We start from the raw sequence: 144,179 nt of genomic DNA on the forward strand, positions 1-144,179 counted from the left end.
AAAGACACCGTAAAACCAATTTTGTTACAAGACGTCATAACTAAATTAAACGGTAGGGCATTAAACGTAATCCACTATAAAGAGATTAAAGAATGGAGCGAACTAAAATTTATGTTAGGGCCAGTTTCATAATCGAACCTCGAAAAGGTACATTTATGTTAACAGTTCCTTTAAAGGGACCCCATGTTTCATGAATTTTTAACTAAAGGCGCGTTTAGGGGAAATCACATTCTAAACTATTCTAAAATACAATTTTGTGTTAATATTCATGTAATCAGTCGGGAATTTCAAAAATGTTCGAAGAATAAGTAAATTTGTGGTAGGTACGTGTTTGAGCATATATGTAGTTTTGGAACAATAAATTTATGGTAAACTAGTTTAAAATGTTGGGAGAATTTATGGAACGATGAAAGATTTTTAGGCCGAGTGGTCAACATGTAATGGTAAAATATCTTAATATATTAAATTTGCTAATAGTTTAAAGTCCAACAAAGCGGACAGTTACCTCTACCAATTGCTGAGAACCCAATTGAGTAATGAGTTCAATACCCAGCGAAATACTTCCATATATGGTAATGGTTATTGCAGGTGAATCTGCTGATTCTACTCAATTTGTTTATATAAATAGTTTCTGTAAAATGTAGATATAGTTAGAGTCATCGTCCTTACAATTAATGTATTGTTAATGCCGAAATGTGTGTAAAAAGAAAGTGTGAATAGAACTTCCCCGTAACTTGACTTCAATTATTTTGCTACCCAAATCCCATCATCACAAACATCTGGAGTGAAAATGCGAGGGAATTTTAGGTATTTGAAAATACTTTTATAAGTCAGTCAATATAGACGAAACGTTGAACTAAACATTTCCAATTTACTAAAGGATTAATTCATGTGCTTTTTCCACTCCTCTGCGAAAACGTTCCACCAATTTTTCCAAAGAGAAAGAATTATTATTATTATTAGAAGTAGATAAATTTATGGGGATAGTGGAATGTAAAATGTCCAATATAGTAACAATTCAAGAAAAAGTAAATAATAATTTTACAAGTTACAAATTTTATATTTTTTGTTTCTATTTGGAGCAGCATTGAGCTAAATTTTAACTCCAAAACAAATACAATGCGAACTTTGGATCAATTGAAAGCCAAATATGAGAACTTAAAAATCAAGGCCAAATAAAGCGTGGCTCAAAACAAAACGTTTTATAAAATAACGGGTGGAGGACTGTAGCAAGAAGAAAATACTGATCCCGTGGCACAATCTGTTTTAAATATCACAAGTGCAAAAACTGCGTTTCGTTTACAAAATAGTTATGATTGTGATGCCGACCAACTAAGCATTTCTATTAAACATTATTGTTTTGAAATATGATTACTATTGTTCTAGGTACTTTTTATAGGAGATAAACATGTTGTCACTACAAAAAAAAAAGCATTCGTCAAATCAATGAAAAAATTGTGGAACCAAGCCTAGATCCTAGTAGCAGCGTCGTGCTGGAAGCATTAAGAGTATATTAATTATGCATTAATTTAAAATTTTATATTTTACGACATTTAAGTCAGTAGAAATTTTAGAATTTGAGATGGGTTCCGAAGAGCCGAAACCAGGAAGTTTTGCAAGTACAAAACGAACAAACAATAAATTTATAAACTTGGCCACAAATTTGGCCACTAGATAGATTTCGAGCTCCTCTTTCGACTGTTGTATAATTCAATGCTATTAAACGTCGTTTTCATTTTGAAAACATTGATTGAAAATCACCCTAAAATGATGTTTCCAAAACAGTTTTTGGCCAATACCTCGTTTATTTATTAAGCAAACTCAACAAATTTGGGTCTTATTTTACGCAGAATTTTACACTAAATTCAAAAACATGATAATTTTTTAATATTTGTCAATAAATAACCGAGTTATGGCCGTTTGAAATTTTGGGTTGTCGCCAGAGGGCCAAATTTTTGACGGTTCAAAACAATTCGTGCTCGATATCTCGGAAACTATTTTGTATATTGAGTGAGATGCGGTTTGCGCCATCGTTTTTCTCGCAATTTTTTAGATAAGAAATAGTTCTACAGACGAAATTTGCAAATTTTTGCAAAAATTCATGACTAAAACTATGGCCAAATTTTGATATCGATATCTCGCTTATTTTTTAGAGTAAACAGTAGTTTATACATCAGTGGACGCAGAACTGTACGCAGATTGCAAATCTGGGATTTAAATTCAGTATCTTTATGATGTCATGGCTTTGGTAGTATCAGAGGAGGATTAAAACATAAAACTGATTGGTTTGTTTTAAGAAGTGCCACTTGCGAAGGTTTGCCAAAGGACTAGCACCTCAGCTCTTGGATTGCCATCAAATGGAATTTACAAGTTATTGTAATCAGTTAGAATTAGAGCAATAATCAATTACCATTAATTAAGAATGGATAGTTTCGTGCTAACGATAAAAATATCGCAATCGTAGCGCGTATGGTCGGTATGGAAGACTTTTTGGAGTTCCATAAAGAATTGGGTATTTTAAGATCGTTGACCCAACAACATCTGTGCGCAACCTAAAACAACGAAATTCAAGCTTTCGCCGTTATACGCTTACTGTAGAATCATCCTCCGTCGCATTTCTTTTGTTATTCGGTCGTATAGTTAATACGATTCCGTGAAGGAGGTGTGAGGGTACAAGCTACTCCTATAAGCACTTCGTACTGTTACCAGAAGTGGAATGTAAAAAAAGATGAAGTGGAAGGTTTCCAAGACAATAACAATGAAAAATTTCTGAAGCTGGCAGACCAAGCTAGGATCTTTATGGTGAAAGGATTAACACGCCAGTGGAAACAACCGCTTGCATTCTTTTATAAGGAGAACGCAATAAAAAGTGCTGAGATTGCTAAAAAGATTAAAATCATTTCTTCCTTGCAATAGATTGGATTAGAATTGGTGGCGACTTTGTGTGACCAATATAGCCAATCAGTAATAAATTTACTTGTTGATTCAACCAATCAAGAATTGATCAAGAAAGGTCAAAGTGCAACACTATTCAAATTAGATAATCACAAGTTAAAGTAAGTATACAAGCTCATGGTGCAGAAGTTAGCCCACTCCAAAGCTCTCGCAAAAAAATTGAAAAGATGATCTTTAGTCTTACAACACGGATAAAAACGCGAATCTAATGATCTTACTAAAAACCTCCATATTATGTATTTATTTCTTATTGGTTCTCATTATTATGTTTTTCCATTGCCGTTCTTTCGGATTGAAAAAAAAAATTAAGACTTGTCTTATTATTTATTTACTGGTACATTCATTTTAACGCTCACCTTACATTTTTGGCACTCTGTTTGCTGAGTGACACGCGGCTATTGGGAAAGCTTCGAATGTTAAAATTATAATAACTCATTTATACCATAAATACATTTGTTTTGTAATATACATTACCTTATTTCCGATTAAATAAATATGTACTTATAGTACAAACTAATTTTTATTACATACGACCATTTAGTTATACTATATTGATAACGTAGTTCGTTTTAAACGAGCTATAATAACTATAACTGAAACCTGTGATTGGCCGAAAATCCTTTAATTATGATTATTTTGATTAGAACTCATTGTTTCAACAATTTATCCTAGAGCACAATGAAAACAGTCAGATTTTATTTTGATAACTAAAAATTCACTAAAGTCATCAAAGTTTTTGTATATTTTGAAAAAGAAAACAGTCATGAAGAAGAAAACACGAATGATAGTAGTGATAGTAGTTCTGAAGAATTAATGAGTACTCCACTGGACATTGCAAACCGCAACCCTAAATCTCTTGCGGAGAAACTTCAAACGTTCGTGTCTACTTTCTTGTGGTCGTAGATAAACCATAGTATTACACTCGCATGTCATGGCCCTTATCCACACGCTTGATTTACTCTACCCGCTCGCAAACTCGCTCGTGTTGCAAACTCAACCTTGTATCGCGCGAGCAAAATAATTTGTAATCGAGTCATGCATAATTTTCATTTGTTTCGGAAAAGTCATGTCGATAATTGATATGATTGCACAAAGTCAGCTCACGATAAAGGAATGTCGATTATTATGGTCAACTCATTTTACTTAAACGAGGTAAATCCTGTTTATAGTAGGCAGCTTTTACCATGGCGTAACCTGACTTTTAGAGTCGAATATTATCTTATTGCACTCATAATGTGGAGGGTGTAAACAGGCTATTGTGTCCGAAAATTAAAATTTACGACATCTTCAAGTAGGTAGAAAAAGGTGGACCCGTGCCTCTTCTAGGTATTAGCGCGGGGGCTTAAGATGATTGTTGATCTCTTCACCGTGTTTTATTTTTAATGACGTTGATAAGCTTTTAATTTTTGTTTATTAATTTAAATTTTAAACAAGTTAAAAAAATCGAGGGCTATCAAGTTTTCAAAATTTTACAATGAGAACGAAAAAATTAGCATCATTTTAATGTTGGAACGTGTATTTTATATAATTATAAAGAATTTTCGAATCATTTTTGACATGGCTATGTAAAGCAACCTTTAATGTCATTGTGACTGACATTCAAACTAATTTCTGACACTTGCTGTGCCGTTTATAAATTTTAAGGTTCTAAAGACAAAGGACAGTTTACAATTTTTAAACATCAATCAATTTGATGTGCGAAATTTTAATTTCGCGATAGTTATTCAAAATTTAATATCAACAATATCTTTTTGAATTTGCGAAATAAATTATAAACATTCGTTTCCTTCTCATTGTTTTTTCCCAGAACGGTACCATTTGCATTCGTATTTGACATATGCAAAATTAGATTTCTATCGCAATCCAATTTTGCTGTTTAATTAATCCACAAATAGGTACTTTCCAGAATCTTTTTGTAAGAAGTCTGTTTAACTATTTGTTCTTAATTCTTTAATTTTTAGAAAAAGTGGGGACTTTAAGTCGAACATTAAAATGTCGTTATACCTGCAAACACAGCAAAGCTCTTCTTCGAACTACATCATGACATTGTTCAAGATAACCTCAATGTTGTTTATTTCTTAATTTTTTCAGTTATTCTGTTCCTTAAATCTTCCAAATCATTAATTAAAAAAATCTGCAGGTGTAAGATCACATGATCTTGGGGCCAGTTATATTCAGAATTCAAAGATATGAAACAGTTGAGTTGACAGCGGTTCAAGTTACGTCCAATATCGATCAAGGTCTCACGGCGGAATTCATCAAAAAAAAAATGTAAAAAATAGGAATAAATTGTAAAAATTGCAGAATTGTAAAGCAGAGCGCCTTAGTACAATTTCAAAGTTGTAGCATTCATTTTAATAAAATTTCCAAAACGCATTAATACCGGCAAATGGCGGAACTGTAAATATCATTAATCGTCCAACTCGATTACTAATTATTTTGCTCGTACGATAAATAAAAGGTCCCATAAGTTCCAGTAAGATGGTAGGTGACCACCCACGAGTTTATTAACATAAATTATTAAAAAAAAAATAGAAAAAGAAAAAAGTTTTTAAAAATGTTTATATTTAAGTCAAGCTAAAAAATTTCAAAATTTACTTGTAAATAGGTGGACCTCGGAAATCTGTGGATCTCGCTTTTCCGTGGCGTTGGATATTAATTTGTAATTGCTTGATCCACCTACTACATTACCACAAACTACATTTGTGGGATAATAGTGTGTGTAGTAACGGTTTGTGGTGCTTTTTAGTTTATGAATATATTTGTGTGAGTGTGTTTATCTAGTGTTTATATAGTTTTGATAGTTACAATGTTTATTGCTATAACAGACATTTACAGTTGATGTGTATGATTTTCCCTCTAGTTCGCAAGGGAACACTCGACCATTCGAAGAAGGCGAGCGACTGTACAAGGTGTCAAGGAGCTTGCAACAGAAAGCTTTTCAACACTAACAGCAGCAAATTGGGCCAAAATTTGTTAGCGTCTAGGTGAGGTCGTTCAAAACTACGTAAAAAAAGAACATATGTTGAATGAAGCGAGTGATAAACTTGATATTTAAGGTAAATACAGGAGATTCAGATGACGTTAAAGAGTTATTTTCACACTTTAAAGACCAGTTGGGATGCATTCCATTAGAATAAACAAATGTCTATCTTCGATAATACTCAATTAATTTAAATATATTTTTTTTTATTTACCGTATTTCTTTTATTATTATTCTTATTTTTAACCCCGCTCGTTTCATTGGTTTAATTCCACATTCTAGTGCCAATGTTCACAAAATATTTTATTATCAATTTATTAAAAACAAAAACATGGAAAAAATTCTTCGAACAATGCAACTTGTTATAATTTTATAATAAACGATAAAATCATGAAATAAACATGAAATCTAATATTTTGTTCGACCATAAGAACATAATTTAGTGATAGTGATGATAGTAATTAATTATTATAGATATTAATATTATGAATTCAAAGCACTTCAATAAACTGAAAAAATTGGATAAAAACGTGCTATATTATACGTTACAAAGTTTTGTTTTTTTGTTTTTGTATTGGCCCTATAGCTATGGACATCTTAGACGTAAATCGAAAGGTGTAAAACACTATTTACAATTTGTAAGCTTACTTTTTTAAATGTCAGTTTTGACAGTCTCCATTTTTTAATTTCAAAATAAATGGATAAAACTTTTTCGGAATTTCTAATTTTACAGGCATCTTACGGTTTTATTCCAAAAAGATTATTCTTATTTTATCTGTGGTAGATAATAGTTCAAAAAAATATTTTGTCCCCGGCTGTATGTTATTGTTATTAACTTTTTCAAATGTTATGATGTTATGATTATTTATTAAATTGTATGTTATTCTATGTTTATTACGAAAATATATATAAAATGTAAATAATTTTTATTTATTATTTTAAGCATAACAAAAATAATAAATGTTGGGGTTAACCAATGTTGGTAAGTAATTTAAATTTCGCGCCTAATCGATGCAGTCAATGCACGACTGTCGTGAGGATTTCATCATAAAAACCAAACCCCAAAAATGTTTGGTCCTTGCGGATTATCGTTTTTACCAAATACTGGGCCCAAAGCAAGTGTTTGTGAAAAATTACAATTAGCGGTTAGCTGTGGGCCCCCATGTTCCTATCGTTATTGACTTACCGGTTACAGAACAGGAAATTTCTTGCATCTGCACATAATCTCACTGCACACGACGCGACGATAACCGAAACGACTATTTAAGTAATTTTAAATCATAAAAACCAAAACACTAGGAACAAATTGTTTAAACTACACGCTTCGGTTCCCACGCTTCTAATAACGTGCGGCACGCGTGGTTTTCTCGAACAGCTGATGTAAAATGTGTGAAGTTAGCTAGCTTGTAGTTCATGCGGTAAGCACTGTGGCGCTAGCTGTCAAATTGGTTTAAGGTCACTAGATGAAAACTGTTTTATAAGGTAGCGGGTTACAAAAAGAAAGTCAACAATTTCTTCCAACTCTTTAATATTTTAAACACGAATGACGTAGATATTTTTCGTTGTTTGTGTACCAACCTTGTTTTATGATTGGTCAGTAGGATTATCAAAAAGCAATTTTAGAACTTTGTTCGAATTGGTGCAGTTTCTAAATGAACAATAGTAGATTATGACTGAGGTGGAAAGTGTTTCATTCCTGTCGAGCATAAGTTTAATACCCGAGAGCGCAGCTAATATGCGAGACAGGAATGAAAGTTTCCACCAAGGTATGTATACAATTTTATTCACAATCATTTAAATAAACAAACAAGAAACATGTTTGATTTAAGGATTTTTACTTCAATTCTGTCATCTCCTTAAAGAGTGAAATGTCACTAATATACCTAGTGATAAATTAAAAGGCCATCTCGAATAACGTTACGTGCAAAAAAGCGACGTTACAAACAATATTTAAAATTTATTTTTTTTAAAACACATGTTGATAAATGTTGCACCCGAAAAGTTTCCTTTGACAAGATTTTCCTAAGAAAAACTATATATCGTATATTGGAGAACGATTTTTCACTAGTATTTCAGTTTTGACGAATTGACGGTTACAACGTTATTCGAGATGGCCGGCTCTTTTATTGTTGTTGAGTACTTCAGAATAATGCTCATAATTAACACCACAGATTAACACTTAGCAGGCGCTGCACGATTGACATTCTATCAATTTTGTTAGCAAAAGTCGTAACAAATTTGGGTTTTCTCCTCGTGATTTTTTCCTAAAAACAATGTCCGACAGTGAAATAGAGTGTACTCCGCCAGAATTGCGCTGTTAATAAAGGTTATAAAGAGTAACTCACTTTTTAAAACAAAAATGTGTCTTTGAAGTTAATCACTTGTCAAAAAAAAATCGATTGCGATTACCATCTACGCCTGTTTACATAATCCAGCTAAATTAATTTAAAAATTTTAGTTCAAAATCGTCTGTGGCGCCCTCAGATGTTGGAAAGTGCTTTATTCCTGACCGATTACGACTCATTACTGACAATAGATAAGTAGATAATAGTTCAAAAAATGACGTCTAATATTTTGTTCCCGACTGTATGTCATTGTTATTACTTTTTCAAATGTTATGATTATTTATTAAATTGTATTCTATGTAATTACAGAAATATTGTCTTAAAAATGTAAATGATTTTTATTTATTATTTTTAGCATAACAAAAATAATAAATGTTGGTAAGTCATTTAAATTTCGCGCTTAATCGATGCAGTCAATGCACGACTGTCGTGAATTCATGATAAAAACCAAACCCAAAAACGTTTGGTCTTTACGGATTATCGTTTTTACCAAATACTGGACCCATAGTTAACCAGCAAGTGTGTGTGAAAAATTACAATTAATCCAATTAGCATTGCCCCCATGTTCCTATGATTATTGACTTACCGGTTACAGAACAGGAAATTTCTTGCATCTTCATAAACATGAAATCTAATATTTTGTTCGACCATAAGAACATAATTTAGTGATAGTGATGATAGTAATTAATTATTATAGATATTAATATTATAAATTCAAAGCACTTCAATAAACTGAAAAAATTGGATTAAAACGTGCTATATTATACGTTACCACAGAGTAAACACAGATAGAGGAATCGTCCAATGTTAAATTTTGTAACAAAACGAACCCACTAACATCCAGGGGGCGACACTAAATCCGCCTAGCGAACAATGTTAACAACTAAATTGAAATGATGAAATTCATAGACCTCTAGGGTACAATGTTTCGTAACCAAAAGCTCAGTACGACTTACGTTGACGTCATTTCAACGTCTACAATGTTGGCTGTTTGTTTATAGAATTAAATTCACGTAACCAAAACAAAACCGCAACTCGAGCACATCGATACAGTTGGATCAAGCAGCTTAATCTTAAATTTTTTAATTAGGTTCTTCCATCTTCAGCTATGCCGTAAATTTTTTAGTTTGTTCCGTTGTTTTGAACAATAAAAGTTTTCGAAATGTTCTCGAGTTACAGTTTAAAATTTTATTTTGTCAAAAACGACAAATCTGCTTGGAAATCGAAAAAATTTTAATTGAAAAAGGCGTGTTAGTTAAATCGTGATGCACAGGGGCGGCTGAAGACTTGGGCAAGTTGGTCGAGAGGCGCCACCCGCCCAAGGGCGAATTTCATTTTTTTAATAATGTAATAATTAATAAAATAAAATCTAACTGCTGTAAGAGTTTATGTTAAATTTTGAATTGCGCGCCTCAGACTGAAGGAGGGAGAAGAAGCAGCGAAGCCAACATGGCGTGCGGCGACGACTCGTTCCTAACAATTAAGTTTTTGTTTAATCATTATTATTAAAGTTTAAATGTTAATCGGGACGGTATTATTTCCACCTGACCCGTCCCTTACAGTTCAGAAGTAGAATTGACCTGGATGAGGCTAGATGAGCTGGATTAATCGGGATTGGTAATACATGGAAGAAATATTGTGAAAAGCGTGGTTGTGTGGGAGCTTGTCATCTGTGCTTACCATTGTATTTAAGATGACAGAGGAACGCCAGGTTACCGTGGAAGATTTAGTACAGATAGCTGTTAGGGCTGCAACGGCTGCTGTACAGGAGCAAATAACAAGAGATGCGGACCTGCATAGGGCTCAGACTACAGCCCCGCAACGGTTTAAGAACAGTGAGATCGCCGCATTGCTACCTGAGTTTTCAGGCCACGAAGACGACGTCAGTGTCTGGTTACGAAGAGCGGATGCGATACAGGCTACATATGAGGTGCCAGATGAAGTGATGCAATTAATCGCCATTGGAAAGTGGACTAGTCAAGCAAAACAATGGTTTCACGCCAAAGTGGATAATGTGGGCAAAACATGGTTAAGGTTAAAACAAGATCTGAGGGCCATGTTTGAAACTAGAGTCGATCGAGTATCTCTTATGAGGAAAATGGAAGCAAGAAAGTGGAAAAAGCAGGAGAAATTCTCCCAGTACTTTACGGAGAAAGTGGCGATGTGTGATAAGTTAACAATGAGCGAGGAAGACCAAATAGACTATGTAATTGATGGATTTGACAACCCCACGTTACAAAGTCAGGCGAGGATGTCTAGGTTTATTGAACTATCTGACTTATTAGCAACTATGAAAAACATTACGTTGGAAGATAAGGTAACTAGTCAGATTCCAGTGATGAAACGAGCCATTAAGATGGAAGCGCCAGCGTCTCCGGTCAGGTGTTACAACTGTAACAATGTTGGTCACAAAGCCAGCGAATGTCGACAACCAAAACGAGAAAGAAAGTTGTTTTAAGTACGGGAAGATGGGACATCAACTAAAAGACTGTGACCAGAGAAGAGTGAAATTTCCGAAACAGGAAAATCCACCAGAAACTTAATGCTGATCGATGAAAAGAAAATTCCACCTTACTTGTTGGAGGTTGAAGTCGAAGGAGTCGCGGACTCGTCTACAGGCTCAGCCTTTGTGGATGGAGGATCTGGTATTTCCTTAATTACAGTAGACTTAGTTAATTCAAATTCTATCTTGCAGGTAGGTGAAAAGCATTATGAGGGAATTAATAAGTCTAAATTAGAAATTTTGGGAGTTTTCTGTACCAAAATTTATTTGCCAGGTTGTGGTGTCACGGTAAAAAAGAATCTTTATGTGGTCCCTTGCAATGCTATTCCTTACAAAATAATTTTAGGTAGAGATTTTATTGCTGATCCATTGATTGATATTTCGTTTTCTGAGATTGTTAATGTTACAGCCTCTAGTAATATTATGTTTGATTCTGATGGGAATAACATTTTACTAATTGATGATATTGTTGACAATAACTCCGAACCTATCTTGGTTGTGGATGATTCGTTAACTCCGGTCGAAAAAATGAATGTAAGAGGATTTTTCAAAATTATACTGGAAGGTTGAGCGTCCTGAAAACCCTCAAGTTGACTTTGAGATGTCTGTGACATTAAAGCCAAACCATGAACCATTCTATTTCAAACCGCGTAGATTGTCTTTCCATGAAGCTGCTGAATTAGACCAACAGATTAATGAGTTACTGAAACTAAACATAATTCGTGAAAGCAATTCCGAATATAGTTCCAGAGTGGTGTTGGTGAAAAAGAAAAATGATTCATTTCGACTGTGTATTGATTTTAGGTTTTTAAATACTTCGGTTGTACGAGATGTTTTCCCTGTTCCTTTAATTGATGAACAAGTTGATAAACTTAAGAACAAAAAGTATTTTTCGCGACTTGACTTGAAAAATGCGTTCCATCACGTTAGGGTTAAAGAAAGCTCGTCGAAATACTTTTCTTTCGTAACTCCTACGGGACAATTTGAATACATACGCATGCCATTCGGTTTTTGCAATTCACCAGCCATATTCATGAGATATATTTCGACTATTTTCAAGGAGTTGTTGAAGGCAGGAAAGGTGCTGATATATATTGACGATATACTGATAGCGACAGAAACAGTGGAACAGAATCTGTCAATTTTGCGTGAGGTCTATAAGGTCTTGGTTGACAATTGTCTAGAGTTGAGAGTCGATAAATGCTCATTTGTTATGACCTCCATTAACTATTTGGACTATAGTATTGATTCAAATGGTATACGACCGAACTGCGAGAACATTCAATGTGTTGTTAACTTTCCAGTACCTAAAAGTAAACGAGAAGTGCAAAGTTTCCTTGGGTTGACATCTTATTTTAGACGATTTATTGAAGGCTATTCATGTCTGGCTAAACCCTTATTTGACTTGATTAAGAAAGACTCTGAGTTCAAATTTGCTAAGGAAGAGCTTGAGATTTTTGAACTATTGAAAAGCAAAATTGTTAATGCTCCGGTTCTAGCGATTTATGCTGTAAATGCAGAAACGGAATTACATTGTGACGCGTCGAAATTGGGATATGGTGCTATTCTTCTGCAAAAACAAGCAGATGGTAAATTTCATCCAGTATCTTTTTTTAGTAAGAGAACAACAGAAACTGAGAGTAAATATTCCAGTTACGAATTAGAATGCTTGGCGGTAAAATATGCGATTGAGAGGTTCCATGTGTATCTGTATGGCATTAAGTTCAAAATTTTCACTGATTGCGATAGTTTTCGTTTGACATTAAGTAAGAAGGAGATTGTTCCTAGAATCATGCGTTGGTCTTTGTTCTTCGACAATTACAATTATTCTATTGAGCATCGTTCGGGAGACCGAATGCGACATGTAGATGCGTTAAGCAGATGTCACAACATCTTAGTCTTGGAAGAAAGCAGCTTTGACCAGGTTTTGGCACTTAAGCAACAGACGGACAATGAAATACTCAAGGTACGAAAGGAACTGGAATCTCACGATGTACCATTCTTTAAATTGCGCGATGGGTTAGTCTATCGGAAAAATAGAAAGAATAAATTACTGTTTTGGGTACCCAGCTCTTTGATCAAGAACGTAATCCGAAAAAATCATGACGACATAGGACATGTTGGTGTTGAGAAAACTGTTGAGTTAATTAATCAGGTCTATTGGTTTAAAGATATGAAAGCTCAAGTGAAAGAATACGTATCCAACTGTCTCAAGTGTATTATTTGTCAGTCAGATTATGGTATGAAAGAGGGTCGTCTTCACAGTATTCCAAAGAATAACATACCATTTCTCTCGAAACTTGCAGAAACAAAGACAAGTATGTTTTCCTCGTGATAGATGGTTTTACTAAATTTGTGAAGCTGTACGCTTGTCGAACCACTAATACCAAGGAAGTTATTAACCTTTTCGCTGCTCCAAACGTAAGAATACGCAAAACGGAAATTTTTTCAGACTGCTCAAAGCGGATATGTTCGCATGGCTTGAGAGGCAGTAAACTGCTCAAAGCGTATTTTTATGGACATGTATATAGGATTACCTACCATTAAGGAGTGCGAATTTACAAGTTGTGTCGAATTTAATTTTTTTTTGTTTCTACGCCCTGACTGCTCAAGCCAGATATTTCCGCATGCGGCTAAAATGCACTCCACGCGCTACTGCACATGTTTTTTTACCTACGCACTTGTTTGGACACGTTTTTGCCCAAGTCATTTACTTGTTAGTCTGAATGCAGATTTGATTTATTAAGATGGCGAAACAATGGTGCAAAAAGAAATCTTTAACCGAAGCTGAATTAGCTGAACTTTTTTCCAATAGTGACAGTGAAAATGAAGATTTTATCTGTAATGACTCAGATGATGATTGGGATGCAGAAGATCCAGACGATCCAAAAGAATGTAATGAAAGCGACGAAGAGATTGAAAAAGAAACAGAAGGAGCGATTGAAGAAGATACTGAGGACGAGGTCGACTTAGAATCTCAACCAACACCAAAGAGAAAAAAAATTGCAAAATTGCCAAATCCTTTTGACTGGAAAAGCGATCATTTCAATCCGGTCGTTCATGATTTTACGGGACATCAAAACTCTGGTATTTTAGTTGATTTTGATACATCCCCTACAGAGCTGGAATGTTTTGAAGTATTCTTTACTCAAGAAATAGTAAATTTCATTGTTTCTGAGACCAACAAGTATGCTACACATTTGTTGGAAGGTGCTACCGAAGATTCGCGTCTACAGCGATGGAAAAACGCCAATATGGAAGAGATGTATTGCTTTTTTGCAGTCACCATGTTGATGTCTCAAGTACGCAAGAAAAATATTAACGATTACTGGTCTACCGATTTTTTAATAAGAACCCCTATATTTTCTCAAATTATGAGCAGGGATAGGTACTTGGTACTTCTTCGTTGCCTTCACTTCATGGATTTGAACGAGCCTATAATTCAAAACGATTCTCTAAGAAAAATTAGAAAAATTGTGGACCACATGAAGACAACATTTCAAAATTCGTTTTACCCTTTTCAAAACGTTTGCATAGACGAAAGTTTATTGCTTTTTAAAGGGCGTGTGTTTTTTAAGCAATTTATTCCTTCAAAAAGGCACAGGTTTGGAATCAAATTTTTTCTGCTATGCGATTGTGAGACGGGTTACATCCTCGATTTTATAATATATACTGGTAGTACAACAGAGATAAATACTGGATTTGACGAAGAAGGACTTGGAAAATCGGGACAAATTGTGCTCACTATGCTGGAACGCTATCTTGGAAAGGGCCATAGTCTTTTCGTAGATAACTGGTATACCAGCCCCACGCTATTTAATTTTCTCCATGACAGAGCCACAAATGCCTGTGGCACTGTCAAAAGCAACAGAAAATATTTGCCAAGTCTAGACCAAAAACTAAAGAAAGGTGAAGTAGATGTCAAAGCAACCAAAAATATGATAGCTTTGAAATGGCGTGATAAGCGTGATGTTCGCATGTTGACTACTTGTCATCAAAACGAAATAACAGAAACGGAAAAAAGAGACCACGAAACAAATGAACCTATCAAAAAACCACTGTGTATCATTGAATACAACAAATATATGGGTGCTGTAGATAAATCTGATTTAATACTAAGTTCATTGGAATCAGTAAGAAAAACCATAAAGTGGTATAAAAAGGTGTTTTTCCACTTTTTAGACTTATCCTTGCTAAACGCATACATACTGTATAAAACAGCTTCTGGAAACAATATATCTTCAAGTACTTTCCAAAAAGAACTCATTCGGCAGTTACTAGAAAAGTACCATCAGCCAATATCACAAAATAATAATCCTGGAACTGCAGGCCGACGATCTAATGATGCTGACAACCCTATTCGTCTTTCGGATCGGCATTTCCCAGGGCACGTGCCAAATACCACCAAAAGAAAGAATCCTACCAAACGATGTGTGGTTTGTTCTAAAAACAAAATAAGACGTGAGACACGTTATATGTGTCAACAATGTGATGCACCCTTATGTATACTTCCATGTTTCGAAAATTTTCATACTTTGAAAAGGTATTAAATTAGTAATAACTCTTGTTCTCTTTTTAATATATTCCTTTATCTTGTCTAATTGGTTGACGTCGTGAAAAATATAAACCACTGTGACCATCTACGAAATTACTTGATCAATTCACTGCTCGGAACGTAAATATACGTTCAAGCAAAACAGCCGTGAACTGCTCTGAACGTATAATCACGTACGAGCTTGCGAACGGCGCACTGCAGAACAATTCTTAAAAACATGAGGAGCAGCGAAAAGGTTAAACATTTGTCGTCTTACTTCATGGAATACAGTCGTCCGGAATGTATCGTATCGGACAGAGGTTCTTCTTTAAAGAGTCATGAATTTGAGCAGTTTCTTGAGTTAAATAATGTCAAACATGTGTTGGTTGCAGTACGTACACCAAGAGGGAATGGTCAGGTAGAGAGAATAAACAGAACTCTAACTCAAATGTTATCAAAATTAACTGAACACAAAGATAAGTGGAATGGTGTACTAAAGGACGTTGAATTTTGTATGAATAACACGGTGAATAAAGTAACTGGAGAAGCTCCAAGTAGGTTATTGTTTGGGGTATATCAAAAGGGCGTATGTGACGATAATTTAAAATTGTATCTTGAATCTTTGGAAGATACTGAGAGAGTTAATTTGATTGAGTTACGAGCAAAAGCGGCAGAACGTATCGGCAAGAGTCAGGAATACAACAAGAGCTATTTTGACAAGCACCATAAAATCCCAAAATCCTACGCAGTCGGTGATCGTGTTGTTGTTCAAAACGTTGACGTTAGTGTAGGGGTTAATAAAAAATTAATCCCCAAATTCAAAGGGCCCTACGAGGTGGCAGCAGTGCTAGACAATGACCGATATGTCGTAAAAGATGTTGAAGGTTTTCAGATAACTCAAATTCCATACGAGGGTGTTCACGAGTCATCTCAGTTAAGATCTTGGATCGCAGATCCCAATGTTCAATAAACATCCATTTAGTGTACTCACCTATTATGTCTTTATACTTGTTGTGACTTATCCCCATTATTGACATTTCTTTTTTCTACAGGCTGTGACTACTTATGTTTCTAACTCGTTATGTTAAAAAGATTTCGAGACTTATGTTTATGTTACTTATGTTTATGCAACTTATGTTTATGTTACTTATGTTATGGAGTTATTATGTTAAACTACAAAACTTATGACTATTATGTGATTTCTTATGAACTATTTACGTTGTATCTTATGGAAAACCGATTTTGACTAATTTATGTGTACCTGACATAGACTTACGTATTCACTGGATTTGACAAGCAACTGATAATGACTTTAACAATTATTATTTAGGTTAAGCTATGTTTATTTTGTTCATTTTATTTTAGTCTTACTGATGAAGATCGTGGTCGATCTGAAGTCAGGAAGGCCGGCTGTAAGAGTTTATGTTAAATTTTGAATTGCGCGCCTCAGACTGAAGGAGGGAGAAGAAGCAGCGAAGCCAACATGGCGTGCGGCGACGACTCGTTCCAACAATTAAGTTTTTGTTTAATCATTATTATTAAAGTTTAAATGTTAATCGGGACGGTATTATTTCCACCTGACCCGTCCCTTACACTGCCAAACTTGATTTATTATAATTAATTAATTATAGTTCAATTTACTTTATTATAATTAGTTATGCTTCACCATGTTACATGATCGTTTGGTAGGCCTAGTACTTATGTCAACTGAATTTAAAATTATAAATATAATAATTATACATAATACAAATAGAAATATGTAGTAATAAAATAATTACAAAATTTGTTAATGAAAAAGCTAGGAAAAAATTTTTGTATCTGATTGTAATAATAACTGTAAAATAATAACTATTATATATTTGCTCTTAAATATATCTGAATAAATTCAATTAACTTTGTCTATTTGTGATTATTTAATTACTTACTTCGTGTTGCTTTTTATGATGACTAATCCTAATAACAAATACTGAAATAAATGCCTGGTGCGTCATAATTTTGTTGATCCGTTCCCAAATTTTCTTATCTTCGCAATATTATTTTTCGTAAAGTGATTGCAATACGTTTACATTTAAAATGTTTATTAAATTCTAGCAAAATAAAATATCTGTGAGAACCGAGACATAGCTAAAATTGCATACGTATCAGAATTCAGAAGACACCTGAAAACCATTAAGAACCAATATAAAAGCTTGAGTTTGGAAGCAATTTGTCATTATTTTACTTGCGAGTTTTGTGATCGCAACACAAAATTATTAGCTCCTGTACTTTTTAAGCTGGTGGTAAAACCGCTAAAATTTACAGATAAAAAAAGGCTTGGAGTGGAAAAACTTCGAACTTTTTTGTGGCTTTTAATATAAATATTCTATAAATATATTTTAAATCAAATGTGAATAATGTAATGACAATACAAAATTATAAGCTGCTGTATTTTCAAGTCGGTGATAAAACCGCTAGAATTTACAAATAAAGGATTGGAGTGGAAAAACTTCAAACTTTCTTTCGTGGCTCATATAATTTTGTAATTTTATACCCAATTTTAAACATATACTTGAACAACCTAAAAAATGTCCTACACGAAATGTAATTAGTCCGGTTGTGGAAAACTGCAAAGAAGAAGTAAGATTTGAGTTCACAAGAGGGAAAAAAAGTTTATTTTCCATTTTATAAAAAAATGACAAAGGCATAACATTTTTTGCTTAATTCAAAACAGATAAATCTGCAATTAAAATTTCAAAATTATTAGTTTGTACTCTGAAATTCAATTTTTTCATATTTTTATTTACTGAATTGTTTAATTGTAGGTAAATATAAGCAGGCTGTGGAATCAAAGTATCAAATAGTGCGTTAAAAATTAAGGGAAAATATCAATAAATAAGGTGTATAAAAGTATATAAATATTAAAAATCGGATAATAAATGAAGTTGCATCCATAACAATAATTGAGAAAATTGAAAACAGTCTTAAAGAATTACGAGTTAGAATTAAATTATGTGCTGAAAGAGGTTGTGCGTTAATCGAATAGTTGAAATTTGTTTAAATTAAGGAATAAATTTTATTCCTTTGACATTTTTTGCAAAATTAAAAATAAAAAAGTTTTGTTATTTTTTGTTTTTATCGATTTTAAGAATACAGCCTAATAATATTAAAGTTTTGATTAAAGATTTATTTGTTTTGAATTTTCTCAATTATTGTTATGGATGCAACTTCATTTATTATCCGATTTTTAATATTTATATACTTTTATACACCTTATTTTTTCATATTTTTATTTACTGAATTGTTTAATTGTAGGTAAATATAATTAAATTAAGGAATAAATTTTATTCCTTTGACATTTTTTGCAAAATTAAAAATAAAAAAGTTTTTTGCTATTTTTTGTTTTTATCGATTTTAAGAATACAGCCTAATAATATTAAAGTTTTGATTAAAGATTTATTTGTTTTGAATTAAGCAAAAAATATTATTCCTTTGTAATTTTTTTGTAAAATGAAAAATAAAGTTTTTTTTCCTTTTGTGAACTCAATCCGGGGACATACTGTGAAAGTCATTTTTCTGAGCGATCTTTTGTGAACGAAAGTCATCACAGATTAATTCATTCTGCAGTACCTATACCTCACCTCTTGCAAGGATCATCAATAGCTTCAGAAATAGAGAAATAAACCACTTCAGACTACAATATTGAAACGGTAAATAAATTCATAAATTTTTTTTTTAATTCACACTTTTTTTTGCAGGCAATCATTACTCCAGAAAAAATAATCGGGCCAGTTAAAAGAACTTACTCTAAATCAAAATTATCAAATATTTTTACATCAAAACCTGTTGCTAAACGACAACTTTTTGAAACATCGGATATTCCAATATTTTCGACTCCTTCAAAATTAACTGAATCAGTGTTTGAAAATTCGCCCTCTTTAGAAAAACCTGTCTCAATACGCAACAAAGATACTCCGCGTAAAAAACGATTAAAGAAAAATTTAGCGACATCTAGACAAACGACAAGACGAATTAAAAAGAAACTTTTTCAAATGAAACCTACAGTAAATAATTTTCTTAATAACATATTTCCTCAAACTAAAACAAATAGTAATATTCGCACTTTTATCGAAATGCAAAGTAAATATAAAAGAAGACATACATGGCAAAAAACAGAAAAAAAAAACTCGCAATAAGTATTTTCCATAAGTCAACTTCATGCTACAAATTTATGAGACAATACTTGAATTTTAATCTTCCCGCAGTATCTACAGTTAGAAAGTGGATAAATGTTTTAGGATTAAGACCCGGCTTTTGTAATATGCTTTTTCAGAAAATCCGTGCAAAAGTGTCAGTAATGACTTCACGAGAAAAACAATGTGTCCTCTTGTTTGATGAGATGTCCATAAAAAAACATTTGGATTATAATTTAAAATTTGATATAATTGAGGGTTTTGAAGATTTGGGTAATTTGGGAAGAGCCAATAAATTAGGAAATCACGCGTTGACTTTTGAAGTTCAAGGCTTGTACGATAACTGGAAAATACCTGTAGCATATTTTGTTTCAGCCGGTACAGTATCTGGAAATAATTTAGAGAAACTGGTCAAAGAATGTTTGTCACACCTATATAACGTAGGACTAGATGTCAAACTTATTGTTTGTGACCAAGGAAGTAATAATAGATCGCTTTATACCAAGCTAAATGTAACAAAAGATAAACCTTATTTTCTTTTTAATGAACATAAAATTTTAGCGATTTTTGACGTTCCTCACTTAATAAAAAGTATCCGAAATGTTTTGTTGAAACGTGATATCATTTATGATTCTAAATGCGTATCTTGGAAAGATGTAGTTGAAACATATAACATTAATAAGAGGAGTATTTTGTCCGATTCAATAACAAAAATTACGCCCAAACATATTTCTCCTAACAATTTTCAAAAAATGAGTGTGTCACTGGCAGCGCAGATATTTAGTAGACGATTTTCATCGGCAATGAATACTTGTATTGCGACAAAAGAGTTAAAGTCAAAATCAGGTGAAGCAACAGCAGATTTTTTATTAAAAATTAATGATATTTTTGACAATTTGAATTCTAAATTTAAATTTGACAGAAACCCAAATAAATGTGCTTTTTCTGATGAAAATCCACAAGTTGAAAATAATTTGGAAAGTGCGCTAAAATAGATTAAAACGTGGACTGTAGAGAAAAACAGACCATATTGTTTCGATGGTTTAATTCAATCAATAAAAGGGATACTAACTTTATGACGTGATAATAAAGAGACATATTCATATCTGCTCACAAGTCGTCTCAATCAAGACGCGTTGGAAAATTTGTTTTCCCAAATTAGGCAAAAGAGAGGATTCGATCCAAATCCTTCAACAAAACATTTTCGGCTTGCACTACAAACTATAATTTCAGCGTCTTTAAATAAATCTACTGAAAGCTCTAACTGTGAAAACGATGAAGATGTTTACATGTTCAAATCAGATAACTTTGACAGTAAAACAATTGAAAGTGATTTTGAAGAATATTCTCAGGAATCGGAAATAAATATTTCCACACATTTTTCATCTTCATCGTCTTCCGAATCTCATAATAAAGATGAAACTATCAATATTCCAAATTTAGAAACCTGCTCAGTTAATTATTTAGCTGGTTTTGTAATACAACGGTCTATAGAAAAATTTAATTTAAATGCAATAATTGCAGAACTAAATTAACACTGGCTAATGAACAAGTGATTGATACTAATGAATTGCTTATACTTAATAGAGACTACAGTGACAGTTCGATCAAATATCTCACTCACTAGGCCCCGGATCGAGACTTATCAAATTGTTAAAAAAATGTTAAAAACCTCATTTATCAAATATTAAAGGATTTTTAAAAAATAAAATAAATTGTGACAATTCCATCAGACAATGGTTGACAGGTTTAGAGTTGCTTAGAACATAGGACATTTTTAGTGAATAAGCTTTTAAATACCAAGTTGTTCAGTATTTCAAAATCGTCTAGTGAAACAGATGCAAAACAAGTCCAACGTAAAATTAAGAATGTTACTCATAAATATGTAACATTTTGTAAATTCATTCATAATTAAGTGTTTTTTTAAGATATAGATAATTAGGTTTGTTTAGTTCGTACACGAAATAAATTATTATAAACGTAAAAGCAAGAATGTTTTACCATCGATCAAAAAAGATGGTTTGTGTAATTTAGTTTAGTTGTTACTTTATGTATACGATATAATATAATTCAATGTAGTATTGAAAGTGTATGTATTCCAAAAAGTTGAAATAAAAATTGTTATATTATGTGATTTGATTTTAGTTCCCTTTATAAGTAGAGACAAAGATTTTTGTAGTGCTTTTCAGCTTATCAAATAATTTTGTTTAAAAAAAGAAACGAAAACAATCCTGCAATAAAACCGATACCAGGAATTGAATCGTCAGCATATTATTCGATAAACGCTTTTCCGAATAATCTATCTTTGTTTAGTACCGTCGTTTTTTGGGTTTGCTACCGAACTATTACAGATAACTGTAACGGTACTATTTTTTAAGCTACCCACTGGTAGGTTGATGCACTTCCTTAGGCACAAAATTGTCAAGTTTGCAAAAGTTGGCTCGTTACAAATCTCCCATAAGCATGATTCCTCTATATGTGTTTACTCTATGACGTTACATAGTTTTGTTTTTTTTGTTTTTGTATTGGTCCTATAGCCATGGACATCTTAGACGTAAATCGAATGGTGTAAAACACTATTTACAATTTGTAAGCTTACTTTTTTAAATGACAGTTTTGACAGTCTCCATTTTTTAATTTCAAAATAAATGGATAAAACTTTTTCGGCATTTCTAATTTTACAGGCATCTTACGGTTTTATTCCAAAAAGATTATTCTTATTTTATCTGTGGTAGATAATAGTTCAAAAAAATATTTTGTCCCCGGCTGTATGTTATTGTTATTAACTTTTTCAAATGTTATGATGTTATGATTATTTATTAAATTGTATGTTATTCTATGTTTATTACGAAAATATATATAAAATGTAAATAATTTTTATTTATAATTTTAAGCATAACAAAAATAATAAATGTTGGGGTTAACCAATGTTGGTAAGTAATTTAAATTTCGCGCCTAATCGATGCAGTCAATGCACGACTGTCGTGAGGATTTCATCATAAAAACCAAACCCCAAAATGTTTGGTCCTTGCGGATTATCGTTTTTACCAAATACTGGGCCCAAAGCAAGTGTTTGTGAAAAATTACAATTAGCGGTTGGCTGTGGGCCCCCATGTTCCTATCGTTATTGACTTACCGGTTACAGAACAGGAAATTTCTTGCATCTGCACATAATCACACTGCACACGACGATAACCGAAACGACTATTTAAGTAATTTTAAATCATAAAAACCAAAACACTATAAACAAATTGTTTGACCTGCACGCTTCTAATAACGTGCAGCACGCGTGGTTTTACCGAACAGCTGATCTCAAATGTGTGAAGTTAGCTAGCTTGTAGTTCATGCGGTAAGCGCTGTGGCGCTAGTTGTCAATTAGGTTTAAGGTCGCTAGATGAAAACTTCTCCCTATTAAGGGTCTACGAGCCTGCCCGAAAATTTCGTGTTTGAAAAGTATGCAACTTTAACAACACCTTTGATTGACAGCTGCCAAAAGGGATTACCGAGGATTTGGTAATGAGGGGATCATAAACTTTATGGAAACGGTCGCTTGACCTGCACATTTCCTAAGAAACCCAGCGGTTGGAACAATAAATTCGTGTTGGACCAAAGATGAGTTAAAATATCAGGATTTGAGTTTGTCTGCGTTTTGAGCTTGTGAAATTTCTGGTTACAGTAGACAAAAATTTTACGGGCGTAATTATTTTTTTTTTCAATTAATGGAAAATGTATATGTCATACCAATTGATAGTGTGGCCCCCATTTTAGTGTCAACTAGTATACATGAATGACCAGTGTATTGTATTGTGTTAGTAAAATTCATTAAATTTGGTACTAATTGGGGTGTTTTGAAGAAGAGGGGGATATCGTGTCAAACGTCAATATGTCAAAATGGATTTGTTTACACTAACCTACAAACTTAAATTTATGAACTTCGCTGGCTCTTAAAAACTGCACTGTAAATTGAAAGTAGTTGGCAAAACACTAAAAAAGAGATACCGGTCCTTTCTTACAGTGGACCGGGCGTAAGTTGCCATTGAAGACTTCGCAATGATAGGTTACATCCGCAGTGGCGTAACAATAGGGTGGCAAGTCGGCAAAATGCCACGGGCCCCGAGCCGGAAAGGGCCCCCTGGTCGGAAAGAGTCGTGAGCACAAGAAGATCCAAATACTTATTATTACATTTAGTAACATTTATTTCTTTTACCTTCAATTTATTTAAGTTACCTACTTCATTGCATAGCTTTAGCTGAGAGAAATACTAAGTTATTCATATTTTTGCCAAAAGACTTGCGACGCTGACCTTGGTAATACTGATACTCGGGAAATCTCCGGCTTATGTTTTGTAAGCAAGCTACCGTTGTGGCGCGGGCTACTGTTTATATTCGGGGAATCCCCGTTTTATGTCTTGTAAAAGTATACATACAGTTTGGAGAATTGGACACCTATAAATGGGAACGATTTTAATAGAAAGTGGAACAGGAGTAGAGTCAATGGGTGGTATTCCTCCCCTCAACGCATCTTTGCGACAAAGTTCTCGAAAATTTCAACTCAAATTCAATGAGAAAGACAATGCCTATCATTACTACATGATAAAAAAAATAAAATCGTTGCATGTTGCATTCGAACGACTAAATCCCCCAATAGCGAGAATTACCAAAGGAGCATTCATATTAACACCTCTTTTTGCCAAAAACAATAAAACGATGTCAACAATGGGGGTAAATTATTTTTATCTTGCTCGCTCCAATAGCAATTATTGTTTTCTTTATTGCGCTCATCTATTTGTCCATTAATCAGTATTGGACTCGCTAAAAATTCATGTTTCTTGATGTCTGTGAGAATGAAAGAATGCAATCTCCTTCTCGCTCATTGTCTCCCACTTTCTTTTTACTTCAATTCCATGATGCATCGGGTGCTAATTCCCCAAACTGTATAACTAAGAAACGCTTCACTATTACACGCCTTGGCTCATATAATTATATGAATTAGCAAATTTAATGAGTTAATTGTGAAAATCGGTTACAATATGTCTATTGGGTAAGAATTTTATTCTAATCTTTAACATAGTTGAAGAATAATAATCATTTACATCATCGATAATAAAGCTTGAGATAAGAGATTATATAAATATTTAAAATAATAATAAGAAAGTAATGATTCTCATCGTGTATTTAAAATCACAAATCACTATTGTTACAATTGTTACCCGAACCACTAAAACTGCTTTTGTTTATTGTTCATTTAATAATTTAAAAATTTTACAAATTATTGGTGTTAACTCTTTAACAATACATACACGGTTGAACAATCGGGACACGTTTTTTATGGCCGCTTTTTGGCATTTGTTAGCAATCAGTTTTTCAATTAATAAAACATTATTATAAACTTTTTACGGTGTGATTCCAGAAAGTATCTGAGTGGAAGCAAAAAACGAAAGCGAAAGAAGGAGTCTGAAGAAAAAAAAAAGGTACCCAAAATAAGTCAGTATTTTAAGAATAAAGATTTTATTGACGAAGAATCAACTGAACAGAGCGATGGCAGGGCTGAAAATAACGTGATCATCAGTGGCGATATTGCAGTGCCCGATAACAGTGACTATTTAGATCCAGAGCAACCACAACCAAGTACGAGCAAAACTCAAAGTGAATCATTTTTTGATATAGAAAAATTAAAATCTATGTCATATGTTACTGATAAGGGTAACTTTAAGGAAGTCAATGATCAAGTAAAACGATTTGTGATTGACGGACACTGTAAACCTAAAGGTCCTTTTTTAAGAGACACTAACAATAGATCTTTCTTGGATAAATATTATTACACTGTTTCTAAATCTGGCGTAAAATTAGAACGTACATGGCTGTCTTATTCTCTGTTACTTCAATAGGCATACTGTGAAGCATGTTGGTTATTCACAAATAGGGCATCTAAAACTAAAAATGTACAATATGTTTGGATTGAAGGCTACAACGATTGGAAACATATTGTTGAAGCCATAGAAAGACATGAGACATCGAAAGGTCATTTGCGTTCATGTTCCGTATATCAACAGTGGCAGTTGAATGGAACTATAGATGAAGAGCAAAAGTCCATTATTAAGCAAGAAAAATCTTTTTGGCGCCAAGTACTCACCAGACTCCTTGATGTTACTTTGACACTTTCAACGTGTAATTTAGCTTTTCGCGGGCACAGAGAAAAGGCATACAGCAACGATTTCAGCCCAAAAGGAAATTTTTTGAGTATTGTCGAGTTATTAGCCAAATACGATCCTATTTTACAAGAGTTGTTAAACAAACCAAAGGACCAGATAAAATACCTAAGTCCAAAAATACAAAATGAGCTGATAGCTGTTCTGGTTCAAAAAGTGGAGAAAGCTCTGGTAAATGAAATTGTAAGCGCACCATTTTACTCCATTATATTTGATACTACTCAAGATATTGCCAAAACAGATCAATTGTGTGAACTTTACCGTTACTGTGTCATCGAGAAAGATGAGAATGGAACTCCAAAGGCGCTCGTAGTTAAAGAGTCATTTTTGGGATTTCATGAGGTTAAGGATCAAACTGCCTCAGCAATATCCAAGCAGATAATCAAATCCATAAGTGACAAAAGTATTTCTTTGCATAAGTGTCGTGGACAAGGGTATGATGGAGCTAATAACATGAAAGGCACTTATGGTGGAGTTCAAAAACTCATAAGAGATATCGAGCCAAATGCGGTGTATGTTCATTGTGCTGCTCATAATTTAAATTTGGTTGTTAATGATGCAATAAAGGAGGTTATAGAAATGCAAACATTCTTTGAAACTGTGCAACAAATTTATAATTTTTTTGGGCATAGTATAAAAAGATGGAATATACTATCAAGCTTTATATCTAACAACGAAAGAGAGACTGGGGTATCCTCAAATCCAGTAACATTAAAAACCTTAAATCCAACTAGATGGGCAGGCCGTTTCGATGCCATTTTTGCTTTAAAAGTTCGGTTTATTGACGTTCAAAAAGCGCTAACAGAAACTATTTTATTAAATTCCAAAGCAGATGAGAGAAATGAAGCAATTTTACTGAAGAAGAAGCTAGAAAACTACAACTTTATTGTGCTACTGGTTTTCCATTGTGAAATTTTACAGACCATCGACGCGGCTTCTAAAGCACTTCAATCTAAGAACATCGATCTTTCAATTACCTCAAAGCTATTGCAAGTCTGTCTGGAAGACCTTGAAAAGTATCGAAATGAATTTGAAGATTTGAAAATGCAAGCAAACAGTATTGCCGTAAAGTGGTCTATAAACCCGGAATTTTCTAAAACTCGTCAGAAAAAAGTGAAACGTCATTTTGATGAAATTTGTGAGGATGAACGTCTCCAAGATCCTGAAAGCTTCTTTAAAATAAACATATTTTATCGAGTATTAGATATAATCACTAATCAATTGAGATCGCGTTTCCTTGGAATCAATGAAGTTGTTTCTAATTTCAGTGTCTTGCAACCTGCCACTTTGCAAAATTTAAATGATAATGAATTATTAGAAAAAGCTTTAGTATTTGTTAATCTGTATAAAAAAGATATATCGATCTCGTTTGCAAAAGAAATTATAAGTTTTCGATCCGCTTTTCGGCCCGACATGGAAACGTCATCTTCTAGAGAAGTGGCTGAGTTTTTAATTATAAAAAATAATTTTATTTCTTCAAGTTTTCCTGAAGTTTGCACTGCATTTTTGCTATTTATTCCTGTAACTACAGCTAGTGCCGAGCGATCATTTTCAAAACTAATGTTAATAAAAACTTATCTAAGAAATTCTATGGGACAGAAAAGGTTAAGCAGGTTAGCTATTTTATCCATTGAACATTCCATGGCCCGGAATTTGAACTTCGATGATGTAATTAACACTTTTGCAGAACAAAAAGCCAAAAAAAGAGAATTTTAATTACTTAAATTTAATTCTAAGACAAAAATTGTAATTTTTAGTTCAATTATTATGTAATTGTTATAATTATAGCGTGCGTACGTACAGTTGACGACAAAAAATCTTAGTCGTGAATGTCATCTAACTGTCGCATGGTGTAAAACCTCACTTACAATTTCTAACCTTAATTTTTTGCATTGTCAATTTTGACAGTATTAATTTTTTAATTAAAATACCGCTTGGTACTAAAGACATTATTCTAATTTTATCGACTTTAAATACTTCAGTCATGATAATTGACAACTTGTCAATACTTTGGTGTTTTAAACGTCAGTAATAATAATGACAGTAATGCATGGACTACATTAAAATTTTTGAAACGTCAGAAAAATGACGTCTAAGATTTCGCGTTCGTGGCTGTACCTATTTCACGTAGTGATTTATTACCAAATAAAAAATACTGTCATTAGTTGAGCTCACAGGTTGAGCTTCTTTATATTGGGGGAGGGAGGGCCCCATCCGATGAATTTGCCACGGGCCTCAAACGGTATAGTTACGCCACATCCGTTACATCTAATACGAAGAGGTAAACCCTAAACTCATCCATAGGCTTTTTGGGGCAAGATTATATCAGATTTATGATTTCAAGATTTCATTATATCATATTGCACATCAATGCAGTAAGAGTAGCGTGTGTGAAGAAACTTTTGAAGCAAAAACTGATTTGTAGCTCGGTTTAAAGATAAAATTGACATCTATGCTTTATGCTTATTATTTATAAACTACAAGAAAAGTGGTGTTTGCCTTTGACAACAATTTTCATTGCGAAAAATTTAACAATGCTAGAGTTTGAAGATTACTTTAGAGTTTGACATAAGTAGGGCATTTGGTCATAAAGTTAATAATGTGTGCTGAATTTACGCAAACGCAGTACAGTTGCAAACATTCATGAAGTAAAATCAGACAGTTTCCAACTAGAGTGGTTAAGGTTAGAGCAAATTTATCAAATTTTGAATTTACTACTTCTTTGTGGACGAGTAGGCAAAGATTTCGGTTAAGATTTCATTCTAGTTTCACTTGCATCACTTTTCTTGTCCTCTTTAATCCTTTAATTAGGTGATTAAACATTCGTGTTTCAAAAACACAATAGTAAACTGCTAGTCGGCGAGATTCTATTACTTCACTGTTAATAACAAACAAAGAAACCACTTATTTAAAAACCATCCCAATTTTTAATGCAATAACTTCATATTTTCGAAAGAATTCAACAGTTTTTAATGTTATTTCAACGCGAAATGCAAATGTCTCATCAATGTTTACAAATTTTGACGTTCCTGTCAAAATGCTGCCATGCATGTCGGCAACTTTTGGTGTTTAAAAATATCCCTATCAAGTACATTCCTCGACACAGTTTTTGGGTACAGTCCCAAATTTCGGGCCAGGATCAACCTTTGGACCTCACTAAGGTTTGATATAAAATATATGTATAAAAACCGCAAATTTCCAGTTCCAATAGTACGTAATGGAAGAATGTTTTTTTAATTGAAAAATGTAATTTTCGTAAATGTGATCCAAAATTTTTCCTCACTGGTCGCCGGGGAATTTTTAAAATTACTTATTATTTTATTATTTTTATTTGAGAAAAACGCATTTAATTTTTTTTTAACCAAACTCTTTACCTGACACATGAGTTTTTGGACCTTTTCGACTCTGTTGTTTTCTGTGATTTAAAAATTAACTTTTCATAATAATACATCCCACTAATCAATAAAAATTAAGCCAGAACCACTCAGGAAAAGTAAAATTGGCGTTTAATGTTATTATGCAAAAAAAATTTTAATTGTACGAATTTTACATAATAATCCTCGTCTCTAATAAGCTAATCATTACCTGCTACCGGTGGATTTTACATGTTACCAATAAGACAATTTGCTTTAAAAAATATCGAATATAACATAATTTTCATTTCAAAAAAAGATTGTAAAACCCAAAACTCCAAATCATCCAAAAGCAATTAAAAATGTATTTCGGAAAACCTATAAATAAATATCTTGAAAAAATATTTAAATTCTTTCAATCTTTGGATACTTGTGTTTTTGACTGTGCTCGACTTGTAAATCAACGTACTTTTTTAAATTTCTAGAGTTTTGTCGTTTAAAGTTGGTCAGTTGCTTTTATCAAACTTGCGCGTCAGCATTTTTTGACGAAATTTGGTGTTTGGGAATAAATTGTGTTTTTGATAATTTTTGTCAACACCAAGATTTGAGCCAACAATTTTATTAAAAAACGGTGATGAAAAATATTAGGAATAGTTAAGAAAGTGAAAATGTAAAAAGCGGTTTTTAGTCAGAGTTATCGGATAAAGTTTTTGAAATAGAAAATGTTCACAATAATACTCATTTTATAATTGCGGAAAAAAGGTCTTTTAGTTTAAAACTGGAAAATTCAAAATGTAAAATTAATGCGTAAATAACTGGATTTTGTGTGAAAAACTGTGAATTATACCGAGTCCGGCAACAGTTATGATCACCCTCAAAATCGTTTTTAATTTCAAAAATAAATATTTGCAATTTTGCATTCGCTTTATCAAGCTTAACAATCTAAAGCAAAAATTTGCGATGCGTTAGAAGAGTAATTTTTAGCGATGTTTGAGTTTTTGCGTAAATACTCGCGAATTGTTTTTTTAACATAACTGTGACCAGCTTCATCTTAAATTTAATGTAACTTGTGCAATTTGAGCATAAATTACTGTTTTAACAAGTTAGTTTTCAAAACTATGACGGACATTGGCAAACTACATCAAATTTTTACAAGTCACTTCAATTTTGATTAACGTTGATTGTTGCACCTTTTGGACACTAAATAGAAATAGTTAATTATTTACATTGAAAAATACGAACTTAGGGCCCGATTTCAAATCAGTGGCGCAAAATTGCGTTGACGCAATTGAAGATACCTTTGCTCCCTGCCATACAACCATCGCTAAAGAATCATTTACAATGTCAGGATTAATATGAAGGTTTACTGCCTTAATTACTATGTATTATCATTTTGTACAGATAATTAAAAAAAAAACTTTGTTCAACTTAGCTCAACTTTACCTCAATTATTCGGACACAGTGTTTTCGCAAGAGCTTTTTCAATGAATAAACAATAATTTTACACAATACAATAATTTACACATTATTAGGTTTACCCAAAAAAACAATTTTAGGTTATTGAGTTTTGAAAAATAACTTCTTACTATACTTACTGATAAAGCAGCATTTTTTCTAAAATTTTAAACACAATTTGCATACAATAAAAAAAAATCAATTGAAATATTTTTAACACATTTATATTAAAAAAATATATAATATATTGAATGGTTCCAAAAACCCTCACAAATAGATAAAAATTACACTTTTAAGGCGTCGCGACGCCAAAACTATCGGAAATAAAGAACAAGTTTTTGCGTCATCTTCTAGAGTTTCTTCGATTATCTATTAGCGTATGTAAATTTTTAAAATTTTACCTCTAAGACAATTTTGGGGGTGATCACAAATGTTGCCGGATATCAGAGATAATAAAGTATTATTTCTCAATACACTTGCTACAAGTGTCTTCGATGTTTGTTGCCGAGAGCGGCCAGTTGGGTCTTTACCTGCTTTTACCCGATAGCAGTTTATTACAATTGGGCGGAACGTCAGTGACCCCCCAGTGAGCGGCCGTAAATTATGAGATTTGAAGAAGATGATTTGAGTTAGATGTAATGTTGGTTGCCTATTTTTGATTTGTTTTTTTATTAATAACTTCAAAATTATAGCATAATGACAAAAACAAAAATGTCACCTCCATAGAGGTTTTAATTCTCCACATGTTGGTCTTTTTTTTAACTTTATATGTTGCTTCATATTCGTTAAAAACGAAAAATGGGAATTTCAGTTTTTAATTAATTCAAGTCAAATTATTCACTTTTTCAAAATTTGAAGATGTCACCTCCATAGCTCTACTTGAGACGCATACATACAGAGGTCGAGCGATTTTTCAAAGTCCAAAATGCGCTTCAAAAACGAAAAATCGTAAGCCATATACCGGGTATATGCGTAGCGTAGAGCCTTAAGGGAGTACAAAAAAAACTGTTTGCGATCTGTCGCATCGCGAGTGCAATCCATTGCTATATCGATTTTTGAGCAAGTGCAACAAAATAATTACCGTAAGGGATGAACTCTTTAAGGGTTGGATCAAAATCCAAAATTTTGGTGGTGCATGGTGGTGCAGAACGTACTATTTTTTCAAATGAGTACATACAGGCTGTCCCAGAACGCTCGCATGGGAAATTCAACTCAGATTTTTATAGAGAATTTCTCATTAAAAGGATGTGCGAGCGTTCTAGGACACCTGTCATGTCACAGCAACACTTAGAGTTGAAAAACTGTAAGACTTGATTATTGAGGGGATGCAAAAAATCTTTTTGCGGTGCATGATTGTGCAGTCATTTCGCAACGTTCAAACTTTGTTTTTCTTTCGACGGGGTACAAATGTCACGGATCCAACATTTTCAATGAAAACATTTTCTGAATGTTTATTGATCTGTTAAAAATAAATTTTTATTTTTTTTTAGTTGTTATTTTTAATACATACTTGTGTTCTGCTTCAGTACATATAACATATAACATATAACATTTTAAATCGTACAAACATGAAATAGGCTTTTCAGTTTTTCAATTTAGGGTTTACTTTAGTTTCTATCAAGCATATTTTTTAGTATTTTTTGCCAGTTTTAAAAAAGGTACGCAAAATTTTTCCCAAAAAATTGGCTTTCAAAAAATAATAATAAGTTAATTTTGATATTTAAGAACCACTTTCTGAATTATGTATTGTTACGAGAAGATTGAAATCAAGAATCAAAATGAACACTCCGTAGTTTAAAATATCGACGTATTTTTTACTGAAAAAATAATTTTTATCAATGTGTATTGGGTATTACGTTTTTAAAAAATGACTTGCTTTGTTTTTAGGGACTCCAGTCCAAAAACTTTCTGTAAGTAAAAAATAAACTCTTAAATTATTTCGTCTTAAAAGAAATAAATTAGAAAATCCATTGCTACAATTTTTGTAATTTCATCTGGCTCTTGGCTATCGTTTTTTGTTTTAACTCGATTATTTTTTGAGCTAGAAAATTTTGGTTTCGAAATTTTGGTTTAGAATTGTTGCCTTCATAAGTGTTGCACCCTTGAATCCGGCTCGAAGGACCAATGTTGCACCCTTGAATCCGGTTCGAAGGACCAATGTTTGGACCTTTAAGATCCGACTCGATAGACCAATGTTTGATCGTTGAGGTGCCTTGATGTTGAAGGTATTGTTCGAAGGACCAGGGTATAAAAATACTGTTTTGGAATAACTTGTGTATTTAACCCAATGGTGTACATAGGTACCAGTGAAGTTTCTGTTTCTGAGTCTCGTAACGTACTACTTCAACTCTGTACCATTTAAAAAAATTATAATTTAAAAATAGTGGGGGAAACCACATTCAAAGCCTTCCAGCTCTTAAACGGTTCAAGAAAACCCGAAAAAAACTTCGAAACATTACTTTTCACGGCTGCCTCCATCACCCCTTTTTCTATGGCCGTAACGTTACCTAACACCCTGTATACAGGGTGTCTCAAAATTAGCGAATTCCGAATTCAGAGTGCGGTAGGGGGAACCCAGTTGTGCCCATAAATACGTAAACAATTTTTTTTCGCACTTCCTGAAGAAGATTTAAGCTCTTTAATTTTGTTCAAAGCGACAACATTACAAAACTCACATACTGACCTATTATATGATTTCTATTTTGATGGAGAATTTAACGTTACAAGAAAGTGCAGGCGTTCTAGAACACTTATACAATTGTGAAGAAAACCACTCGAGCATTAGAAAACAATTTCAATACTAACCTCTCAACTTGACAATAAAATAGAAACACCACTCGACTTTCAGTCTCGTGGTTTTTTAGCTTACGCTTCTTGCTAATGGCGTAGGATTTTCGGTTAGAAGTATACCAGAGCTCATTACTATCGGTCCACACATTAAAAAGTTAAGTTGGTAGCAGCCCTTAATGTTTTTAATCGGTAACAATTGGCAGCAAATGTGTTTGACCTTGACGTAACTGTGACATGCGCAGAAGCTAATCGTTTTTCACATCATTGCCAAAACTTGTTAAATCTCTATTAAAATCATTCTTTTGCAACAAATTTTTAATTAGTTATTGATTAATGCACTCAACTTTGACAACGTGTTAACCTCAAAAATCGATACATTCAATTTTCCCCTAATTTTCTCTCTAAGGAATTGAAAGTCTGATTTACACCCAAAACTTTTCGAAAATTTACACTAGAGAGTGGACTGATAGCAATGAGCTGCACTTTATTTTCAATGCTCTTGTGATATTGGAGTGGAGCCACGTTATAATGAGTCCGGATTAAACGAAAGCCCGAATATTACAAGAGCGTGGAATTTTACCGACGAATTTCTTTGTAATTTAACTTCCTTACGAGCGTAACCTGGTTATAAAAAAGTGGGAGTTTGACGGAGTTTTCAGGAAATATTCATTTCTTAGAATAGCATAAAATGTTCTCACTTTCGACTTAATTTGATCTATGTATGTGTGATGCGATAGAAACATTACCAAGCATTGTCGCAATTGATTTTTTTTATATTTACTGTAGACTGTATTTGCTTTTGCTTGTAGTTTTAATACTGTTCATAATATACCTTTTATTAAAAAAAATTCTATATGTATACAACAATGTACATCTAGATCGCCAACTGTATAATCTAACAACCTAATAATCAAAAACATAAATGCCGCAACAAAAAATTATTTACTGTTAACTTAAAAAAAATAAACCATTTCTAAGCACTTTCTAAAAAACAAACCACCAATTATAACAAACCAAGAACAAAAAACACTCCCAGCACTCCCTTTCGCAGCAATGATCCAATTCTCAACCAAATTTAGATTTTTACCCCTTTCAAACTTCACGAATCCATTTTCACCCCATTCAGTACCCCACGAGTTTGCAATCAACCAATAAGGTACCTTATTTTCACTTCCCCATCCAATAATTTTTCCGAAAGTGAAGCCCAAGTTTGCATTTTCTGTTGTCCAGTTAGATGAATATATTCCTAAAAGTAAAATTACAAAAACCAATAAACAATAGAAGAGAAAGTCTTACCTCCTTTATAATCAAGATAATCATGTAAGAGATAAAATCCAGTGATAACAGGTCCGTTCATCATAACTTCTATCTGGATTTCCGTCACATTATTTTCAACAAACTTAAATCTTTTTCCGTAATGTTTGTTGGAATGAAATGAGGAACCATCTTGGCACTGTTGGGGGCAAGCTGGAATTTCTTGACGAAGAGCTGTTGCTTCGGAGTATGGTAAACAACCCTACATTAATTAGTAATTTAGATTCAGATGTAATCGTTATTTACAGACGCGTATGGTAACTTACATTTTACAGCGCGAAATCAGTTTGAAGCACGACTGCGTAGCCGGAGTGCTTTAATGATTGAGCGCTGTAAAATGGTTAACGCACAAGAGTTGTATTAAACTTTTTGACCAAAAAACTTTTAATTGAAATAATTGGGTTTTTCAAAATTCAGGAAGTGTCACATAATGACATTTATAAATTTCGTCATCTGTCTATTCTGTCAATTCGGCGGTTGGTGCACAAAAAGTACACAAGATGGCGCTGCATAAAAAAAATAATATATTTTTAAAAATAGAAACATTGTCTTATCAATCTTCATTATAGAAAAGAGATTTTAATTTATAAACGCAGTTTGTAAATATAATGTTTCCGAAGATGTCATTTGAATGTTAATGGGGAGAATGCACATTTTTGAATTTTGATGAAAATCGATAGTTTTCATGTCGTATAATATGATGTTGCTAATAGAAAAATTGCAAAAAAATTGTTTATAATTTTTTAAGCGTTTTTAAAAGTCAGATTCGAGCGAGATTGGAAAACATACCTATCAGCGAGGCTAGCTTTGTGACGTCACATCTCAGCTTCGCTCTTAGCCAGGTTTTCTGTAAGAATTTTGATGATTACCTATTCTGTGCTCTTAGCAGAGCCGTGCGTTTGTATTACTCTAATTCGATTGCCGTCTTTATAATTGAAAATGGGGTCAAAACAGAGGTGTTTTGTGCCAAAATGTAAAAGTGCTAGTATTAATGCACCCGAAAAAATATTTATAACAGTTCCTTAAGACAATAAGAAGAAAAAAAATGCATTTCGGCCGCGAGATGTTCGATGTCTGATGTTTCTATAAAGTGTAATATTTTAAATTTATTGAAATTAATTATGTTATTACCCATGATACATGCAGGTATTACATTTTTTGATTGACTTTATCTCTAGTCCACATGCTACATGCCCTGACTTTATTTATTAAAGTGCTTTATACAAACTTAAAAACAATGAATTTTTTGCTTAAACTGAAGACTTTTGTTATATCCGAAACAACTGCCAATTGTACCTTTTCTCAAAGACTTGAAGTGTTGGGGGTTTCAATAAAAAAATCCTTTGGTCTAACGAAAAAACTATTCGAAGAAATTTACCAATTTAGTTGCGACTTTTATTCTATAGAGTAGTCTATCTAGTATGTCCCCGGATTGAATTTGCAAAAGGAAAAAAACTTTATTTTTAATTTTACGCATAAATCACGGAATAAATAGTTTTTGCTTAAATTAAAACTTATCAGAATGTGTTTCTAAAATCGTAAAAACCAAAAACTAACAAAGAACTTTTTTATTTTTAATTATGCAACAAATGCCAAAAGAATAAAATTTATTCCTTAATTTAAACCAATATTTGATTAACCCACACTTCTTTCAGGATACAGTTCAATAATTCTAACTCGTAATTCGACTGTTTCGAATTTTATCGGATGCAACTGCATTTATTATCCGAGTTTTAAATACTTACCCATTATTGAGTAAATTTTCGTTTAATCTTTAATGCACTATTTGATATTTTGAATTCACAGCCTACTATTAAGTACTTACGATTAGAAAATTCAATAAATAAAATTATGAAAAAATTGATTTTAAGAGAACAAACTAATAATTTTGAAATTTTAATAGCAGATTTATCTGTTTTGAATTAAGCAAAAATGTTATTCCATTGTCATTTTTTTGTAAAATGGAAACTAACTTTTTTTTTCTCTCTTGTGAACTCAACCCGGGAACATACTGTATAGTGGATTGTATAGAAATTAAAAATTAAAAAAACAACAAAAGCTTTGGATCAGTTATTGTTATTAATTTGGTCTGATTATAAAAAATCCAATACTGTAAACCACCTATTTAATTTCTACCAAATTATTGAATTATAAATTTTAATACGGAGAGCGTATTCTTCATAATAATTATTTCCGAATATAGAAAATAATACATAGATGGTTATTATATCGTAGGTACATAAATAAAATTCAATCAAATCAGAATAGATCAAAATGTAAAAACCATATTTTTTCTACAAAGATGTTAAGAGAGAGAAAGAAATAATAAATCTGATTGTGTATTCGTAGAAATTATCGTTAAATGCGGTAAATGCGATAAATGCGCCCGCCGACCGAGAATGATGCAAAGCAAAAATGTGAATAAAAGTGTGAAAGTATACCGGTTGAATAAGAAACATCAACATAATAATTATAATTGTATTTCTCTTGGATAATAAAAACCCAACCATTCATTGTAAACTGACATATCAAGTTAAAGAAAGATGTAGTTACCGCGACACTTTCACCGCAAAGTTAGGATTTCTTGATAAAAAATCCCATATCATTTGCACATCTACGTGTCTCAAATTTTGTGTGTCGGCTTTTTGAAATCCCGTTTCCATTGTGTATAAATTCTTTTGCAAAAACAATCATAAATTGCAACGCTGGTGTTAAACAAATGTTCTGCATACGGAATTCCATCAGTAGGCGGAGCGCGTAGCTGAGATGTGACGTCAAACCAATGAAAAAGTGTTTCAGCTCCCGCCTAAATATTTAAATTTCTTTAGCCAATTTTGGCAAAACCGTCATGTATTTTTCAAAAATTTTTGCACCACTGCGTTATTTGAACAATATTCTACAAAATTTGGTACAAAAACATATAGGTTACATTTTTTGCATTCTCCCTATTTGACGTTTACAATTTATGAGGCCAAAAAATAACTTACTGGAGTTGAAGATCCATAATCTCCCCCTGTGACAATTCCGTAATCCTTATAGTAGTCAAAAGCATTCATTGAGGTGTTCAGACCACTCTCAAAATCACTGTATTCACAGGATCCACAATCCTCACAACAAGACAGTAAATCTTGGGGAGATAATTCGATTTGTGTTTTTCCATACGACTGAATGCAAATTATATCACTAATTGCCGATACCGTCGCAAAAGCCAAATTTGCTTTGTACTCGAGATTGTTTCTTATCTTGCCGATGAACTCGCAGTAGGGCCATTCTGTTCGGGCGTCGAAAGAACTTGGAATTGTGTTCTGGGCTTGGCTCGTCTGGATAAAGAACACAGTAAGAAACGCGAGGTGGAAACGAGTCATTGTCAACTCACTTTATGTAGTGATTTCGGTTCATGTCAAGAAGAGATAAAAGATAAAACTCTCATAGTTTCGTGATTTAATCAGAGCTCTTATCACCGAATACCAAAAAATGGATTCCCGGAACTATGAGCAGATTGTTTTACGAAAAAAATGAACTCTTAGAGAAAGTTTAGCTTGTTAAAAGTGAACTAAAAGTAGACTTAAAAACACTTGTTTAGAATGAAAAAAATCGCCATAAAAATGCCGAATTTGCCATATAGATCACCAAAATCGATAGAAAAAACAGTCGAATAGCAACAAACGACTATCAGGTGCTCAAAATAAACACTCAAAATTACCTAAAAGGACTATTTTTCAATTACTACCATCTTTATAGCACTTTAGATTTGTCAAAGAATATTAGTTTTTTAGCAAAGTAACTTGATACATGAATTTTCTAACTTTTTTTTCTAATGCATCTCATTGGTCATCTTGAGGAAGCTGTAATTTCTAATCGAAATGTTTTAGGACCAAAAAGACTTCAGAAACTTCTTTAGAAAGTCCAAAAACTTACCAGTTCACGGATTGTTTTTTATTTGTAAAACACCTTGTACCTATATTGATGCTTAAATAAAAGGTGTTTATAAATGTTTCTAGCATCAAGGGTGGCTATGAAATGTCAAAGAAATTTCCTGCTTATTACAAATGCGGGTTTAGATTTTTCAACTGACATTTGTAGTTAACCTCAATCAGGGAGCAAAGTAAGTTTAAAAAAAAACACTATTCTAGTTGTGGTTTAAAACCTAAAATTCATAAACTTGGACACAAAACCGTAACTGAAACGTCGTTTCAAGCATTCATGTTAGTCTTTACGAACAAGTTATGATTAAAGACAAAAATGTATTTAAACTTACAATTTTGTTTTTTCTCTTTGCACTGGTTTAAATGTCACCAACTATTACTAGTCAATTTGCAAATTTCAAGTTTTCTTTAAAAAAAAAGCAGAAATACAAAATACAATAATATACGTCTTGTTCGCACCTATGATAATTGGACGATACCTGCAATCAGACATATCCATTGTGTAAAATTGTTCTCTGTCACTTCTTTTTGTAAAAGTTACCTACATACATACATAATGGGTCCTCTTCCATTTCACAGTGTAAAAGTTAAACGGTTGTAATAAGGGTCGAAAAATTATTTAAGATTTCGTTGAAAACATATGGTTTAGTCAGTGGCGGCACAACTCTACTTGAAGCTGAATATTTTATTTAAATAATAAATCATAGATTTATAAAAACATTCAAATTGTTCTTTGTTCCGCTCTACTTTTTGCACAAATATTCTGTTTTCGCATAGTCGAGGTTCTACTGTATTTAGACCAATTCAAAACCGAATCCCCGAATGACACAAATTGTTAGTGGTATAATTGGTTGCCTATCATACAAACACATTTCCGATAAAATTGAGATAAAAAAAATCATATCAAATGTATCAACACCTTGTGAAATCACTTTCTTATAGTAAAGTTTATTTAGTAAATTTTACATGTATAAACAAACAATAAAACATAAAATACTTGATGGACAACATTGGACTTAAGTAATACTTATTATGGTTTCTAGCCCACGGCCATTCTTTGAAAAATAAAACCAAAATTTAACAAAACGTTTTTTTCAAATTATTAATAAAATTATAATTTATTCCCAAACACCAAATTTTAACAAAAAATGCTGACGCGCGTTTCGATAGTAATGCTATCATCATCAGAGTGATGATTTTTTCAAGTTTTTTCAAACAGATATTGTTTGTAAAAATGGCTAGTTTTGTTTTAATTTCTTGTTTTTTCGATTTTTTACTTTCTAAGTTTGTTTTTAATTACCTAATTTATTCATTAATTTGTTCACTTAATGTTAACAGCAAAATTAAGGTAATACAAAACAATTTTTTTTCCTGATTTAGAGTTTATAATTTTGAACAAAACTGAAACAAAAATGGTGTTTTAACTTAACTTTAATACAATTGGCATTTACTGAAACACTTGCATGTGGCCAACTTAAAAATATGTTGTCAAAATGTTTCAGGTACCTCGATTTCACATTTTCAAAATATTTGGTTCAAAATTAATAACATAGCACATCTGTCAAATTTGCAAAATTTATTTTTGTGTTTCAGTTGTATTTTCCGTTACCATAGAATGGCCGTCAAGTCCTGCTAATAGCACAAAATTGAAAAATTAATTTTATAAAAAATATATTTACATAAACACATAAATTCGAAGCAATGGTACAAAACTTGATGCACACTTAATAAAGCTTTTATAAATAACAGAGTCTCAGTTTACGGTTCTTTTACATAATTGAACTCTTCAACGATCGCCTTCGGATGCAACGGATTCAAAGTTGAATTTTTATAATACGTCTTCCATTTAATTCGCTCCATAGATAAATCTCCTTCTTCTTTTTGTCTCCTACTTCGTTCGGCAATGTAGTTAGTTGAATTGGCGTTGTCATTTTGAATGCCGTTCACTTTCTTCTTTCTGTTTTTTCTGGTTCTTCGTCGCCGCTGTCTGGGCTTGAGCGCATAAGCAGCGTCGTTGACATTGACACCGTTGGGATGATGGCCTTTCAAAATTGTGGTGTTGTAATTAGCGTTGTCGGGTAATATAGGAACAGGTATTTCGTTCAATTTGTTGTATTTATTAACTTTATATTGGCGCAGCAGCTTCTTCTTCCCTTTACTGGTCACAATCTTAATTTTCGTGTGGCATATGAAGTGCTTTTCCTCTACACAACTCCTAGTGTTCCACCTAGAAAAAAAATTAACTTGTGTCGTCGCAAAGAAACACTCACTTGTATTGGAGATTGGGATCCACTATAATGCAGTGCCACCGCAATTTTTCTTTATCTTCTGGCTCCATTTGCGAAAAGCCTTGATAAGTCAAAGGTTTTCCTGATGCCGCCCACTTCCACGTCATTTGCTCCCAGTCGTACAGACCACCGAGCCATCGTTCCAGAGGCGCTACAACATATTTTAGCGATACCGGCAAACGTTGTATGCGACCAACCTTGTGGCTTCTTGCTCAAAGTCCTTCTGATAAGTTTATCCTGATTGGCAGTTTTCACAATGGCAAGATTGCTGCGTAGGTCCCTACATTGGAAATATGCGTCCTGCCAGGTGGCGGCTTCTTTACTGAAGTAGTAACACCGGTGGCTAAGTCTGATGAAATTCGGGGGGCAAACGTAACTTCTTTTTGGTATTTTCTTGACTGGTGTGGTTGTGTTGGATGGCTCTTGTGCAGCGGCAACTAGAAAATCAAAGAGTTTCAGACGACGGCTCGTGGGTGTGTTAGGTACGTGAGATTTATGGCAGCCTTTTATGCTAGATGAGTCACAATTTTATTGCGGTAACAATTTTAGTTTATTGAAAAGATTTGGTGTTTATGTTGGCAGCAGTCCACAGTTCGTTTACACCATATTGGTTTTTATTTACACTCTTTAATTCAAGGAGTTTCTCAAGTTAACAATCTGTGACCACTCGTTTAAAATTACTCCAAGAATGATTATTTTTGCAAAAAAATGTTTGTACTAATATTAAAGCACAGTTGATAACAGAATAATTATTTCACCCTTATTTTTTTAGGCCAAAAATCAGATCTTTTTAATGGCCTGGTAATGAAATTTGGAAAAGTTACTAATTGGTAAATTAGTCTAAATGTCAATGTGAACTGCGTAAAAAATGTCAAAAAGTGTGTAACTTTGGTAATTCTAAAGGTAAAGCAATTAGGAAAATTTCTCACAAAAATAAGCAAATTTTAGTTAGCTCGCTCAAGTTTAAAACCACAGTAGTCAATTTTAAGGAGATTAGTCAAGTACGGCTCATTGCTATCAGTCCACTCTCCTGTGTAAAGTTTCGAAAATTCTTGGGTGTAAATCAGGCTTTGAATTCTTTAGGGAGAAAATTAGGGGAAAATTGAATGTAGCGATTTTTGAGGTTAACGTGTTGTCAAAGTTGAGTGTATTAATCAATATTTAATTAAAAATTTGCTGCAAAAAAAGATTTCAATAAAGATTTAACAAGTGTTGGCAATCTTGCACAAGACGATTAGCTTCTGCGCATGCCACAGTTAGATCAAGGTCAAACGCTATTGCTGCCAACTATTATTGATAAAAATGGGTAGAGGCTGCTGCCAACTTAACTTTTTAATGAGTGAACCGATAGTAATGAGCTCTGGTATAGTTTGGAGTTGCTCTTCAATTGTGTCAAATTTCAATATTATTTATTCCCATTTTTTGACGAAATTTGGTGTTTGGGAATAAATTGTATTTTTGATAATTTTTGTCAACACCAAGATTTGATCAAATAAATTTCTTTGATCAAACAAGACAAATTTTTGAGTTTGTCATTTTGAGGATAAATCAAAATTTATGCCAAAATTTGAAGGCCACGACAATGAAATTTTGGAAGGTTACCAATTTAAACTAGCTTAATAAATGTGCCAAATTGCAGTTTTATGTTATGGTGCTAAAGAGACAAATTTTAGTTTGTTTTTTTAAGTTTAAAGCCAACTGTGTAAGTTGTGAAAAATATTGGAAAAATCTAGTGTTTCATTTTTTGAAAGTCGAGACAGTCTAACGTAACATTTAAAATAGTCTGTTATATTTTGCAAGTTGGCAACACTGCATAAATTTTAATTGTGTCAATTCGTGTGCTGATGTGAAGGCCAATGACCTTCGAAAATAATAAAGGCGGCCGTTTCAAATTCAAACCAGAAGTCAAAATAAATAACTATTAATTAAATAACTATAGTATATTAATCAGAACTGTCCGGTTTACGACAAACAAGGGTTAAAATTTCGCGTTTTTTGCTGTTATTGTGTGTTTTTTTATGTGGGGAGAGTTCTGTGGTCTTTAAGTGGGTTTATCTGTTGATTTGACATTTGACCGATATATTTTTGTTTCACAGCGCCACCTACAGCTCGATTACAAGCCCAATTGCCAGCATACAAAATTTTGTGTTTAATATATCAGGAAAATGCTTTGTAATTTGTGACTTTTAGCAAATTTCGAGTTTTTTTCGTAAAAATAACATTAATAAATAATAATTTATCAAAAAAAAAATTGTCATTTCTAATGTCGAATGTCCTACTAATTCCAAATCTGCTTTGCTCCATCAGGTCCGAACTCAAAAGTGTTCTAGTTTTTTAGGTTCTATTAATTTATTTTCTACACTTTTTTTAACAAATTTAATAAGCTTTCCAACCATCTATAATCCTTTTTGCTAGCATAAGTACTTTCTATGATATTTTCGATAAACTATTTTCATGTCAAAAATAATTTTCATATGCACTTTTGCATATAAAGAATTATTGCATCGATTTTTTTTATAAAACATCAATGAAAACATTGAAGTCTTGCCATTTGACAAGTGTATTGCTATTTCTTAAGGTTTATAAGTTACAGGACCAAAACATTCATAAGTTTAAAAAAATAATAAAAATATTTTTTTTTATTTTTTGAAAATTTCATAAAAAATCAATGTCGCTTTAAAAATCCTAATTTCTATACACTTATTGAGTTTTAAAATGACTTTAATGCTAATGCAACCCGAAATAATACATTTTAGAATACTTCTTGATGATGAAGAGTTCTTAGTTTGCTTATGAACCAAAAAAATCAAAGGGTGGAAATCTTTGAAAGGAATTGTCCAGCTTTTTTTAGAAAATTCAATGAATAACTATAAAAACACAAATACTTGCCAATATTTTAGGAAGTTATCACAAAATGGTGAGATAGATGTCTCTGAAAATCAATTTTTTGAAGTTACAATACCGATGGAAATATAAATTTTACGAACATTTTATGTGAGGCGAAAAAATTATCAACATTCAAATTTATTTACATTATAAAAAACTTGACAAACAACTTTTTAACAGTTGCTGCATAAATGTTTGTCTATGATCTTTCAATCTGAACAGTGAAATCATATAGAAACTCGAGATTTATAAAAAAATTACGATTTTGTGGGTTTTAAATTTCAATTCAAAAAAAAAGTCCGGAGCTGATGGATTAAGAATCAGGAAAGAATTCTACTTACAAAATTCGTCAAAAAATTTATTGGCTAGTGTAATTGCAAATTTAAATTATTTTCAATGGAACTCAATCAAAAATTCCTCAATTTTTGTTTTAAATTTGATGCAAACTGTAATTCAAGTTTCAGGAAAAAATACGTCTTTATCTTTATCTTTATTTCCAGCTTGTGACGTCATAAGTCAAATAATAAATATTAAACGCCTTTTTAGTACTAAGTTCACCGAATTTTACTGTTTATCGTTAAAACTGTTAAAGTTGTCGAATTTAAGAAAAAAAAATGAATTTTGAGTTTGGGCAAATAAAAAAAAAATCCAAAATTTCTGTTTATGATTCTAAAATTCTATAATTTAGTCTACTTAATAAACGTCCCTTTAGTCCTAAGATCACTGACTTTCACTGCTTTATTAATTAAAACTGTCAAAGTTACGGTAGTTAGCCGAAAATTTTGAATTTTGGGCTAGTTCTAGAAATAAAAAGTTCTAAAATTTCTATTTTTGGTTTTAAAATTCTGTAATTTAGTCCACTTGTACAGCGCACTTTTTAGAGTGAGATCACCGAATTTCACTTCTTTATCGTAAAACTGTCAATTTTGCAGGACTTGGGTTTGTTGCACAAATGGAAAATTGTAGAATTTCTATTTTTGGCTCTAAAATTCTGTAATTTAATACACTTAAAAACGCGTTTTTAATACTAAGCTTACCATATTTCACTGTTTTATCGTTAAAATTGTCAAATTTGCAAAATTTAAGTGAAAATTTTGAATTTAGAGTTTGCTTGCAAATAAAAAATTGTAGCGTTTCTGTTTTTGACTTTAAAATTCTGTAATTAATTTCACTTAATCAAGACTTTTTTAGTAGAAAGTTCACCAAATTTCACTTCTTTATCGTTAAAACTGTGAATCTTGCACAATATAAGAAAAACCAATTGAATTTAGAGGTTGGCCTACGAATATAGTAGTTTTTTTTTTCTGTTTCTAGTTCTAAAATTTTATAATTTACTACACTTAATTAAGACATTCTTAGTAATAAGTTCACCAAATTTCATTCTTTTATCTCTAAAACTGTAAAAATTACGGTAGAAAATTTTGAATTTTGAGTTAGTTCTAGAAATGAAAAATTCTAAAATTTCATGGTGATAATTAAGAAAAAAATTACAAATATGTTTGAATCTGGATATGATGGAGCAAAACGGTCTTCGGATTAAGAATCAGGAAAGAATTCTACTTACAAAATTGATTAAAAAAATTATTGGCTTGTGTAATTGCTAATTTAAATTATTTTCAATGAAATTCCTAAATTTTTGTTTTAAATTTTAAGCAAACTGTAATTCAAATTTCAGAAAAAAATACGTCTTTATCTTTATTTCCAGCTTGTGACGTCATAAGTCTGGAAACTTTTAACTTGATGCAAATTTTCGATTTTTTTGTCTTTAAAATAAAAGGCGATTTTCAGGATTTTGGGATTTTTCAATATACACAGCTTGTTGTAAAAACAAGCTAATAAATTGCCTCAAAGTTGTAAATATATCCTACTACTCAAATAAATCCATCCAACTAATCAAAATATACCGAATGACTCTTGCAAATTCCTTAAATTACAAACTGAGATTGAAATATGATTTTAGCAGTTGCGCGAGCAAAATGACAACTTGTAACATTTCACAAACCATTTCCTTGTTCTGTGTCACCTTCACAAAATAAATTATACCAACATAGTCAGCATATCACTGTTCTTTAAAAGTACTCACATGCCAGCGCTAATATTAGCGTCAATAACTTCATCTCTTCTCTATTCTTCACAAGTCTTCATTTTCCATTTGCATTATCATCATAGAAAAGTGTCCGCGTTACATATTAAACTTGACTGAAACAAAAACAGATTTGGTCAACAAACGATCACTTTCAATTAATCTAAGAAAACTTAAACTCGTCACTAAAGAAACACCCAACGGAAGAAAATTCGTTTAATTCATCGTGATAGGAGGAGAATTAAGTTTAAGTGCATCGTAATGTCCCATTAATTAACTGAATTGTTGGGGTTAATGGGCCATAAACGAAATTTATTGGAATCGTTCTGTCTGAATTCTGATTTCTGTTTTTGTGTAAAAATCAACTCGTGTGCATTGCTATAAATAAAATAAAGTGTAAAGTGCAATTTCAGCGATTTATTGTGATTCGATAACAATACAGAAGATAAGAAATTGCGTTTGTCTTCGGACTCGATCGTTAAAAATTATATCGTGCGGAAATTATAACTGTTCCAGACGGTTATTTTTCCCCATTTTGACATTTGCAATCATTTTAAACGGCTCCAAAAAAAGAAATTAACACATTTTCAAAAATCAAAATTATGTTTAATCAAAAATTTAATGAAGAATATAACTATATTTCCGTCTTTTTAGAGATATACAGGGTTTTCAATCTGAATTTTTTTAATTTTTATGAGACGAAACCGAAATATTTTTGTATTATACCGTCTAATATTACATACGAAATTTATTGTTTGTTTTAGCCTTGAAACTATAAAACAAAAATTTTAAATTTTGTGTTTGTGCTGCAAATGAAAAGTTCTAGCATTTTTGTTTTTGGTTTCAGCAATCTGTAATTTAGTAATAAATAATAAACGCCTTTTTAGTATTAAGTCCACCGAATTTTACTGTTTTATCGTTAAAACTGTCAAACTTGTCGAATTTAAGAGAAAATTTTGAATTTTGAGTTTGGCCAACGAAAAAAAAATCTAGAATTTCTGTTTATGATTCTAAAATTCTATAATTTAATCTACTTAATAAACGTCTCTATAATCCTAAGATCACTGATTTTCACTGCTTTATCGTTAAACTGTCAAAATTACGGTAGTTAGCAGAACATTTTGAATTTTGAGTTAGTTCTAGAAATAAAAAATTCATTTTGTTTTATTTTTGGTTTTAAAATACTGTAATTTAATACATTTGAAAAACGCTTTTTTAATACTAAGTTCACCATATTCCACAGTTTTATCGTTAAAAGTGTTAAATTTGCAAAATTTAAGTGAAAATTTTGAATTTAGAGTTTGGCTTGCAAATAAGACATTGTAGAATTTCTGTTTTTGGTTCTAAAATTCTGTAATTTGGTCCACTTAATATATGCCCTTTTAATACTAAGTTCACCAAATTTTATTGTTTTATTGTTAGAACCGTCAAACTTGCAGAATTCTAGAAAAAAAAATTAATTTTGAATTGGGCCAACAAATAAAAAATTCTAGAATTTTTGTTTTAAGTTATAAAATTTTATAATTTATTCCACTTAATTAAAACATTTTTACTAAAAAGCTTATCAAATTTCACTCCTTTATCGTTAAAACTGCCAAACTTACACAATATATGAAAAAACAGTTGAATTTTGGACATTGGCCTACGAATATAGTTCCATAAAATTTTTGTTTTTAGTTCCAAAATTCTATAATTTACTACCCTTAATTAAGGCATTCTTAGTAATAAGTTCACAAAATTTCACTCTTTTATCATTAAAACTGTAAAAATTGCGGTAGTTAACAGAAAATTTTGAATTTTGAATTACAAGTTCTAAAAATGAAAAATTCTAGAATTTCTGTTTTTGGTTCTAAAATTCCGTAATTTCCCACACCCTTTTAGTACTTATACATTGAATTTCACTGTTTTATCGTTAAAACTGTCAAATTCAGAGAATTTAAGAAAAAATTTTGAATTTTGACCTTTTCCTACCAATAAAAAATCATAGAATTTTTGTTTTTGATTCGAAAATTCTGTAATTTGGTCTAATTAATAAACGTCTTTTCAGTACTAAGTTCACCCAGTTTCACAACTTTAGCTTTAGTGAATTTCACTCCTTCATCGTTAAAACTGTCAAATTTAGAGAATTAAGAGAAATTTTTCAATTATGAAATAGCTCTAAAAATAAAAAATTCTAGAATTTCTGTTTTTTTTTTCTAAAATTCACTTAATCAACTCACTTTTAGTACTAAGTTTACCGAATTTCACTCTTTTATCGTTAGAACTGTCAAACTTGCAGAATTTAAGTTTGTTCAACAAATAAGAAATTCTAAAATTTATGTTTTTGATTCTAAAATTTCGGAATTTAGTACACTTAATAAACTCCCTTATATCTAGTACCAAGTTCATCGAATTTCACTGTTTTATTGTAAAAACTGTAAAATTGTCAAAATTTAAAAGAAAACTTTAAAATTTAAGAATGGATTACAAATTAAAAAATCAAGAATTTTCGTTTTTCGCTCTAATATTCTATAATTTAGTTCACTTAATAAACGCTATTTCAGTACCAAGACCACGTAATTTCAATGCGTTTAACAAATAAAATTGTCGATGTAACGGAATTTAATATTTCGCCAAGAACATAAAAATGATGATTTTTAAAAAGTTGCAGTTATATTGTTTAATGTCATCTCCTTTCACAGCTGACAAGCCAAGTTGATCTGACATTCCCCGAAGACTTCCTCTTATTTTATTTCAGCTCCACTTTCATTCACGTCTGGAAATCGAAACGCGCCCACACGTCATTATTTTTATTTATGACGTAGGAATCAAGATATCTACATTAATTTAGCGCCAAGGTGTACATATATTACATCAGAGAAACTGCCGGCAATAAATTAACTGGATTTCTGAAAAAAACAGCGGATTTTGGGCTGGTATTTATTCTCTGGTTTAAGCGAAAATAAGATTGAGAGTTGCAGTGCACATGTGCAATTATTGCATAACTGCCTTCAAGGAACAAGTCGTGTTGCCTTTATCTTTTTTCTGTTTTTCAGCTGTGATTTGTTTTCATTCTCAGACATGTAAATTAATTTATTGAATATGGAATTGCCCCCATTCTGTCAGACTTACGGAACGATCTAGTCGTCGTAGACCAAACAGTGGCCTGCGTCGTGTTTTATTTTGACATGTCTTGTCAAAGCAACGTGATTGGTGAAGTTGCATAGTAAATAGAGCACACATTACAGGTGGCGGTCGAATGTTCAACATGCACTTCCGGTTGTGGTATTTCCTGTGCTGAAATCCGTAAAATGACGCAATTTTCGTATTCGAAATTAACAGATGCATTGCAAGCAGATCGTTGATGAGGTCATAATGTACAATGAGAAGACAGAGGCAAGAAATCCGATCGGTGGTATTAATATGCAACAAGTTACGTAACATCCGAGATCGTCTAAACTAGAATTTAATTCACAATTATTTGTACAGCTGATACCCAATATAGCCAGCTTCAGATCCTTCAAGTAATTTTACAGCCCATAAAAAGCTTCGTCATTTCCAAGAGTTGGCACCAAAATAATTAAAATTATTTGCAGACCAAGACGCGAAGAATTTTCCATTGCAAATTTGCATAAATGACCAATTAGCAAGACTATAAAACCGACGATATAGGTCAAGTTAATATTTGTGTTAAACCGTACAAAATTCTCAATTCGCACTATTTCATCTTATTTATTATACTACGACGCATCATCAAACAAAACAGACCTTGGCACCTACAAAACAAGAACATTAAAACCATCGATTTTACAGCGATTCGATGCACGTCGCGGCGGCAATGTTAGCACCTTATCTAATCGGACACAGCTCTAATTTTAACTCTGGCAAATCTACAATGAAATCTTGCCGATGTGTAATAGAAGCTGACATTTTCGAGCCCTTGAAAGCACATTTGTTCTAATAAAATCCGAACTAACTGAATCATCGTCTGTTTTAACAACAATGCCATAACAATTGGAGCAAATGAACAGTAAAGTTCGTTCGCGCGTTGCTTTAATCGAATTAAAAGCAAAAAAGGAAACACGTTTGTGGGGCTTTTTACCAAACCGAATAAACACGACAAAGAATAACATAAACGAACCGTCATACAGCACAAGTGCTCCTTGATTGAATCTATTTTTATGCTAGTCTGTTGACTTTAATTTTTTCTGAAAATGTGTGGTAATTTTAGAATACGCCGAACGCGTAAGTGTTTAGTGCAATAATTGCTGTTGAGATTGCATTGCACGTGGAATGTGGAGATGGAATGAATCAGTGCATTTTTTCATTGGTCTTGACCTTGCTTTTCCTGTTTTGTAGGCAACGCTGATATCCATAATTGTCTTTTAGGTGTTTGTCATTTCGTGCGGTTACGACATTTGAAAGTTCAAACTATTGAAAAATGTTTACTAATCTTTAGTTATATTAGACATTAATTCGCTACAGACTGTGCGCCTGTCTCATTAAATTTATCCTTTCTTAAGTACCTACTAAATAATTGCAGTTACACATGTGCATTTTCATTTCTGCAAGTGGCCGTTGAACTTATAATTTATAATGTTACTGAACGTACCCTAAAGCAAATAACTCATTACCCATTATATTTGCCCACATGGAATTATAATGTACATAGATTGATTAGAGTAGAATCCTAAAAAATGTGAAATTGATAGTTGTAATGGTCATGCTAACTAACATAATGAAATAGCTAAACAAATGTGTATATCGAAGCGGAATGTTCACAATAAACATGTTGTGATGTGCAGTTACTCAAACATGGACGATAATTCATAAATTCATAATTTTCGTAATCCCAAGGCTAAGTTCATTCGTGACGAAATCAGGGAAAGTACCTACATAATTTGACAGTACGTTTGTTCAGTTTGTAACAAATTTAATGCAAACGAATAATTTTGAATTTCGAAAATATACACCAGGCAAAATGGACACAAACGTGTCAAGGTTTGGAAATTATTTTGACGTGGCAGTTTTTTGCGTGGATCTTCTTTATTGTTCCAAACAAAATGTCAAAAGATCGATAGATGTGCGTGTGCTGCTAAAAAGTTCTGCAATGGTAAACGTCAAAGAAAACTATTCATTGCATTTTTTTTTAATATTCATATTCGTGTTTATACCGAAAAACAAGCTTTAGAAAAACGATGGTGAAAACCGCATCATTCCTAACACTTCTAACTCAGTTATTTGTTGACAAATTTATATGATTTAGATTCTGCGTGAAATAAATCGAAACAAATCAAGAGTGCTCCGTAAATAAACGAGATAAAAACTCGCTTATTTTGATACTAAACTACAATTTCTCGCTGATTCTCGCCGTTTTCTGGCTTGGATTTGCAAAGAAGAGCTCGAAATCCACAAAACCACCAATTTTTATCAAGATTCAATGGCTGAATTGCAAGAAATCAGCAGAAATCTGCACGAAATTAAAAATTATTAGAGAAATTCGCTTATTTCGATGCTAAACGACGATTTCTCGCTGACTCTCGCCATTTTCTGGCTTGGATTCGCAAAGAAGAGCTCGAAATCTACAAAACCACCAATTTTTATCAAGATTCAACGGCTGAATCGCGAGAAAAAAACTGAAATCTGCACAAAATCATCAAAATTCTTAGAATAACGAATAATTAGATTTGAAAAACTGATTTTTTCGACAATTTTAATTTTTAATTTTTTTGTTAGTCGTGATTCCAACGGCAAAAATACTTATAAAAATTGTACCTTATCTTAAGATCTCGCAATATTTTTTCGTAGGAATTACCATTTTTGAGATATGAAATTATTTTCAAAATTTCAAGAATTTTATTCTTTTGCACACCACAGTTTAGTTATCAAAAATACAATTTATTTCCAAACACCAAATTTCGTCAATTTCGTCAAAAAATGCTGACGCGCGTTTCGATAGCAATGCTACATACCATCATCAGAATTAAACTCAGTTTAATGATTGCTCTGATATCGAAACGCGCGTCGGCAAAGGTGTTTGGAAATAAATTGTATTTTTGATAATTTTTGTCAACACACAAGTTTTTGACTACCGTTTAGGTATGGAAAAATTTTCCAGCAACTTATAAAATAATTTTTTGCAAATTCCATTTCAGGTATTGAAAAAAACAAGATGGATTTTACGTGTATTTTTGCTGAAATCGCACAATTAAGTCTCAGCTACCTCATCATCAACCGCGGCAATTACCACAAACTAAAATTTCACTTTACGAAGCAAAATTAAAACAATTTCTTCTAAACTTTTATTTTAGTCTTCAGGATTGTCTTCAGCAACAATGAATTTAATATTTCGTCGTCTAAGCGGCAACTTCCGCAATCTCAATTTTTTACGAAGTCAAACGGGAGCGCAAACAAACTGATTTTTTGGCAGTGTAAATAATTTTGCTCAATGATTACTTGGTATCAAATCTTAGCTTAAGATTAAATCTATTCAAAAATATGAAAAATAATTTCCACCAATAAGATTCCCGTGAAAAATTCATCTGAGAAAAAGTAGAAACAAAATATTTTCACAACTGAGACAGCGGATGTTCCCGCTTAGACGACGATTTAGTGCTAAAAATTATATCATTTTACACAAAATTTCAATTTTGTTTTGAAGGGTAGAGATTCAAATTTCATAGAATCCTTTTGTCATACCTACATGTTACTGTGATCGATATGATAAATATGTACTAATAGTTGTCCATACTTTATACAGTTGACTCTCAATAATTTAAACCTCAGTCTCCTTGATTTCTTTCAATAAACTGAAAAATTTCAAGTTATTTTGGTCCCATCGGTATTTTGAAGTGAAATCGAGAATTTTTTTTCCCGCCAACACTCTATAATTTTAATTTTTTCTTCAGAACTCTCGTCAACTTGAAATCCATTGCAAGGAATAAAAAGAAAACTTCTGAACAAAAAATTGCGTTGCAGATTCAAAATCGGATTTCACATTTTTTTGACTTCCGTCATTTAATAGAGCTTCTTGGAAGTTTCGTCATAACATAAATCTGTTTCATCAAAGGAATTGACAGCTTACAAAACATCAGTTTTACGATGTTTCTTAAAAGTGGATTTGGTGGATTTCACGCTCTCTTCTATAATTGGTTTGTTTATTCTGACGATTGTCATTTTGCGATTATGTTAAATCTCATTCAGCCTGTATTAGTCTGCTTTCGTAAATTTGTACTGTTATTCATGTTTATGTCACCGAGCGCCATAAGCTGCAGAAAGAACCAGTGTCTTTCAATTATTTAAAATTATCAAAATCTGTGGAAAGTGAAATTTCAAAAAAAAAAATGTAGCGAAACATTTTGATATTTTAGCATTCACTTTATCGATGGTTTTGAAAAATAAAGATATCTCTTTCCTTTAATTACTTAAATCACACTATATTTTTACCTTCCATTAATTTGAACTTTTTTCCTGGTCCCTTGAATTTCAAATTATCAAGAGTCGACTGTATTTTATTTCAGTTCGTATTATCACATAATGAGTTTTTTCATTATTTTCATCGATATTTGGTGGCAGCATTTTAAAGTTGGTAAAAATCTCTTAAAGAGTTGTCCTCAAAAATATGAAAATATAAGATACGCCCCTGTGGGTTAACAGACCGGAATTGTATTCAGAGATTCGGAAAAGCGGGAAAAAAATTAAATTCAAATTCCTGTTATTTGCTTATGTTCAGCAATATTTGACACCAGTGCGTTTGCTCTGTTTGTAAGAAATTTAATCCAAACGAATAATTTTAATATTAAATATGATGAATGACAAGTTATAGACAGTGTCATTGCAGCTGCTGGAAAAGAATTCATGATGTCATTTACGGGCAACAAAGGAAGTAGTAAAACAATAAAATTAACTCTGACACTTTTAAAATAAATTAGTTTGTTATCGAGGCAGGAAACCACCAAATAATACAAACCACAACTCTTCAGGGAATGATAAATTGTTCAGTGAATTACATTCAATTTCGCATAAATCTTCATTCAAAAAATTATATTACGGCCCTGACCTGTAACCGCTTTAGTTCCTCAATTAATTTATTGTCACAAACATTAGATAGATTTTTATTTCTTGCTATTGAAAATTTGGTCAATTACATCTGACTGTGGTGACGAAGGAGATAGGATCGGATTATATTTTTTTTTACTTTTCTCAGTGTTCACAAAGGCACAGGATTCTTCAAAAGCAATGAATGTCATGCAAAGAAGATATTAGCCCACACTTTATGCCCGCGGCAATAATTTAAGAAAATTATTAGGCTGAGCACCGCTTAAAGTGTTAATGCCGCTTTGTCAGACGGCCAATTCCGCCATATGTATGCATTATGCACAATAATTAATTTAATTCTGTGTGATTTGCGCTAGAAATAATTAGACAAAAACCGGAGCATCAGTTAAAATTAAACAGAAGGAATTTGTTATACTATTTTAGAAGCCGCTTCAAGTTCAAACACTAATGAGGATACTTGACAGATAAAGAATGTTATTAATGGACAATTTATTTCAACCACTAACCGTTTACATGAAACTTGGGCTTGACCAATTAAAATTTTTCTGTGAATTCTAAAATCTTTTGCACAACAGTTGCACATAAATTAGCACTTTTAATAGAAAACCACGATTAATGTGTTTATTAGTACCTCCTAATTAATAAGTTAATAATAGGTCAATTATAACTGAGATTAATTACAGCAATTTGAAGGAAATTATGTAAACATCGTTTTAGTTTATTATTTATTTTTTGTATATTGTAATTATTTCTTCGTTCCATTTTCTAAAAATAAACAAATATTGGCTCCATAAAATGACCGTTAAAATTTTACTGTGCCAAAATCAGACCATACAAAACTAAAAACTCACCGCCTAATTCGTGATAAGGAAAACCATCACTTTAATTTATTACGAAATATGTAGCTTTAATAAGAAACGGGTAATTTACAGTCGACACATTTACACTTATATGGACACAGCAAGTCTTATCTGCATTTAAATAAATGCACTTAATTTTAATCCATGCAATCTCTGTAAAGTCGTTTACGGTGTTAATTAAAAATAATTTAATTTCGTAGGTTATATTTCAGCACGTTAAGTTAAGGTAATGAGAATGAAAGTAGAATTGTTTGTTGTTAATTTAGGTAGGATAACCCAGTTTACATATTAAAACACAGAAACCTCTATACATGTTTAGATACGCAATATTAATTAAAAACTCGTATCGTCTCTTCTTCAATGTGAAATTTCTCAAGATGAGCGATGCTAATGATTACTTTCAACGTCCACACCTAGTATCTATATTAATAAATTAAATTAATAATTTTATAGAGTCTGTTCATTAGAATATTATTGAAAACATTCAACTCACAAGTCTGCAGAATGTTTATTGAAATTTAAATGAAGCCCATCCAACAGGGGGTCTTCCGGTCCATCTAAAGTACTTAATCGTGAATTCTGATGTACCGGGTGTTTCACGGATTGCTGAACTTAAGGAAACAACATGGAATTTTTTTCTACTTTTCTAAACCTCCAAATTACATTAGATTAATATTGGATCGTGCTTTAAGGGAAAGTTTCAAAATCTAATGTTATTATGGCATTATCTAAAAAATCTAATCAAAAACGTGATATTTAAAATTTCTCACTCAAAATTTCGAAGTTGGTACTGGAAATTGGATAGTTGTCACGACATTGTCTCTAAACTAACCTTATTTTTTAAATTTACTTATACCTGGATATTAACCACAGGTAAACAGACCATAAAATTACTTTGGAAAATCTATTTGCAATTTGATAGTAAATTTAGGCACGAAGCAACTTACACATTGACAGTTTAACATAACCTAATTCTAGAAAACTCACAGCCACATAGCCAAAAACTAATCAAAAGACTGCTACTTAATATTTAAAGTGTACGCTATTTTATTAAAAGCCAGTGTACATAACGACGAATTATGTACACTATTTTTCCTACGATCCTACTATCGCGGAAACAAAATTTCAAACATCAAATTGATTGATGTTTAAAAATTGTAAACTGTCCTTTGTCTTTATAACCTTAAAATTTGTAAAAGACTCAGCAAGTGTCAGAAATTTACTTTGTATGTCAGTCACAATGACAATAAAGCTTGATTTACATTGCCATCTCAAAAAGTGATGTTCGAAATTTTGATTCCGCGATAGTACATCTAAAAGAAACAATGATATCGACATTCCATTTTGTATCTATTAAAAATGTAATTTTTCTGCATATAAATATATAAATATGCATATATTTGCACAGACCTGTCAAAATTGTCTTTTCACGACCTACCTCACTTTTTTAAAGCTTACCACCTACAAATTCTCATTTATCTTATACGGAATGATCATTTTATTTTGCGATCCAGGCGGCTTTGACCCAAATTAATGTAGATCTTCTGTTAACAGTTTTGACATTGTGGTGGTATTCTAACAAATCGTTATGAAAATTACCATTTTTACATCCAGTCAGTCATTAAAACACTTTGAGCAGCAGTATAGGCTTAACGTTTCAGCAGAAAGTTTTTCCCATGAAGCATAAATTTCCAATTTGGTAAAGTAACTCTCAGACATGACTTGAAGCAAAATCTCATAGCCGCCTAGATCACAAAATAAAATGATCACATGTTACAAGACTGTAAAAATAAGAGATGTCTATCAAAATGCAATTAAAAAATAAAATGTTATATTAAAGAGTTACAAAATAACTCTTGAATTTTAGACTTAAATACCTTGACTACCTAGACACTATAAAACAACATACATACATATCGTGTAATCCACAAAATTTTTATTTAGGTAAAATAGTTCAAATAATTTCAATTATTTGCCTTTCTAACAGAAATCGAGGAGTAAGTTTTTGACAAAATTTACGTACGTCAAGAAAAAATTTGACAGTAGTTTGACATTTGTTATTTGATTTAATTTCAATTAGTTCTCAATACATTACTGATTCTGGAGAGACACACGATACATTTTCTCTTATTTGCACTTCGTAATGTTACATATTTTCATAAAAAAATTGAGGTTATATCAAAAACAAAATTTTACTCCGACATGACTTCTATGTTTGTCTCTCTCTTTCATAGCCTACCCTAAACAAAAATTTTGTGGCTCACATGATACATACCTAAATGTGCCTATGAATTGATTATGTCGTTTCTGACATAAGTCAATTTTGACAGGTGTGTGCGGATATATTTATATTACAAGTGACTTTTACTTTCGTAAATATGTATGTAGATATACGCAAGCTTCAACTTTCGGAGCCATTTAACCGTGTGGAAAATGCTACTTTCATATGACATCATAATAAAAGTTAATTTAAAGAGATGTAAGCAGTACTTTATTTAGAGGCAATTTGTAAACAGCCCTCCAAAACTCCCCACTTAACATTTTTATTGATATATACTAAGTTCAATACAAACCTATTAAAAAACAAAGTGTAAAAAACATTTAAAGGGAATCTAAAAGAATCTAAGAAAATAGAACCAAAACATAAAAAAATGGAAGTGCTGGAAAATATAAAGAAGACTTTATATAAAGTTAGTTATAGAAAATTTAGAAACAAGATCCAAGAAAAATCTAAAAAGTGCCCAAGAAAAAGTTAAAGAATCTAAAAAAAAATCAAATTAGACAATCTAAAAACAATCCTAAAAATGTAAAAAACTCAAAAGAACCGGAAGAATGAAGTCTGGTTTTATTTCAAACGGTAAAAGAAAGAGTTTATGCACAATCAAGAGAAAATCAATATGAATTTCTAGGCAAATTTTGCAAGAACTCCAAAGAGAATATTAGAATATTGCTAAATTATTATTATTGACATATTTTGTTTTTTTATGACCAAATATTGTCGCATCTGGCCGGGACCTTAAACTATCGTAATCAACCTCTGGAATCAACTTGCAATTTCCGTCCCAATTTTAAAGCCATTTTGCAGTTATGCCGGTAGTTTAAGAACATGAAATAGCTATTTATGTAATAAGAACGTAAATATGTACATTATTAGTTGAGAGATACAGTTGCCGCGCGACGTAAAAGCGCGCTCGAAATACACACATCATTTTTTCTGCAATCTACGCGATTAAAATCTAATTCACGCTAAGTTAATTAAAATCAACTTTTAGTTTCAATTTTTGTGTTAAGAAGACCCAACTACACATTAAATTCAATCAAATCGACTCGTCATGAACAAAAACTACCCATAGCATAAGTGATTTATCGAAACAAAATTCACGAGCTTTTTTTTTAATTTTAACAAAATAACAAAGTGACAGTACTCGTAAAACGTCAACTTTGTGTTTCCAAATGCGAGTGCAAATGTCGACTATTTACATACATATATCAATTAATATTCTAAAAATATTAGAAGTATATGTTTAAATAAATTAATAACAATTTAATAGGTGTGCGTGCACCGAAACCCATTAAGTAATTAGAAAAAGTAGGCTCTTCAAATTTAATTTATGTTGCTTGATGATGTGAAAAATTTAAAATTATACAATCCTCTTCCTACTATTTATCAATATAAATTAAATTCGAAATTTGTAATCCCGAAATAACTCATAAAAATCGCCTTCACGTTTTATTGTCAAACTTCTTTGCCTTGGTTTTTTCCCCGATTATTCATGAAATCAAAAAAGTCACGGACAACATCTTCATAAATTTTTCGCGATTTATACTAGTTTTCAGAGAGCAGGAAATGTATTTCGATTTTTTCCTTACAAAACTTTTGCAAATGAATGTGTAAATTAATTCAGATTTCCTGCAAATCTATCAGACGATCTATATGCATCCCAGCTGCCCAAGAGGACGTATGATGCATGAATCAGACCACACTTCGAGCCTCTTCGGGCAACAGCTGCCAAGCAAGTGATTCTTCAATCTTGAACACGAGGAAAGCCATCGCAATTAATGTAAAAAATTATGTTTCTAAACTGTAACCGAGCGAATTGGAGTTCAACGCTTTCGTTTACATTTCCATATTTCACATGTGTAGAGAACTCTGTCTTTATCATCTAATTGTGTATTAAATCATTCAACTCCAGTTTAATGGCTCACTCATTTTGATAACGTCAACGCATTTGAAACACCTTCAAGGTCCCGGCTTTCTGCAAGTCTACAAACGCGACTTTTTTTTTACTATAAATTACCACAATTAACATTATGCTTATCTAATTGGAACTGCAGTGAAAAAATGCACTCCCACCTTCCTCAACACACCCATTTATCTGTCCAACAGAAGCCAAATTTGTGTTGTTACAATGATAGATTTGAATCTCAGGCATGCTTTTTTAATAACATCATCGCGACTTAATGGGAGTTCCTTGGCGAAAATGAGGTCAACATAACAATATTACAGGTGGGAAGTTTGACTTTTACGTGGAAATTATTGCACTATAATGGAATGTCTCGATAAGTATTGGAACTAGACACAAATTTTCTTGAAAAAAGGTCAAAGAAATTCTTCTCGGCAAAAGATTAAGTTCCCCTGACTTTGTGACAAGCTAAAAGCCTTAAATTTAATACAAGTCTTGAGTTTATGTTTTTGGTTTGGCGAGAAAGTGGTCGGCATTCCCGCTTGACCCAGAGGTAAGTAAAGCAGACTTGCAAGTCACAACGAATAACTTGAGTTGATAAAATAAATTAAATACTTATTAACAGATATTCATTATCAAATTTTATTCACAAAGGAAGCATTTTAAATTGTTTTTCGAATTTGCCGCTTTAATAGGCCCATTAGAGTACTCAATTTGGAGTCGTTTATAGGTATCTATAAAAGAACTCAAAGTAGGAAATTTTGTTTTTTGAGAATTGGCACAACTAATTAGTCTGACTGTCATCTGTTTCCTGTCAAGTTCTTGGTCAATTTGGAATTTACGATTCATGTTTAATAAGAAGCGTGAATAAAAAATGTATCAATATAATTAAATTGCCCTTTGCGGCCAACAATAATTGTACCTAAATATAATAAATATAAATACTGGCTGTGGGGTTAGGTTACGTTATGTCAAAATTCAGTGACAGTGAAACTCAATAAATCAATTAAATTTGAAAATCAAGTGGCAAGTCGTGGTTACAAAACCATTACCAATCGTGTAACACGAAAACTCTTAGAATTGGAAAATTTAAATTTTTTATAAAAAAAGGGTGCAAATTCGAAAAAATAGTATAAAGGACTTGTTTTATAATGGCATTGGTACCAAATTGGCCATTATAAAACACGTTCTTTAATTTACTATTTCCTCACTACAAATTATAAACATTTTATCTACATCACAATGAAAAATGCAGGACAATAAAACTTACCCAAGCGGAAATGGTAATTAAATCTTTATTATTTTGCTATAAATAAGAATTTATTTGCCGCATCGGTAATAATCTACGAGCAAAGTACACTTAATTAAGAATAAAAATAAATTAACAGTTTATGTGAAATTTGAGTTGTAATTAAAAAAAATAATTTCTTTTGAATTCAAGCGATAATAATAAAAAAAATATCTAAAAAATTACCTTAAAATTCCTGTCAGTTCAGTGAATTTCTCCGTCGAGTTTATCCTGCACAGAACACAACACTCGAGCAACCTAGTTCGACGCGAAATGCCGCCAACGACCAGCCGCAACAGGAGGAAGCGAAGAGAACTCTGCAGCACGCGTTGCCGACTAGCGGCTTTTTCATTCTTATTAATGTGGACCAGACTGCAAGTCTTCGCTGAAAGGGGACAAATTTGTATTCAAGAGATATATGTCTTGTGCTGATCTCAGAGATTGTGTCCATTCTGAAGCATGTTTAATTGCAGTTTATCGCTCCATGCGAGATCTGAATAACAATGAAAACGTCGAAGAATGGGTCAAAATGTCTGTTTCTATTTTTAGCTAGTAACAACGAAAGAAAAGATGTTATGAAAAACTGGTTTACAACAAAATAATACCAACGATGTATTTATTTATAAACTGTCTAAACTTGACTATAAATAAAATTTTTATATATCAGGAAACATTTTTCACACTCTTTTAAGTGAAGCGTTACTTGATATGTTTGGTCAGGATTTCTGCAACAGATTAGGAGCGGCTACTTATTTTTTCAATAATCTTGCCAGTTCTCCTCGTAGTTATTTTAAAGTTAAGCACAACATCACGTTCTGTGCAAATCGTAATAATTTTACAGTTTTGCAATTTGTATTAAATTTACTTTTCTAAATGAACGCTTTGTAACCAACACGTGTCCAAGAAACCTGAGCAATAAATAAATTGTTGACCGCAACATTACTTTAAAATTTACCGGTATCATCTTCACGACAAAATAGTTTATTTTATTGCAAAACAACCGCAATTGGTGAGATCATACATCCAACTGAAACTAGGTTCTGTTTAGAACCATCATAAACTAAAAATACATTTAATAACAATTAACTGAAATCCGTTACACTTTTCCAAAAAATTTGTTCATCAGGAGCTTTGATAAATTGATACGTGTCACTTGTTGAACTTTTATCTTGGCACACTTGCGGCATATCAAATAAACTTTTGCAAGATGATGGAAATAACTCGGTTATGGTTTATTCTTGTAGCACACGACTTTCGCAGATGTGGTTATTTCTTCATTTTGCCTTTATGATTTTCTGCTGGCGCTGTGCGGCGTACGTGATGTAAAGAAGTGAGAAATATTTGAGAAATGAAAATGTCCGTGACATTATGCATGAGGTTTGCCTAACAATTAAATTAGATTTATTATGGGTATTAATGAATGAATGAAGATCTAAAAATAGAAATATGTCATATGTAATCATCAAGATTTCTCATTTCAAACACTATTTTTGTTTTGTACGGTCTTGTTTTTCAGTGTAAAACTTCAGAGGGGTTAAATAGGGTAGAAATTTCTTGTTATCTTAATTTTCAACAAAACTATTTTGCGGTGGTCACGACATTCACAACCTCATGCCGTATAATAGATACAGGGTGATTTTTTTTAAAACGGCAGGCGTTGTAGAATTTTTATTTATGAACCGATTTCAAAAATTTTAAAAACAAATTAAATGGTTTTTAATTTACTATAAACTGATGATTTTAAAATTTTTCTAAATGTCTTAGTATCTTTTGGGCGATACTCAACATTCTTATTTTAAATTGACACCCATATTTTTTTTTTCATAATTTAGAAGATATTAATTTTCTTGATTCAGAAATGTGTAATATGTTCTACTTTTACAAAAAATTTAAAAAAAAAATCAAAAATGAAAAAATTTAGCCAATAAATGTTAATAAAATCTAGGTGCGTGGTGTAAAATAACACAATATCGTTATAGTAATGTCAAAAAGCAGCAAATAACAGAAAGAACAAGTTTTCTTTCAACAAGATGGGGCTACACCTTACAATGCACAATGTATTTCTCGTAGGTGTCAATTGTGCAATGAAAAAAACGGGATGGCGTTTCAACAGTATTTTAATTAAATTAGGTAGTTGTTTTTTCTGATTTGTAATTATTATTGTCTTTTGTTATTAATAATTTCAAAAAAAAATGCCTATCCTTTCTGTTATTTGCTGCTTTTTGACATTACAATAACGGCATTCTTTTATTTGACACCATGCAATAGATTTTATTAACTTTTATTGCTTATTTTTTTTTCAATTTTGATAATTTTTTTAAAAATATATTTTTGGTAGAAGTAGAACATATTGCACATTTCTGAATCAAGAAAATTAATATCTTCCAAATTATAAAAAAAAAAATATGGGTTCCAATTTAAAATAAGAAAGTTGAGTATCGCCCAAAAGATACTAACGGGCTGATTTCATGTTGTCATTTTGCGTTAACGCAAATGAGTGACGCAACGCAACTTTGCTACACCGATTTGCAGTCCCACTGCGTCAACATTTACAACCTAATTTCATGTTCGAAATTTGCAGTGGCGCAATGACATTGCAAGTGCGGAACTTTAGCCACATCATATTTGCGTCGGTCACGTGACATCAGACAAATTAAATGTGCGAAGGGTTGTGTTAAAAAATAAAGGCGTTTTATTAGAATGGAAAACAAGTCGTAAGTACATTTAATAACTCAAGAATATTTTCAATAATCATTATTCATAATAATATCTGGCCATTTTAGAACGAAAACCAGATCAAAAATTTTTACTAATTCCGCAGGCGGAATATTTGGAATTTAAAAAAAGAAGAAAGAATTAGATCATGTTATGTTGTGTTTATTGTTTGTTGTTCCTAAATGGTTTAATTACACGTTATGAAAATATCTGTTCAGTCATTTATTTTATCAAAACATGAATATTAAGATGTACGTTTATTTGCTTACATGTTAAGTAGATCATAATAGTGTTGATACAAATAATTCGTAATAACACAGTTACTCTTTCATAATAGCATAGTTACCATCAATCTATAATATTTAATGTATTTACGAAAATGAAAGCAACTCCGAAGCCCAAAATTAAAATCAATTTGAAAATCAAAACAATCGGAAAACCAGACCCATGTCGGGTTAGTCCAAATCTGTAGAAGGCCTGTTTCACCGATGGATACTCTTTTGCTGCTGGAAAACGAATATAATCAGGTGAAACGGCAACCAAAGCGTTGGTAATTTCCTAAATGGCGTGGGATGTCGCAAATTGTGAAATTTGGCCACTGCTACTAACTAACCACTGGTAGGAACCTGTGGCATAAAACTGGAGGGCCACATATAGTTTATGAATCGGTGTTAGATGCGGATAACGTCCCTTCTTGGTGTTTTTCACTAAAACCGGTGAAATAACCTCTAAAACAGAGTTAAAAACACCCCTCGTCAGTCTCGTCCGTTGAAAAAGAAGCCGTTCACTTATCTCTTCGATGTTAAACGCTTCTCTGGGCACACGTTCCTCGTCGCCATCACTATCACTAGAATTTTCGAACAAATCGAAGGCTAAGCCCGAAAAAACTTGTCGAGCACCAGCCATTTTTCGAAGTGACAATTAAGCAAATGTTGCGCCACAGGTTGCGCCACCGGACTGACGTGGCGCTAAATTTTAATGCAATTTGCAGCAGTCTAGCGTCTTGAAATTAGGCGCAACTTTGCTGCACTCGTTTTGCGCCATCTCCATGGTTACGTCGCAACTTGCGTTACTGCAAATCGTCTTGAAATCAGCCCGTAAGACATTTAGAAAATTTTTAAAATCATCAGTTTATAGTAAATTAAAAAGCATTTAATTTGTTTTTTAAATTTTTGAAATCGGTTCATAAATAAAAATTCTACAACGCCTGCCGTTTTAAAAAACTCACCCTGTATTTACACAAGTGCGGAAAGTGCCCAATTTCGCACGAGTGTGAACACGAGGAGCCAGCCAAGCACAGATTTCACACGAGTGCAAAAAAACATTTTCCGGCGAGTCATTTGTATGTACACTATTTTTCTTACAATCGTCCATCTAAAAGAAACAATAAATTACGACAACAGTTTATTTCATATCTATTTTAAATGTCATTTTTCTATGACCCTATATGAGAGTTACTTATTCCACATAGATAGATGGTTGAAAATTTCATGCATATATCGAATGAAAACTATTGAATCTACAAATATTCCTGCACAAACCTGTCATGTTAGAAACGATCTTACCATTCATTTTTTAAAAAGCGGTTTTCACCTACAAACTGTTCGTTAATAACGTGTGATCTACAAAATTTTTATTTAGGTTAGGCTTTGACAAAATTTACGTAAATCGAAAAAACAGTTGTTTGACATTTGTCATTTCATTTAATTTCAATTAGTTTTCAATACATTATTGATTCTGATACATTTTCTCTAATTTGTACCTTGTAATGTTACATATGTAAGACGTCAAAAATTGAGACGAAGGTAACAACATTAATGTGAACAAACCTCCCCGCTAACATATGTTTTACTTGACCTTGACTGATTGGTTCCCTTTAACTTATTTGAGGGAAATATCTTTAGTATGCTGGTGGTCGTGATTACGTGCGCTTGGGCGTCTGTGTCGTACCCGTCAGGGTCGTACTGGCCCAATACGGAGTTGTTGCTCTACGTCGTTCTGAGCAAGTGTATTCCTCTGTGTTAACCCTTTCCTTCAGGGGCTTTGGCCCCTGGCAGACTCGTGTAAGTTGGAATGGCAGAGCGAGTATAATTCACTATGCTATAAAACCCTTGGCAGACATCTAGATGTAATTCTTGAGCACTGGGTCTCCCCTGGGGGGGGAGGTCCAGGTGAGGCAGACTTTAGCTCATGTAATGGAGAATCCGGAAGGGTTCTCGTGGGCACACAATGCAAATGACGAGAATGTACGGCGGACGTGTTGGAGGGGTCCCCGTGTCCTGTCGCTGGGACGCCGCTTAGTACATGGGTGTGATGGGGATGTGCCCCATCACCTTGGTGGCTGGAACTCTCACACACTTCGTGAGTTGATGCCGCGGGCTGTATATCCCCGAACTATACACCTTTCAGCGACTGCATCGTTAACCAGGAGGTCATCTCCAGAGGGTTGACAGATGGCAACAGTTCGAGCCTAGCATCGCCTGGGGCAAGAGGGTGGAACACCCCTGGTGAGTGTACCTTTCTTTCCTATCCATAATTACAGATAAACAGGTGTTGTTATCTTTTGTTTCGAGTCAATCAATGTGGGCCCAATTCTGGTGGGTCCGGTCCTGACTAAATGTACCGATAGGGTGGTTCAGATGTCTGGTGAGTCGATTAGTAGTTTTGATTGGCCATAGCTAGTACCTGTTAATTAATTTGCGATAGTCAACGACATCGAGACCAGTAATGGTCTCACACATATTTTCATCAAAAAATTGAGGTTATATCAAAAACAAAATTTTATTCCGACATGACTTCTATGTTTGTCTCTCTCTTTCATGGCCTACCCTAAACAAAAAATTTGTGGAAAATTTGTGGCTCACGTGATATAACACAAGACTACGTTTCTTTTGTAAAAATAACATCTTACTTTTACCAAAGTGCAATAAAGAAATAAAATCTTATACCTATTAGAGATTAAATAAATAACTCTTGAATTTTAGAGTCAAATACATAGACGAATCACGGTAAAACAACATACATAATTGTAAAAATGCATTGGTTACGTCATTTTTAATGAGTCAATTTTGACAGGTCGGTTTCAACTATTCTATGAAATTTAAAGTTATTTCAGATAATAATTTCAATTTTGATGATACATTAAAATTAAATAATATACAGAGTGAATCCGAATAAAGTACGAACATTTTGATCACAATATCAGACACCACTGTAGTTAATGATTCTTAAAAGAATCGAAATTTGATTGAGGCAAAAACTGCCCTCGGTTTACCCTTTATTTGACCCTTATGGAACTGAATTTAACAACAGTTTACCAAAGACTGGAAAAACTGTTCGAACAAAATACGTCACGCTCGCTTTTATCGTTCTTGTTTAACTTTCACTTAATTGCTAGTTTTAAAGACAAAACAAATTTTAAAAATTGAGTATTAAGAAAAATTAATTTATTTAAATTAATTAATTTGTAAGCTGACTTTTTTTGAATGGTCAAAACTGAACATTTAATTACAAACGACATAATGAAAAAATTATTAAGTTAATTTTTAATTAATTAAGTTATTACGAAAAATAATCAAATGTTGCCCTTCATTATCTGAAATAAAAAACAAATTTTTCCGTCAGATCCTAGAGCTTTGTCAACTATGAGCGTTACGCAAATTTTTAAAATTTTATTTTTAAAATTATAGGCGATTTTGGGGGTGGACACAAGTATTTCCGGACTGAATGTCATTACGCGTAAATTCAGTTTCATCTGTAAACAAAACAATTTTTATAATTTTAGGTTTATCACAAGATTTTGGAAAAATCTACTGGCAAATAATTAAAAAAAAAATATCTCAAAATAATCCAAATGTGAACAATTTGGCACTGCTAAATCCATATTTCTTTTTTGCCACTTTATCATCGTATATATTCCCAAGTTTTCGATAGTCGATAGACCCTAAAAAATCATGGCGATTTCTGCAGAAAACTTTAAACATTTTTTTTCCTGGAAACGGTGATGTTTTGGAACCCAAAACTTGGCTTTTAGAGCCGTATTCTTGAACCGTTCGAGTTGAGACGTATACGAGTCGTATACGACTTTTCACCGATGACTCGATGCGAACGATAAATCCATACAGCGAGTCGTATACGCGAAAGTCGATCTGGCAACATCGTAATCTCACCCGTTCGACACGACTCGTACGATTTAACACGTGCGGTCTAAAATACCGATCGAGTTGAATCCGCGAGAGGGATTTCTTTTTCGTTTGGCGGTTTTTTGTAACTTTTCGCGCTCTTTTGTGGTTGATCTAACCTTAAAAGAGCTTGAGCATCTTTGCAAGTGTGCAAACAAGTGTTTAGGTGTTGAACATTTTGTAAAACTGTTGTGTATTGTACATCCGTTGTTTTTACAACGTTCTAACTATCAGAACTGCGTTTCAAGCAATATTTGTTTGAAAATGGAAGAATTGCTAATGTTGGACTTGTTGGATGAAGAGGAAGAAGAAGAAGCAGCAGCAGCAATTGTGGTGGAAGCTCCACGGCAGCCCCGATCGCGTGTCGATGCCTTAACATCTTTAAACAACGACCAGTTTAGAACTTTCTTCCGTATTTCCAAAGACTTGTTTCATTTTGTTGTGGAGATAGTGTCACCCTACTTAAGGCCCCCGAGTAGAGCAACTGATTTAGAAATTCCTGTTCGTGTAAATATAAATGCAAAACTCGTTAATCATACAAAACAGAGCACAAGCGCACATTTGAGTTTTGATTCTTGTAGGTCTTGGCTGCGCTTCGTTTTTTTGCATCAGGGAGTTACCAAATGGACGTCGGTTCAAATGTGTTTATGTCCATGTCTCAAGCCTCAGTGAGCCGTTGTATTTCCGAAGTGAGTGATGCCTTAAACAGCCCTGCAATTTTTGGAGAATATGTAAAGTTCCCAAGAAGTTATGCAGAATTGGATGCAGTTCAACTTCAGTTTTTTCAAAAATACAACTTTCCTGGTGTTGTTGGTTGTATTGACTGTACCCACGTGGCAATTGTTGCTCCTCCAACTGACGATCCTGAACGACCTGCCCATATCTACATCAATCGTAAAGGATACCATTCTTTAAACGTCCAACTGATTTGCGATTCATCTCTCCGAATTTTAAATGTAAATGCTTCGCATCCAGGAAGTTCACATGACTCTTTTATTTGGAATAATTCAAATGTGCTGCCAGTAATGAGAAGAATTTATGAAGAAAGACGTGGTACTTATTATCTACTAGGTACGTATTATTTTTTTTTTAATTATTTTTCTTATTTTGTTTTCTTAGGAGATTCTGGTTATGCTCTGCGACCTTGGTGTTTGACACCCCTGGATGAAGAACCAGCTCCGAATACTCCAGAACATAACTATAACACTGCTCAGAAACGTGTAAGGAGCATTATTGAACGGTGTAATGGAGTTCTAAAAAATAGGTTCAGATGTCTATTGAAACATCGAGTTTTACACTATTCTCCTCAACGAGCTGGTCATATTGTGAATGCATGTGTTGTTTTACACAACTTATGTATTCAACATAACATACCAGATTTAAATGAAGATGACGGAAACAACGATTGCGATGGTATCTATATTTACAGCAGTAAAAAAAATTGTTTTAACTGTTTCTTTTTTCTTTGCAGGAATTTTTAATCTAGAGCTTCAAAATGTTGTCGCAGCACCAGTAGCCCGTCATGTCGATCCATTACTAACAGAAGGAAGGCAAGTTCGCAATGCCTTAATTGCAAGCCGATTCAGAAATCAATGAAGTTACCGTAAATGTTCATGGAAAGAATTCACACTTCCGAAGAGTCGATCTGGGTGTGATTTTTTGGCGCCAGAACGGAAAAGAATTTATTTGGACATGAGTTGTGTTATCAGCAATAGACTTTTCTTTTCCGACAGTGTGAGTACAAAAATACATTACATTATGAGTTTTGATTGTTATTTTTTTCATGTGTTCGTGAAAAACTGGAAGATGCCCTCAATTGTTCGAAGAATTGAAAGTTTCAATGGATAGTTTTGAACTTCAATTTCTTTGTTTTTTTTATTATAAATGTATTTAATTGTAAATTTGTATACTAAAGGACAAGAGCTTTGTTTATAAGTTAAAAATTAATTTTTCTTTGAACCCATTATAATTTTCTTCGGTAACTAATAAAAAACGTAATTAAACCTGAAATTTTATATTGTTTATTGAACGTAATTGAAGTGCTAAAGGGCTGTGACATTTAAAAAAATGAAATCGGTGCGAAAACACTGTTTACATTTATGAAAACCGTTAAGTTTGTTCTTTAAAAAGACGTATTGAACTATCATTTTAGGATTTGTTCATGAGAAAAACTGAATTTTACTCGACTCCGTTGGAAATTTTCTGGATGTACATAGCCCTTTTATCCATTAAACACTTCAATTAATTAATAACTAAAAAATTAATTACATATCATATTTTTTCTTTTTTATACTTAATAGTTCTGCACTTATTTTAACTTGGGTTTCCATTAACTCTACTTGTCTCTCTAATATGTTAATTTTTTTGTTATAATATTCTCGTTTTATCTGCAGTTTATCTTTTAAATAATGTGAATACTCTAATCTGGAGTTGTTTTCCGCGTTTCGTTTACGCCTAGCCGGAATGGGCCGATGTTGCATTGGAGGATTTTGTGGTTTTGGGGAAACTTGTGGGGTTCTAGAAGTTGATGGGAGTGGTGCACTGGTTTCTAAGGAAAAATACAATAGGTTGGGTTGATGATATGAAATAAGGAAAAGCGATGGATACCATTAAAAGTGCAAGGGCTTTCTTGAACCGCAACATCACCACGAATTGCGACAGGTTTAATGAAGGTCTGGAAAATTTGCGTGTCCAGTTTGCCCATTTTCAATTGCATTGAAGGCCCGCCACCCGTTTTCAGACGATCGGCAACATTTTGCCGCGCCTTCGCTTTGACGCGTGCATACATGTCTTGCCAGGTCTAACAACATACTATTTGAAAACAAGTAAATAAAACTTAAGTAATACTTTTCTCCACTGTTTCCAATGTTTGGTGGGTCCTCCAATGTTATTTAAAATTTCGGACACCTCTACCCATTTTTTTGAGATGTCGCGGTTGGTAAAAGTGGGGGTTGTTTTACCCGTAATCATTTTCATATTGTTAGTAAGAAATTCGGTAAGTACCTCTTTTTGTTCTTCACTTACTTTCGACATTTTAAATTTAAATCTGTCAATATTTTAGTGATATTTATTTGATCCTAAGTTCCTCCCTAAATCTGGTGAGATTTCAATGTTGCCATATCGACTTACGCTTATACGATGCGATCGGTCGCGAGAACGTACGCGTCGAGTCATCGGTGGAAAGTCGTATACGACTCGTATACGTCTCAACTCGAACGGTTCAAGAATACGGCTCTTAGTTTGGTTTACCTGTACATCGCATAATCTACAATTTTTTTATCTACGACCACTTAGTTATTTGTTCATAACGTAGTTCGCTTTAAACAAGTTTGATAGCCATAACTGGAACCCGTGTAGTAATGAACTCACCGCGAGCTCTGATTGGCTGAAAGTCATTTAGTTATGACCACTATAACCCAGTTTCAATTTATCTTAGTACTCAATGAAAACAAATGTCAAATTTTATTTTGACAACCAAAAATTTACAAAAGTCATTAAAGTTTGTGTATTTTCTTTCAACTAGAATGATAGTAGTCATAGTAGTTCTTGTGAATAAATGAGTACTCCACTAGACATTGCAACCTTAAATCTCTTGCCGAAAAAATCTAAAGTTTGTGCACTTTTTTGTGGTGTAGATAAAGCACAGTATTCCACTTGCATGTCATGGCCGTTATTCACTGGGTTGATCTACTCCACTCTCTCGCAGGCTCGCAAACTCAACCTCGTAAATAACTCATAACATGCTCGTATAACAATATACTATAAATTAGTGGAGGCTATAAGAAAGTTAATATTATGTCGAAAAAAAATGACAAGCCTGACATTAGTTATCTAATTTATTTTCAGTTGATTGTCAATAAATTATTACATCTCGGGTTTGATACAACGCATTTTCTCTTAGTCACACCTTCGTAATTTTATTTATTTGCAATCATTTTAATATGATTATTTTAATGTGATGAGGTTAGAAAATGTGTTATATTTAACTAAAAAGTGTGGAAAAATGAACGAATAAAATTAACATTTTATAGTTAAATAATAATAAGATTTTTCAAAATTTGCAAATATAATCTAAAAATGTAAATTGCTTTAGTTTAGAATCAAATGATTTTGGAAATACTTTTTTTTACAAATTTATTCTCAAGATACAAAACAGAATATGGCGGGTTTCTTTGTGTCCGAGTTAATTGTTACTTATGGAAACAAAAATACGAAGTAATAGTATAGTCTGTCCAATGAATAAATAGATGACGGATTTGTAAGTCTGCGCGATAAAAAGTAGTACCAAAAAGCGCTAAATTAAAACAGTTGTCATAATGTCAAATTAAAAAAATATAAATTTTTGTTCAATTTAATGTTGTAACAAGGGTAATAAACAAATTTATACTTTTTAGCGAAGTGACAGATTTTGACAAAATTCATTGTTACCAGCATCCATAGTAACAGACTAGTTTCTAGCCACGATGTCCTTTTTAAGAAAAATTACAAAAATTTAAGATTTTTTTACTCCAAAATATTGTTATCCACAATCATTTACACCATAAATAACAATTAACACTGGAATTTTTAGCCTGCATTTTAAGGCAATGCAATTCAAAGAGTACACATCTAGATCATCTTTTTGAGAAAGTCCCGAATTTTTATTTTTTTCTCATATTTGAACTACTGAAGTGATTCTCTACAACCCTCTGAATATATATATATATATGCAATATAGATAATTGAGACACTGTTGATCGAGTAAACATTCTTGCACGGATAATATGCAGTCAGATAATTGAGGTTCTACTATAATTTTTCTAATCCGACAATTAAAGTTTAAAAAAATATATTGTCTTATCATGGTTATTCATGGTTTTCTATATGTCAACCTAAATATGTACGTGAATTAACAATCAATTTACTTATAGAAAAAAGTGGCGTGTCGGTAAATTTGAATTCTATAGATTTTAAAAATACAACTTACAATACAGAAAATGTGTTCTAGGTTGCCAGGAAAAAACTGTTTATTTTGTATAAAAAATGTAAGATTTTGACTCTCTCTAAATAAGTTTTTCTCTATTTTTTTAACACCAATGCCATTGAGGTACATTCTCAACTTTTAGGATTACAAAGGCTGAATTTAAATAGGGCGAGACTACGACTTTTCGATGCTTTATGGAAGCAAATCCGATATTAGATAAGTTACAATTTTGAAAATTTGCATACACTCATAGTTGACAAAGCTCTAGAAGCTAACGCAAAAATTTGTTTTTTATCACGGTTTGGTTGGCGTCGCGACGCCTAAGAAGTATAATTTTAGCGATTTTTGAGTTTTTGCGGAAATATTCGCGAATTCAATTTTTTTTCAACATAGCAGTAATACAAATATCTGAGTTTTTATTTTAAATCTTATTCAAATTGTGTTTCCAATTTGCGAAAAAAAACGCTGTTTTATCAAGTTAGTTTTTAAAATTATGACAGCACAGTGGCAAACTACGTTTACACCAAAATTTCACAAGTCACTTCATTCACTCTTATAAAGGTTAATTTTGATTAACACGAGCATGTTGCACTTTATGGACACTAGAAATCGTTAATTAACATCGACAAAGCGACAATTTTACCATGTAAGACTTTTGTTACAATCTAAAGCGAGCCAAAAGATAGACACCAGATGTTGAGAGATGGGTGTAAACGTAGTACCCAATTTTGACGTAATGAAGTTGGAAAATAACTTGATAAAACAGCATTTTTTTCTCAAATTTTAAAGACAATTTGCATTGAATATAAAATAACAATCTCAGTTGTTATTTTAAATTCAATATCTCTATTGTTAACACATTTGTATTGAAATAAAATTAAATTAGGGGTTGATATCACGAACCCTTACAATTAACTAAAAATTACATTTTTAAGGCTTCGCGACGCCAAAACTATCGGTGATAAAAAACAGCTTTGTCAACTGTGAGCGTATGCAAATTTTCAAAATTTTATCTTTAAAATTAAAGACGATTTTGGGGGTGGACACAAGTTTTGCCGGACCCTTTATATCAGCTTTGACTTTTAAAACGTCAGAAAAATTCAAATGCCTCGCTTGACGGAGATTGATAAAGTTCTCATTTTTTTTACATTCGAAGAGTTTTGGTGCATAAAACAAGTCGCTCTTCATTACTAGCTCATACTAGATCAAAGTACCGTCTTAAGGTGAAGAAATGATTCCAACAAGAAGGGACAGTCATTCGGGACGACCCAAGATTTCAAACGCCGAACATGATCAATCTGTTTTGGATAATTTAAAACAAAACCTTCAATTCGGCAAGAGGTACTGTTATTAAATAAGTTATTATGGTTTTGAATACTTGAAATTTATAGAATTATTGAAGGAACACTTCAGCAATGTTGCCATTTTCCTAATTTTATTTTGGTCTTACTGCGGAAACAGAGTGTGATTTTTTTGATTTTTTTTTATGGTGCGCTACTTTCCGGACATCTGTATTTAAATAATAATTCGTATAACATGAATAATTTGCGAATACAAATAAAATATGTTGGAAGTTTTTGTCACACTGTATGAAGGCAGCGAACAAAATTAGTTAAAATTAAAAAAAATTGATATAAGAGACAAAACAATTCCAGCAAGTACGAAATAATTGTCAACTATTAATTTACATTTTTCTTTTTAATTATATTAAAACACCATAAATAATAAAGTATCAGGGATTAGTTACCCCTCGGAATAGGTATGATTGAAATACTTATTAATTAATATTATATTTTTACTTCTTTACGATTTTTGAACATTTTATTTCCCCGCAACCCAATATACACTATTGTATTATTAATAACTTTGAGTAATCATTTCATTTAAAAAAAGCGCCATTTGCTGAAGGACCACTCATGCTAGTCATGAAAACGGCAGCCGAATGTCGCTAAGCTTTCCCTACTGATTGTATTTCTATGCTGTGGTTCGACCCTCTGACGGCTGGTGGAAGCAAATCTGATATGGGATATACAAAGTGTCCCAGAACTCGTGACTCAGATAAAACAGACACATGCAGGCAGCCGTACGAAACCAAAATTTGAAAACAAAAAATCTTAGAGCAAAAGATAATTGAGTTAAAACGAAAATTCGGGAGCCAATCACGATCACTGAACCGACGATGGCCAGAGGTATTGCGAGGGGTTTCTTATGATTGCCAAGATACCCAAAAAAGAGAGTACTGTTGTCCATTTGTCAGGCTGATATTACGGTCCTGTTGCCTAGGAAATTGAAATAGTCTTCTATTTCCCAGCCATTCTACCTATGCAAAAGCTTTCGGGATTGGCTGTCAGTTTTTCGTCCTTGTTCGAATACTACAAGGTGTTTATAAATGTTTCTAGCATTAAGGGTGGCTATAAAATGTCAAAGAAATTTGCCGCACATTAGAAATGTGAGTTTAGATTTTTCAAATGACATTGGAAGTTAACTTCAATCATAGAGCAAAGTAAGTTTAGAGAAGAAAACTGTTGAGTTGTGGTTTGAAACCTAAAAATCAAAAATTTTGACACAAAACCGTAACAGAAACATCGTTGACATAAGTGACATTATAAATAATTTTCAAGATAGTTGTATTTACTATGACAACAAAGCGGCAAAGTGGTGCACGACAGGAATTCCAGAGCCACCCTTGATGCTAGAAACATTTATAAACACCTTGGATTAAGCTTAGACTAATTTGGTTTTTTAATTCGCAGTCTGAACTGATATCGGCATCTTTCCTTGCTCTCTGGGTCATGAGTTTTGGGACACCTGTATTAATCAGTAAATTTGTTTTCTATTTTTTGAGACTAATGCCATCAAGGTACAACAAATTTCAATAAATTCGCATACACCATTTTTTTGATAGGTTGAGTTTGCCTTCATCTTGACATTGACAGATTTAAAAGCATTTGTTAGTTTGACTTAACCTAATTCTAAAAAACACAACCACATAGCCAAAAAATCATCAAAATGCTGCTACTTGATATTTAAAGTGTATGCTATTTTATTGAAAACCAGAGTACAGAAGGTTTCAAATTGTTGACATCTTCCATGGCACTTACAATAATCACCAAAAGTCAAATAATTGCTCTAGTGACTGTAATTTTTAAAAATGTGAGAGATGCTATTTTCAACGTCATTTTTTAAGTATCTTTAAAACAAGTATTATGGAGATAATTATCGCCTTCTGAAGCTAACATTTTTGACCACTTGAGTTTGATATCATTGTCTTCAAATGTTTGGTTTCATCCTTTAACTCATTTAAATTACATTCAAAATTGATAGTATTGTTTACTCGTCACACTTGGTCGTCAATACGAATCTCCTTTTAGATTTCCAGATTAGATTAGCTTATAACATTATAACAAATAGGTAATAAGTCCAAATAATTCGAAACTCTTACACAAAAAAATGCTGTGTTTACTGCTATCCCTGAGTTTAATCGTTCTTTCTTATGGTCATCCATATCCAACGCCTCTGGACGATGAAGATGGTCATTTGACAATTGTAAGTACTTTGTAATAAAGACACTCCTTCATATTTTTAATTCAGCCCGAAATCGTCACAAAATATGGTTACCCCGCTGAAGTTCACCACGTAACAACCTCAGACGGTTACATCCTAACATTACACCGAATTCCTCATAGTAAAAACACTAATATTACTTCTGATAAACCTGTTTTGGTACAACATGGCCTTTTGAGCTCCTCTGCAGACTTTGTGATTACAGGCGTAGAACATGGTTTAGGGTTTTTGTTGGCCGATGCTGGATACGACGTGTGGCTTGGCAATGGTCGTGGAAACACAAATTCCCGTAATCATACCACTCTTGATCCCAACAAAGATGCCGAATTCTGGCACTTTACGTGGCACGAGATTGGTGCCATTGATCTCCCTGCAATGGTGGACCACATTCTTGAAGTTACCAATCAAAGTAGTGTTTTCTACGTGGGGCATTCTCAAGGTACGACCACTTTCTACGTCATGGCCACAACCCATCCGGAATATAATGAAAAGATCAAAGCACACTTCAGTTTAGCCCCCATCGGTTACATGAGCCACCTAGAAAGTCCTTTGCTACGAATTCTAGCGTATTGGGCAGGACCAATTGACTACTTATTCGAATTAATTGGTTTCAACGAGTTTCTTCCAAATAATGAGTTTTTGACAGAAGTAGCAGAAATTCTCTGTGAAGACGAGCAAGAGACGCAAGTTCTTTGTACTAATTTTCTTTTCCTTCTGTGTGGGTACAGTCCATCGGAAATGAACGCTACCATACTTCCAGTACTAATGGGTCATTTACCAGCTGGTGCTTCTACAAGACAGGTTGTTCATTATGCTCAGGAAATATTATCTGGATACTTTAGACAATACGATTTTGGAGAAAACAATACTGAAATTTATGGTTCTGAGTTTCCTCCTTCGTACGATTTGTCACTGATCACTGCACCAAGTTATCTGTTCTATAGTCACAATGATTTAATGGCAGCAGAAGTCGATGTATTCCAGTTGTGTGACGAAATAGGAGAAGCCTGTGTTGAGAAGATTCTAGTTTCAGACGAGACTTTTAATCATTTGGATTATCTGTTCGCGATAAGAGCACCAGAATTGGTTTATTCAAAGGTAATAGAGATTATGGATAAGTTGTAATTTCAATTGAACATAATATTAATAAATCAGTTGCGATTACAATAGTAATTTATTTTGGAAAAAAGTTGTACTGGAAAAGTGAAAAGTTATTTCTAAAGTAGAATACCCTTTTGATTCCGTATCCTGATTAGAAGTCTGGTTTGCTCGATCAGGTCCGGATTCTGAGATATTTAAAAAAATATTTTTTGAGGTTTTTGCAAAGTTATGGGATTGCTCAACAGTCTTTTGTAAAGGTAATTGTATAAACTTTGCAATGACCAATATAACTCATCGGTAGGATCAGTACTTTCCATGATATTTTTGAAAACTGATCTCATATCTCAAAAAATGTCGTTTTTGGTAGTTTTCATATGCAATTTTGCATATAACTCAAAAATTATTCTTATTGATTTTATATTGTGATGGATCATTGAAAAAATTGAGATCCTGCCTTTTTGACGCGCAATCTCTTATCGTTTAGAAGTTATAGGACAAAAAACATTAAAATATTTTCAAAAAATTATCTTTTTTATGTTTTGTCGATTTCATAAAAAAGTCAATCCAGTTCTTTAAAGAAAATTTATTGGATCAATTCTTGGTGTTGACAAAAATTATCAAAATTACAATTTATTCTCAAACACCAAATTTTGTCAAAAAATGCTGACGCGCGTTTCGATAGCAATGCTATCATTAGAGCGATTATTAAACTAAAAACTAACAAATAATTCGTCCTTATATGTAATACTAAAAGCGTGTCGGACCCGTTCCCTTCTACCCTTAGGTAGAAGGGAGTAGAGGGGGGAGGAGGGGATGGGGCCGTTGTCTGAGTTCATTATTACATTTTTGTTCCTAAATATTTCTAGACTTTCATAAATGTCAAGAAATTTACAATTATTTATATTTTTAATTAAACGAAGACAACTTTCATCAATGTGGTGGTCATTGTCATAAACGTGTTGGGCAACGCTTGATTTTTCAAACCTCCCAAATTTGAGATGAGCTTGATGCTCTTTGAACTTTTTTAGAATTGACCTTCTTGTTTGCCCAATATATTTCTGATCACAATCTTTACATTTAATTTCATAAATCCCCGACTTTTTTGTTGTTCTTACTCGGTCTTTAGGATTACCTAGAAGACTTTGGAGGCTTGGACCCGAAGTAAAAACTACTTTGAGAACCAAACCCTGAAAAATTCTTTCCAGTCCCTTTGTCACTGAAGGTGAGTAAGGGATGGTGACAAAAGAAGTCTTCTCAGGTGTTTTCTGAAAACATCATTCACCAATTTCTTAAATCTAATTTTTTTTTAACTATTTTATCAATAATGTTGGGATCGAAACCGTTACACCTGGCAGTCTTTAATTAATTTTAATTCCTTTGTAAATCTGAATTTGTTTAATGGAAAATTCAAAAGCCTGTAAACAAGAAAATTTAGACTTGCCATCTTATGTTGAGGAGGACAATGATGGGAGTCTGCAGTGATGTAGCGAAGAGTACTGGTTTCCTTCCTATAAACATCAAACTCTAATCTGTTCTTATTTTTAATTACAAATGTATCTAAAAATGGAAGCTTACCGTCTTTCTCTATTTCGCAAGTAAATTTTATCGTTAGATAACAGTTATTCATTTTTGCTTACAAAATCCAGTTGCTTACAAAATTCTAATTTCTAAACAAATATTGCATTTAAAATGAGTAGTGCTAACGCAGCGTAGAATAATACATTTTGATTTTTTTTTGAAAATAATGGGTTCTTAGTTTACTTATGAATCAAAAAAAGTAGAGTGAAAATTTTAATAAGAAATTGATCTTTTAAAAAACGCAAATGAATAATTATTATATTAAACACAAATTACTCGCCTAAATCAAAACCCGCATGAGATCGAAATTTGACACATCAATATACATGTAATTGTGACAAATTGCTTCTATACAGATTTTGAAAAGATTCATTTTTGTAATTTGTAAGGTTTTTATTATTTAAGTTTGTCTTCCAACATTTAAAAATAAAAGTGCTAGTAAATTTTTTTATATCTCGAAAAATTAAGGTTAAATGCAGATGTCTGGTTTTGCAACTCAAATACTCTCCAACCTGTTGGAAAATTAGCACAAAATGGGGGTAGATGTCTCTTGAACTTGACAATGTGGTGGCAGTTACCGATAAAAATATCATACATTTTACGAGAGTTATACAGTTTTTATTCCCAACTTTTTGATGGCCTGGACTAAACTTGACTAAACTGGCCTACCCTAAGACTTCAGTGGCGTGCAACGATTTCTGTAAAAAACTCTAATCATTTTTTCTCGAAACGGTGGCGTTTTGGAACGTGAAATTTGGCCATTATGTCAAACAGCGTTGTCTGATATTGGGATTCAAATCTTTGCACTTTATTCGGGTACACCTTGTATGTGAGTGTCACAAAAAATATCTAGATTGAGACGAAAACGTCTTCAAATTTATTTAAATAATAAAAAACTCGATCAACAATTTTTTGACTAGCTGGAAAATTTTAGAATCTTCGATTTTGACTAGTGAAAACATTTAGAAACGTGACATTTAACGGAATACCATAATTTTGTGGGAATGCAAATTAAAATTGTTAAACAGAGCAAGTAAACAAATAACCAAAGCATTTTTTTTCTAAAAATTACTATTTACTCTTGATAACTTATTGAACAACGCGTTTAAAGCGGATATCTCAATCTTTTATAATGACGTAATGCAATAAAAACCGATTGTTTCTTCTTATTTTTTATCAGTTTTTCACAAATCAATATTCCAGCACTGACTCTCTTGGCACTTCTATAGTTTGTTGGAAAGCTTATTTAATTATATTATCTTTCTAATAATATACACGGTCCGCCAACACTTGTGGTCACCACTAAAATCGTTTTTAATTTTAAAGATAAAATTTTAAAAAATTACTAGCTCTAGAAGCTAACGCTAAAATTTGTTTTTTATCACCGATAGTTCAGGCGTCGCGACGCCTTAAAATGTAATTTTTAGCTATTTGTGAGCATTTGTGGAACTAATCGCTAATTCAATTTTTATTCAACATTAAATGTCAATTTAGTAGTTATGCAAATTGCGTTTAAAATTAAAAAATTCTGTTATATCAAGTAAACAAGAATTAAATTTACGTCAAAATTGGAAATTACTTTAACACACGACATGTTGTATTACAAATGTCATCTAACCTTTGGTTTGCGTTAGATTGTAATAAAAGTCTTATATTTGCTGAAAATGTTGCTTATTCGATGTTATTTCAGAGTTATAATTAAAAAAAATTGAATTCATTCCACACAAACTCGACGCCACGCCAAACGAAACAAAAGTAAACCTGGCTTGATGCAGCCAAAAAGGGTTTGTGATTGGTGAATGCTAAATTGCCTTGATTTAATGAGTTTTTTTTTGGGTTACTAAATTAGGTGTTATGCAAAAGAAATTACACCCTCAAAACATTTTTAATGTACTTCTTTACGTTACTAATCAGATTAAAAATATCACCACCATCTTTAAGTCTCATAGGGATATAAAACCCTCCAACTGAGGTGCTACGTCAGTGTTACTGCAATTTTACGCTACAAAATTGGTAAAATTAAGGTTTGAGGAGCCATGATCTCCGTTTTTGGACAATACTACATAAATCATTGTTGCAAAACATTATTCAATTATGCGACAAAGTTTTGGTCTGGCTAATTTGTTTTTTAAATACCTAATTGCATAGTATTTCATTCCGTGTTTTTTTGCACGATCAGTCATTTTCATCAATTTACCAAGAGCATTTTTGGGCGGTATGTCAAATTTACAGTCTGGACACTTAGTTGTCAAGGTATATAAATCTTTTTATATCGTACCGTTTAATTATTGGCTTTTTATGGCTCGGATTTGCGGTACGTTAGAGGTACTATTACGCCCTAGGGCATTAAGGTGTCATAGCAACCTTACAACAAACAACGACTGGCTACGAATCGACTTGATTTCTTTGCCCGCTATATTCAAATTGCATTTAAACTTAATTATCACCAAACAGTCAAATTCAAACAATAAATAAACTGGTTGTAATGTTTTTTTTTGTCCTTAATTGTCCCTTTTGAGGCTGCAGTTCGCTGCGTTGCATAGCTAGCCATGCTTCACTGTGCGCGCGTGTTTTTTCGAGGTTAGGAATTAAATTAGAAATTAGTAATTAAAATGATTAAATCTTTAAACTAACACCAAACGACATGTGAAGTTTTTTTTTAAGTCTTTATGTAGATTCAAGAACAGAAATTTGTATTTGTGGAAAAATTATTTATTTTTGAAAAATCAAAATTTTCTATAGATAAGACATAAAACGTTGTATGTACCACGGGCATAACTTGATGTTTATGTATTTCCGGCAACTTACAAAGTCTCGGGCCGAAGACTCTCGACCTTGTAATCTAGTTGCCCTCGAACATAAACATCCACATTATGCCCTTAATACATAAATAACTATTGGGGACCTAGGGCGGTAAATAAAAGTTTAATAAATGATTTCAACTACAACGTTTCATTGATTTTGAGGACTGAAAAATTGAGAAAGTTACTGTCTCATATTCTTCGTCAGCAGAATGTTCGCTCATATTCTCAGGATTAATCGATTTATTACACGAAAACACGACTGACGTTGACAGTGGTTGGCAGAAACTAATATTTTTCCGATGATCGATTAATGCATGTTTTTTGACTGAAATCATGCATTAAAGTGAGCTATTAATTATAAATCATAATTATAATAAGCAACCAATTATATCCCGATGCCATAATGATTTAAAGGCTCTGTTCTGAAGGCCCTGGATCTGTTTGTTTACCAATACCAAATCAAAACGACGATTTTTAGAGTTCAATTTGTTTTTTTTTTTTGGTGTTTGGGAATAAATTGTGTTTTTGTCAACACCAAGATTTGAGCCAACAATTTTATTAAAAAACGGTGATAAAAAATATTAGGAATAGTTCCGAAAGTGAAAATGTAAATAGCGGTTTTAAGTCAGAGTTATCAGATAAAGTTTTTGAAATAAAAATGTTCCCAATAATACACATTTTATAATTGCGGAAAAAAGGTCTTTTCCGACGACCACTATAAAATATGCCACATTTCATACAGTTTTCTGGTAGTGAAAATTTCAAATTGCAAACAATTTCAGTGCGAAGACGACCGAAGCGCATACCCGTGTGCAATGAAAAATTGGAGATCTCTGATTGGCCGCCAACTGTGTGTTTTTATATTGCATACAGGTCGACGCAGATCGGGCATTATCGGTATCTAACTTTCGGCACAACGGCATAATTATTTTGTCCGCGGCTAGGTGCTCTATCGAATGACATTTTAAGTTTTAACTTGCCCAGAGATAACTTGACGTGTTTTTGCACCGTTATTTGCAAGTGGAAGAGCGTAAAATATAAACTTTAATTAAAAAAATAAATATTAACTCTGCGATTTTTGTGATCGTCGGAAAAATATCGTGTACAACACGTGTTGAAAATTCGATTTCACACTCGTTTGCTTAAGCCACTCGCCTACGGCTCGTGGCTCAATTTTGCAAAACTTGTGTGAAATCTTCCATTTTCAACACTTGTTATACAATATACTATTTAGTTTAAAACTGGAAAATAAGAAATGTAAAATTAATGCGTAAATAATTGAATTTTGTGTGAAAAACAGTGAATTATACCGAGTCCGGCAACAGTTATTATGATCATCCTCAAAATCGTTTTTAATTTCAAAAATAAATATTTGCAATTTTGCATTTGCTTTATCAAGCTTAACAATCTAAAGCAAAAATTTGCGATGCATTAGAAGAGTAATTTTTAGCGATGTTTGAGTTTTTGCGTAAATACTCGTGAATTGTTTTTTTAACATAACTGTGACCAGCTTCATCTTGAATTTAATGTAACATGTGCAATTTGAGCATAAATTGCTGTTTTAACAAGTTAGTTTTCAAAATTATGACGGACAGTGGCAAACTACATCAAATTTTTTCAAGTCACTACAATTTTGATTAACGTTGATTGTTGCACCTTTTGGACACTAAATAGAAATAGTTAATTATTTACATTGAAAAATAAGAACTTAGGGCCCGATTTCAAATCAGTGGCGCAAAATTGCGTTGACGCAGTTTAAGATACTTTTGTTCCCTACCATCGCTAAAGAATCATTTACAATGTCAGGATTAATATGAAGGTTTACTGCCTTAATAACTATGTATTATCATTTTGTACAGGGAATTACAGAAAAATCGGTACTTTGTTCAACTTAGCTGAACTTTACCACAATTATTCGGACACAGTGTTTTCGCAAGAGCTTTTTCAATGAATAAAGAATAATTTTACACAATACAATAATTTACACATTATTAGGTTTACCCAAAAAAAGCAATTTCACGTTATTGAGTTTTGAAAAATAACTTCTTACTATACTTACTGTTGCGACTCTAATCAGACTCGTATGTAATTCTTAATATTTCGCTATTTCTTCTTGTCTAAACCGCACCCCTGTCTTGATCCCCAACTCTGATTTTATTACTTTTTACATCCTGTTGGTCTGACCATATTAATACTTTTTTAATTACTACTAATAAGCATGAACATTCCTGAACTCTGATCCAGCCACCTGCAAAGGCGTGAGAAAGTCCCGAACCCTTAGTCCGCCACCTGCTACTGATTCCCACTTCTTCACTTCCTACCAATCACATCTACATAAAACTACCCTCTCTTCTTTTACTTCTTTCTAAGATTTTTCTGTATAGTTGTAAGAGAATAAGTACCAATTCAACCACCGTTCAATAATCACATCAATTCTTGTAATACTTCACCCAATTTACCATTTACGTTATTAATATACCTCGTTATTTAAAATAAAAATAGAGTTTTATTCATTCATCAAGTGCTTCAACAAAACTACCTAATTCTCCGATAAACGTAGAATTAGGACCCTGCGTTATACCAATAAAATACAACTTTGGTATAAACACTTACTGATAAGTGATAAAACAGCATTTTTCCACAATTTTAAACACAATTTGCGAACAATCAAAAAAGACAATTAAAATATTTTTTACACATTTATATTAAAAAAATATATGTATTGAATGGTTCCAAAAACCCTAACAAATAGATAAAAATTACACTTTTAAGGCGTCGCGACGCCAAAACTATCGGTAATAAAGAACAAGTTTTTGCGTCATCACCTAGAGCTTCTTCGACTATCTATTAGCGTATGTAAATTTTTAAAATTTTACCTCTAAGACAATTTAGGGGGTGACCACAAATGTTGCCGGATCCTGTATCAGAGATAAAAAAATATTAATTCTCAATACACTTGCTACAAGTGTCTTCGATGTTTGTTGCCGAGAGCGGCCAGTTGGGTCTTTACCTGTTTTTATATACCCGATAGCAGTTTATTACAATTGGGCGGAACGTCAGTGACCCCTAGTAAGCGGTCGTAAATTATGAGATTTGAAGATGATTTGCGTTAGTTGTACTGTTGGTTGCCTATTTTTAATTTGTTTTTTTTATTAATAACTTCAAAATTATAGCATAATGACAAAAACAAAAATGTCATCTCCATAGAGGTTTTAATTATCCACATGTTGGTATTTTTTTTTAACTTTGTAGGTTGCTTTATATTCCTTAAAAACGAAAAATGGGAATTTCAGTTTTTAATTAATTAAAGTCAAATTTTTCACTTTTTCAAAATTCGAAGATGTCACTTCCATAGCTCTACCTGAGACGCATACATACAGAGGTCGAACGACTTTTCAAAGTCCAAAATGCGCTTCAAAAACGAAAAATCGTAAGCCATATACCGGGTATATGCGTAGCGTAGAGCCTTAAATTTTGCGCGTATGGTACACTTTTTATCGCGCAGATTTAGTGACTTTTCTGTCATTCAATCTCTCACCGTACAAACTAAAGTCCGTTTTTACTTTAAAAAACCACCAACACCGCAACCTTAGTTGTCAAATTTTTGACATTTAAAGGATTTAATAAAAAGACTCGGCACAACGTGAAAAGCCGTTTTGTGTAATCAAATTGTCAATTAGGCAGCTGACCTATTTGATTTTATCACCAAAACGTCACTATCGACGACGTTGACGTTTGTAAAGTGCTGGGAGAGTGCGGTGTTGGTTTGTTTTATACTTCATTCATGTATCATGTATTATATGCAACCAGTAATACAGTCTTTCGAGAAGGGAAATTTTTCAAGTGGATTGGTAGCGGGATTGGTAGCGTGAATTCGTTCATATTATGCGAAGTGGGGGTGCTGTAGTTAATGAACATTGTAATGAACATTTTTTATTCTGTATTGTACTTTGATCCGGTTATGAGACGCGAAATTTTTCATTTTTGAGTTATTGTTAGTGGTTTAAGAGAAGTAGAGTGATATTAACATTTATTCTTGTAGAATTAAACAAGGTAAGAAGTCCAACAAGCTGTAAATTTGAACGTTAACTGCAACTTTGTTTTATTTCAGATAAGCTCCACGTATTCTAGTTCGTTTGAGCCATTCGGTGGTTTAGGTGAGTTTTTATCTTATTAGTTTTATTAATATTTCTAATGTTGTTTTTGGGACATTGTTCGGTTTCAATGTAACGTGTGATCCACAATTTTTTTTAGGATAGGCTTTGAGAAAATTTACGTAAATCGAGAAAAAAATTTGACAGTAGTTTGACAGTTATCATTTGATTTAATTTCAATTAGTTTTCAATACATTATTGATTCTGTAGACACACGATACATTTTCTCTTATTGGTTGGTACCTTGTAATGTTACATATTTTTATCAAAACATTGAGGTTATATCAAAAACTAAATTTCACTCCGACATGACTTCTATGTTTGTCTCTTTCTTTCATGGCCTACCCTAAACAAAAATTTTGTGGCTCACATGATATATACACAGCGTAAAATGTTTAGAAGGTAGCTAAAAATTACGGGCAAGACACGTTGCAGTTCTACAGAGGTTGCCAACAATTGTTATCAAATCAAAGCCCTAAAGCCTTAAAAGATTTTGAGAGAAGATCTTGCTCTTTTTTGTTATTTCTGAACTGATTTTCTTAGGGCAATTGTGCGTTCCAAAGCGTAGTCTGCACCAGTCAGGAATTATAACGTAGTTGGTTCAAAATTATAAACTTTTACATTTTTTGGCATAAATTTTTATTCATATGCAAAATAAAAAACGGGCAGTTAAATAATTTTTAACTAAATATTAATTGTTCACCACCAAAATAACTTTTTTCTTAAAATTTGTGCGGCAACAAATATGTGGTTATCAACAATTCTATTTTATGTGCGAATCTGCGTAATCTAAATGTCTTTGAAATAAACTTGGAAGCCTGAAACCAACACTGTTTTATCTGGAAACTTAAAGCTTCATTGACATTTTCCACATATTTGGAACAACAATGTAATGAAAGACTCCATATTTTTGTGTTTCTGTAAGTAATCGAATCTCGTCCTAGGAAATTTAAAATAGTGTCAGCAATTGGTGACCACATCGTTCTATCCATCTTTTTGCCGAATATGCAGAATTGCGTTCATTAGCATGTTCAATGACTTTTTACAGTTGCATTATTTAAAATATTACATTATTACATGACGAGCAAAACGTTCAAAATAATTGGATTTCTTTAAATACTAACTCTAACTCGAATAAGCTGATAATGTCTAATTGTTTTAACGTATAAAATTAATTTATAAACCTCTTATTGCAAATGTTATAAGCTAAAAACAAAATGGGGGGCCACATTACGACCTTTTCCTTTACTGACAGTCAGGTGAGGTTTTCCAATAAGACCGGATTATAAAATTAAATGCTGCAAGAGCAAATTTACTACAAATGAATGTAAAAACAAAAAACTGCATTTTAGCAATTTGTCCAGGTGATTGTTCGCTCTGCTGATCCTGCCGTTTAATAAATTAAACATACAGTCAACATACAGTGAAATCTCTGTTGAGCGGACACAGTTGGGACTGTGACGATCTGTCCGCTGAACGGGAGTGTCAGCTTAAGAGAGAAAATTGAACTTACAGTTTATATGCGTTTTATTTACAGTATGTCCCCGGATTGAGTTCACAAGAGGGAAAAAAAGTTTATTTTCCATTTTACAAAAAAATGACAAAGGAAAAACATTTTTTGCTTATTTCAAAACAGATAAATCTGCAATTAAAATTTCAAAATTGTTAGTTTCTACTCTTAAAATTAATTTTTTTATTATTTTTATTTATTAAATTTTGTAATCGTATTTAAATAATAGCAGGCTGTGGATTCACAATATCAAATAATGCGTTAAAGATTAAAGAAAAATTTTCCCAATAATGTGTAAGCATTAAAAAATTCGAAAAAAATACAATTGCATCCTTAACAATAATTGAGAAAATTCGAAACAGTCTTAAGGCGAGTGCCAAGACTCGTTGCTGGTCAGAATTCGAGCTGAGCTGTCACATCGGGAAGGGTGTCAAGCGGTACCTCTGTTTACAACACCCCATACTGTGCTATCGTAAAGTGATTGTAAAATGATAAACGCTTATTTTCCCTCTGTCTGGTAGAAATACTTTTTCATAGGTAAAATAATATGAATCAAAAAATTTTATTTTAAAATTGAAAGTACATTAGTACGTTGTTAAAAAATAATTTAACTAGTCAAATAATAAATAGATTAAAGTATTATTTAATATTAGAATGCCAAACAGAAATTTTCTAAAAAAGAACTGAAGTTACCTGTTTTATGTTTAATTTTATTTGTTTTCAAATAGATACGTATTTGGTCTGAAGGTATACTCAAAAGATACTTGCGTTTCCATATCTGGTTTTTGGCAACTCACGCCATAATCTTTATCTTGGATGTTATTCTTTTGTCCTACTTTTTTTCTTTTGTACGCTCTCAGGTTATTTTTTAAAACTCTTAAATGTCGTCTGCTTTCAAATTTGTGAATTAATTTATTCCATTTATGAATATTTTTTCGCAAATATGTGTGCGGCTGTCTTGTATTGAACGAAACTACTGCTGCAAAACATCTAGCCTCGTATGAATTACCCAACGAAAAATTAATTCTTTTTCCACCGACGAATTTTGCCACAATTGAATTATATCTCTCTACGGCATTATTATCTACGTCGTGAAGCAAACTTTTTGCATGGTTTGCTACTAGTCTGATTATAAATTTTAATTGATTTAAAAAACCTTCTGGTAGATCCTTATACACATTCGGTTCATCCTTCTTGGAACAAAAGTAAGTTGGGCAATTCGCATGTTCTCCAAAAGCATGGCATATTGAATTTAAAATATCTTTTTTTAAACTTTCGGAAGCTAGATTTTTATTAATTTCTTTTTTTCTGTAAACTATGGCGGATCGAATTCCAGTGGAAAGCCTTAAAATTTTTTGTTCCAATATTTTTCGAAATTTTATGGGATACCGTTTGTCATTTACTAAGCCACGTAACTTATTTCGAAAATTTCGCAATAAATGATTTCGACATTCGATTTTTTTGACACCAATGTTTCCATAAGGATTCGCATCAACTATCTTCTTGTAAGTACTGCTGTCCCCATCTGCGATTAATATGTTGTATTTAATTCCATAAAGCTCGACACTTCTTCGGAAGCCTTCCACTATTATTTCGGATTCCATGCTGCTGGAACTGCCCATATGTGTTATCGAGCAAACATGTTCTTGATCTACATTTTTCGAGTGTGCACATACAAAACAAAATTTGTTTTTTACTCCCAAATACAAAACTTTTTTGCTGTGCAAACCCACAATAGCTGCAGCACCGGCTAATGAATTGTATGCTGATTTGTTGGACCTCTTGTTCTAAGTTCCATCTGCAATCACTGGAACCAAAGCACATCCAGCTGCATCCACATTTCCTATACTTCTAGCATGAGAAATTTCTTCTTGGGCTGCTTCTTTCATGGAGTTGAGAGCAGCTTCTCGCCAACTACCCATTGCCGCGTTATGGTGTTTTTTATATGTAGGTTGGGACATGGACGGAATATTTATCTTCAGATGGAACAGATGAATTCTCTGGTGTAGATGAAATATCACAACCAGCTTATTTTTGTTTTACCATCTTTAATAACAATAAAAATTACAAATTGAAGTACTTACAGTAAAAACATCTTGATCGATAATTCAAACTCACCTCTATGTATTTTTGGAGTACTGCTGTATTGCCTCTCAGTTTTTTTTTAGATGACAAAGTCCGTCCTTCCTTATTACGTCTAGCCATGTTCGGGAAAATGTTATGAGCACTAAAAATTAAATAACTTCTATGTAAGAGATGTTTGCAATTAATTTTAGTTACAATTTCAATACTAAACAGATTACTTACCTTCCAAAGAACAAATTCTAGATAGAGGAATCTTCAGAGAATTTTTTTCAGGAACTAACAAAACGAATCACGAAGGAACACCAAGAAAATCACCAAACAACACAGGAAAGCACAAAACAACAAATGAAAAATTTTCAATCCACATATTGGAAAGGGTAACTTTGAAATTGCTTATAACGTTCTGATTGGCTCTGTTTACCCCACTTTGTCAAAATTTTATAAGCAAGACTTTTTCTGGAAAAAACAGATTACCATTTCTGAGTACCTTGTTATCAACAGTCTCAAAGGAACAAGATTTAGTGGGTTTTTCAGTAAAAGTTGAACCGGCCGGCGGTAAAATGAAAGAAATTGGCATTACCTAGTAAAACCCAGGTCAGCTTCTTAGATAAAGCCTAATCCAATATTGCAAATATCAGGTAAATTGTATCCGGTCAGGTTGCTCCATAGAGTCTTAGCATTCAAAACAATTTTGTTTCGTTCAACATTTTTCATTCATTGATGAACTTTTAAATTCTAGTGAAATAAGAAAGAAATAAACATAAATAATAAAATATGTAATAAGAAAAATAATAATAAATTAGTATTTTATTAAATTTCATTTTCTAAATTTTACGTCCAAAACCGTGAAATAGTCGAGAAATTAATTCGTGTCATTGAAAGACTTTAGTTGAAAACATGACTATAAATTGAATGAATGTTCATACTACATAGTCGTTTCTATAATTTCATACATCAAGCATTATGAAACTTCGATGTGCTTGTACTTATTAGCACTTTTAATAACGCTCGTCTAATTGTAACCATTTTATTATCCTCTGTGCGAAACAAGCAGGTAAAAATTTTAGAAGAAATCCCTTGATTTACAACTTCCAAAGCTGGTCAAGAAACCGCAAATGAGGGTACGCTTATAAATCACCCTAGTCGTAAATTATCTGCAAATTTCAGAGCTTCGATTGAAAATTTTTTAGTTTATCTCACTCATAACTAGACCAATTTTAATGATATCGATTTAAATTTAGCGGGAAAGTGATTTTGAAAGTATTCTCTACTAATTGTAAGTTTAAAAATTCACAAAAATCGGACATAAACTTCTATTCGTAAAACTACCCCTAAATTATCGAATTTATTTATTTAAATTATCAAATTATGAAAAAAAAATATGGGTGCCAATTTAAAATAAGAAAGTTGAATATCGCCCAAAAGATACCAAGACATTTAGAAAAATTCTAAAATCGTCAGTTTATAGTAAATTAAAAACCATTTAATTTGTTTTTTTTTTAATTTTTGAAATCGGTTCATAAATAAAAATTCTACAACGCCTGCCGTTTTTAAAAAATCACTCTGTAGGTTTTCCAGTGTAGGCCCTTGTACAATACGTTTATCAAACTTTGGTCAAAAAGTCGTCTAGAGATTTTTTCTCTTTCAAAAGCGATTATTTCAACATCCACAAGTCGCAAAACTACATAACCTAAAAGATTTTTCTTAGAACTGTCAATATAGTTCGTCCTGTAATACATCAAACTTGTAGAATTATGTTTACTCTCAGGCTATATCGTTTAATGCAAGATTTTGTCGTTTGTGCAATTCATACTTTGTTTAGTCCTTGCTATAGTTCAGAACTAAATTTTAGTCACAGACTACATTAAACCCCAAACAAATAATATTATTCTGCAATCGAATTTGACGTATAATTGTATACTAAAGCTTTAGTTTTGAACTAAAAATTTAATCCACGTTTCTGCAATTGGGCCTGAGAGTTGGTTCAATACCTTGAAGAGTTCTGTTTTTACCCATATTACCTCTTTGCAATTGAATTTTTTTTTGTTTTGATTATCTTGGGCGTTTTGTCTCGAACGATATGTAAATGTAGTCATTTTGTTATGGTTGCTTTGATAATTTGTCCCGAATAATATATGAATGATGATTTTTTATTCATAAATTTTGAGAAATGTTTTTTTTTCTATTACTAAGTTACATATATTTATTTGACAGTTCAGTTTGTTAGCGTCTTGAGACAATTTTTGTCGTTTCTCTCGCAGAAACTTTTATTCTTTTTGATTTAGCAGATGGGGTGCGTTGTTGAATGCTCTCTAAGTGATGTGAATGTTTTTGTTTTTCTATCAACAGTCGTCTTCAACAGCTTTTAAGTGTGGATGCTGTGGAATCTTCTGCCTTATCATTTTTCTCACTGGAGCTTTGTGAGGAAGGATACACTTTTTGCAAACTTTACCAGAGCTTTCTTTAAGAACACTTTTCTTTTCACCCCTAGAAGTTGTCGGAACTGGTAACAATTCCTCATAGGTGGCGGCAACCTAGGAGGGTCCACGCATCTCACAAAATGATCGAGAGCCTCGTAACTCTGCAAAATAAATGAACAAAAATTCAATTTACTAACATTATTAAAAAAAAAACTATGTAATTATTGTGGATGAAACAAGTATACTCACAAATACAAGGTGTTTAAAAATGTTTCTACCATCAAAGATGGCTCTGGAATTCCTGTCATGCATTACTTTGCCGCTTTGTTTTCATAGTGAATATAAGTAATAAATAATATAAGTAATAAAGTTTATGATTTTTAGGTTTGAAACCACGACTAGAACTTTTTTTTTTCAAAACTTACTTTGCTTCATGATTAAGGTTAACTACAAATGTCAGTTGAAAAATTTAAACCCACATTTGTAATAAGCGGCAAATTTCTTTGATATTTCAAAGCCACCCTTGATGATAGAAACATTTATAAACACCTTGTACTAATCCTAATAATAACTAATTTAGTTATTAGGATTAGTACGCTTATTACAAACTAATAATAACTAATTTAGTTATTATTCCGCCTTACCATTCATGTTCACTTCATCTGCATTCTGAAATGAAATAAAGTATTTTAACTACTGGATTAAAAGGAATTTATAATTTACATGTTTTGAATAAAATATTCTCCATTTTGTTGACTCGTCTTCGTTGTCATTATGGATAATAATAATCTGAAAAAAAACATGTATAAGGAAACTGTAAAATCGACTTGTAAATATTAATAGGTACTTATTTAAGTATGTAGTAGGAATATTATACTTACTGGAGTCCATGTTTAAATTAAATTTATTCATTGTTGTCGCTTGTTATAAATATTTCAAGTGAATGTTTTACAATACAGAATATTTTTTATAATAAAGAATATTGTTGATTTTGCAACAATAATAATGTCCCTACTTTGGATGGGAAAGCAGGAGGTGGAATGTGCAATGCGCACTTGTGAAAACTGTCGAACTTACACTTTTTGAAGGACAAGTCAATGTTCGCAGGAAATAGCTACTTATGGAATATTCCATGAACTTTGCAGCAAGGCGTGAGAGCAAAAATGATCTTGTTGAAAGTGCTTAAAGATAAATACGGAGTTCTATCTTATACAAGGTGTTTATAAATATTTCTAGCATCAAGCGTGGCTTTGGAATTCCTGTCGTACACTATTGTGCCGTTTTGTTTTCATAGTGAATATAAATTATTTATGATGTTACTTACTTCAATGACGTTTTATGGCCCTGTTGTGGCTGATTCTGCACTTAAGCAACTGTTTGTCACTTGCGGATTACTTAGTTGTTGCAAGATTTCCAAAAATTCTTGTTTAATGATAAACATATTGGCGACCAGAACAGATAACTTATCGGAATATGTGTTTATCGTGGTGACGTGTTATCTGACTTCCTGGCGTGACTTCTGCTGAATGGCACAACTGTAATAAATTGCTGACACCACTGTACTTGATGCAATTCAATTACAATAGTACGTATGGTTTGTAACAATAATTAGTTTACAATCTTAAATTATCCTAATACAAAAATTTTACTACTCATATGTTCTGTAATGTTGGTTTATTAATAACATGTTGTTCCTTGTTAATTCTTTAATTTAGACTTTATAATAATAATAATTATTAGACCATTAGACCTATTGCTACAATTGAGTACTCTGCAGTAGGTAATTTTTTAGTTCCAGGGCTCTTAATGACATCTTCTCTCTGATGTGATCTTAAGTACTTCAGCAAATCATCTTAGGTTTGCAGTACATGCTTAGGGGATAATGACCTTGTTCTAGGTTTAGGAGATCTTTTCCTTGATTGAGATGTAGTTTGCCTATTCTTCAGCTGCATCTGTTTCATTGAATTGTGCAATTTATTTAATCCAGACTGAGCATTGTTATTGCTACTCACCTTGAGCCACAAAGTGTCAAATGAGTCATGACAACTGGGCACCAATCTCGGTTTGCATCAGTGATCTCCAATTCTTGTAGTATTGCATACCTTTATTCTGCACATCAACAAAGTTTTTCAATTTAGCAATGTACTGAGGGAAGTCATTAGGCAATGTGGGATTCACGACTCTATCAAAAAGATAAGAGCAAAAATAAGACATAGTTATGTAAGTAACAACGGAATTAATTTGTGGATTGATCTTTTTAGTTCAACTCCTTGAGACTTTGTAAGTGTTACAACTCGTACAAGTCCTTCTTTGTCCTTGTGAGTTTCTTTGATTTTTGCTAACGGCCATTTGCTTACGCTTATGTTATCTTCTTTGATTAACACAATGACATTTTCTGTTTTTTCCTTTCATTTGTAGATCTGCTGTAGCTGGTGTAGGTACTCTGAGCTTCAGACCTTCCAGAAATCCTTTCTCATTTTTTGCACAAGTTTCCATCGTCCCGTTAAACTCACTTTGTCTTCTATTGCAATTGGATTATCTGGAGAACAGCAGTTCTGTTCCTATTAGAAAATGTTCGAGTGTTGGCACAGATATGTCATTCACCTCGTCCGTTAATTTGCGTAGTGGGCGAGAGTTTAAGATGCTTCAATTTCTTGTAAGAGTGTAGATAGTTCTTCATACACAACGTTGCTTCTCCAATCACTCATTTCAAATGGTACTTTATGGATTTGACCCCAGCCTCCCATATGCCTCCAAAGTGGGGTGATGACGGTGAGATAAAATGCCATTGCGTCCGCTTAATGGCTAATTGATCTCTGATGTCTGATTTTGAAATCATGTGATGTGATTGTCGGAGTATATGTTGGCGAAAGTACCTCTTCTCGCCATAAATCGCTTGAACGCAGCCATAAATGATTCCAAAGTCATGTCACTGACTACCTCCAAATGTATGGCCTTTGTTGCCAGGCATACAAAAACTGCTATGTAGCCCTTAAACGATTTGTTTCCTCTTCCTTTTGTCGTTCGCACTGGAACTGCACCGGCATAGTCCACTCCGGTGTTCAAAAACGCTGACGCTGGCGGTGAAGCTAATTGTCTTCACATTTGTTTATTATTTTCTTGGCTAACTTCTTGCCGTTTGTTATCCAGTACTTGCGTTTCGTGTATGCCAATGTTTGTTGATTTCCTCCGTGAAGAGTTTGATGATAAGCTTCTCTGACCCGGCTCGAAGGACCATGTTTTATCTCGTCAGAGATAGGTAGAATGTTCTAATCACAGGCGCAGTCTCACACCTCTAGGACAGGACTTAACTGTCGTGATTAAAACGTAGTGAGCACCAAACTCGGCGTTAAGTTCAGTACTGATTTGTTACAAAAACTATTTACAATATTATACATCTTAAGTTTAACTTTACATGTCAGTGGTTCTAAGCTTGCTTGTTGTTACAATGTACAACGTAACTGACTTCATCCCTTGTTGACATGACTGTTGTTTTTTATTTTGTCCATTGTCGCAATAGTCCTAAAAATCCTTGTTTAATGGTGATTAAACAGCACTTGTGCAAATACCCCACTATTGCACTACTGCTTGAATAATCGCTGAAATTCTGTAATGTGATTGGTAGAAATTTTCTGAGGGAAATAGTCCACTGTAACTTATCCGACTTCCGTAATTATTTTAGCAACTTGTAAATTTGTACCAATGGTGATTTTTTCACCTGTTAACACTCATGCAGATGTCCAAGCTTTAAGGCTAACTATGTGCTCATGACATAGCTACTAGGACAAAACAAGATAAGACTTTTTTGTGTCATTTTCTTTTTCTTTATTTTTTTTATTTGTCTTTTAATTTTCTTCAGTGGATATTGATTGCTAACTTTAAATTTTTAAACTTTTTTTAAATTCTTAAATCGATAATTTTATAAAAAATCGTCAGCTATAATCTCCTTTAAAGTTTTTTCTTGGTCCGTCGGAGGGTTTGTTGATATTTCAATCGTCGCCGAATTTACAGGGATGGCTGTGGTAAGGCGGCGACCACTAAGATGCTTTCCATTCGTCCAGGTGTTAACGTCATCTTCTTCGTTACGACTATGCAATTGTGTAAGATTGCCAGAATACCGGTTTTCTTTAAGTACACGTGTTGGCGATGGCGATTACCATTGCAAGTTATTGAAATTTTGGTCACTTCAGGCAAGATAATCAACCAAGAGTTACTAGTGTACAGTTGCTTCCAAATGTTTAAAGACAGTTTCTTGCGACTAACGGGACAAGTATTATTGGTAACTTTGCCATACAGTGTGGACTATTTTCAATATTAAGACCATTGGACGGTGATACGATAAATGATCCATTTTTTATTTTTGTAGCGAATTTTAACTCATTATCGCTGTGTATTGTAATCAATTGGCGAAAACGGCAAAGGGTGCGACATCTGTAATCAAATTTATGAACTACCGAATCAGGGAAAACATTGGTGGGGTCGTATATCCCCGTGTTAAAGTTTCAATAAAATTTGCAGTAATAACGGAGATTTTGGGCACCATTTAGTATTTGATTTATTAACGACAATATAAAAGATGTCGAGCAAACCAAAACATTATTGTTCCGTGCCGCAATGTAATAATTACAGCAGTGACTGTATAACGATTCACCGCTTCCCTCAAGACAAAATGGTGAAAAAAAGTGGAAATCAGCTTTAAAAATTGGAACGCCTGTGACCAAATTTATGTCAGCGTGTAGCGAACACTTTTTGCGTGATGATTATGTTGGTGAATAAATACAATCAACTAATAAGTAATTCAATTTTCCAACTTAAAACCATGTAGAAATTATGTATTATGTTTTATTATTAGCTTCTGCAAATTACACTTTTCTTTGCTGTTACTTGCTACAATTAATAAGAAGGCCAAAATTCACTTTATTTATTTTAGGAATAGACAAAAACGTCTTCCTCTTCTTGCTTTAAAAACAAAGCATCACCTTCTTTTAAAAGTCTGCCTCTACTTTCTAAATAATCAATGTCTGTTATTGATATTTCTATTTAGGTATGATTGGCTTTATTGAAGGAAAACTGAGAAAAAAAAGTACCTAATAAAAAACAGTAACACATAAATCACATTACATAACACACGTTCTTATGACCACAAAAACAAAATAGTAAGTTGAAATAATCGGCCAAAAATCACAAGAACAAAACATACAGCTCCAACACGTTAAAATAAAACGGAAAACTAAGTCTTTAATTCAAAATAACTCCACAAAAGCAAGAAAATCGGAACACAACCATAACCTATAATCATAACACAAAATCATGTGACTTTGTTTTCCCCCTTTCGTTGACATATCGACTGCGCCCTCTGGTGAGATCCGTTTTTGCCAATCGCAATCAGATTATTGTCAACCATCAAGTTTACAGTAAGACGAATTTTGAATCCGGCAAATGTTTGGGGAAGAAATAAGGTTGAGAGGGTTGGAAAGGTACGACTTTCAACCGCTCTGGGCGAATGTTATTTCAGCACTGTCTATTTTTTATCACTCATCAATAAAATGTACTTCAAACAAAAACTATTTACAAATTATTACTTTAGTTATTACTTAATTAAAACTACGAATTGCGGATATTATAAATTAAAATAGTATATTAAAGAACGTGTTACGTGTTTTGTAATGGCCAATTTGGTGCACGAGTTCCCGGTGAGACAAGTGCACCAATGTCATTATAAAACAAGTCCTTTATACTATTTTTTTAATTTGCACCCTTTTTTTAATAAAAAATTTAAATTTTCCAATTCTAAGAGTTTCCGTGTTACACGATTGGTAATGGTTTTGTAACCACGACTTGCCACTTGATTTTCAAATTTAATTTAAAATTTGAAATTTATTGAATTTCACTGTCACTGAATTTTGACATAACGTAACCTAACCTCACAGCCAGTATTCACATCTATTATATTTAGGTACATTTTTTATTCACGCAGCAATTTATTAAACACGAATTGTAAAATCCAAATTGACCAAGAACTTGACAGGAAACAGGTGGCTGTCAGACAAATTAGTTCTGCCAATTCTTAAAAAACAAAATTTCCTATTTTGAGTTTTTTTATCGATACCTATAAACGACTCCAATTTGAGTACTTTAATGGACCTATTAAAGCGGCAAATTCGAAAAATATTGTTAAAGTTGCTAAAACGATGCCTTAACACGAGGTCTTTCAAGAATGACAAGGTTTTTTATTAATAATTATTGGAGTACTACTGGTTTACTACTCTTTGTACGTCGCCCATGTCACCTAGTTTCCGTAAGCAATTAACGTTTTTTTAAGCTGTAGCTTCTCTTATAGTTTCATGGTTCATCATAAATTTTTCTGATTCTAAAATTATTTCAAAAACTTGTATTAACTTGTTTCGATGTTCTACAATTACATTAACAAGCGGAGATTTGAAATTCCATCTAGTGCCGTAAACGTTAGGTAACCCCTTGACTTCTACTCTGTTTAATTTTTTTGTGTTTATTAAAAAAATTGCTGCAGGGTCATTAATATTTGCAAAATAAATTTGACATTATATTATACAGGATGATTTTGAAATAGGAGTGAAAAAAATTACGAATTTACGGAAATACGTAGAAGACGTTTTCGGTGATTTTTATTAATTTTAAGGTAAATGTAAAAATTCCAATATCTCGACCTTACTCGGCGCCACTGATATGCATAAAATAATCTTCACAACAAGCGAAATCTGCCAAATTCCTTTATTTACAATAAGCTGTAATGGATTTTTATTTCCGCCTCTATTTTAAAATTACTCTGTATAATTATGAGATTTAATCCATGGGCATTGAATGAATAGCGCTTGAGGAGCAATTTGTTTTACTTTGGGTTGTAAACCATTAAATTCTCCCGACATTACTGAAGCTCCATCGTCCGATTAATTTATTAGCAATATCAAATTTTTCTATTACTTCTAATAGGTTAGATAAATCAGTTGCTTTTCGACTCTCACTTACATCAAAAAACTTATAAATCTTTCTACAATTTGACCGCCTTTAGACATGAGTTTGACCGGTACGCCCATTAACCTCATCTTGGCCTCCGTCGTTTGACCTGGCATAGAGGTGGTTTGAACTGTGATGAAGGCTCCTCCAGTGATGATCCGATAAATCCCACCCCAGGTGGGTACGGAAAATAGCTACAATGGAATCGTTACAAGTCACGCGAATTATGGGATGTCCTGTGAAGATCGACGGCCGGTGCGCCTTATGGATAATACTCCGGAGTTTATCCTGATCTTCACCTGACATCCGATGATGAACAAAAAATTTTTTTTCTTTTACGACGGAATTCTTTTATTTTTCTCTACCCCCCCTCACAACATGGCGGCCTCCGGACGACTCAATCCCTTATAGGGCCCTGGGATTGGAACGTCCCCTCGTGGCGCCTTCAACAGGATCCTGTAAAACTTGGGGTGCTTCTTCCTAATTGTGGTCTCGATACCACCTCATCTAGCTGCGCGCTTCTTTTTTCTCTCAACAGTCTACCGGCTGAGAGGTCTCCTCCGACCTCCCCTTCGTCGTCTTCGTTACTGGCCGGAACCTCTTCATTTGTTCCGCGCCCACATTTTTCAAATAGTTCATCATCTTGATACTCCCCGACAAAGTTACTTCTCGTCTGTTAAAGTCCAATGACGCCCGTGTTGCGAGCAAAAAATTAATTTCCAAAATCATTGCCCGTGGCAATCTTTGCACTACCAAAAAATGTTCATTAAACGTGTGGCCCTTAATATCTAACCTCATAAAACTAGTTCCTAAAACTACTATTTCAGTCTCAATAGTTAGTGATTTTGCCCTATTTTCCGAAATTTTGGCAACCGTTGGGATGAGCTGATCCCCTTGTGCCGCTGGTCGTGAAGATTAGTGTCGCTGTTCCGTCTGTCCTGGTGTCCACCCGTTTCGAAGACAGACATTGGGTTGAGGGGCAGACACCTGACGGAACAACACCAGACACTATCGTAACAACACACCACCAGTTCTTGTTCTCGTCAGTGGTGCTGCTCCCTCTTAAATACCGTCAAGGGTATAGGTCATTTCCTCGTGCAAAGTTCGATATTGAGAAATGACATCATCATCGACACATTGCGATGTACCAAAGTTATTGCTGACTCTTACCATTTCGCTGACGTCTGTCGTCACTCGGTGACGCAGTATCAGCGAAATGGTCGAGCTAATTACGCAACGAGGAACTGACTCAAACCCTTGAAATATTTTCAGTAAACATTAAATTTAGGACATCGATGTGACAATATACAGGGTCCGGCAACACTTGTGTCCACCCCCAAAATCGTCTTTAATTTTAAAGTTACAATTTTGAAAATTTGCATACGCTCATAGTTGACAAAGGTCTAGAAGCTGACGCAAAATTTTTTTTTATCACGGTTTGGTTGGCGTCGCGACGCTTAAGAAGTATAATTTTTAGCGATTTTTGAGTTCTTGCGGAAATATTCGCGATTTAATTTTTTTTTTCAACATAACTATGATACAAATATCCGAGTTTTGATTTTAAATCTAATGCAAATAGTGTTTAAAATTTGCGAAAAAAACGCTGTTTTATCAAGTTAGTTTTCAAAATTCTGGCAGCGCAGCGGCAAACTACGTTTACACCAAAATTTCACAAGTCACTTCATTCACTCTTATGAAGGTTAATTTTGATTAACACGGGCATGTTGCACTTTATGGACACCAGAAATCGTTAATTTACATCCACAAACTGACAATTTCACCAATTAAGACTTTTATTACAATCTAAAGCGAGCCAAAGGATAGATGTCATTTGTGACACAAGATGTTGACAGATGGATGTAAACGTAGTTCCCAATTTTGACGTAATGAAATTGGAAACTAACTTGATAAAACCGCATTTTTTTCTCAAATTTTGAAGACAATTTGCATTGAATCTAAAATAACAGCTGAGATATTTTTTACACATTTATATTGAAAAAAAATTAAGTTAGGGGTTGATATCACAAACTCTCACAATTAACTAAAAATTACATTTTTAAGGCGTCGCGACGCCAAAACTATCAGTGATACAAAACAAATTTTTGCATCAGCTTCTAGAGCTTTGTCAACTGTGAGCGTGTGCAAATTTTCAAAATTTTATCTTTAAAATTAAAGACGATTTTGGGGGTGGACACAAGTGTTGCCGGACCCTGTATATAAAAATTGATATCTGGCAGCGGTTGTTTCATTCAACTGTAACGAAAAAAATGGACTTTCGTTAATTCCTTTTCATATTATTTTATTAATGCTTTTAATTAATAATAGTTAACCAAGAAATCTTTGCTCCTGAGTTAATAAATATATAAAAAAATATAAATTTCTGGAAAACGTAGTTTTTTGCGTTTATTTCACATATGGTTAACACAAGAGTAAAACGGATCACATCAGTTTGTAGCGCTCCGTTTCCTCTTCATGTACAAAAAAAAATAATTTTTATAGCTTCATAATTAATAGCGATTTTGGCCCAAGTCACTAGTGTTGGCGGGACCTTGTGTATGATTATGCCAACTAAACGTTTAATTTTATCTCCATTTTGTTTTTTAACTTTTTCATTATGTTTCAAAATATTCTGTTTTAAAACCGAATCTAACGAAGTCTGAAAATTTCTTTTTTCGAATAGTTTAAATTTTAAACAAGTGTGTTTAAAGCAAATGAAACATGTTTTAAATTATCGTACCCGGTGCAGTCCCAAGCTCCTGATATTCTTATGGAAAAAAGCAGACAATTCCAACAATAATTTTGTTCAAGAAGTTTTTGCAATTTAGCTTCAATTGTCAGGGATTTTTCACCATTGCATTTATGTTTTCGTGTAATAATACCACCAAAAAATTTAACGCATTAATTTTGTGAGCTGCACAATTCGCCTTGAGTAAACTTAATGAATCAATAAATAAAATTTAACTCCGCCGAATCTCCGTTTAAAGTTTCAGTTCTAAAACGGTTAAAGCCATTTTTGCTACTTTTTGTTTAACTTTTTCTGATTCTGACTCACCCGAACAGTTCTATCTTTAATATAAAGTTTTGCAGATAGAAATTGGTTTTTATGACAGCGAAATAAAAATGATCTAGTCATTACCACAGCCCTCCGAGAGCTGACCGTACCCACAATAAATCATATTGTTCCGATATTCCACAGGGCCGGGATTGTTTACACGCTGAGAGTACTACCTGCGAGCTACGTTGTAATAGTAAGGGTTGGTGCTATCATTCAACAGATAAAAGTGAAACGGCAAAAATTTGTCACAATAAATTCTGCTACAGATTAATGACGACAATATTTAATATTTCTAAATGCATTATCAGATCATTAAGAACCAATAATAAATATAAGTAGGTAGTCTAAAGTAGCTACATATCACATATCCAAAGATCAGACTGTATGAATGATCCAAGATTACAAAAAGTTACTTATTTTTTCAAAGTAGGTGAATTTTAAAATTTTGCGATAATATTACGCTTCACTACACAATACGGACCTGGGCAAGACCAGCAGCATATTATTTATGACAGGGTAATATTTGCGGTATTGCTCCATTGTTGGCATACTTAACTGCGGCACAATGGGACCCTACCATAAAAACCAATTTCTATCTGCAAAACTTTACAAAAACATATTTAAACATATTTAAGAACAAAATTTAAAAATTTTTCGACAAGATTGCAACACTAAAATATTTCTGGTTTTCCTGCGTCTGAGCCATAAGGCTAGCAATGCATTATTTGCATGGTTACAAGGACGTTACTTAATCACAAATATATTCATTTTATTAAAACACCATTTGTTGTACATATGTTATACCTACACGATAATATACAGTTCCTTGGCGGTTGTTTATCTGGTGGACCATTTCCGCTGGGTATCTTTCTTGCTCCAGTTCTTCTTGGGGAATCCTCCTCATCACCACCTTTAATCTTCTTTTGTCCCGGAGTTGAATCGTGTGAAACTCATACCCTTCTTTTTTGAGAAACTGGTACATGGCCCGTTCCATTCTTTCCTGTTTTTGTTTTTTTTTGTGTTCAAGAACTTTTACAGAACGAACCAAAGATAAATTCTGCGATGGGATTGCATCCTTCTTTAAAACCCGTCTAGCATAAGAGGCTAGAAACTTGCTAAGTTGCTAAGTACACAAGTTTTAAATTGTGCAGCCATATTTTTTTCCTATTTGTTTTAGACCTGATCCCAAATGCTTCAGTTATCCACACTGTCTGCTTATCACTTGGAAATGCATGAAAACACAATTCCGGATTTTTTTTGTAAACCGCCTTGCAGTCATAGACGCAGCAATTAACATTGGATTTGCTGCTAGTTTGCTTTGCTCCACATTTACTGGGAAACATTGTCTAACTGTCACTGTAGTGACAATATGGACAATAATAAGGCGCCATGGTTATGGGCTTTTTCGTTGTTTATCCTATAATTATTATAATAATCCACCTGTGCTTTAGTTCAAAAATCACCGCTAGACAGCTCTTTGTTTTTCGTTGTTTGATAATGAGTTTGATAACGAGTGTGTTTTTAACAAGATATGTAATACTATTTGATTTTTTTCTATAACATTAATTTTACTCTTCATGATTCTAATGAGTTCACAGTAAATGGATGTGAATTTAGGTGTTGTAATTGACTGATACAAATTCTGAGAATGGTTAAAAACTAAATGTTGGTTATCGAAAAAAATAGTGTTTTTAAAAGTAACAAGGGTAATAAAATGATCGTTGCTAATACTATTTGACCTTAATTTTGATAAAAGGGTTCTAACTTTTCTTCTATTGGTGTGATTTTAAAATCAGTTGTGAGAAGACACACTGTTGATGCCAGTAAGAGTAGAAGTATTGGATGGGTTCCCATCACCTAAAACAACAGGTTTCAATAAATTTTTAATTTAGCACTTTCGAACGATTTGTTAAGTTTCAATTGTAATTGTTTGTGGTCTTAAAATACATATATCAAAAATCTGGAGTACGGATAATTAAATTTGGTAATTATTAAAAATCCAATTTATTCCCGAACACCAAATTTCGTCAAAAAACGCTGACGCGCGGTTCGATAGCAATCAGAGTTATAATTAAACTGTTTAATCATCGCTCTGATGTAGTAGCATTGCTATCGAAACGCGCGTCAGCACTTTTTGTCAAAATTTGGTGTTTGGGAATAAATTGTAATTTTGATAATTTTTGTCAACACTAAGAATTGATCCAATCAATTTTCTTTGATGATGACGGAACAGTTGCAAATTGTCTCCCTGTATTTATCTATGTAGCATGTTACATCAACATACAGTGCTTCTATTCCGCTGTTTGCAAAATATGTTTTTTTTTGTTCACTCTGCAACTTACTTCACATCTGTGGCCTTTTGGATCAAGTATTGCTACGTTTTTCTTTCCTTGGAGTCCTTTTTCATGTTTATGAGCTTCTTTGAAAGTTTATCTTTAAATTTTAGCTGCTCTGCTGTCAACTCCTTCATTTGTTCCACATTGTTTCGATAGGTAGCACTTTCACATAGAGGCATAGAGGCTTTTCATGAGTGAAACAGATTTTCCGAAGAAAGTGTTAAAGTAATGTTGCAAAAATATTTCTGGTTTTCCTGCGTCCGAGCCATAAGGCTAGCAATGCATTATTTGCATGGTTACAAGGACGTTACTTAATCACAAATATATACATTTTATTAAAACACCATTTGTTGTATGTGTTATCTACACGATAATATACAGTTCCTAGGCGGTTGTTTATCTGGTGGACCATTTCCGCTGGGTATCTTTCTTGCTCCAGTTCTTCTTGGGGAATCCCCCTCATCACTACCATCAATCTTCTTTTCTCCCTGAGTTGAATAGCATGAAACTCATATCCCTCTTTTTTGAGAAACCGTTACATGGCCCGTTCCATTTTTTTCTGTTTTTGTTTTATTTTGTGTTTAAGAACTTTTACAGAACGAACCAAAGGTAAATTCTGCGATGGGATGGCATCCTTCTTTAGAACCCGTCTAGCATAAGAGGCTAAAACTTAACTTGTGAATATACTGATGTACCTAAGTACACTTATTAGAGACTTTTTTTGGTGTGATGTAATCTTCAGCCTTGAAGTGACGTTTGTTTTAGACCTGATCCCAAATGCTTCAGTTATCCACACTGTCTGCTTATCACTTGGAAAAGCATGAAAACACAATTCCGGATTCTTTTTGTAAACCGCCTTGCAGTCATAGACGCAGCAATTAACATTGGATTTGCTGCTAGTTTGCTTTGCTCCACATTTACTGGGAAACATTGTCTAACTGTCACTGTAGTGACAATATGGACAATAATAAGGCGCCATGGTTATGGGCTTTTTCGTTGTTTATCCTATAATTATTATAATAATCCACCTGTGCTTTAGTTCAAAAATCACCGCTAGACAGCTCTTTGTTTTTCGTTGTTTGATAATGAGTTTGATAACGAGTGTGTTTTTAACAAGATATGTAATACTATTTGATTTTTTTCTATAACATTAATTTTACTCTTCATGATTCTAATGAGTTCACAGTAAATGGATGTGAATTTAGGTGTTGTAATTGACTGATACAAATTCTGAGAATGGTTAAAAACTAAATGTTGGTTATCGAAAAAAATAGTGTTTTTAAAAGTAACAAGGGTAATAAAATGATCGTTGCTAATACTATTTGACCTTAATTTTGATAAAAGGGTTCTAACTTTTCTTCTATTGGTGTGATTTTAAAATCAGTTGTGAGAAGACACACTGTTGATGCCAGTAAGAGTAGAAGTATTGGATGGGTTCCCATCACCTAAAACAACAGGTTTCAATAAATTTTTAATTTAGCACTTTCGAACGATTTGTTAAGTTTCAATTGTAATTGTTTGTGGTCTTAAAATACATATATCAAAAATCTGGAGTACGGATAATTAAATTTGGTAATTATTAAAAATCCAATTTATTCCCGAACACCAAATTTCGTCAAAAAACGCTGTCGCGCGGTTCGATAGCAATCAGAGTTATAATTAAACTGTTTAATCATCGCTCTGATGTAGTAGCATTGCTATCGAAACGCGCGTCAGCACTTTTTGTCAAAATTTGGTGTTTGGGAATAAATTGTAATTTTGATAATTTTTGTCAACACTAAGAATTGATCCAATCAATTTTCTTTGATGATGACGGAACAGTTGCAAATTGTCTCCCTGTATTTATCTATGTAGCATGTTACATCAACATACTGTGCTTCTATTCCGCTGTTTGCAAAATATGTTTTTTTTTGTTCACTCTGCAACTTACTTCACATCTGTGGCCTTTTGGATCAAGTATTGCTACGTTTTTCTTTCCTTGGAGTCCTTTTTCATGTTGATGAGCTTCTTTGAAAGTTTATCTTTAAATTTTAGCTGCTCTGCTGTCAACTCCTTCATTTGTTCCACATAGTTTCGATAGGTAGCACTTTCACATAGAGGCATAGAGGCTTTTCATGAGTGAAACAGATTTTCCGAAGAAAGTGTTAAAGTAATGTTGCAAAAATATTTCTGGTTTTCCTGCGTCCGAGCCATAAGGCTAGCAATGCATTATTTGCATGGTTACAAGGACGTTACTTAATCACAAATATATACATTTTATTAAAACACCATTTGTTGTATGTGTTATCTACACGATAATATACAGTTCCTAGGCGGTTGTTTATCTGGTGGACCATTTCCGCTGGGTATCTTTCTTGCTCCAGTTCTTCTTGGGGAATCCCCCTCATCACTACCATCAATCTTCTTTTCTCCCTGAGTTGAATAGCATGAAACTCATATCCCTCTTTTTTGAGAAACCGTTACATGGCCCGTTCCATTTTTTTCTGTTTTTGTTTTATTTTGTGTTTAAGAACTTTTACAGAACGAACCAAAGGTAAATTCTGCGATGGGATGGCATCCTTCTTTAGAACCCGTCTAGCATAAGAGGCTAAAACTTAACTTGTGAATATACTGATGTACCTAAGTACACTTATTAGAGACTTTTTTTGGTGTGATGTAATCTTCAGCCTTGAAGTGACGTTTGTTTTAGACCTGATCCCAAATGCTTCAGTTATCCACACTGTCTGCTTATCACTTGGAAAAGCATGAAAACACAATTCCGGATTCTTTTTGTAAACCGCCTTGCAGTCATAGACGCAGCAATTAACATTGGATTTGCTGCTAGTTTGCTTTGCTCCACATTTACTGGGAAACATTGTCTAACTGTCACTGTAGTGACAATATGGACAATAATAAGGCGCCATGGTTATGGGCTTTTTCGTTGTTTATCCTATAATTATTATAATAATCCACCTGTGCTTTAGTTCAAAAATCACCGCTAGACAACTCTTTGTTTTTCGTTGTTTGATAATGAGTTTGATAACGAGTGTGTGTTTAACAAGGTGTGTAATACTATTTGATTTTTTTCTATAACATTCATTTTACTCTTCATGATTCTAATGAGTTCACAGTAAATGGATGTGAATTTAGGTGTTGTAATTGACTGATACAAATTCTGAGAATGGTTAAAAACTAAATGGACATAGGCGAGTTGGTTATCGAAAAAAGTAGTGTTTTTAAAAGTGACAAGGGTAATAAAATGATCGTTGCTAATACTATTTGGCCTTAATTTTGATAAAAGGGTTCTAACTTTTCTTCTATTGGTGTGATTTTAAAATCAGTTGCGAGAAGAGACACTGTTGATGCCAGTAAGAGTAGAAGTATTGGTTGGGTTCCCATCACCTAAAACAACAGGTTTCAATAAATTTTTAATTTAGCACTTTCGAACGATTTGTTAAGTTTCAATTGTAATTGTTTGTGGTAATCTTAAAATACATATATCAAAATTTGGTAATTATTAAAAATCCAATTTATTTCGATTTATTTCTAATTATTCCTACTAACTACATTAATAAATACTAGGATATAATAGACTACTACTTACAAAACATCATCCCACAAGATCACAAACTCACTGGCTAATTCGAATTTCGCCCCTTGCGAAAACCCGGTGCCACATTCAAAGGTAATAAACCTGTTGGTCGTCGCAATGATTATAAATTGCTGACAATATCGTTAAGGGTTCAGGTCATTTCCTCGGGCAAAGTTCAATATTCAGAAATGAGACCAACATTGTCGCATTGCGATACAGTTTAGTGTTGAGGCGTACCATTTCGCTGACGTCTGTCGTCACACGGTGACTCAGTATCAGCGGAATGGTCAAGGTAATTACCCAACGAGGAAATGACTCAAACCCTTGAAGTGTTACAAATAATTACTAAAATTAGGACATTGATGTGACATTCGCGGGTTCCAAAACATCTAACGGCGGGCGATACACATCGTAACGGGATGAAACAAGCATCCAGCAAAGTAACGGACTAGTGTGTTTCATCCCTCACACTAAATAACGTTGATCATACTGGATTAGATCTAATCATAGAAACCACTTTCTTCGTATGACGGCGTCTTTCATGGAACAACGATTGACACTATGGAAAACTTGGTGATGGTGGCTTGGTCGTTAGATAGCCATTGTTGGTTAAGACTATGACCCAGATCCTGATAGACTTGACATAACCTCCACCTCCAGTGTTTGGAAAAAAATCCCAAACTTTTGTTGCCAGTCTGCTAACGGGTGGTGGGACCTATTCTATGATGTTCGCTGGGTAGTTACCTTAGCCACGGAGCTCCCACTTGCTGAGTGAAAGAGGTAATAGTTTTGGTGTTGGGGTTAGATGTCTTTTCTGCCAAAACCCTCCATTCCGTAGTGACCAGATGTCCCCCTTGAGATTTGCCGGTACGCCTAATAATCTCATCTTGGCCATCGTCACTTGACTTGGCATAGAGGTGGTTTTATTTGTGATGAAGGTTCTCTCAGTTCTGATCTGACAGATTCCACCTCAGGTGGACACAATATACATCTACAATGGCGCCACTAACAAAGTTCACAGGTTGTGCCCCATGAAGATCAACCGCCGGTGAGCGCTAGGGATAAACTAGAACCGGTCTTCACGTGGCATCTAACGATGAACACTTTTTTTATCACGGCGGTGTCTGACTGTTTCTTTCTCCTTCGTCGCCCTTATTACTGGCCGGATCCTCTTCATCTATTCCGTGACCACATCTTTGAAACAACCGCCCTAGCAACCACATAACCAAGGCAAATGTACAGAGAATGGTGAAAAGAATGGTGGTCAGGTTAGGTCACCTGCTAAGAGTCGGTTTTGCTTATACACATAAACTACAGCTAGGAACAACATCAAATTCCAGATCTGTAAGAAATGCGACCTGTATGGTTTCAGGAATGATAAGTTAGTTGTCATATTCTCGATCGCTGTTTGGATCGTCTTAAAAACGTCGTTGTCTAAAAAAATCGATGAGAAATTGACATGTGGTACATGGAGAGTCCAATTTGGATTCAAACATTCCAAGAAATGGGCCAGCGGCCTAAAATGTAAAGATTTAAGCTGTGACCATGTTGCAGGTAGAACATGATTCAATTTGACTGATATTTTCGACTGTTCAGTCGATTTTCAATACAACAATTTACAATAAAATAATTTTTGGCCTCATGAATTGTAAACGTTAAATTAACATTCAATTGACATCTTCGGAATCATTATATTTACAAGCGCCGTGGACGTTTACACACGCCGTGCGGTAAAAAAAATAAAAAAAATAAATTAAAATCACTTTACCATGATGAAAATTGATCACCAAAGTCATCATCTACCTAAATTATTATCTCAATTAAGACAATATTTCTATTTTTAAAGTCATATTAAAACATTTTTTTTACAGCGCCATCTTGTGTACTGTAATGATTTGCAACCCAATTCCGCCAGAATTCAAATGAAACGCCAAAACTTTAAAATAAATAAAATGGCCGAAAATCGTGATCGTCTGAAACAGCTAGGACCTACGTTGTGTTGTGAAGGCGGAAGTTCGTAGATACAAAGCAGTGCATCGTCTTTTGGGAAGAGCGTACCAACACAAAGAAATAAAAATACACCCGACAAAATGTGGTTTAACTTGTTTTATTCAGACTTTAGAAGTTTGAATGGTTTTGATTTAAATTTTACGGCTACTTGTTCATTCTAAACATTTCAAAAATTACAAGCATTTGAACAGACGATTTGATCTTATTACAAAATACTTAATAATTTTTAATGTCAAAGGAAGTCACTTTACAAAGAGACGTTTCGGTACAAAAATGCAATAAACAAATGAACGGAAAGTGAATTACATCAAAAGAACCACAAAAATCTCCCATTCGCTCTGTTGTGAGTGTGATCAAACTACAAAAATTATTTAAACAAAATAACAATGAATGACCACAAACAATTTAAAAAGTAGACGTGTACACACAATTTATCAATAAACATCAATAATAAAAGTTAATTATTTTCAAAGTCGACACACAGAAACAGGACGAAATTATGTTTTCGGAAGACCCGAAGACAATCTTTCCTATTCCGCAAGCACAGTACAGGCGGTGTCTTATCGAGAGTACTAACAAATTATGGCCAGATTAAAAGTAACCAACATCTCACCCGCGGAAGACCCGCTAGTTAGGTGAACCCTGACTACCCCGAGAGTCCCACGTAACAAGCTTCCAGCACTAGAGGGTTTTTGAAAGTCAAAATCAAAGTTTAATTTTGAATTGATCATACTCTGAAAAATGTACTAATATTAACGCGAGAGGCTGTTTGTTATGTTGAGTCTTTTGTGACGAAGAAAATCTAGAAAGGAGAATTGGGTTCGGACAAGTACAGAGCAGCTAAGAAAACAAGGGACATACATAAAATACATAAACATATAAATTTTCAGTTTCAGGTTCAATAAAATACATTGGAAGAGAAAGTCGTGGACTTTAGAAAAAATGTACTCGTTTTTGCTCACGAATGAAACAGAGAGATTCAGAAAGACATTCCCAGTTAATTTATTGTATTTCACAATTTCTCTAAAATCCTATTGTATTTTTAATTCTTCGAACTCAACAGTATAAATTCCTTGAATAGAATCAAATAAAATTCCAGTTCCGAAAACTATCGGGTTTCCACGAATCTAAACTGCTTATGCACGTGACTTATCGGACGGCGAGCGAACACTGGTTGAATCCAGACGCTACGTCACCGGAAAAACGCGTTACTTTAGAATTGTACAGAAAATAGCTGCTTTACATGAATCCGGAGTGACTTCCTTATTAAGACAACAAATGACAAAAATTATTACATACCAAAAGGTGACAACACACAAGCGCCTCTACAAGAAGCCCTAAAAGAGTCACTACACTCCCGTCAAAGTTAATGGGTTAAAAAGAAAATTGTTTAAAAGATTTTGACAAACCACTCCGTTTGTTGTTGGCTGATGTTCCTCTAGTTGGCTTTATCAAGTTCTTTAATTTGAGTTTCCGATTCTTGAAGATCTTGCAAATTGTCGGTGGCGTCTATGAGCTCATGAGGTTGAGAATGCGGTTTGAGAATTTGAGATGTTTTGACTTTGTCAAATTTACCACCACTGATCTCGAGAAACTGCCACCACGGGAACAGATGCTGTTTTTCTTGGTTGCTTCTCCTCACCTTTTTTTGGGAGGGGAATTAAATTATCAATTGCTCGTTTGATCGTTTTTTCTGGTTTTTCAAGGGTTACTACCCGAACAATTCCATCATCATCTGGATACGCTTTTTGATTCTTGCAATTGGTCATTTGCTGGGATTTATGTTGTCTTCTTTTACGATAACCAAATCTCCATTGTTCATGTGTTCTTGTTCTGTTTTTCATTTGTAGCGCTGCTGCAGCAAATTCAAATATTCCGATGACCAAATTTTCCAAAAGTATCGTTTTATTTTCGGCACCAACTTCCATCACTCCTATAAATTCCAATCTTCTTACTCACATATTGGACTTGGTGAGGTGATAAACTCTTTACCAATCAGAATGTGTGCTGGAGTTAAGACAGCAATCATTCTCTTAAGATGACACCAGCTTCCCAAATTCCCCCCAAATGAGGAGCAACTGGTGTTGAGTTCCAACCGTTCGTCTTCATCTTCATCTTGAACGTTGGATCTTTGTGTCATCTTTCGTACTTCATCTTCTAACATTCTGTTTGTCCCGACGAAGGTTGTGCCATTGTCACTATAGATATGCGCACACTGTCTTCTTTTGAAGACAAATCTTCGGTATGCTGCGAAAAATGTTTCTGAAGTCATGTCACTTAAGATTTCCAAATGCATAGCCTTTGCGATTGCGATGTACCCTTTATAGAATATATGAACTCGTCCCTTTGTGCTCTAACTTGAACGTAATGCCAGTGTGCTGGAATGGTGCTGATGCTGTCACAACGAAGTTGGTCCATCAACTGATTCGTTGTTTGTTCTTTAAATCGGATCATCTGACACATTTGGTAAAATAAACTTCACCGTTTGATGATCCAAAATTTTCTTCGGAACCGTGTTTTCGTCCACTTATATTAATTTTGAATTTTAAATTACAAAAAAAGAAGAATTTGTAGCGCAAGCGCGTTTACGACAAAATGGTTGACGTACAACTGACAATTGACTTTTTACATTGTCAACTTAATACACATAAAATAACTAGTGACTGATTGTACCAACATGACAACACTTTGACAATTGTTTTTAAGAAAAAATGGACTTTAGTTCATCGTTGTTATACTTCATGCTTGTGTCGCGAGCAAAAAGTTAATTTCTAAAATGACGTGGGAACTTTCGTACTACCAAAAAACTCATCTCGATCATTTGGCCATTGATCTCTAATTTTCTAAAACTGGTTCCTAATATTTTAGTCCCACTAGTTAAAAAAATACTGCGATGCGGTGAATCAAATTTACGTAAAAGTTTTACTGAGAATTTACCGTACGCGTCGCTTGGGTTAAATAAAGTATCGTTAAGCTTCGTGTAGGCATTGCCGGTTTGATCAAATTAATAATCAAAATAATATCATTAAAATAAGCGAATGGACTTTTGTTTTCTGCTTGTCTGACTTTCTGAAACATCGACATCTTTTTGATATATTTGAATGGTTTCGACAGTCCGCAGAAATACTGTTCATTAGCCTAAGTTTTTTCACTTTGCTAATTTTAATCGCTAAGCGTTCGCAAACATGTAAAACGTTTCGGCAAATGCAGGCGAGAGTCCTCTTTCGAAATGAGACCTGAAAGTCACGTCGGACAATGTCTTGTTGTAATGCAAAAAGTTTGAAGAAGTACAAGTACGCCTTGATATTTTCGTTCTAACCTCCGTTTTCTGTCCGCAAATCTTGTTTTAAATCTAACTACATCTTAAGACTTAAAACTACTTACAAAATAATGTTTGGGGATGGCATCGTCTCACTACTCGATTACTTTTCAAATTTAGCAAGTGATTAATTACTTGACGACTACTACTTGATTACCCGATAACCACTACTGGCTAACTACTCTCTGGACGCCGCCTATATCACTTCGTTTCCGCAAGCTGACTTTATTAGTCATCCGTTTTAGAGTACTAGCTAAGCCCCTTGCGAAAACCTGGTGCAACGTACAAAGGTAGTTAACCCAATTAGTAATAATTGTTGACACATGCATACTATTATCAACTGCTTGGATAATCACAAAATCATGACCTATCCTCTTGTCATTGATCCTAAATGAAATGTAAGCTGATCCCCTAGACACAGTTGACCTCGATATACCGCCGATTTTAATTTCATTCCGTGAATTTATTGTTTCATCTTTGCTTAAAAATTTTGAAAAGAATACATTTATAGAAGCACCAGTTTCTAACAATAAAATTTCTTGATTATTATAATAAATTATTCAAATAAAACTAATATTTAAATCAAAAATGACTGATTTGAGGTACGAAAAAACGTTTTATCTTGATTTATATTTTGATACGGTTCATTCGTTCCGGTATTTGAGGTTGTAAATATTCGTGATCCCGTATTTTGGAAATGTTCACGGCGATAATCATTATTATTGCGATATGTTTTCCACCTTACTGATCAAAATTTCCTTTTTTGTAGCCGTTTCCTGAATGTTCACTGCTCAAATTCTCATTTCCGCGTTCATAATTTCTCGGCTGTTGACCACCAAAATTATTTTGCTTATACTTGTTATAGCCCGTTAAAATTTTCACGTATTTAATTATTATTTCTAGAATAGGAATGATTATTATATCGCTACGTATTGTTAGAATTTGATCGGTAATTTTGTGTTAAAAACTTCTTGAATTGTTTTTTTAGAGTTTTTGAAATGGAATACCGACTAAGTTGTATTATCAAGTAGGGTTTCTTCCTTTTAGCTGCCTATATGGCATTGTTCGATCACAGACGCAGTCTCACGACTCATAGTCAATACTTCGCTGAACGGGAGTGAGTAGAGAACTCGGGGATAAGTTCAATATTATTTTATTACTAAAACTATTTGCAATATATACACAATCAATTATTCATTTAACTACAGTAATTGTGAAGTATTTTTCTTTTACACACATTTCGGCATTAACAATAACATTAATTGTGAGGACGATGACTCTAACTATACAGGTGTCCCAGAACTCGCGCCCCAGAGAGCAAGGGAAGGTGCCGACAGCAATACAGATGGTAAATTTCAAAACAAAAATTGGTTAGGTTTAATAGTATTCGAGAACTGATAAAAAGTTAACAACCAATCCCGAAAGCTTATTTGAGAAGTGGAGTAAATGGCCATCCCAATTTCCTAGGCAACGAGAGTCTAATATTTAACTGACCAATGGATGGTAGTATGTGTCCATAGTTACCAATTTTCAAATTCTGTTCAGCTTCGGGATTGGCTACAGTTTTTTTGTCTTATCTCGGTTATTTTTTGAGTTAAAAAATTATGGTTTCAAAATTTTGGTTCAGAATTGTTGCCTCCATAAGCCCTTTCTCTCTGGGGCGCGAATTCTGGGACACCCTGTATATACATTTTACAGAAACTATTTATATAAACAAATTGAGTAGAAACAGCAGATTCACCTGCAATAACCATTACCATATATGGAAGTATTTCGCTAAAGGTAATGAGTATTGAACTCATTACTCAATTGCATTCTCAGCAATTGGTAGAGGTAACTGTCCGCTTTGTTGGACTTTAAACTATTAGCAAATTTAATATATTTTATCATTATAAAATGCTGTGACACTTTTCAGCTTACTTGGCCTTCACGGATTCTTACAATTTCCTGTTTAACCCGTGGTTAAACATCTTGGAAGCGGGATCTATGGAGTGGTTGTAGCTCTGTCGCCTTCGTGTCATTTTTCTGCTCTGCATCTTCCTATTCTGAACGAATCTTTTATTTCCAGTTTATTAATACGGACTCTAATATTTCAAGGTACGCACCTCTTTAAAGTTCTGAATCTTCCGTTTTATCACTAGGTTTTTTCCCTAGTTTCCCTCTTTTAGTTTTCGTTCCTGTAGGTAAACGTTCTCTTCTTTTATGGATCCCATTTATAGTAAAACCAGTTCAATTTTTTTATTCCTTGGACATCATTCTTTAATAATTGCTCCATGATTTTGCTTAGTTTCTTTAGCATCTGCGAAATTGCTTCCATCTTTTTATTGAGTAGTTTGCAACCAGAGATTTGGAAAATAATAGATCCGGTTACCATATGGAAATTAGGACATACGTTACACAAAACATGTGCAACAAGAATTTTTATTTCCGTCTCTATCTATTGCATTGATTCCTATCGCTGATACGCTTATGCAGTATTGTCTCTCTCGTCAGGATGGAACCAATCAGAGATCATGACGTAGATCGTTACTCGAATTTCAAATGGCAAATCCAAATTGTCATAGCTAACGTCAGTAAAGAACTTTGAATGCAAAGTTTTGTGAATTTAAAGGTTTTAGACGTTATTTCTCTTGTATGTTGCTAAATTTTGTGACAAGGTTCTTTCATCACTAGTTTGATTTCGTTTTGCTGTCTTTTAATGTTGAAACTTTCATTCCTTAATAGGCCCAAGCTCTTCTACATCAAGTGGAGACTCTCACAATATGAATGCGGTAAAACCGATCATTTATAGCTCCACATTTAAACGATATTGATACAATTCTCAGTGTGCATAACATAGTTTTCAATAGGTTTAAGGTCAAACACTAATGACAAAATCAAAATTACCAACGTGTGACTAACACTTTTCTAATCTGACACCAGAAACCTGGCAAAATGGAGAAGCTAATTCAAACAGCCTAGATTAATTGTAAGAACATAGAAAACTTTACATTTGGCCCAGACTTCTAAAGAAGAAAATGCAGAAAGTCTCTTTTAAGATGTATTTGCCACTATTTACATCAATTTGATTTTGTTCCTCGTCCGAGTGTAAGAAAAAAGCGCAGTCTTCTCTCGATCTGCCACGATCTTCTTTTACTCACTCCTTTCTACTCATTGTCAACCTTTTTGCCTCTGTCCAAATCTTAAACAGAATCTTATTTGCTACAATGTCACAGGTTTTCTATCGTGTTCTTCTTTCTGTTCTTACTTGTCGTTAGAGCTGTCCATTATTTTGTTAACCAGTTCTGAGCTTCATATTCTTTTGATGTTCTCAACAATCTACTTGTCCCTTTTTAATGTATTTTTTTACTGCTTTCATGTATATTTCTTCAATACTTTGAACATTTCTCCATTCATACAATTTAGTTAGGTACACCTTGGATTTTTATTAACTAGGATATTTCTTTCAATTGAATCTTGATCTTTTCTCTCTTCGTCAAAATCCATGTTTTTCTTCCTCTCCGTATGTTTGGTGACTTCCGTTTCAATTATAAATCATCTGCTAATCGCATAATAATTCACTTTCTTTGCACTTTGTAGTCTGTGGTTAATTTTCATATTTTGCTTCTCAATTTCTCCACAAACGACGATTTAGTTCAGAAACATGCCAGTTGTAATATTCCATTGATTTTTATTTCACTAGTTAGCCCCTATTTGTACCACTTCTATTCTACACTTATTACAAAATCTGTTTCGACAATTCTCGCACAAATTTGTTCAAATGCGTCTTGAGCCAAAAATTCCTCTTTGAACTCACTTTCTGTCGTCTGTAGTATGCGACGTCGGTAGTTTTATGGTGCTGAGAGAACTTGTTGTGTTACAGTACGTTGGATTACTCATTTTGCTTTGAACTGTCGCACATTATAATTGTTGTCAATCTGTTGTCAAATTTTAAAATTAGCCAATCAAAAACTCTCCATCCTGGCGAGAGAGATAGGTATACATTGTATCCAGTGAATGCGTGCAACAGACAAGGACGAAAGTTGTAAAGCTAGTCGTAGATATGTTTCTAAGACTTTTGACTATGTCCCCCCATCTATTAATTCCCAAATCTCTGTTTGCAACCCGCTACTTGAGTTAGATGTTTTTTGTGCTGGCTTGCTCTTTTGGACAGAGTGACAGCGTAACGACTTAATTGACAATATGTGAAAATGGTGGGATATCAATCAGTGGTTTCGAGACGCAAACACTTGAACTTTACTACTGACTATTTATTAACCCGCCATCATTACATGTGTTAGTTTTTACTACTTTGATAACTATGACAACACAATTATTTATTATAATAAATACCTTCTTTCTAATTTTTACCGTCTTAAATCTTAAATACAAATGCCCCAACTTACTTTAATCTACTTATTGACTTGTAGTCATCGTTTGACTTTTGGGCTTGTCGACTTCACTACAAATACTCGATAATTTCCAAATTTTACATAAATATATAAAATTAACAGCTGACTCGCAATGGATTCGCTCTTTATTCCATGACCTACATCGTAAAAAAACACAAGATAAGGTTAGGTTAATCGGATTTATTGTAGACATATTTCAAAATGTTTACCAAAAAGTAACGCCAACTTAAAGAATGTTTCAATTGAACACCCAGTATGTGAGTGTCTCAATATTGTCACGTTTGGGGTGACAAGGACGGGTAGGTTAGATAGCGGGATGATAAAAACCCAGACACTTTATTGGGCCACCAAGTAATATATAATGAGAACAGACTTACATTTCGTAGATTCACATTTGGGTTGAGAGGCAGACACCTGACGGAACAACACCTGACACTACTATAACAACACACCACCAGTTCAGTTCTCGTCAGTGGTGCTGCTCCCTTTTAAATACCGTCAATTGTTTAGGTCATTTCCTCTTGCAAAGTTCAATATTAAGAAATGACACCGTCATCGACACATTGCGATGTACCAAAGTTAATGCTGACTCTTACCATTTCGCTGACGTCAAACCCTTGAAATATTATAAACAAATATTAAATCTAGAACATTTTTGTGACATCCCCCGGTTCCAAACATCGAACCCCGGGCGATAATCACCATTAGAGGATGAAACAGGCACCCAACAAAGTACCGCACCAGTGTGCGTATGCCTGGTTCATCCCCCACATCAAATAAAATGGATCAGACTGGATTAGCAATAATCACAGAAAGACTTTTGGGGTATGACGGCATCCCTCATGAAAGAACGATTGACACTGCGGAAAAAACTTGGTCTCAAACACGCACATACAGCTCAGCCATTTCCTCGGTGACCTTGCTGATTCGTCGTTGATGGTAATGCAGGTAATGCAGGTCGGGGTTCCAGACTCGGTGTCTTGTGACGGTCGTCGCAAGGCCGAAGACAGTGCGTTCGGCGATGGGGCTGGTGATGAGAGTGGTAGCGACTGGTGAGGCAACGGTGACGATGCAGTAGGAATTGCTGGCGGTGGCCGAAGTAGGATTTGGCAAGCAAGGGACGCTTGTTGCCACACTGCCCATGTCCCCTGGTCGTTACCCCAGTCCAGCCACAGTGCCCCTTGATGGATGGAAGTGGTAGTGGTTTGGGTGATGGGGCTAAAACCTCCTCGTTCCGTAGTGACCAGCTGTCTCCCATGAGTTTGGCCGGTACACCCATTAACCTCATCTTGGCTTCCGTCGTTTGACCTGGCATAGAGGTGGTTTGAACTGTGATGAAGGCTCCTCCAGTGATGATCCGATAAATCCCACCCCAGGTGGGTACGAAAAATAGCTACAATGGAATTGGTACAAGTCACGCGAATTATGGGATACCCTGTGAAGATCGACGGCCGGTGCGCCTTATGGATAATACGCCGGAGTTTATCCTGATCTTCACCTGACATCCGATGATGAACACAAACTTTTTTCTTTTACGACGGAATCCTTTTATTTTTCTCTACCCCCCCTCACAACATGGCGGCCTCCGGACGACTCAATCCCTTATAGGGCCCTGGGATTGGAACGTCCCCTCGTGGCGCCTTCAACAGGATCCTGTAAAACTTGGGGTGCTTCTTCCTAATCGTGGTCTCGATACCACCTCATGTAGTTGCACGCTTCTTTTTTCTCTTAACAGTCTACCGGCTGAGAGGTCTCCTCCGACCTCCCCTTCGTCGTCTTCGTTACTGGCCGGAACCTCTTCATTTGTTCCGCGCCCACATTTTTCAAATAGTTCATCATCTTGATACTCCCTGACAAAGTTACTTCTCGTCTGTTAAAGTCCAATGACGCCCGTGTCGCGAGCAAAAAATTAATTCCCAAAATCATTGCCCGTGGCAATCTTTGCACTACCAAAAAATGTTCATTATACGTGTGGCCCCTAATATCTAACCTCAAAAAACTAGTTTCTTATACTTGATTGATTTTACCCTATTCCCTATCCCTATTGGGATGAGCTGATCCCCTTGTGCCGCTTGTGGTGAAGATTAGTGTCGCTGCTCCGTCTGTCCTGGTGTCCACCCCTTGTAGACCCAATAATGTCTCTACTCTGATTATTACCTTCATGATGGGAAGAAGGATTCGGGGTTGGGGAACGTGCATTTTAGGGACTAACACCGCAATTTTGGAAAGCGCACCTCAACTGTTGAAGATCCGTTTCCGCTTGAAAATCACCAAGGGTGTAAACTGGTGCTGGTTTGTTCCTTGAGGTACGCTCTAGGCTTGTAATTTGATCGAATTTTCGTAATAGTTCAATTAATTGCTGAGAATTTTCGGTGCGCGCTGCGTGAGTCAAGTATAATTTTTTACACGTGTCGTTAAAACCCCGTTTTAAAATTCTAGTTACTTCCGAAGTCGGCATTGCCGGATTGATTAAATTAATAATTGTAATGATATCGTTGAAATATGCTAAAGGGCTTTCGTTCTCCCCTTGCCGACGCCCGTCTAATTTATTATACAATTCTTCCTTTGCAAGCTCTGATTGAAAATGAGTTTTAAAATCCGAAATAATACCGTCCCACGTTTTAGTTGCATTTGTTGCTTTGGCTTTGTATTCCTCGTACCACGTTTGAGCAAAATTGTGTATAAACGAACCGAATAGTCTCATTTTAACTGTATCCGTTAAAATTTTTGTATGAAGCGGTTTTTTCGAAATCACGCACAAATATCAAAACATTATCAACTAACGGGTCAAACGTAGGTGGGTTTTGGTATTTCGGAAGAAGTGGTTCGGCTGAAGCCGTACTTAAGTCGCCTAAAGTTTTATCAGCCATGATACGACGCGTTGTTACTTGAGGTTCTCTTAAGGGTCTTTGTGTGAAAAAATTTGGATGCTGATTTTTATCGTAAAGTAATTCGCGGTCTGATAATGTGTAATCTTCTGTGTCGGAAAGAGTCGACGCGTTCAATGTTTCTGATGATTCACTTAAAACACGAATAAATTCGGCTTGATGCGGTTTGATCGTTTTGTCCAAAATCTGCGGCAAATCTAACTTTAATTCAAATTGAGCAGCTAAAATTGTTTTATCAATAACTTCCCGTCGCGGACTTTAATTATTTAATTTTGGAGTTTCGACTGGTCTCGTATGAACGACACTACTACGATATTTAGGATGAAAATTACCGTAATTATCCGATCTTAACAATTTATCGTTCCAATTCGACATCAAACACTACCCGTATAATTTTGAAAAAAGGTTACCAGAACACGAGAAAGTTGAACAAAATGAAAATTTTGTTCAGAACGGCGCCTCCACCACTTTTGTCACGTTTGGGGGTGACAAGGACGGGTAGGTTCGATTAGGGGATGATAAATACAAAGAGACTATATTGGGCCACCAAGTAAAATATATTGAAACAGACTTACGTTTCGAAGACAGACATTGGGTTGAGGGGCAGACACCTGACGGAACAACACCAGACACTATCGTAACAACACACCACCAGTTCTTGTTCTCGTCAGTGGTGCCGCTCCCTCTTAAATACCGTCAAGGGTTTAGGTCATTTCCTTGTGCAAAGTTCAATGTTGAGAAATGACATCATCATCGACACATTTCGATGTACCAAAGTTACTGCTGACTCTTACCTTTCCGCTGACGTCTGTCGTCACTCGGTGACCCAGTATCAGTGAAATGGTCGAGCTAATTACGCAACGAGAAACTGACTTAAACCCTTGAAATATTATCAATAAACATTAAATTTAGGACATCGATGTGACTCCATACGTCTTGCTTGGTCTGTCAGTTTCTTCGTCTCTTCTGCTGCAAGGGCTGACTGCTGTAGTGTTTGTTGGCATTCTTTCAGATAATCTGTGGCTTTCAGATATACCTTCTGGATAAAGTACTCACTTTTCCTTTCTTTGTCGAGAGCTTGTATTTCTGTGTGGTTTTCTTGGAATTCCTCAAAAAAAATGCCTCTATTTCTGCACACTTGTTAGATACGTACAGTTCCGTTTTGTTTATTTTAGGATCTTTCTTTAAATTCGTGAACTTTCTAATGATTTCATCCCGAATCTTGTTTTGTTCGACCCCAATTTTAACTACGAAAGTTGGCATTGTGCACCACTCACTTAAATCGCTCGTAGCGCTTGAACTCATAATTTCACAAAAGTACTTTTGCTTCCCGGCCGACTGTGCGTTACGTACCCGAATTCCAAGTATTCAAAAAGTTTTTTATGGTATGTTAAGCTTTTCACAACTTAACTTACACGGCTTAAAATTTCAAAATTCATCCGGCAGGAAGGACCATGTTAAGGGTTGAGGAGCAGTTAGAACGACTGTTGGTTTAATACTGCATTTATTTTATAAAAAATGTGATGAGTGAAAAAACTTTACAATGCATTGAACTTAAAATTATGAATAATAGGCAATTTCGTCATATTGCCTACAAGTACAACTGCTGGTAACTGACCGGGGTGAAGAACCTGCTGAGTTACAAAAAACGCACGTATTGCATTTTGGCAAATAATAGTATTTGATATGTTTAATGCAATTAAACTCTATTTAACGAGTTTAAGGATACAAAAACTCTGAAATGCATTGTTTATTTGTTTTTTTTTTCAAAGGAGCGGCCAATTTTATTAATTCTGTGTGCGTTCTGTCTTGGTTCTGTGTTGAAATGTCTGCCGAACCGATGTCAGACTAGATGGTTCGCAGTTGAATCAGTTCAGAATGTTCATGAATTTATTTCATTTTATTTATACTTCAAGTTGCTTATCACGTGGATATGTATAGTATGTTAACTTTCACTAAAATCTAGATATTGATAAAACCAAATTAAAAATTCAAATCTTCAGGTAATAAATCTGACCAAATCCACAAAAATACAGACCTGTCAGTTCCTTCAAAAGGGTAAATCCATTACAGAGATAAGAAGTGTACCTACCTGTATTTATTTGCGTCTGTTTTCATACAATGATTCTGTAAATTTCAATGCAGGAAATAACTAGGTTCATCCACAGGATGATTTTTAAAAAACGGCAGGCGTTGTAGAATTTTTATTTATGAACCGATTTCAAAAATTTAAAAAACAAATTAAATGGTTTTTAATTTACTATAAACTGATGATTTTAAATTTTTTCTAAATGTCTTAGTATCTTTTAGGCGATATACAACTTTCTTATTTTAAATTGGAACCCATATTTTTTTTCATAATTTGGAAGATATTAATTTTCTTGATTCAGAAATGTGTAATATGTTCTACTTTAACAAAAAAATATTTTTAAAAAAATTATCAAAATTGAAAAAAAATAAGCAATAAAAGTTAATAAAATCTAGGTGCATGGTCTCAAATAAAAGAATGCCGTTAACAAAAGACAATAATAATTACAAATTAGAAAAAAAAAATCTACCTAATTTAATTAAAATACTGTTGAAACGTCATCCCCTTTTTTTCATTGCACAATTGACACCTACGAGAAATGCATTGTGCATTGTAAGGTGTAGCCCCATCTTGTTGAAAGAAAACTTGTTCTTTCTGTCATTTGCTGCTTTTTGACATTACAATAACGGTATTGTGTTATTTGACACCACGCGCCTAGATTTTATTAACTTTTATTGCCTAAATTTTTTTATTTTTGATATTTTTTTTAAATATTTTTTGTAAAAGTAGAACATATTACACATTTCTGAATCAAGAAAATTAATATCTTCCAAATTATGAAAAAAAAAATATGTGTGCCAATTTGAAATATGAAAGTCACTTTGTCGTATACAAATTAAAGAAACATAAAAACCACCTACCAATCTCAATCTAATAAAAAAAAGATGAATTTTAACGTCCAAAAGATACTAAGACATTTAGAAAAAAATTTAAATCATCAGTTTATAGTAAATTAAATACCATTTAATGTGTTTTTTAAATTTTTGCATGAAATTTTCGATGAAATCGGTTCATAAATAAAAATTCTACAACGCCTGCTGTTTTTTAAAAATCACCCTGTATTTACATTTATCAGCATTTTTATTAAAATTATTCCACATTTTTATGTGTTATTTACCTTCTTAACATTATGATAAAAAATTAGTGTTGAAATTAAAAAAAATGGAGTAAAAAGACAATGAGGAACTGGCTACTATGTTAGAACCTGACCTGACCCAGCACACACTTTCAAAGCAGAAAGTTAAGGCTGTTCTACCCCTCAACTAAAATTCGTGTTTTGAAAAATATGCAACCCAACATACTAACCATTTGACACATGCCAATCATCCATAAGGGTGAAAATCGTCTGTAAAATTAGCATATTTTCTACAACAGTTCAGCAATAAACCAGGCAGATTAATTTGCCTTGTTTTGGAGTTTGTTTCGAACGTTTTCCCGATTTCGAAATATAATGTCCCTCAAAAATAATAAATGAATAATAAAGAGAAATATTAAATGATGGGGCATCATCTAATAAACTTTATATTTCAAGTAAAAAAATGTTTCGTTAAAAATGTGTACCATCACAATTTTATTTTCAAAATTACACTGTGCAACAAATTCAAATTAATTTTGAATGTGTTATGTAATGTAAACAAAGTACATACCAAAAGGACATCCTTACCTTATAACCTTCACGTTCTTTTTGTTACGTCAATTTTTAACATAAGTAGTTAAAAAAAACACATATAAAAGAGATTCTTTTTCTATTTTACTTATGATTTTAATGTATGGAATGGTTATCAATATTTAAAATACATATAAAATACTACAATTTCAAAAAATTATATGCAAATCATTACTTGTTTAGCCGCCAACTTTGATACGATTTTTTTACTCTTTATTACAAAATTCGATTTTATTACAGTAATTTGAAATTGATTCTATTTGATAATGTAAACACTTTTATTTTGGAACAAAAATGTTTAAAACTTACAAAGTCATAAAATTTTACTTTTTAAATTAAATATAAAATTTGGTGGTGACTTGCGGTTAACGGCATATGTTTTATCAAAAGGTGGGCTACCTATAGAACATAACAGTTTTTTGGCTACCAAAACTTTGTCACGCAGTGTTTTAATTGATAATAAATTTAAATAAATTAGATTTAGATATTAGTTCATCTTGTCTTGTGTTTCAACGCATCCGGGGGTATTTAATAAAATCAATTCTATCAAATTTTAAAACGGATATTTGGGTACTTCCGAATAACACAAAATATTACAGGTAGATAAAGAATACATATGTTCTAGAGCTACAATTTTTTTTTATAAAATTAAAAAAACACTCGATCACGATTTTTTTTTTCGATAAATCGCTTATGCCATAGGTATTTTTTCTATGGCAATATAGAAGGTGGTGTGCGGTTGGGTCTTAAAAATCTAAAAATTAGATGTAGAAGTTGTTTTTAATCGCGGAAAATGCAAGATTGTAGAAAAAATATTGTGTGTATTTCGAGCGCAAATTCAAATTGCCGTTTTCGAGAGGTTGTCGCGCAACTTTAGACTTTTTGTCTCTTTCAATCGGCAATGTAAATTTTTACGCTCTTAATACACAAATAGCTAGTAAAATTTGTGTAGTTGTACTTTTGCCATCAGCTACTTATATTAACGTGAGTTTCAAATATATGAAAGATATCCATCGATCTAGAAGGATTCTAAGTAATACTGGTGTATTAAACTTTAACACTAATTTGTTTTTACTTTTTATACGTGGACGTCAAAAAACTACACATTTTATCATCACGAAAAAGCATCACGAAAAATTAAAAAATAACATATCTTGACATAACTAAGTATTTCAAAAGTTGAGAACAAATGTCCACCTCAATGAATATTTTCATCATTTTGGAAAAGTTTAAAAAGTTGCTAAAGTAGCACAATTTGAGATATGTATACAGAAATCATTGAAAATGTAAAATCATGTTTTGCAATAAAATGCAACAATTTGCAACAAAGTTGCAATAAAATGCATAACAATCAATGTATGAAATGCAATTAATCCGTTGTCCTATATACAATAGACTGTTCAAATGCAATGTTGTAATGCAAGTTGTTTCATACTTGAGGGGCGTTCAGGATCGATTATCGGTTCCAGGGCGACCGCCGGTTGGGCAGGAGACCGCAAGTTCAAGTTCTAAACAAACCAATGGAAACAAATGAAAATTTCTCCATATCTCCAGTCAAAACAAGAGAAAGTGAAAGAACAGTAAGTAAAGCTACTTTTGATTCAGGTTAATAAATGCAGTACAATAAGCTTCATATTGTATACAGGCTGTCTCAGAACTCGTGACCTAGAGAAAAAAGGCTAATGGAGGCAACAATTCTTCAAAATTTCGAAAGAAAAATTTTTTTATCGAGTTAAGACGAAAAAACGGTAGCCAATCCCGAAGCAGAACAGTATTACAAAATTTATAGCTATGGACACATACTATCATCCATTGGTTAAATGAACATTACAGTCTCGTTGACTAGGAAATTGGGATGGCCTTTTACTCCACCTCTAGAATGAGCTTTCAGGGTTGGTTGTTAAGTTTTTATCTTTTCCCGAATACTACTAAACTGAATCAATTTTTGTTTTAAAATTTACCTCCTGCTCTATGGGTCATGAGTTCTGGGACACCTGTATACACATAAGTTTTTAGAAGCAGTAATGGATAAGTTACCTGTAGTGGAACATGTACACTAAGGACTGGCGTCCTGCCGCCCCCATCATATTCCTATTATGTGGTGAATCCTCCTCTCCAAATCGGAAAGTCCCTCCACATTGGCTCGAAGACCTCTAGCCCGATGTTTTTCTACTCAAAGGGGCACATTTGAATTTTGTAGCGCCCTTCCAGTCAATCCAAAATTATAGTAAGTATTGTTTAGGTCCAATTCGCTCACAATTTTTATTGTACAAACCCTCTGCCACTGCCGTTTAGTTTTTTTGGCCCCACCACCAATGAAATTAAGGAACATCACTAGTTGGTCCCATAATTAAGCAACTTTTGTGTTGTCCCCTTCTTTTTTCTCGGCAAACCTCAAGTGCTCCTCCATGAGTCGCACGAAGCTCCCACTTTGTCCTTCGGAGGGTCTTCCTGACCTTACTCTAGTACGATCTATCTATGTAAATGATGTTTTCATGTTAAGTCAAATTTCATTGCAATATTATTTTCATTTCTGGATCAATTCTTTTGCTTATAAAATTAATTAAAGCCGGAAAATGCTTTTTTGGAAGTCTGAGGGCCGATTGCAGAAACGCTGGTTAAACAACGGACTATAAAATCTTGGATTCTATTTAGTCCTGAACTATATTTTGATCCTATTGCAGAAACGTGGTTTATAGATGAGATTACGTAATCCAGTATAAAACGTTTTTGATTGTGGACGAACCACATTTTTGACATGTATTTAACGAATGGATCCAAAACTTGCAAATAATGGATACTGCAGGTTAGAAAACTAAAAACTTATCTAAATTTAAATTTTTTTCTTTATGTTAATATTGCAATGGAAGTTTTGAAATGTCGTTTTAACTGAAATCTACCAACTGTGACACTACTGTAAGTAGAAGATTTAACTTGCTTAGAGATCTCTAGCACGGCTAAGAGGTTATGGGGGCTATTGAGAACTACCGAATTATTGTATTATTGGGGAAATAGCGAAATTCCTAACATTTCTTAACAAGACTTTTAAATCACAGAATGAATTTTTATTTGTAAAATTTATTCATAATTTACTATCTCAAAATTACACCCTGTACCTTATTTTACAATTAGGTTTATCATTTTAAACGACTCTTGAATTGAAATGATCCAAATACTAAATTGTACTATTCTCTTACTTCTATTATGGAAACCACCATTTTAGAGTTTTTCTCTACACGGTGTCTCGCATAAGGTTAGCTTCCTTAAACATAGAGAAAGTTGAAGGTTTTAGGATTAAAAAACTCTAATGGCAAATTGCGTTTTGAAGACATTTATAAAAAGCACTCCAAAAAGTACAACGTTTGGGAACCTCTCTGTAATAATGAAATTCATCCTTAGACATTTACTAATTTTGTTTCTATGGTTATAAGGTATTGTTGAATCTGTCAGCAAAATTTGGGTCGTTTTGCGCTTTTCCAAGCAGCCACTCGCAAAATTGAACCCTTTTAGGGTAATCTTCTGGTTCCAAAATTTGCACACGAGAGTAATGAAACGGATGGAGTTGTTGCTCTCGGATAATACCCCATGCAGTTGTTCGCAAAACGTTTGCAATTCACCTTTCGATTTCACGAGTGCTGATCACTGCTTCTTCTTCAACAAGTTGAAGTATCGCATCTTCTGCTTCCAAAACTTCAAGCGTATGATAGCTTTCCCTGTAACGCGATGGTAATATCGTACCTGCAGTACGTAGACGATTCAATGCGTATCTCTGTGCGGAGCCACTCTTGCAGGAAAACTCTGATTGTACAGGCAGGGGGTTTTAGCAGCATTACATCTGCATTCTCCATATAACAGAAGCAATTCGAATATTTCGCAGCAGAAAACATTTTTAAATTTGTGTAAAAAATCAAAATTGACAATTTAGTGTTGCTATAGAAAATTTACGGTTTCATTGTAATTGCTTAATTCTTAATTGTAGATCTTATATCAGTGGTCCCAAAATTTTAATTTACAAAAATGCCTTTTTTTCGCTTATTATTCAGTTTAGGCCCAGATGATATATATATTTTTTGTTCCTTTTAAACTCACAAATCTCACATTTCCAGGAAGCTAACCTTATGCGAGACACCCTGTATATCAAATGCTATAAAAACTAATTAAATTGGTGAAGAAATAACAAAGTTACGATAAAGAAAAAAATTAGAAACCAAGCTCCAATTACAATTGTTACATGTCGTATTAATATATTATCCAGACTATTACAAACAATTTCGCCTGTCCTAAGCAAAAACACAGTACAGTTTATTCTAGGCCCATTGAATTTTTTTTTAAAAGCTGATACTGTGTTTTTGCTTGGGACAGTCGATTTATGCCTAGAATCCAGTGCAAAATCTTATATTAGAAACACTCTCACTATCTATCAAAACTTTGATCAAAAATTGGTCTAGAGAATTTTTTCTCTTTCAAACGCTATTAAAACGAAAGAAATCCGCTAAAAAATAACGAAGTTAATAAATTTCGATTTTTAAACAACCTCTAAATGCTTAAATTGATTTGAAATTGAAAAGATCAACCTCTTGGTCAGTGGTTTTCAGACAACATTTGTGCTTATTTTCAAAAAAATAAGTAAATATGACCCCAAATATGTTTGTACGTGTGTACGTGATTTTGGCGACTTATGTTAGTTCATAAGCTTTTGTAGCCCACCTATGTTTGATTCCTGAAAACGCATAATACCATTCAAAAATCATGTTTAGTTGAACATCCAGAGCTACAACAAGAAAGTGCCTGTCACCTTTTTCTTTAATTAAGATTGTTTTGTCATTATTTCAACGTGCACAAGTCGCAAAACCACATAACCTAAAAGATTTTCCTTAGAACTGTCAATTTAATTCGTCGTTTAATCCATCAAACCTGTGAGATTATGTTTAGTCTCAGACTAAATCGTTTAATTCAAGATTATGTCGTTTGTGCAATCCATATTTCGTTTAGTCCTTGCTATAGTTCAGAACTAAATTTTAGTCACGGACTACATTTAACCCCAAACAAAAATATGATTCTGCAATCGAATTTGACATATAATCGTAGATTAAAGCTTTAGTCTTGAACTAAAAATTTAATCCGCGTTTCTGCAATCGGGCCTGAGTGAAATTGCGAAGACGAGGCGGAGCATAGTCGTTGCAACACGAAGACTTCCAAAAGGATTTTCGGACGTGTGATCCACGCAATTTTTTAGGTCAACAAAATTTAAAGAATCAAAAAAAATCTGATCTAGTGACTTTGTAACGTACCCGTCACAGAAATAGCATAACTTTTGGCTTCACTTTGGGCTAGAATGGCAAAATAATGTCGAAAAACAAACAAAACATCTTCGAAGACGTTATTTGCAGTAAGTAAGGATTTCTTCTATTTTAATAAAACTACAGTATGTCCCCGGATTGAGTTCACAAGAGGGAAAAAAAGTTTATTTTCCATTTTACAAAAAAATGAAAAAGGAATAACATTTTTTGCTTATTTCAAAACAGATAAATCTGCAATTAAAATTTCAAAATTATTAGTTTGTATTCTTAAAATTAATTTTTGTATTATTTTTATTTATTAAATTTTGTAATCGTATTTAAATAATAGCCGGCTGTGGATTCACAATATCAAAGAGTGCGTTAAAGATTAAAGAAAAATTTACCCATAATGTGTAAGAAGTAAAAAATTGGAAAAAAATGCAATTGCATCCTTAACAATAATTAAGAAAATTAGAAACAGTCTTAAAGAATTACGAGTTAGAATTGAACTATGTGCTAAAACAGGTAATGGATCAATCAAATAGTAGACATTGGTTTGAGTTAAGGAACAAATTTTATTCCTTTGACACTTTTTGCAAAATTAAAAATAAAAAAAGTTCTTCGTTATTTTTTGTTTCTTTCGATTTTACGAACACAGCTTGATAATATTAAAGTTTTAAGTAAAGATGTATTTAATTTAAATTAAGCAAAAAATATTATTCCCTAGTCATTTTTTTTGTAAAATGAAAAATAACGTGTTTTTTTTCCTCTTGTGAACTCAATCCGGGGTCATACTGTATAAAGTACAGGTAGAGATATAGTGGCGGCGGTGGCAAAAGTTTGTCTATGAATTCTCATAAATTATTTTTTTAATATTTACCAGTCTTCAGTTGTGCCTCAGAACAAAAGTTTGTATACGAGTTCATAAAATACTCGAATTCAGAGCAGCATATCTAAAGACTGTATGATACAAGGGTAAATTTTATATAAAATTTGCATGTACATTATTTAAGAATTCTTTGTAACTGGAATAATTTTGTTTGCTATAGTAAATTTTTTTTATTTACAGTTTTCAAAGTCCAAGTTTTCCTTTTTTTGTTGGAAAGAATCTGCAAGAAAATATGGTACGGGGAAAAATCAAAAGATTCAAAATGAGTTCAACACTAAGAACAATAGAATTGGCGAAAACGGCAAAGGGTGCAACATCTGTACACAAATTTTTGAACTACTGAGGCCCGATTGCAGAAACGCGGATTAAATTTTTAGTTCAAGACTAAAGCTTTAATCTACGATTAAACGTCAAATTCGATTGCAGAATCATATTTTTTGTTTGGGATTAAATGTAGTCCGTGACTAAAATTTAGTTCTGAACTATAGCAAGGACTAAACGAAATATGGATTGCACAAACGACTTAATCTTGGATTAAACAATATAGTCTGGGACTGAACATAATCCCACAAGTTTGATGGATTATAGGACGAACTAAATTGACACTTCTAAGTAAAATCTTTTAGGTTATGTGGTTTTGCGATTTGTGGATGTTCAAATAATGGCAAAACAGTCTTAATTAATGGAAAAGGTGACAGGCACTTTTTAATTATAGCTCTGGGTGTTCAACTAAACATGATTTTTGGATGTGCGCGTATTATGCGTTTTCCGGAATCAGACATAGGTGGACCACAACAGCTTATGAGCTAGCTCACCCAAATCAAGTAGATGTGGGCTCATATTTTACAATTTTTTGAATGTAAGCAAAAATGTAGGGTGAAAATAACTGACCAAAAGAATGTTCATTTCGAATTCAAATCAATTTAAGCATTTTGTTTAAAAATCAAAAATTTATACGTACATACCTGCCCCATTCATTAACTTAATTCAGCAACTTCGTTATTTTTTAACCGATTTCGTTCGTTTTAATAGCTTTTGAAAGAGAAAAAATCTCTAGACGACTTTTTGACCAAAGTTTTGATACGTATTGTTACGAGAAGATTCTGGAAGCTTCGAGCGCCAGCGCTGGAACGTTCCGCTCTGCTCTAGAGCGAGCGGTTCGTGGAATAATTCTTATTCATACGCGGAACTCCCGAATATTCTCGCAGCGCTCCAGCATTAGGCTAGTGGTAGGGGAATATCTGTATATAGGGGAGTAGTGATAGGATTGTAGATAGTCTAGTATTTGGAAATCCTGAAAAGTGTTGTAATTGTGAAGTACGAGAGTGTTCATAGTGCACAATAAAATTGTTATTTTTACAAGCGAGACTTTTGATTTTTCGGCCAACGTGACAACTGGTGTCAGAAGTGGGATCCCGTCCAGTATTGTGATCGAGAGAATTCTGGAATTTTCGATCGGAAAATTCGTGACATTACCGGACTGTGACATTGTTACTTGATTGTGGACAATTTTTATGCCTGTTCAAACCAGACAGCAAGCCGCAGAAATGGAGGCGCTGCAAGAATTGATGGCTTCGATGATGGCGAAAATGGACACACAACAAAAGTTGATTACGAATTTAGAAGAAAGAAGACAAAAAGAAGAAGAAAGAAGACAGAATGAAAAACTGGAAGAAGAAGAAAGAAGACGAAAAGAAAAATTAGAGGAAGAAGAAAGAAGACAAAAAGAAGAAGAAAGAAGACAAAATGAAAAACTGGAAGAAGAAGAAAGAAGACGAAAAGAAAAATTAGAGGAAGAAGAAAGAAGACAAACAGAAAATGCCTCAATCTTGAAGCAGCTTAAAGACATGGAACAAAACATGAACGTAACCATTATGGGTAAGGTCGATGAAATTCAAAAAGAGGTAGAAGAGTGCCTAGGAGGCGTTAAGGAGGAACTACTAGGCGTCAGAGAGGAAGTAGAAGACTGCATAGGAGGCGTCAAGGAGGAACTACGAGGCGTCAAAGAAGAGGTAACAGAGCGGCTAGAAGGCGTTGAGGGAGAACTACAAGGCGTCAAAGAAGAAGTTAAAATCTGGAGCGATTTAAACAGCACATGGAAAATGAGTTACTGCGCTTAAGGCGTCAAGTTCCAAATAGGACCGGCCTGACCACAACGAAAGAAACGAAACCTCCGACTTACGATGGGTCGACCACACTGGACAATTACAAGCTGCAATTTGAAGTGGCGGCCAAACAAAATGGATGGTCGGAAGAAGAAAAGTCCTCATTTCTGATAGTTTCCTTGAGAGGGGCGGCTCTGGATCTGCTAGAGACAATTCCAGGTCAAGACAAAGAGCGGTACGACCAGCTGATGGCAGCGTTAGAGGCCAGATTTGGAAACCAACACCTGCAGCAAGTATACGTCTCAGAGCTCAAGACGCGGCGGCAGAGAACTGGAGAGTCTCTGCAAGAATTTGAGGCAAGCGTCAAGCGCCTTGTTTTGCTCGCTTACCCTTCGGCTCCGGCGAATTTTGTGGAACAACTAGCTGTGGATACGTTCCTGCAAGGGATTCGAGATCCAGATATACAAAGAACCGTCCGACTGGGCAGCTATCACTCCGCAAAAGAAGCTCTGGTGCGCGCTCTTGAGGTGGAAGCCGTTTTCAAGAGCTCTGTGAACGTCCCCGATTACCGACGAATTCGAGGTGTGGGTATTGACGAAGAAGAGGCAACACCTACCACTTTCGTCACGAAAGCCGAGCTAAACGATATCCTCAAGGAAAACAGGGAGCTACGGATGGCACTGAAGCAGCGAACTAACCAGACCTGCTATCGTTGCGGAAAACCAGGCCATTTTAAACGTGACTGTAGGGTTGTTCTTAGGAACGACCAGAACGGTCCCCAGTCACGTCCTCAGCAGTCGGAAAACTAAAGCCCAGCAGTGTCAAGGGGCACACACTGGCTGGGGAGAGCACAAGCCCCAAAGTTATTTCCGTTATGCGTTTGAAGAGGAATTTTGAGAGTTTGATAATTGAAGGAAGTGTGAATGGGAGAAAAGTGAAGATGACGGTCGACACCGGAGCCATGGTTTCCCTCGTGAGAAAGGACATGTTGGACAACAGAACATCTCTGGAAACAACGAGTGCTATTTTAAAAACAGTCACGGGAGATGTCGCCACAGTAAGTGCCGAAGCAGAGGTCACGGTCCAGTTGGGAGGTATGAAGTTTCGGCATCGGGTGCTGGTGGCCGGAATCGAGGATGAGATGATCCTGGGAATGGATGTCATTGGACGACATGGGATTTCCTTTAATCACAACGAAAAGATCCTCAAGATTGGAACCGAAAGCTTCGTGTTATCGACCCCAGCAGTAAAAGAAGATGGAGTGAAAGCGTTCGCCTGTGCAAAAACTTGTGTGGATGGGAACAGCGAGAAAGTGATAAGTGTGCGTTTAGGAAGTAACTTTGGGAGCTGCGTTGGAATGATTGAACCGACCAGAGACATGACAAAACCAATTCTTGTTGGAAAGACACTAGTAAAAGTGACGAAAGAAATACCTGTGCGGGTGGCGAATATCAACTCTACTCCAGTCACGATCAAGAAGGGCGATCTAGTTGCTGTGTGTGTTCCGATCTCCAGAATAAGTGACGCACAGCCATCAAAGAAAAACGTGAAGACCGTGAAAGAGTTAAAGCTGGAGGTAGACACGAGTGACCTTTCTGAAGAAGAGGCCCTTAAAGCACAGGCTTTCATCAAGAAGAATAAGGACGTGTTCGCCGTTGAGAATGAACCATTAGGAAGAACGAACATCGTTCAACACAGAATCAATACGGGCGACCATCAACCCATCAGACAGGCACCGAGAAGGTTACCGTGGGCGAAGCAAGAGCAGGCCGAACAGTTGATAAAATCCATGCAAGAAGAAGGGATTATTGAAGAATCCAACAGTCCTTGGTCTTCGCCGGTTGTGCTCGTAACCAAGAAAGACGGTAGTACAAGATTCTGTGTGGATTACCGAAAACTCAACGATGTTACCAAGAAAGACAGTTTTCCATTACCCCGGATTGACGACACTCTCACAACTCTGTCAGGGTCGACGTGGTTCTCAACCTTAGACCTGAAGAGTGGATATTGGCAAGTGGGACTTCATCCCGAAGACTAGGAGAAGACAGCGTTTTCCACGGGAAGTGGCCTGTACCACTTTACGGTTATGCCTTTTGGGCTTTGCAACGCACCCGCTACATTCGAAAGACTAATGGAATGTGTGTTGCGTGGATTGACATGGAAAACTTGTCTGGTTTATTTAGACGACGTTATGGTCATGGGTAAAAACTTCGATGAACACCTGAAGAACCTTCAAGAAGTGGTAGACCGGTTTAGGGGTGCCAATTTGAAACTTAATCCGAAAAAGTGCCATCTATTTCGGAAGAAAGTGGAGTTTCTGGGGCATACGGTGTCATCTGAAGGAATCAAGACCTGTGAAGATAAGATTCAGGCGATTAAGGAATGGCCCAGACCCAAGGACAAGCACGATGTGAGAAGTTTTATTGGACTTTGCACGTATTATCGGCGGTTTGTAGAAGGTTTCGCCAACATTGCTGCACCTCTGCACAAACTAACGGAAGCAAAGGCATCATTCAACTGGACATCAGACTGCGAAAGCAGTTTCAAGCGACTGAAGTTAGCTTTGTGCACTAGCCCGATTTTGAGCTACCCCAGGACTCATGGAAAGTTCGTCTTGGACACAGATGCCAGTAACATCGGCGGTGTTATCGCAGGTGCAGGATGGAGAAGAGAGAGTGATCGAGTACTACAGCAAAGTGTTGAGCAAGCAAGAGAGGAATTACTGCGCTACAAGAAAGGAATTGCTGGCCGTTGTAAAATCTGTAGAGCATTTCCACAAATACTTGTTTGGCCACGAGTTCTTGATAAGGACTGATCATGCTGCCCTCACGTGGTTACTACAGATGAAAGACGCCGAAGGACAAGTGGCTAGGTGGATTGAGCGGCTGCAGCAATACCACTTCAAAATCAAACATCGACCAGGAAAGCAACACAATAACGCTGACGCTCTCTCTAGAAGACCTTGCAAGGATTGCAAGCAGTGCGCGAAAATTGAAGGGCCATTGCCGATAAACAGGATGGTTATCGGTTGTGATGATGACTGGACTACGGAGAATCTTCGGAAGGATCAACAAGCAGACCAGGAAATTGGGCCACTGCTGGAGTGGAAAGAAACGGATAATGGAAGGCCGCGTTGGGAAGATGTCTCGGAAAAGAGTCCAGGGTTGAAGGCGATGTGGGCGCAGTGGGACTAACTGCGAGTAGAAAATGGGGTACTGAAAAGGGCTTGGGAAAGCGCAGACGGGAAGAAAGTAACCTCCCAGTTACTAGTGCCCAAGAATAGAGTTCCCCAAGTACTCAAGGAGGTCCATGACGGAACATCAGGCGCTCACTTCGGAGTGAACAAAACCTTAAGTAAGATTAGGCAGCGGTATTACTGGGTTGGCTGCCGGGAAGATGTCGAACGATGGTGTAGGTGTAGCGGCCCCTTTACAAAGCATCATTAATCTGAATGCACTTGTTCAAAAATCTATCATAACATTGCCCAAAAAGAATACACACATTGTTTTAGCTGTGTCTGTTAAGAAATCAATACCAATACATCTATTCTAAAAATATACCATGACATTGCCTCAAAGGAATTGTCTTGCATGCGTACCCATAATAAACCTTCAAGTTTATGAAGGCAGGTGCGTGCCCTTATCTTTAGGACCAAGTTGACCCATCCTCAATTGCTCACTCAATTGCTCTCAAAATTGCACCCCCACACCCTAAATACGGAATAAATAAATAAGGAAATAAAATATCACTATGCAGCAGGTACAAGAGGGCGCCCAGGACAATAGAACCATCCATATCTCAAGTAATAAATACCAATGTAACAGAAATAAACTCTGAAATGGGGTTGACAATTATTGGACAGGCTAATGTTTTATAGTATCATTAACACCTAAAAATAGGAATTCTGAGAAACTCTAAAAGCTTTTAGGATAATTGGATAATTGCAGTTGGCATAATTTGGAATATTCTAAAACTTTAGATTTGAGTAATTATCTTTGATTCTTAATTCTGATTTGTTGGTATACTAACAGATAATGATTTTAAAGTCAAAAAGACATTATAAACAATTAATAAATGATTTTTTTAAAATAATAAACTCAGAAAACAGACACACAACGACATCTCTTTTCCAATAGCTAAACTAAAAACCCACCCCTAATTTAGAGAAGGGGAAGAATTTAACCCCCTAACCAACCCCTAGCAACCAATCAAATTAGGGCAAAACAAAAACAACCAATCAAATATAGTTGCTGGTATTACGACCCATAATCATGCAAATGATGGACTATATAAACTCAAAGAAATTTGGATATAGAGACTCTGAATCTTTCACTCTGAAAATTCAGCTTATAGTCGTCAAAGTGCTTGTGAAAATTCATCATGCAGACCATAACCAAACAACTGTCCACCTTCGAGTTCTGCTATAAGCCGCCGCGCCACTCCTCCCGGCCCTATGGGCTTTTTGTGCGAAATGGTGAGAAAGAAAATTGACTTTGTTTATAATTCAAGTGATAATTATTAACTAACATTCTTACTCTACTAACTCTTGTGTCGCACGTCCTTGTATGTTTAATATTAAAACCTGGATCTTTGATACAGTTGTTTATTGCCATGTTCCTTTATCACGCTACCATTCATTTTGGGCCAACATCGTATTAGCCTCCGAAGAGAATCTAACATTAATGGCTCCAGGAGGGTTCATTCGTAAGTTAATATTTGGCCCGAACGCTCCTGTGAGTTAGAGCCGGTAAAGGGAGATAAATTGCTCGGGAAATCTACAAACAGTCCCCTTTACCCCCGGCCACATTATTTGGGGGCAGCGGTGGGATCAATTCACTCAGAATTGGTCTTTCAGAATTAGCCTATTTGGAATTTATTCGGAAAATTGTCTTTAATTGTTCGTGGAAAATCAGGTTAACCAAAATTTATTGTGGAAATTGTTATAAAAATTCGTAATTCACCATGTCGGGAGTTAACGTAAATTCCAATGGAAGACCGAGAAATATAACTATTGAAATCACTGTGTCACGTATGGAAACGGCTGAATTTATGAATCCGCATGAACTCATGGAACAATTTTCTCAGACCCAACTTTTGAAACAAATCATTGAAAAATTAGAAAATAATAAAGAACAGGATTGGACTCGAAAAGAAGGGATCAACTTTGGAGTTATTGTTAAACTCGGTCAATAAAGTTGTAAGCATTTTGAAAATAATTCAGAAAACATGGCAGTAAGCACCGTTTTTTCGATTACGGAGTTAGTCCCCTCATATGACGGTGAAACCAGCGTTCGTGATTTTATTGATGCAGTCAAAAATTTTAAAACTTTGTCCCAATGGGAAGATGATAAAGTGTTGATACTGGTAAAAACAAAGTGCTCAGGAGCCGCACTAAGCTTCTTGCAGTGCGATCAAAAGGTCCGCGAATGTAAAACTTGGGCAGAATTTAGTGTCTTATTAGCAGCGCGATTTGAACGACCAAAAATTCCGGGTCAAGCACATTATATTTTACAAAATTGTAAGCAAAAAGTAAGTGAAACAGTTCAAGACTTTGCTGCGCGTCTCCGTAAGGCCATCAACGACACAATAATTTGGGGTGAAAACGAAGAAGAAAATAAAGTCATAACTAAGCAAACCGAGATTAGGGCCATTCAACATTTCATTGACGGTGTTTCAAAATCATATCGGAAGCATTTAATGATTACCGATCCTAAAACCCTGGAAGAAGCAATTAAACAAGCGATAAATTTAGAAATAATTGAGAAACGATTAGAGGCGGGAAGTTCTGAATTAGACTTTGGTGAAGAACAGCGGTTAAAATCTATTAGGAAAACGGTATCTTTTCCATCCCCAGTAAATTCGCGCAACGCTTCGCGAAGTCCATCACCAAGTACCTCGCGTGGAAAATCTCCCAATGCGCCTCGATCAGAAAATAATAATAATTTTGGAAACCCCCAACAAGTGGAAGTTCAAAGATCCGCGTCACCACGGCGAGATATGTCTCAAAATTTCCAAAATCAATCCGGGAACTGGCGAAATCAACGTAATGACTGGCAGTCGCGGCCAAGAAATTTTCAACAGGCACCGCGAAATTTTTCGTCGCAACAAGCACCGCGAATGCAGTGTAATTCGCGACCACCATCCCCGCGACCAAATCAAGTACCCTGGGCAAATAGGACACGGAATTATCGTCCCTCCTACTTCAATTCTCAATCAGGATGGGAAAATCCGCAATTTACGCGACCCAGAGGAAATTTTCAACCGCGCCATTTTTACGCTCCATCGCCAATGCAAAGTCCTCCCCAAACGCAACGCCCTCAAGGTTCACGAACACCTTCGCCACAAAACGCCGGAGGTCAATGTCGGATATGTGATTCACCTCACCATTGGGCAGCAAACTGTCCCCACATAAGGTGTTGGTCATGTAATGCAACTGGTCATTTGTCTACGCAATGTCCAAAGAAAAATTTAAACCACTAAGGAGCGGTGTAAATAGGGGCCAGATACGCCACTCCCATAGTTCTAGTGTACGCATCGCTAAAAACGCTTTTTGCTTAAAATTTAGGAAACGTAATGTTAAGTTAGTCATAGACAGTGGAGCTGTCACAAGTCTCGTGAAATTTTCATTGGTGAAAAATTTAGATATGGAAAGTATACCCCAGTCAATTAATCTAAGAGATATTCAGGGGTCTTTCATACCAATTTTTGGAGAACTCGTGCTGAATCTCGAAACCCCGGGCGGCCGACAAATCCAACATAAATTTGTGGTAGTCAAAGATACTCTAGATTTTGCGGGTGAATTTTTAATCGGGCTTGATTTTCTCGTGAAATATAATTCAACAATTAATTGGAATCAAGAGTGGATGTCAATAGATAATGAGATTATTCCCTTAGAAAAGGAGTCGAATAGTTCGACTTATGTAATTTTGCCTGATGGAAATCACTGTTATCCATCAATGTTAAAGCCGGTAGAATCGCGAAGTGGTCAGATCAAATGGCATCGGCCACAAAATTCGGATTCGATAGCGTCTAGTTCAAAGTTAACTAACGTTGATAATAAAATGTCTGAATCAAAACATACCGGTCGAGAATCAAAAATTAAGTTGTCACATGCATTAAAAATCCCAGCACGATCCCAAGCGATCTGTTTAGGGAAATTAATTCATTTTGTGCCAAATGAAGAAATCATTATTGAACCAAATCTTGTACGAATTCATGGAATTCTTGTTGCCCGATCAGTGTGTTTAGCAGCCGTATCCGTCCCAGTTAAAATAATAAATGTCACTAATGCTGAAGTTGAGGTTCCAGCGAATACATTATTGGGAATTGCATGCTCGGTTGAAGCTTCGTGTAAAAATTCGCGAAAAGAAGCTATACGGAAAATAAGAACGACCGTTAGTCCGCAAGAACGTGAAAGTATATTAAGTCAATTCAATTTAGCGCACCTAGCACCACCAGAACGTCATAAATTAATCACTTTACTTGATGAATATATCGATATCTTTAAGTCACCGCACCGAAAACTTTCATGCACCACATATGTAAAGCATCGAATTATTACGGAAGAAGTTCCTCCCATCGCGAAACGACCTTATCGTATTCCGCACATGAAACGTGCCGCGTTGGACAAGGAAATACAAACTTTGTTAGAAGACGGTGTGATTCGCGAATCAACCAGTCCGTGGAATAGTCCGGTTGTTATCGTTGAAAAGAAACGACATCCGGGCGAAGAGCCGGAAATAAGAATATGTATAGATTATCGTGCCTTAAATACGATTACGAAAACTGATTTCTTTCCGTTACCATTGTTGAATGAAGCACTCGATCAACTTTCGGGTGCAACTCTATTCAGTGTCTTGGATTTATCAAAAGGATATTTTCAATTAGAAATGGACGAACGTGATATAGAGAAAACAGCATTTTCGACACCTACGGGTCATTATGAATTTACTCGTATGGCTATGGGCCTTAAGAATGCCCCAGCATCGTTCCAACGAATGATGTATGCAGTATTTTCTGGGTTAGTTGGTTTTCATTGCCTAGTTTTTCTTGATGACGTTTTAGTATTTAGCTCAAGCAGTATTGATGAGCACCTTTATAGGCTACGTACAGTCTTTGAGAGAATGCGTGAATGCAGGCTGAAATTTAAACCCACAAAATGTAATTTTATGCAAACTTCTGCAAAATATTTAGGACATATTATTTCATCAGATGGGATACAAACAGATCCTGACAAAACAAAGGTGGTAGAAAAATATCCGCGGCCGAAATCTAAAAAGGAAGTTCGCGCTTTCCTTGGGTTATGTTCATTTTATCGTCGTTTTGTTCCTAAGTTTTCCGAAATTGCAAAACCGTTGACAGATTTGACAAAGGACGTCCCATTTCAATGAACAGAAGCTCAACAGGCAGCTTTTGAAACCTTAAAAACCACTTTAATTACGCCACCGATTTTAAAATATCCAAATTTTCAAAAAGAATTCATTTTAAATACGGATGCATCTTCAACTGCAGTAAGTGCAATCTTGTCACAAAAAGATGACAAAGGTAGGGAGCACCCAGTTAGTTATGCAAGCCGAGTTTTAAAAGACGCAGAACGTCGTTATTCAGCCACCGAGCGAGAATGTTTAGCAATTGTGTGGGGAATTCAACATTATAAGTGTTACCTAGTGGGAACACATTTTAAAATTATTACGGATCATTTACCGTTAAAATACATTTTTACCGCGAAAAATCCGGGATCTAGATTGGCCAAATGGGCCATTGCGCTAATGGAATATTCATTTACCATAATTTATCGGAAGGGATAGGAAAACACTAATGTCGATGGGCTTACCCGCCTTCGACCAATTGATACGGATCAACCCGAGATAGCGTCGGTAGTTCGCACCATAAATCCAACACCGGAATTTCAACCCTTGTTATGTAATTTAGAGACGATAAAAGTCTTTCAACAAAAGGATCCGGAAACGCAGAACTTATTAAAATCAGATAAATTCTATTTAAGTTCTAATGGATTAATTTATCGACAACGTGGAGCACAAGAAGTCGATGATCAATTAGTGATTCCATATCAAATGAGAAATGAAATCATACGGTTACATCATGATACCCCATTGGCGTGTCATGTAGGAATTCAAAAGACGAGTGAGTTAATTCAACGTCATTTTTATTGGAAAGGAATGCAAAATGATATCCGCGAATTTTGTGAAAAATGTCACAGTTGTAGTATTCATAAAACGCAACCACAATCTCCAGCAATGTTACAAAATATACCTGTACCTACAGGGGTGTTTGAAAAAGTTTCAATAGATCTCGTGGGTCCCTTAAATTTAACAGAAACAGGAAACCGCTATATTTTAACTTGCATCGATTATCTTACGCGTTATGCAGAAGCCATCCCAATTCCCGATATCAAAACTACGACAATTTGTCGCGCTTTAGTAGATAATATTATAACACGTCATGGAGTACCTGCCATTTTGTTAACCGATCGAGGTAGTCAATTCGTGTCAGACTTATTTAAGAACCTTTGTAAACTATTAGGCATCACAAAAATCCAAACTACCGCGTATAGGCCTTCAGCAAATGGAGTAATTGAACGGTTACATAGATCACTCAAAACAATGATCTCTCATTATGTAAGTGAAGATGATCTTAATTGGGATTATTGGTTGCCATTTGCAAGAATGAGAATTCAGTTCATTCCTCCACTAACTTTACACCTTTTAATTTACTTTATGGTCATGAAATGCCATTACCATTTTTAACAACCCTAGAAGCTTCACGCCAACGATATGATATCGATGAAAATTATGCCGCAGAATTAAGTGAACGTCTCAATAAAGTTCGGGATGTTGCTCGTGCAAGTTTAGAAGATAAAGCCGATGAGCGTACAGATAAATTTAATAAAAAGGCTAAAGAGCGTACTTTCAAAATTTTGGATAAAGTTTATTTAGATTGCCCCGCGCCGAAAGGTAAAAACCTCGCAACAAAGTTCCGACCCAAATGGGAAGGACCATTTACGGTTATCGGCCAAAAAGGCTCGGTAACGTATGAGATTCGATTCTCTGACAGGAAAATAGATAAGGTACATGCTAATAGATTAAAATTATGTAAGGGTAATGAGCAGCACATTCCTTCACACCGGAAGGAAAGACGTGGTCTAAGGGATACTGATTACGGACCGTTAACATATCCCTCATATGTGCCATTTTTTCCGCCGCCGTCGAGGCAGGAATCGCGTAATTCGTCGCGAACAACCGAAACAGAGACATTTTCAGAGGATTCATCGTCCTCGGGTGATAGCGATATGACAATATATGATATTTCAGATCACACCCGATCTCGCTCTCCTGCGAATAGGAGTACAAATCCATTTTTAAACACTAATCCGTTTTTAACGTCAACTCCAATTACTCAACCAACTACGTCCTCTGCCAAGGCAGAATCGTCAAACTTGAGTTCTTGGGTATCTTCAGTAGTTGATACATTAGTCGACCAAGCCACGGATTCACAAGTAATTTATGAAAACTTTCCAAGTCGTTCGGCAGCAAATCTGCCACAACCTATTAGTAATGATACTCGTACGCCACACGATCACCGCACACGCAGCAGAGGCCCTGTTTCACCTAAACCTTGGGTATTGAAAAAGCACATTTAAAGCACTTAATACTTGTATCAACTTATTTGTAATATTACGAAGGGTTAACCTTATGAGAGGACTAAGAATGGATAATTTGTTACAGCCAGCTTATGGACTATAATAATCATTGTACTATCATGTATGTCTTTAGCTGAATCGATTATTGTATACGATTGTCAATCACCATCAGCTAATATTTCTGTAATCTCGCTTAAAGATGTTGCATCCTGCCCCGACCCTGATACTCAATATAAAACAGAGCCACGAAAGGTTCAAGTGTTGCAGAAAAAACGTTTTAATTCAGTTCAAGTCCGAATTTGCCTAATTGAAATTACGCGTACAATTTATCATTGCGGTATGTTCTCACACACAAGTGTTGTCAATAATGGCTACGATTCGTATATTTATCCGGTGGGTGCAGACGCTTGTGATCGTATTCACACGTTCCACGAATGGCGAGGACCAAGTGGACACCTAGTGGCAAGAATTCAACCGAACTCCACCACAACTTCCACAGTGTTTTTAGCTGGAACAGCCAGCAGCACTGGCTCTTGTCAGGGCTCTTCATACCATGAAGATGGAAATTCATGGGAAGATGTAGTAGTCCAAGCACTACTTAAAGTTCATAATGAAGACTATTATGCACCAGTTACCTTAGATGAAAACAAAGTACATCTCAGATCTGGAATTGCATGCGATTATACAAAAGGTCATTGTATGGATTTAAATGTGGGCGAGGCCTACTGGACACTTAATCCACAACAATCATGCGCGGAATATTTTGCGCTGTATGCTGGACATGGTCATCAAATTACAGAACTGGTAAACCCCAAGGATCCAATAGATTATGTGGTAGTAGAAGCCCAAGAAAAAGTGTTCGCCCTACGTCTCGGAAAAGAAACATACAACTGTGGAGCCAAGATGTTTAACACTGACCACCCTGAACTCTTAGTAATTTTGTACAATACCACGGAACCAATTCGTGAATGGGTTCAAGACTTTCAAAAAGGAGATATTGATTTAACAATCTACGTAAATACAAAATTTCTTTACGTCGAACAATCCCTGAAAACTTCATTGGCAGCAGCCCATACCTATGCTGTACATCGTCGTTGTCATCGAGAGATTCTTCTAAATCGCCTAGCTCTTGCATCAATTTTACCTTCTGTTACAACTTCCTTAATTCAACGCAGTATGGGATACCTCGGGAAACTCGCAGGCGAGGTCTTGTATATCCTTCAATGTGTACCAAAAGTAGCTCACATCCGTCGCGAAGATGTTTGTTACGCCCAACTTCCAGTCACAGTAAATAATCAATCATACTTTATGGCACCGTTAACGAGAATTCTTCAAACCACAGGCGAAGAAATACCTTGCAATAGTGTTATACCTCCTATGTACTACATAGATTACAAATGGGTTAGTTTTCATCCTAAACCAGCATCATCTCAACCACCGAAAGAACTCCAAACCGAAATGGAGACAACGGAATTATTTCAACCGATCCAGAATGTTGGATCTGGTGGCTTGTACAAAGAAATCGAAGTTAAAGAGGCACAAAAAGCATTTGTTTTTGGACTTGAAAGAGATGCTTTAAACAACATTTTAGTACGAAAAGTGTCAGGTGAACCTGTCAATTCCAACAAATATACGGGATATAGTCTATTAAATCAAGAAGATTTGGAACGCTTAGCCCAAGATACAACGAAA

At 34.0% G+C, this 144,179-nt stretch overlaps 6 protein-coding genes, 1 long non-coding RNA gene and 1 pseudogene across 8 annotated transcripts; 3 read left to right on the forward strand and 5 right to left on the reverse strand.

Moving 5' to 3' along the window:
• Positions 1-15,558: 15,558 nt before the first annotated feature.
• LOC148170613 (uncharacterized) lies at positions 15,559-16,290 on the forward strand. The gene has a single exon (XM_088042189.1). It carries the CDS (start codon positions 15,559-15,561, stop codon positions 16,288-16,290), a length of 732 nt encoding a protein of 243 aa, XP_087898315.1.
• Positions 16,291-24,645: 8,355 nt separating this feature from the next.
• LOC148170614 (zinc finger MYM-type protein 1-like) lies at positions 24,646-27,520 on the forward strand. Its single transcript, XM_088042190.1, has 4 exons — positions 24,646-24,836; positions 24,899-25,328; positions 25,377-27,365; positions 27,455-27,520. Exons 1-4 carry the CDS (start codon positions 24,646-24,648, stop codon positions 27,518-27,520), a joined length of 2,676 nt encoding a protein of 891 aa, XP_087898316.1.
• Positions 27,521-34,115: 6,595 nt separating this feature from the next.
• On the reverse strand, positions 34,116-37,997 carry LOC148170615 (cathepsin B-like cysteine proteinase 3). Its single transcript, XM_088042511.1, has 3 exons — positions 37,597-37,997; positions 34,592-34,811; positions 34,116-34,541 (listed from the first exon to the last, which is right to left on the reverse strand). Exons 1-3 carry the CDS (start codon positions 37,972-37,974, stop codon positions 34,249-34,251), a joined length of 891 nt encoding a protein of 296 aa, XP_087898637.1. The 5' UTR covers positions 37,975-37,997; the 3' UTR covers positions 34,116-34,248.
• Positions 37,998-39,463: 1,466 nt separating this feature from the next.
• On the reverse strand, positions 39,464-60,510 carry LOC148170616 (lithostathine-1-beta-like). Its single transcript, XM_088042510.1, has 5 exons — positions 60,348-60,510; positions 45,793-45,908; positions 41,021-41,260; positions 40,806-40,974; positions 39,464-40,762 (listed from the first exon to the last, which is right to left on the reverse strand). The coding sequence occupies exons 2-5, from the start codon at positions 45,824-45,826 to the stop codon at positions 40,294-40,296; spliced, it is 912 nt and encodes a 303-aa protein (XP_087898636.1). The 5' UTR covers positions 45,827-45,908; positions 60,348-60,510; the 3' UTR covers positions 39,464-40,293.
• A 2,770-nt stretch (positions 60,511-63,280) lies between these two features.
• LOC148170617 (uncharacterized) lies at positions 63,281-63,819 on the reverse strand. The gene has a single exon (XM_088042512.1). The coding sequence runs from the start codon at positions 63,780-63,782 to the stop codon at positions 63,435-63,437; it is 348 nt and encodes a 115-aa protein (XP_087898638.1). The 5' UTR covers positions 63,783-63,819; the 3' UTR covers positions 63,281-63,434.
• Positions 63,820-75,399: 11,580 nt separating this feature from the next.
• Positions 75,400-76,742, forward strand: LOC148170618 (lipase 1-like). The gene is made up of 2 exons (XM_088041448.1): positions 75,400-75,566; positions 75,612-76,742. The coding sequence occupies exons 1-2, from the start codon at positions 75,471-75,473 to the stop codon at positions 76,707-76,709; spliced, it is 1,194 nt and encodes a 397-aa protein (XP_087897574.1). The 5' UTR covers positions 75,400-75,470; the 3' UTR covers positions 76,710-76,742.
• Positions 76,743-86,294: 9,552 nt separating this feature from the next.
• LOC148170619 (uncharacterized) lies at positions 86,295-88,936 on the reverse strand (annotated as a pseudogene).
• A 2,057-nt stretch (positions 88,937-90,993) lies between these two features.
• LOC148170620 (uncharacterized) lies at positions 90,994-92,669 on the reverse strand. Of its 2 annotated transcripts, XR_015770485.1 has the most exons (4): positions 92,118-92,307; positions 91,960-92,025; positions 91,881-91,905; positions 90,994-91,397 (listed from the first exon to the last, which is right to left on the reverse strand). It is a non-coding gene; the product is annotated as an uncharacterized LOC148170620 (long non-coding RNA). The 2 variants fall into 2 exon arrangements; XR_015770484.1 differs by lacking the exon at positions 92,118-92,307 and adding an exon at positions 92,561-92,669 and having other exon boundaries at positions 91,881-92,025.
• Between the last annotated feature and the right edge of the window lie 51,510 nt (positions 92,670-144,179).

This window comes from Gnatocerus cornutus, chromosome 7 (genome assembly GCF_029298725.1).
Source record: "Gnatocerus cornutus isolate USDA-ARS CGAHR chromosome 7, icGnaCorn1.1, whole genome shotgun sequence".
Classification (NCBI taxonomy): domain Eukaryota; kingdom Metazoa; phylum Arthropoda; class Insecta; order Coleoptera; family Tenebrionidae; genus Gnatocerus; species Gnatocerus cornutus.

Coding starts and splice junctions, on each gene's coding strand:
- LOC148170613 (XM_088042189.1), top strand. CDS start 15,559: ATGAGGAGCAGCGAAAAGGTTAAACATTTGTCGTCTTACTTCATGGAA.
- LOC148170617 (XM_088042512.1), bottom strand. CDS start 63,782: ATGGCTGGTGCTCGACAAGTTTTTTCGGGCTTAGCCTTCGATTTGTTC.
- LOC148170616 (XM_088042510.1), bottom strand. CDS start 45,826: ATGAAGTTATTGACGCTAATATTAGCGCTGGCAT. Junction 41,261..45,792: donor GCTAATATTAGCGCTGGCAT/GTGAGTACTTTT, acceptor TTGATTTTCTAG/TTGCCGCTGCACAAGAGCCA. Junction 40,763..40,805: donor GATCCCAATCTCCAATACAA/GTGAGTGTTTCT, acceptor TTTTTTTTCTAG/GTGGAACACTAGGAGTTGTG.
- LOC148170615 (XM_088042511.1), bottom strand. CDS start 37,974: ATGACTCGTTTCCACCTCGCGTTTCTTACTGTGTTCTTTATCCAGACG. Junction 34,812..37,596: donor ATTATGGATCTTCAACTCCA/GTAAGTTATTTT, acceptor TAATTAATGTAG/GGTTGTTTACCATACTCCGA. Junction 34,542..34,591: donor TTATCTTGATTATAAAGGAG/GTAAGACTTTCT, acceptor TTTTACTTTTAG/GAATATATTCATCTAACTGG.
- LOC148170618 (XM_088041448.1), top strand. CDS start 75,471: ATGCTGTGTTTACTGCTATCCCTGAGTTTAATCGTTCTTTCTTATGGT. Junction 75,567..75,611: donor AAGATGGTCATTTGACAATT/GTAAGTACTTTG, acceptor TTTTTAATTCAG/CCCGAAATCGTCACAAAATA.
- LOC148170614 (XM_088042190.1), top strand. CDS start 24,646: ATGATTCTCATCGTGTATTTAAAATCACAAATCACTATTGTTACAATT. Junction 24,837..24,898: donor ATGGCCGCTTTTTGGCATTT/GTTAGCAATCAG, acceptor GTGTGATTCCAG/AAAGTATCTGAGTGGAAGCA. Junction 27,366..27,454: donor GGAATTTGAACTTCGATGAT/GTAATTAACACT, acceptor TGTAATTTTTAG/TTCAATTATTATGTAATTGT.